We start from the raw sequence: 117,107 nt of genomic DNA, 5'->3' as shown, positions 1-117,107 counted from the left end.
CATTATTCATAGTTAAATGCAATACATATGACATAGTAATGAGGATAATAAGCATGCATATGTAATGCAGGTCACATGGTTGCAGTGCTCCAATCACCTCACTGGCCATTTAATTGCGGTGGTTACTTTCCATATTCCCTTGTTGATGATGATAATCCATCATTCCCCTCATTTAATCCACATCCAGCATTTCCTCTGCACGTTTCTATGGGTTTTCCATGATTGGGTCTATTCTTTAGACTCATCAATATTCATTGGCGCCATGATTACGATCAAATTAACTGTCTCCTTGTAATCAAATGCTACATTTCTTCTTTATGCTAAACACTCAACAAGCTGTTTATTTTCATTGTGGCAGTCATCATGACTAACTGGTGAGAGAGAGGAGGAATCGCATTCATGATATGACACATACAATATTTGCACGCCTGTGGCAGCGCATGCCGTGGATTATTTTGTTACTCTAACGTCCAAGGTGTCTATTATCATGAATATCATTGACGTAAGAATCAATACCAGATATTCGTCCTCTAGAACTGATTCTTAAATCAAAATATTGATGCCTATACTTTAGTCATTCACTCGGTAATATACAGTGGAAAGTCACTTAAGCATCGTGTTCTTGCATAAACTGAACTACTTCTTCTTCCCATTTGAGCACTGCAGCACGCCATCCTGCAATCTCACTTACACAGTCGACCTATGCACGATGTCATTATGGCAGAGCGTAAACTGAGTCATGTGTGGGGCCACTTGAGCCCCAGACTGCTAACACGCAATTTGTTTGTTTTAAAAAGGTAAGGAGGTGTGTCAGCAAACAAACCTTGTGAAACACCTCCGGTGAAACCATCATCCAGAATATGAGGCTTTTAACATCAGCGCAGAATGTTGTCCCTTTGGTGCTGCAGGCAGGCACTATTCAGTTACAGAGGGAAAAAATGTGGACAGTCCTTCAGTTGCACATTTCAAATGAATAAATATGGTTATGATATAAATCATGAAATGAATAACTCAACATATTTCCGCGTAGAGTAATAATAAATGCAAGGACAACAGACTGCACCTTAACACTGCAAAAACAAAGGAGATTGTCGTCGACTTCAGGAGGAACAAGACGGTGCCGCCCCCCCTCTGCATCGAAGGCGTGTGTGTGGAGAGGGTCCACACGTTCAAGTTCCTGGGAGTACAGATCTCAGATGACCTTTCTTGGACTCACAACACCACAGCAGTGGTAAAGAAGGTCCGCCAGCGTCTGCACTTCCTGAGACTCCTCAGGAAATTCAACCTGGACAGGAAGCTGCTGCTAGCCTTCTACCACTCGTCCATCGAGAGCCTGCTGACGTACTGTGTCTCCACCTGGTACAGCGGCTGCACTGAGGCGGACAGAGTGAGGCTCCAGAGGACAGTCAAAACAGCGCAAAGGATTATTGGCTGCCCTCTCCCCTCACTGTCGGACATCTACACCGCCCGGTGCCTCAGAAGGGCTCTCAACATCGTCAAAGACAATACCCACCCAAACTCACACCTGTTCGACCTGATGCCCTCTGGCAGGCGCTACAGGTGCATCAAATCAAGGACTAATAGACTGAGAAACAGTTTCTTTCCGAGAGCCGTCTCCATTCTGAACTCTCACACACACACACGAGAACACCCTTACCTTGCAGAACAGCATTGTGATGTGTTTTTATATACCCTATTCAGTACTGAATTCCTTTGCACTCTCTTATTTATTTATCTAATTTATATATTTGTCTGTATTATTGTTGTATTGCACTGGAGAGGGGAGCCCTCTAATCTCGTTGCACACTTGAGTACAATGACAATAAAGGGATTTCTAATTCTAATTCTAATTCTAATATGTTTAACACTGAGATAGAGACGAGTATAATATAGGTTTATAGCAGGGGTGGTGTCAGGTTTAAAACGGCCCTGACGCCTTTTTTACACTGGGAATTATTTAAATAATGATGGCTGAATGTCCAAAGTCAATCAAGCAAAGTTTTATTTTCCAATTTGCGAGTTGGTGAGAGAGAGAGAGAGAGCCGGAGGACCGAACAGGCCTGTTCGGCCTCCCACACCCCCTTCCTCTGACCCCCTCCTCTGACTCTCCTCCGGTCATAAAGAGACAAAGAGGGGGGCTGTCTTCTGGAATTCTAGCAGGCAGGCAGGAAACAACCAATCACAACAGTCAGTTTAAAACTTCAGCTCGAAGATTCAGAAACTTGAAACCGAATGTGTGTGTGTGTGTGTGTGTTCAAGCTGTGCTCATGTGTGCTAAATGAGTGTCTGTGTGTATACAGTTATTAGTGATACAAATAGTGTATGAAACATGATTATGAATACACAAAATTGGTGACATATCCTAACAGGTGGGCAATTTATTTTGCAAAGGGGCCTCAAGAAACTAGAACGCTTGTCATGTGCCAAGCAAACATGCTAGCCCCAAATTTATTTATATTAATTTTCATAAATTTAGAAAAATCATAGTCTTGGTTTGATAAATTGCAACATGTGTATACAATTTTCCAACATAATTATAACGGGTCATTAAAATTCCATCTTTACTACACAAAATTATACCACCTTTGTGTACCAACCGCCGAGCTGTTCCTAGTCGGGACTCCCAAATATACAGATAAGCCTAAATACAGTTACAACGCCGCTAAATTGCAAGTTATGCATCGCTCTTGAGCGCTAGTATCGCGTGTACAAGCATCCACACGCGTGCACGTAAAAATCACAACTTTCAAAATAAAAGCAGTGCATATTTTACATTTTTCTTTGACTTCATGGTCAATGTGAGGGGCGGTCAGAGGCTGTGGTCAGGCCAGATGTGACATTCGAGCTTTACTTTGCCTGAATGTGATGTGAATTTTTTTTTTGATTGATGCTAATCACATACAAACTACAATGGTAGCGAAAAAGTCTAAAATCATTTGAGACGTTTACCTTGTCTTGACAACGACAATCCAAGGTTTGCACGTCCTTTTGCTACTTTGAAGTACATTGTACATGCGATGAACTGTGTTTCTTTTTGTGTATTCAAGACCTTTCCTGTCAGCCACTCAGCCTTTTTCCTTTTTGCTGTGATTTCCCTCCTGCTGTTGTGTCTAATTTTCCCAGGTCTTCCCACTGCTTGCATTTTCACTCCATCGCCCGTGTCTTCAATAGTTCTCCTACTTGTATTCGTCACGGCAGGTATTGCAGCCTCCGCACTCCAACCCTCCTGTGGTTTCCCCATGCGGAGACATTCAACTTGAAAAAGTGAAAGTTTTTTCCAACCCTCTCCACTCGTCACTTATTTCGCTGCATTTAGAATGCCTACAAAACGAAACACAAACTATTGGCAAAACCACAAAAATAAATTTTTCACATCAAAAGTCCACCCATTGCAACTGAACGCATCACAGAACTGAATGAATAAATGTGAGTTGAACGATTGTAAAAGTAAATCCACTCAGCCGATCCAAGTCCACATGTGAGAGAGTCCATGAAGCATGAACACTTTCTGTCATAGATCTTTAATATGATGCCTAAAAAAAATTTTAAAAACCCACATCACCCCCCTCACACAATGATGGCTGACAGCTGCCATCTTGTCACTCGCTGATGGAGTAATTAGCAGCAAGCTTCTGACACATCGATCACATTTGATCAAAGCCTGTAGCTTCTGAAACGTTTGACTTGGTGGCTGTCCCTCCAGTTATATTGTTGTTCACCGGGGTTAAAGGGCCTTAATATCACAGAGAAAATTCTTTACATACAGGCGGCGTTCCGCCTCTGATACGTTGGAAGCTGTCAATTTGCGGCTGGGTTGAGACCAGTTTGGGTTGGAATGTGCCTTTCGCTCCAGCACTCCACCCCATGACCCAGTACGGGATAAGCGATGACATGACACATATTGACAAAAACATGTTTGTTATTTTTGTAGAGTTTCCTCAAGTCCCGTGTCTATTTCAAATGCAAATGCCAATACTTTTAATGCGCCGCTACAGACTACCTGTTATTTCCAGCAAACAAAAAAATTTACAAATAAAACAAATGAATGATGTGAAAAACATCAGTCAAATATCCTTCCATCCATTATCTGTTCCGCTTCTCCTCACAAGGGTCATGGGCATGCTGGAGCCTATCCCAGCCATCTTCGGGTAGTAGGCGGGGTACACCCTGAACTGGTTACCAGCCAGTCGCAAGGTACACAAAGACGAACAACCATTCACGCTCACACCTAGGGACATTTTAGAGTGTCCAATCAACCTGCCATGCATGTCTTTGGAATGTGGGAGGAAACGGGAGTACCCGGAGAAAACCCACACAGGCACATGCAAACTCCACACAGGAAGGCCGGAGCCAGAATCGATCCCGTGATCTGTGCACTGTGAGGCCATCGTGCTAACCAGTTGCTCACCGTGCCACCATTAAATATCTCCTGCTAAAAAGTTGGCCTATTGCTAGTACCTGATTAAAGTTGATGAAAAGGAGCAACATTTCAAATGGGCCGGCAGACAGAAAGGAGGAGGTCTTTGAATGCACCAGCAGACATGTTGGCCTACTTCGCCTCCTGCAGGAAAAAGCGCTCAATCAATTATTTAGCGGAGCTCTGGAGTGCTTGAAAAGGGCACGTGCGTGTGCGTGTGTGTGTGTTGCATGTGCGTGTGCTTTAAACGGGAAAATCTTTTTGAGCGTTATCCTTGCGTCAAGCAGTGGGTGTGTAACACCGCCCTGATGGACGTTGTTTACTGTCACACCTCAACTACAAACAAGTTCAAATTTGGAAACAATCGCACACATTTTCTAGGCTGAGCCAGCCTTTGAAAGTCTTCTGGAAATAGCCAAAATAACAGCTGCTCTACACATTTTAATTCAAGATGATATTTCCATTTAGTTATTTATGATTGTATCATATGACGGCACGGTGGTAGATTGGTTAGGAGGTCACATCGCAGAGGTCATGGATTCAAATCTGGCCCAGGCCTTCCTGTGTGGGTTTTTTCGCGGGACTCTGGGTACTTCCACATTCCAAAAACATGCGTGACGGGCTGATTGGGCACTCTAAATTGTCCCTAGGTGTGATTATGAACGTGAGTGGTTGTTCGTCTTTGTGTGCCCTGCGATTGACTGGCAACCAATTTAGGTTGTACCCTGCCTGAAGACAGCTGGGATTGGTTACAGCATGCCCGTGACCATTGCAAGGACAAACGGGTTGGAAAATGGGTGGGTGATTGACTGTGACAAAAAGTTAAATACAAATTGTGAATGCTCATTAGGATTATTGGAATTATTGTCTTATATGTATAAAGCACTTTGAGTTGAGCTTCAAACCAAATTGGTGTCTTCCTGCGTCTTTTCAAGCGTGGATTTTTTTTACTTTTTTTTGCGGGTCACCTCATGATTGGCACGTCGACCAGATTTCATGTTACTAAGTCTAACTGACTTCGTGGCTTATTTATTTATTTGTTTTATTCCTGTCGTTTTTCCACTGAGACAATTTGGCCAAAAATGGCTGCTTCAGGTCAAAATGGGAGCCTTCCTTTGTCGTTTCAGGTATGGCATATTGAGAAACATGTTATAATTTCTTTTCCAGAATGTTACGCATATTAGAATGAAAAGCAACAGCACACCTCTCCCATTAGCCGAACATTTTGTTTTTTTGATGTTCGACACCGCTTCTAAAATGTAGTGCGGCATTAAAGACGTAAAAGGATTAGTTATCATAGGCAGTTTATACAAACACATACATTTGCATTTTTTACATATAAATACAACATACATGCATCCATTATTCATAATGCACGTTAAGCACAACAACATGAAAGCATGAAATCAATGCATTTTTATGAGGTTGCGTCAGCAAGATAAAAACTAATAACGAAATTATGAGTGTTGTTCAACACCAAGCTACAGTAAGCGTGCCCGTTGATTAAAACATTTTTACTTAGAAAGAATAAGCACTGATGTGATCATGTTCACAGTGACAGTGGCATTATTAAATTCTCAATTATTCATAGAAATCATAAAAAGATAATGAAAAGGATGGCAGCAGGGCGGGGAGGATTAATGATAAGTGCCACCTTTACTTCCAAGTATTAATTTGTTTCCATACATAATTCAAAGCACACTTGCAATAGTGTGAGGGAATTCATTTCCAATTTATTAACTTTACCTGCGAATCCAAGCTCGTATTACTGCAGCCGCTTATTTGATATACACTGGTACCTTGACTTACAGGTACCCCAATTCACAAGATTTCCAAGTTATCAGCCGTCACTTCGGATTGAAGTAAAGGGGAAAAAGCAAAACATAGAGTAATATATATATATATATATATATATATATATATATATGTGTTGCCTCACTGTCATAAAAATCCCACCCCCGGAACAATAAGGGGCAGTCCAACGTGGGTGTCGGGTAGTGAATGGTTGACATTTCAGATATATTATTCCATTGCTGAGAAAAGCCAGGAGGGATTCAACGCGGCGATGAGAGAATGAAGCAGGCGTACTTTATCTGTGGTGATGATGACGGGTCATTAGGGCCTGCTGGGATGTGACACCATGGAAAGAAATCGTCAACTGACTTGCCACCAATTAGTTCAGTCAGCACATGTCGGATAACAATCAGTGGCAGACATTTTAAGTTATATTTGGCCGTCACCATAAGTCACAGACTAACTTTGACTACATTTTGTTAGATGGCTACCAAATCAGCAAAGCCAAACTTTTCCAAGAGATGTTGTCCTAATGAAACCTAATTTGAACCTTGTATACTTAAAAGTTGCTCCCCCTAAATTAAAGGACAGTCGAGTTTTGGTCATGCCGTATTGGGTGGAGGATGACGAACAAAGTTTGAAGACTCACTTCAAAAATCAAACTCTAGGAAAAAGTAAGGTCATTCATTTAAAAAAAAAAAAATTCTGTCTCAAAAGCCAGTTTCACATAGCAACATGAAATTTGGTTGTCATGTCTAACAAGAGTTGACCAACAAATAAATCTCAAAAAGCTATGCTTGAAAAAACGTTTGGTAGTCATGATATTTATTAGCAATGTCTATCCAGTGTGGCGATGGTGATGTCATTATATGTGGGCGGAGCAGAGGAGCAAAGTTTGATGGCTCACCATAACGTGACTAACTTAATAATTTAGAAAAATTACATCATTAATTTGGGGAAAGTTCAGTCCCCAACGCAAGCTTACTTTAGCAACAGGAAAGTTGCTAGGCATATCCCTAATAAATAGACCTACAAAAAAGGCTCAACAAACTCCGCCTTCACACGAACAGGAAGTCTGACACTGACAATTTGGTTTAAAGGCAAGCTGTTTCGAGTGTTTTTTGTGTGATTACGACCAAATTTGAAACACCTATAAAACAGGTGGATTGCAGAACGTTCCGGTTTTCATCATGCGTGGGCAGAGCATGGTGGCAAAGGTCGATGACTTACCATACCACTGTAAAGTTTAGTCATCATTTTTGCAAAATTCAGTCCCCAAAGTTTGTCGTAGCCGATTGACATTTGTTGGTGAAGTCTATCATGACTAGACCCACAGAAAAGTATCAAGTATGTCTGAAAAGGAACCGGACATCTGCCAATTTCTGTTTGACTCGTCCTTAAGATTTTTCTTCACTTAATATCAGATTTGCATTTTGTGGATGAGACAGTTGGCTTCGGTTAAGCCACAGTAAGATTTTGTTATTGCAGCACAGGATACAAAAGCAGAAACTAGTTCCAGAAGAAGGTAAATTGTGGCTTAATTTCCCCTTTCGTCTGTCTTGGGAAGGAGTTTCTCCACAGAGGCCGCTGACAGAAGACAGATTTACTTATTATTGCGCTTTTGCATGCCAATGAGCCCAACTCGGGGAGTCAATTAGTCCCCCACGGGTCCATGCTTAAAACCTGGTGGACGAGTAACAAAAGGTGTGTCCAACATCCCTGCCGTTGATCAAACTGTGTTAATTAGCTCCAAATGGCTTTTGTGTTTTCTTCCTGTGTTCTGCTTAACAGCCTCACTGCAGGCTCCGATGCTCCCCGTGCTTTTACAATGGCATGTCCATGCAAACTACTTAGGAGGACACCCAAATGGTTGTTTCAAACCAAAATGGCTGACCTCCTGTGTAAAATTGTGCATCCTTTGTTGAGACTTGTTGGTGGATCTACTCATGATGGATTGTGCTACTAAATTTCATGATGCTAAGTGAAACTGGCAAGGACCCGTTCTTTTTCTTTTTTGGATTACTTCTAGTAATGGTGTTTATTTCTATTAGGAATGGTGGTAGTTATCGCAAATAACTAACAAGGAACACATTGTATGCATATATGTCCTTTTTTTTTTTGTCTTATTTTTTTACATTGGAGATTATTTCCGCACTGGCCAACAGGCAATTTTAATCAGGATGGGTTTCTGTATCCATAAATTCATATTTGACACAGATTTTAAAAACGTCTTTAGTTTTTTTCTAGCACATCAGAATTCACCATGCGTTATTTATAGCTATGTTTCAGAAAAAAAATCCCCGTTTTTTTTTTGTCTAACATATCGGTTTTCAATATTATTATTATTATTAATAATAATAATAATAATATATTTATTAATTCTGAATGAAGGCAAAAAAAGCTAGGTAAAAAAAGAAAGGTTTAGAAAAGTCTAGAAAATTTTTCTTTAATCCCTGATTAAATCATTTACTCCCCAATGTAGACATTCCATGCAATTACTTTAATTGTGATCATCCCTGCCAGTTATTAGTGATAACCACCAACATGCACAATAGAAAGAGAGAATGACTACAAATAATCCACAAATCATTAAACCGCATGTTCCGTAACAGACGGACGCATGCCCATGAGATATACTATAGACGAGTCGTACAATTAGCGCAGTACTTCCAGGCTTGTTGTGGATTGGTTCTACTTGTTGAGTTGATTTATATTGTGCAAGGTGGCAGTTATAATGAACAACCGACAAGGAATGATTGCAATTACAGTCATTGCATGACACGTCTACGTTCCGTGCACGTGTCCGTCTGTCACGACGTTTGCTGTGATTTTTCATGTTGTTTCTTTGTTATTTCTATATGTGGCATTGTGGTCTGAGTGTGGGTGTGCAATGCTCGATGCTTATCTCTCCACAAGCCTCCTCGCCAGTGTTTTTCAAAGCACCTGATGCCTGCATTCGCGCCACATGCCCGAGTGGATGGAGAAGAAAAAGGCTCATTGTTCCAAGCATATCAGCACATTTGTGTGCCCCTCCCACATTCCCCTTTTGCCTCATGGAAAGTCTGTTTGTATGCGGAAGCTGCTGTGTATTTGCCTCATGCAGGCTGTCGGGAGGATAATAAATATCAACGCATGAGTTCGGGACGCCCTCCTTTTTAGGATCAATGCCATTAGCGCCCTCCCAAGCTTCATCACCTCCGTCTCGTGTCATTCTTCAGTTGATTTAAATTGTGATTTAAACCATTCTATTTTCTTTGAGGTCGTGGGGGCTGCAGCCAAAGAAGGGAAACTCAAACTTCCCTCTCTCAGTCACTTCGTCCACTCCGCTCTTCAGGACGAGATTCCTCTCCAGGATTTCGTGGCTCGTCCCCAAGTCCTCCTATGGGTGGAACGTCCTAACCAGATGCCCAAAAAACCTCATCCGGCTGAAATCTTATTGGAAAAACAGAGACTTTACTCTTAGTTCCTCGCAGCTGATCTCCACCTTCAGGTTGGGGGGTGGTCCTGCTTGTAGTTTGTGCTTATGCACCAAATAGCAGTCGAGAGAACCCACCCTTCTTGGAGTCTTCGCAGGGTGTGCTGGAGAGCACTCGTCCTGGCGACTCCCTCGTTCTGCTGGGCGACTTCAGAGCTCACGTGGGCAATGACAGTGAGACCTGGAAGGGATGATTGGGAGGAACGGCCGCCCTGATCTGACCCAAGTGGTGTTCTGTTACAGGACTTCTGTGCTCGCCTTGGGCTGTCCATAACGAAACACCATATACTAACAAAAGTGTGTCCATATTTGCACTTGGCACCAGGACACCTTAGAACACAATTTGATGATCGACTATGTAGTCGTATCATCGCTTTTTTTTTTTTGCAGATGATGTGGTACTGTGGTTTCTTCAAGCCGTGATCGCCAATTTTCACTGGAAAGGTTTGCAGTCGAGTGTGAAGCGATTGGGATGAAGATCAGCACCTCCAAATTTGAGACCATGGTCCTCATTCAGAAAAGGGAAGAGCGCTCTCTACAGGTCGGGGATGTGATACTGTCCCAAGTGGAGTAGTTCAGGTATCTTTGGGTCTTGTTCACGAATGAGGGGAGGATGGAGAGTGAGCTTGATAGGTGGATCGGTGTAGTGTCTGCTGTAATGCGGACCTGGAAGAGGTAGAAGACGTTTCTGGTGAGACGGAAGTCTGGGCTTCCCTGCAGAAGCTGCTGCCTCCACGACCCGATGCCGGATAAGCGGCAGATAATGGATGGATGGACGAGTTGAGTGAGTCGAACCCCCGAAAATATTATTTAAATCACAGCATGATACAAATGTTTTACATAAAAAGCCCAAATTCAGAGAACGTTTTTTTAGATGCTTGTGTGACACCTGACAATGGTTGCGTTAAACCAAAATGAGGTATCAGGCATCGCTTCTTGTGACTTTTTTTTGTGGTTATACTCAAGATAGACGTTGAATTTTTTTTTATTACTCACTAACATGACTAAAATTGGACCAAAATGGTAAACTGTCTGTGCATTTTACATCATGTGTTGTTGACACTTTTCTTCTTTTCTTTTCAGGTCATAAAGTGAAACTGGTTCATCTTTGAAGGGCATTGGGTAAATGTCTAAAGTGGCACAACAATTTAGCTTAAAACCAAAAAAAAAGACTTCCTTTGTATTTTCAGGTATGTCATCTTGAGACTTTCGTTGTTCGACAAATGAGGGCCCCCAGAATTGGCCAAAATTACCATAAAATTGACCTTTCTAAACAAAATGGGAGATTTTTTTGTGTATTTAACAGCATCTTTTCTTGAGACTTTGGGTCTCCTCATGATCGACATGCCTATCCAATTTTACATGGCCAAATGAAACTGGCTTTAGGGGTTGACTTTGTCCAAAAATTCTCTAAAAGATTGTTGTTTGTGTGCCAAACTCCCTTTTTTTCATTACAGTTTTGCTCACTAATGTTTAGTAAAGTATTCTCTGGCACACCACTTTCCTCTTTGGCACCGAAATGGATTCTTTTGTATCATATTGTTGTAGCCCATCAAAGAGAGTTTACAATACAGTGAACCCTCGCTACTTCGCGGTTCACCTTTCGCGGGTTCAGTGCTTCGCGGGTCTAAAAAATATTCGGGGCATTGTAGTTTCGCCGAGCGGCACGACGGGGCGCTGGAGCGGTTAGACGGCCGGCGTGCGCCGAAGAAGAGCGTGGGCGAAGAGGAGAGTGGACGAAGAAGAGCACGTTCCCCCGGGCACGATTTGGGGCGACGTTTCGCGCGGTTCGGACCGTACCAGAGCTCCGGCCAGCGTGCGTGGCAGTTAAGCCGAAGAGGAACAACTTCCGCCCGGGCACTAGCGGGGCGACATTTCGCTCCGTTCGGGACCGTGCGAGAGCTCCGGAGGAGACCGGCCGGCGTGCGTGGTAGTTAAGCCGAAGAGGAACACCTTCCGCCCGGGCATGAGCGGAGCGTGAGGCTGTCAGTTATGAATGAATAAATGAAGAATGCCACCTTTCATTTCACAGGGCACACCGGACGGCGTACCAGCAGGTAAAAGTCGAAGTAATTAAATAAATACAAAAAGAAGTAATTGAATAAATACAAAAATAATGGCTGGGGAATAAAAAAAAAATAAGTTTTAATAATATTTTTTTTTTTTTGTTATAACATGAATTTCACTCTCTCTCTCTCTACCCGTATATATATATATATATATATATATTTTTTTTATTTATTTATTTATTTTTAAGCATTTTTGAAGGTGCGCCGCTACTTCGCACTTTTTTTTTTTTAAGCATTTTTGAAGGTGCGCCGCTACTTCGCGGATCTTCAGTTTTCGCGGGTGGTCTCGGTCCCCATTAACCACGATAACCGAGGGTTCACTGTATATTAAAATAATGTTTGTTTGATTAAACACAGACATTGGTTAATTAAACATAATTAACATAATCTTGAAATAACGCGACCACTCTGTCTATTTTACAAATTGAATACGGCCCTTGAGCTCTAAAGTTTGCCCACCCCTGATGAAAATACTCAGTGGGCCTTAGCCTTTGTTTCCTCTTCCCCTCGAGCTCTAGCTTTTATTCCGCCACCCCATCATTATCCTGGCAGCCCCTCAATGTTTCATCCTGCTGGGAGATGGTGAAATCAAACCTGACGCCATCCCACCACTTCTTCTTCCTCTTCCTCCAAACTGTGGTCACTGATGTCACGATTACCCACCTCGGAGCATCAAAACATGTTAACCTTGAACGACCTTCAGAGACCAGAGGCAAGATATGTGCATGCAGCGCCCCCTGCTGCATTCACTTACCAACGACAACCGTGGAAGGATGCTTCAGTATACATCAGCATATTTGCATGTAGGCCTTAGCTTAGGACATTCGTGATGTGAATTTAAAAGGGGACATGTGAAAAATTGACATACAAATACAGTGACCAATTGCTATCTGGAGATTTTTGGTAATTAGTGATGTTATGCTGACATGAATGATTGTTATGGTGATTACTGATACTTATGGTGATATGTGTGATTGACATGGACGCATGGAATACACGTAAATTATTTTATGAAGATGTGAATAATTGTTATCATGACTGGTGATTGTTAACACGTGAATTATTTCTTTTGTGACGCGTCAATAATTTTCATGGTCCCATGAATTTTTGGTGACGGATAATTATGGTGGCATAAATTATTGTGATGGTGACTTGTAATTGCTATGCTGACATGTACAAGATTATTATTGTGATCCGAATAATTGCTATGGTGACTCGTGATAATATGCACGGTGACACAAATGGCTGTTTTGGTCATTTGGGATTGTTTTGGTGACCCGAATGATTATGATGATGAGAATATTTGCTGTGGTGATTGGCTATTATGGTGGCATGTAAATGATGATTATAGTTATTTTCATGTTATTAAAACTGATATTGCAAATGATTGACTGTAATAAAAAAACATATTTGGACTTTTTACTTTAGTACAATATTACTGAGTGTACTTTTTTGTGCAGGAGTTGAATCAGTTCTTGTACTTGAACTAGTCTTTTTTTTTTAACTATCTGGACTTCCCTTTAAGTAAAAAGTGTGACTACAGTACATTCGCCACTTCTGTCCAAACACTTCAATCTCATCAAAAAATACACAAGATCTATCAAGGAAGCCTTGCTGAAGATGCGTCCTCGTCAAAATGACAACTACGGAGAAGCAGCGTCCTGCTCTTCTACACTATTTGCTGACATTGACGACTTCTTACGGAGCAAACATTCACATTCGCACTTGATGTCTCCTTTGGCCGATCATCAGGGTGATGACTCAAAAACAATCCGACATTTTATATGATGCTGAGAGTAGCATTACTTGTCTTTTACTGTCTGTGCACTTTTCCTGTTGGACATTGAACCTTCTCTGAACATGTAAATGCAAACTGTATGACGAACTGTTCAATGTTCCAAAACTTCATCAAACAACTTGCTGTTCTCTAACAGCTGAACCGCAAAATTCATTAATTCCGTGCCTTTCGGGGTTTATTGTGAAATTTTACAGAATATATCCCGATCTTTTTGTGCGCTGTGTAAATGAGTGATGACGATGAACTGTTTTTTTTGGGAGGGCTCAGAGCAAAGAGGAAATCTTTGGCTATTTAGTGGCTGCATAGCCAGCTGAAACAACAACATGAAATTGAGGTCTTGCAAAATAGCTTTACTTTGCTTTGGCATAATAGTAAAGACAAGAGATGGATACATTGATTTCGTGGCAGTCTGAGGCAAATGGAAGGGGAAGGGAAAGGGAAAGTATCTTGTTTATAATTGAATGCTTTTTATTATTTTATTGTTTATTTTAATATTATATTCAGAATTTTTTTTACGGTTTGTAGTTTAAATCCTTTTTGAAGATTTAAAATATTTGTTTTGTCTGCCTGTCAGCCATTTTGGAAACAACATAATTGTTGAATGATTTTTAGAAGCAGAGAGACGTGGATTTCTTGCTTTGGAAGAAAAGCCACCAATGAACATTTTCAAAGGGTTGCAAAATGTGCATGGGAAAACTCCAATACGCAGCAGCATAGTCAAGCAGTGGTCCAGGATCAAAGGCGAAGAACAAAGCACGGTGCATGCAAACTCCACACAGGAAGGCAGGAGCCGGAATCAAACCCTCAATATAAAATAAGATAAGATAATAATTATATAAATATATATATGTATTGGCCATATATATATATATATATATATATATATATATATATATATATATATATATATATATATATATATATATATATCCATTCATCCATCTTCTGTACCGCTTCTCCTCACTAGGGGGGTGCTGGAGCCTATCCCAGCTATTTTCGGGCAGTAGGCGGGGGACACCCTGAACTGGTTGCCAGCCAACTGCAGGGCACACAGAGACGAACAACCATCCACGCTCACACTCATACCTAGGGGCAATTTAGAGTGTCCAATCGGCCTGCCATGCATGTTTTTGGAAGGTGGGAGGAAACCGGAGTACCCGGAGGAAACCCACACAGGCACGGGGAGAACATGCAAACTCCACACAGGCCATATATATATTATATATATATATATATATATATATATATATATATATATATATATATATATATATATATATATATATATATATATATATATATATATATATATATATATATAAATATATATATATATATATATATGTATATATATATATATATAATGTTATTCTGGAAAAAGTGTCTGTGTTCACACCCGTACAGTGCCTTCCCTGTCTTTGAGACCACAAGTAAATTGCCTAAGTTGCCTGCTAATCTAACTAATAACAGTATTATCCATGATGTAAAATAAATTATGCAAATTTTTAAAAATTATTTTAGCAAAATGTACGTTGCTCTTTTGTTCTGTATGATTTATTTCACTCAGTCATTCCGATGTCTCATTTTGAACCACGGATTCGGTATATCAAACCTAAATTGCTCCATTACAACAAACTACCAGTGGTTGGCGGTAAACTATTTACAAACCGCCATTAAACACCAAGAGAAGAAGAAGGTTTTGAGTCCACTTCCGGGTTAATTCTGTTAGTGGTTTGCTTCTTGTTGAATTTGTTCATCACAAAACTAAACATGTCTCTGGAGATTGAATCTGCAGAGTGAGTAAAGAAGCTCTTGACATTTGACAATGGTCGCACACGAACCAACAAAGCTCCGTTTTTATCGGTGACGTCTGTTTGCATTGCAATTGTGCTCGCATGCGAGGCCACACTCTAGCTACGCAAGCGTGCGCGCTCCTGCGCTAAAGCTCGACTAACTCAAGTCGGCGTCAAAAGAATTATTGCTACCACTAGACGTGCTCGGATCTTTTAGAACATGATTGCAAAACTTCTTTGCATCGCCACGTTGTAGTTGTAGTTACAACCGTGAAACCTGGCTCTATGAATGCAGAAATACGCTTAAAATGAGTGTTTCGGGGATACATTGAACACTATAAGCAGCGTTGGCAACTACTCTCCAGATGTATACCGACGTAACACAAGTACTTGCGTGAAAAATATTTTGGTAAAACTAGTAGTAATACTCCCAACCTTTTATTATTGCCAATTACAGTGGAACTTCATTTACGACATAAATTTGTTCCGTGTCCAAGATAGTAACTCATTTTGCTCATATATCAAAGCAATTTTCACCATTGAAATGAATTGATCCACAGGATTGTGTTACAGACCTCTAAAATACCACCAATTATTGGTGTGTTGTTATGTTGTGCAAGAAAAGGTGCGCTGTGTAAAAAAAAAAAAAAAGGTTTATAAGTGAATGTGAAGAAATTAACTTGCTTTATAATGTGTAAACTATCGTGTTTGGGTGTTGTGTGCCTTTACGGGGTGTGGCCAAGTGAATGACATCCGACGCTAGATTCGGGTTGGCCACTTTCAGTGTGTTAGCTTCTGATCCTTTTGAGTGTTCGCTTTCTTTATTTCTTTACTTGCGTGCCCAACTCCCATTTAATAGATGGCTAAAATTGTGCCAGCCAGCAGGATCTCCTTGCCCACATGGTAGGGCATTAGCTTACCCTAACTGCTTTACCCCCTCCTCCAATTCACTCCAGCCGTGACGTAAATGAATCTCGCTCATACTTCAAATATTGACTAAAAGAAAAATATCAACCAAGCTGTAAAAACTACTAACTTGGGTCACTTGTAAGAAGTCATGGTACCTCTACATATATGTACGTTTTGGGGGGGGGGATTCCATTGGTGGTCTGTAGTGAGCATTCTAATGTAAAATATGTGCCTTTGACTCTAAGAATACAGTATGAAACACAGATGTATACATTTGACATTATTCAACTATTGTGTTAAATTTAGTAGTAGCTCAATTTACCAGTGATCAAACTAATGAGTTTCCCTTCATTTTAATGGTGAAAGATTATTTCAGATGCAGTGATTGGAGTTGCGAGTATGAGAATTGAATGAATTAAACATGCAAGTCCTGACACCACTGTAATTGTAAAATACATGGGTTTTTTTTCCAAAGGAAGATAAACTACTTCACATACAGCAATTTTTTATTTTTACTTTTTTGGTAACCTTTTTTATATTTTACATCAATGAATGTCTTGGGCTCATCTGTCCATTTTAAAAAATCCAAGGTGGCACTTGAGCAAGTGTGCTTTATTCACTGTAAAATTGACCAGTGCGACTTATGTCACTTTCAGTGTGATCCGACTCATCATGCAGTACCTGAAGGAGAACAACCTGCACAGGTCGCTGGCGACCCTCCAGGAGGAGACGACAGTGTCGCTAAACACGGTGGACAGCATTGAGAGCTTCGTGGCCGACATCAACAGCGGCCATTGGGACACTGTCCTCCAGGCCATCCAGTCCCTCAAGCTGCCCGACAAGACCCTCGTAGATCTTTACGAGCAGGTCAGCTCACTTTATTTCCTCTCTCTATTTGGGCCACAATATTAGGTACGCCTGCGCAGTCTAATGCAAGACTTGTATAAGCAAGTGATTTGGGTTTATTGGTGCAAAAGTGTAAGATAAGCTGCTGAGGATCACATTGACTTCAAGTAACTTTATGTAATCAGTTTTGTGTATTTCTAATCATGTTTCTATAGACTACTTGTATCAGTAATGATTGCACACACAGACACTTACATTTTTGCTTTAGGCTTTCATTGTCAGTAACCTTCCAGTCTTCTGATAATTAGTTGAGCCTAAAACTGACCACCATTGTCATTTACTTTCTAGTCTTCTGGTAATCAGTTGAGCCTAAAAACAGACCTGTATTGTCAGTTGTCAGTTCACCACCTGTTTCCAGGAGTCAAACTTGAATAAAAGAGGAAGTGGCGGGATAGAGAGACCAGAGAGAGAAGTGAGCAAGGCTGAACTAAGCAAGACGCTTTGTCTTCTCTGCTGCATCTCTCTCTCCCGTTCGCGACCGGTCAAAACGAAAACCATGCCTGATTTGTTTCTGATTTTCAGCCAGCTTCAGTAAATTATTTCAGTCTAAAAAAGGCGTCAGGGCATTTAAACCTGACAAAAACATGACCCACTTATGCCTAAATGTTGGTCTAAAGCAGCTTGATTTCATTTTGAACCCCAGATCGATGTCCAAAATGGAATCATTTCTCATTATGTGAATTTGTAACAAAGAATTTGTGGTTCTTCATTGCCCGTGGCCGGGGCATGGCAGTGACGTTTGTGTATGTCTATTGTATACAGGTTGTGTTGGAGCTCATAGAATTGAGAGAATTGGGTGCAGCGCGTTCCCTCCTCAGGCAAACGGACCCAATGATCATGTTGAAGCAGACCCAGCCGGAGAGGTACATCCACCTGGAGAACCTACTGGCTCGCTCCTACTTTGATCCCCGCGAGGTGTGGAAATTGTGTCATGTTGTCGTATTAATCATACTTGTGGATCATAAAGTGTCATTCAAATAAGTTTATTTGCAGGCATATCCAGACGGCAGCAGCAAGGAGAAGCGCCGGGCGGCTATCGCCCAGGCATTGGCAGGAGAGGTCAGCGTGGTGCCGCCCTCCCGTCTGATGGCTCTGCTGGGTCAGGTGAGACCTTGCGTAAAGTAATTAAGAAACTTTTGATAAAGATAACATCCAGCATCATGACGGGCTTTGGAGCCCGTCCCCAAATAAGTAAGAAAATAAATAAATAAGGAATTGAGACCGTCACCCTCTTAAAATGTTTATGCAACTATTAATACAGTTGTCCCTCCCCACTTGTAGCGGTCTTCCTTTGACTGTCTTGGGAATTTGCTGTGGTTATTTTCCCCATGGACTCATGTTAATGCAGAATTAGCATCGGCCAAGAGGAAAGCATGTGTAAAAAATCGAGTGCAATATTTCAGATCATAAACACATTCCTACACGTGCGGCACTAAACATCTAGTGCATTTTAAATGGAACCAAAAACTTCACTATGGGCTATTATTATGAAACTACCTTTAAATACTTGTAAAGACATTTCACTTTTCTTGAGCACCAATAATTTTGAAAATCATAGGAATAAAATTGGAGGACTGCACGTGCATGTGCTAAAGAAAACAAATGAAAATCATCACTTGAATTGATTTTTTATTTTGTTTTTATTTGACCTGAATACAAAACGTTTTGTTTTGCTTCTTTAGTATGCATAATATCGTCTGCACATTCAAAATGTGGTAAGCGCTTCAGAAAAGAGAACCTGAGAGAGAAATCTAGTGCGTGATGCATATTATAAAACTCGAAATAACATTGCTCAGCAAAACACAACTGTAACCATATCTACATGCTCAACACATTTTTTTCAAGATTTTTGTAGCACTGTAATTTATAAATATCAATATATATATATATATATATATATATATATACATACATACATACAATCCAATCACAAGAGAGCAATATTCTTCTTCAAATGATTTATTTGTTGTTTATACCTATACCTACTTTACTGAGCATCGACAGACTACAGCAACCTAACCCCAACTACACAAGAATGAGAACTATACAGAACTATCTTTTTTACTGACTGTGCCATACTCATTTCGCACTTGAGTGTCTTGTGGTTCTTCGGTTACTGAGAGAATAGATTTTGATTGGTGCCCAATGTTGGTTAAAGATTCAATTTGAGTATTTTGTTTACATTGGGACTTTTGATTTACCTAAGGTGTACAACGTGTTCAATTATGTATCATCAATCTGTTAGTGTTGACTAAAATACAGACTGATTGATTTGTTGCTTGTGTTTGTTGGGAAAATAATTAAAATAGAGCCTTCAAACAAATAATTAGATATTGAATAGAAGTGATAAAATTGAGGAAAATTAGAGTTAGATTGTTTTCCGATATTGTTCGGCCCTACTTTTGACTATATTGTTGTAGTGACAGATTGTTTTTGTGAACAGTCGCTCAAGTGGCAGCAGCACCAAGGTCTCCTTCCACCCGGAATGACCATCGACTTGTTCAGGGGCAAAGCGGCCGTTAAAGATGTCGAAGAGGAGCGTTTCCCCACGCAGCTCAGCAAGCTCATCAAGGTCAGAGTCCTCTTGGATTAATTCTAAGTGAGGCTAAAAAGTCTAACAACGTCAACTTTTGGTTACAGTTTGGCCAAAAATCCCACGTGGAATGTTCCAGATTCTCCCCTGACGGCCAGTACTTGGTGACTGGCTCTGTGGACGGCTTCATCGAGGTGTGGAACTTCACCACAGGCAAAATCAGAAAGGTAAAGGAAAACCCTCTCGCGCTATCCCCTGCCCACATAAATGGGCTTCAAAACACAATATTTATGCTTGTCCATGTTAGACAGTAGAAATGTCACTTTATGTTCAGTTGATTTCCAGTGCATTGAATTGGCAAAAAGTCTTTGGGGGGGGGGGGGGTCGGCCATGTTGCCTTTTTTTTTTAATTTAGAGCCCTGTGAATATTCGCAGCTCAAACTTCAGCTGAAAATTTTGTTCATAAGATCTGCGAATTTCTTTTTTATTTGAGTTTTTACTGTTTTTTTTTTAAAGTTCTCATAAGATTGTCAACATTTATGTATTTTAATGGGAGTTGATTTTTAGTCCATTTTAAAATGCACTGTGTTGTTACTCACTACTGTGGTGTGTCTTTAAGGATCTCAAGTACCAGGCTCAGGACAACATGATGATGATGGACGACGCTGTCTTGTGCATGAGCTTCAGCCGAGACACAGAGATGTTGGCCACCGGCGCCCAAGACGGAAAGATCAAGGTGTGTTTTCTTTGCATTTATAGATGTACGTGTGTCTGTACGTGCGCACACATGTCATTGGCTGGCATTCCTTGTGCATTCAATGTGTTGCCAACAGGTGTGGAAGATCCAGAGCGGCCAGTGTTTAAGGAGGTTTGAACGCGCTCACAGTAAAGGAGTCACCTGCCTCACTTTTTGCAAGGACAGCAGCCAGATCCTCAGCGCCTCCTTTGACCAGACAATCAGGTGAAAAGACTCTTCAGCGAACCTGCAACCTGGTTGTGACAATGTCATGGATGCGAGCATGGACGTTGGCCTCTCTCCATCAAACTTACCAATGAAAGTTATTTAACAGCCAAGTGAGATGGTATATTGGCGTTGTGATGTTGAGGTTGGGGGTTTGTACAAAATTTACAGTACAATTGTAGAAAATAACACTTGTCCAAAATTTGGGGATGGCATTTATTAGTGTATGTTGTGTATACTTGACTCATACTGTAGCAGATGAAAATGTTCTGTTGAAGCGCTAGGAAGTTCTGGAAAATAATTTCACGAAAAGAGCGGGAAACCCAGCACATTTAGTGTTCCTTATAACGAACCAGAGATACGTCATGTTCAATGTTAATCTATTACACTCCTTGCATTCTTGTCTCCACCAGTAACAGAATTTTATTTTGTCAGGATTCACGGGCTGAAGTCAGGCAAGTCCCTGAAGGAGTTCCGAGGCCACTCATCGTTTGTGAACGAGGCCACATTTACCCCCGACGGCCACCACATCATCAGCGCCTCCTCCGACGGCACGGTCAAGGTGCGTCCACCGGCCAGCGTGTCTGTGCGTAGGTGTGCGTATGTGTGTTTTTTTTAATGGGTCTTCTACCTCAGGTGTGGAACATGAAGACTACCGAGTGCAGCAGCACCTTCAAGCCGCTGGGCTCGTCGGCCGGCACCGACATTACCGTCAACAACGTCCTCCTACTGCCCAAGAACCCAGAACACTTTGTGGTGTGCAACCGCTCCAACACTGTGGTCATCATGAACATGCAAGGACAGGTACTAACACACATTACACATGGATACACACAGACACCTATGTGTATACAAAGCAGGGCAGTAAAATTTGGGATTTTTCATCATAGTAAGTTTTCATTTCGTCTTAACTTGATTTTTAAATAGAGTTAGAATTATTTAGACCAGATTTGTTTTTTATTTTTAAATGCTTCTTTCTCATTGTTTTTATTAGTTTTATTATTATTATTTTTAAATATATAGAGTATTTGTAGAGTGCATGATAAAGTACAATGACAATAAAGGGATTTCTAATTCTAATTCTAAATTCTCTTGTGTGATAAAGTAAACTACAATCTTCAAAAAAACAGTTTGACCTTCCTTCTTCTGTACAGACAGAGCAACACCAAAATAAATACATTTGAAATGAACCTGAATGCTCGTGTATGGTATTAATTGACAAAGATGAAAACAGAGGACATTTTTGTTGTAATAATAGTTTTATAAATATAAAAAGAAGTTTCAGTTTTTATATTTCAAAGGACTTTTGTTTATATTTCGCTAACATAAATGTTTTTTGAAATTTTAGTTTGAGTTATTTCAATACTTTGTACCCAGCCTGATTGAGCAAGTCAACGGGTGTTATACTGATAACATCCACTAGATGTCATTGTGGTCTTTGGATGGTTTTGTAATCCTGTTACTAAAATATTTCCGTTCAGTACTTCATCAGTCTAGGCCTGTCATTAACAAACCTTTTTAGAATCTCATTTGCTATTTAATATTCCATCGATTGCTTGCATTTTTAATTTTGGGGTTTTGCTTTATAGAAATATGTCAGCAACAAATGTAAACACAGAAGTGGCAGTAAACCCCCAAGTATCCAAACATTGGATCCGGTGGTTGGTTGTGATTTTAAATGATTAAATATTGTTTCAAAGCAGTCATTTTTGTTGACCAATTTTTGTGGTCATCTAGTACTTTTGTCTGCAGTTTTTGGACTTGAATTGAACCGGACTTATCAATGTACTAAGTTAGTTTTTGCCCCTCCGACCCAAATAGATTTGAACATCATCATTAAAATGTTGCAACTGTGGATTCATTGCAGATTGTGAGGAGTTTCAGTTCGGGTAAGAGGGAAGGAGGCGACTTTGTGTGCTGCACGTTATCACCGCGCGGCGAATGGATCTACTGCGTAGGCGAAGACTTTGTGCTCTACTGTTTCAGCACCGTCACCGGCAAGCTGGAGAGAACACTGACGGTAAAGAGCACATGCGGTCAAGTATTTGAGGCTTTGGCAGGAAAGAAAGCACTCATTCTCCACGTTTCCTCCGTGCTCACTCTCAGGTCCATGAGAAGGACGTGATCGGCATCGCCCACCACCCCCACCAAAACCTCATCGCCACCTACGGTGAAGACGGCCTCCTGAAGCTCTGGAAGCCCTGAAAGATCCCAGATGTGAACTCTTTGGACTCACTTCTTTTCGTGTGGAAAGACCATCATGGTGGTGTTGTGGTCTGTTCAGAAGCAGCAGTGAACACATCACTTGTTGGTGGATTACCGAGCGAGTTTAAGGTTGTTTTCAACTGGGTGGATTTAGTTTCTTTTTTTTTTTTTCTTTTTTTTTTTGTCATTCACACCTGTATTTTTTTTCAAACTTTTGTAAATATTTTTTAAGGACTTTTTATGCCTATGTATGTTGTTATTTTCCCCTGTAGTAGCAGTATCATACAATTGGCAAATGACTTTCAAACAAATCAGCAATGTTATTAATTGTAATCAATGTTAGAAATAACACTCACCATCTCACTTCTGGTCTAGGAAGTTTATTCATTGCCCTTTTTTCACCTTACCTATGCTATTAAAGCAGTTTGCCATGTAATTGTGTTCAACTTTTAATGGAAATGAAAATAAGGTTTTGCAATTAACCATCTATGTAATTGCATCTAGACTGTGTAATTTCTGTAGAAATGACTTGAATACTGATCTGAAATCCCACAAAATGTGAGATTTTAGAAATACAGAATTATAATACCTTTCAACCCTTTTTAGTCGCATATTGGCTGATTATTTTTAGTACAATTGAGTATTGGAGCTTCTGTTAATTTCCAAAAATGCACCTTTTTGCGCTCAAACCAAAGCTATGTCTGAAAATATTTGCTTTGGTGCTCTCTGGTGATCGTTGACGATTCTTGTTACAATTCAAGCCAGGCAGTTGCTTGGGCACCATCTTTTGGCTTTCTACAGTTTAGTGGCGATCGAGTTTCGTAAGTATGTTCCTTTTATTAACCTGCAAATCGTGCAAAGATAACGAAGAGGACATTTCATCTGGGGGTGATAAAATGGAAAAAAAACTGAAAGATGACAAAATGCAAGACATGTTGAGCTGGACTCTTCTGTCCTTACTATCACTATCCATTCTTGACCCGAGCCACTTCTCCTCGTGAGTGTCGGTGGCGAGCAAGAACCTATCCCATCTATCTTTGAACAGTAGGTACACCCTGGACTGGTTGCCAGCCAATCGCAGGGCACATAAAGACAAGCACTCAAAATCACACCTAGGGACAATTTGGAGCGTCCAATCAACCTCGCTTTCAGTAAAATATGAACTTAAATAAATGGCATATGTTTGGAATAAGCGGAAGTGGTTTAAATTGGTTGAGAAATGTCAGAGTAGCAGGTAATTATGTAAAACGTCTCCTAATTATCAAGTTTAGTTCCAAAATGTGGGATTCTAAAAAAAAAATAACAATAGAAAAACAGGTGGCGTTATTGAACATGATAAAAAAAATAGTACCCAAGCTGCCCTGAATGGTATTCCACGGATGTCTGATAGAAAATAAAAAGTGGCTTTTTTTGAGGAGGTAAATGTGTTTATCGATATATAATGTGCAAATGTCACGTGTCCGTATAGCGATAGCAAAAACGCTTGTGACTCCAAGTGGCGACTTCTTCTACTTCAAGTTGACATTTATACACATTAGTCGTGGAAGGAAAATCTTTGCTTCCGCTAAATTTATTTTCATAGCAAAACGCAATGCGCTCGTATCCGCACGTTTAACCATTTGAAGAAGTGAAAGAAAACTGATGATTTGCTCATACAAGTCTGCTCTAGATTTTCCCTCCGGTTTATTGCAACATTTCTATTAATATCTTGAAAATGTTCTTTTTTATTTGTTTGACTAACCGGAAATGCCTACCTGCTTCTGCTAACTTCACGGAGAGCGAGCAGTGCTGTGACAACTTCTTAAAAAAAAAGTAAGAGAACTCACCATGCCAGCTTTGCGTCTGCACTTGACTGTGCTTTTGTCGCTTCTTTGTATTTCCCCGGTGCTCATCTCCTGCTGGGCCGCTGCGTACACCAGCACCGCACGGCCTGAAACCACCTCCACCAAGTCGGGCTCTTTTCCAGCAGCGCCCGCCGACAGCAGTCGGGCTCCGAAGTCTACCAGTCGAAAAGCTCCGAGTAAGGAGCCAGAAACCCCTTTACCCTTAGGTAAAAATCGATTTTAAAAAGCAAGTTGTTACGTTTCATGTATTATTTTATGACCGTTCTGCTGTCATTCCACCTCATACTTTTTAATGTCTTGTATAGAAATAGTTGGGTCTCTGGCGTTTAAATTAAATAACTACATCAATCTTGGGTTAAATGCCAGTTTCAAAAACGTAGCTGTGAGTGCATCATTTGGAATTTCCCCAGATTGTGACATCACAGTGGGGCTTATTTACATAATAACTACCTTGGGCGAAAATTGTTTTTTGGACAATGGAGGCTTATTGTCACCATGAGCTGCGCAGGATGTGAGCAAATGTAGCTTGTGATTACAGAATTACACCAGTACCTAACAAAGACAATTATCCTTAATTATTTCTGTTCAACGCTTTTGTACAAATTTTACAATTTAGATACAATATAAGCATTGTCTCTCTCCTCACACTCATTAGTGTGCTTCAGGTTTCATGTCAATAAAATGAACACTAAACATTGGTATGGTTTCTACTGGATATATTCCCTGCATAAATCTGCCAGTAGAGAGAGGTTTTACTTGCAGTACGGCTGGTAGTCATTAAAGAAATGTTGATTCCACTTGACCTTTAGTTTATTAGTGCGCTTCTGTTTGTTTCTTAATGTGAGTGTAATATCTGGTCTAACCTCTGCTCATTTAATCTTAAGAGCAGTTGTTTGCACTTTATTCTTCAGATTAATGTTGGAACAACACTTTTTTCCCCCTGTAAAATAATATTTTTTTCCAAGAAAAAAAATGAACAACTGTTTTTCTTATTTGCAATTTGAAGGGGAAGTTAACCCCAAAAAATTCTTTCCCGGAATATTATCTTTGCAGTCACACTTGTCTGACCATGGCATTCTGGTTAATATTGCGTTTGTGGAATAAGAGTTATACACCAAATGCGAGGTAAGCTTGAGCCACCATGTTTTGAGTAATAAATCTACTTTAAGAATATGTCATAGTTAGACCCATAGCAACACCCTAACAACGAAAAAGCTTTTGTTCGGAAATCGCCGATATACTTCGGGAATGACATCAATCGCAGAACCACAAGCTGCCAGCCGCTATTGTACTGCATTTTTGATTGTTCGGTGAGCTGCTCAACTGATTCTGTTTTTGCGTCATTCGGCGAAATGCCTCAGAACTTCACAGTTGCTCAGGGCTCAGATAACGACCAATCATGCTCTGCTTCAGAAAACATGTGAACACAGTGGCCGACCTCTGAGATGTACAAAAACGGGTGGATTTTGTTGTTGAATTTGTTTTCTACAAACACAATACTAATCAGAATGCCATGTTTCGACTAGTGAAGGCGAATAGAACATAATATTGCAGGACATCTTATCTTGTCTTATCTTAAATACGTTTTTGGGTTGATTTCCTCCTTAAACATTTTTTTCTATTGGAAAAGGTGCCGCTTTTAAAAAAAAAAAAATGGCAACTTTTAGTTCTTGGGAAAATAATGCAACTTTTTTCCCTTTTTTAATAACAGAAGAAACCCTTTTCTATTAAAAAAAACATACAAATTCCTGTATTGGAAAAATGTGGAGCTTTGTTTTGAGGAAATTATGCTGCTCAAAAACATCAAATAAAAGGCTTAGATGTGTGCTGTAAAAGAATTTGTCCAATTCGTGATCCAAATAAATGCATACCGCACACTCTTTGTAGAGAGGAAGCCCATCAAGAGCGGGAAGACAGCAAAGAAGTCCAAAAGTGTCCTCAAGAAACTAAACGTTGCCTCCCAGAGGCCAAAAGTTGTTCAGAAATCCAAAGCCAGCCAGCCTGTTGCCAAGGAAACGGCAACACGTACGTATGGTGTGTTGCTGAATCTGCGACAATGTCACTGAACTCAATGAGATGTCTTTTGTTGAGTTTGAGCTGTGACAAGCATGCGTTTGACCAGCACTGTACAGCATAGAGCCTGCTCACCTGTATGGACAAAAGTATTGGGACAGTGATGGCCATCAATGTATTAAAACTTTGGAATTGTTTCCACCCTTTGTCGCAAACTTGTCGGATTTTTATATTGCAAAATTCAGCTTACAATGACATGGATTTTAGCAGTCGTGTTAATTATGACTAGACTTACACAAGTCTGAAGAAGCCGTTCCTGAAAGGATGCAGAAAGCTGTCCATTTTAGTTTGAAGCAGTCATTTTAGGGTCTTTTTCTTCAGAAGAGTTAAAAATGCCATAATTATTTTCAACTACAGAAACACAAAATAATGAATTTGCTTTTATTAGCTTTTTACTAAGGACATGCCATTTTAGGGCATATTTCATTTAATTTCACATGAATGTTTTGTCATTTAGACCAGGTTGTGATGACAATTACTCTGGGAGCTAGCCCGATACTTTTGTCCATATGTTGAACTCTGTGATACCTCCTTCATGCTTCGCTGATAACCCTCTCAGTCTCCTGCAGGACCCCTTTCAGGGTATAATCAAATCTTTTGTGGTGGTTTATGAATGGACTCTTTGCTGTCCAAATATTTCTGTGCCAAATGTCTATCAGCGCTAATTGCAGAACCGGGCCTAGATCCTGCAGGACTCCACGGTCTCAGAGAGCGAGCTATACATTTCTAAATCTCTGCTACAATGTTTGACACTCACGATAACATGCTTACACTGAAAGAAGATAATCTTGATTTTTCGGAGAATAATAGAAATAAATACATCCACGTGCAGAGCTGGGCACTTGGACCTTTTCATGCGTTCAGAGGCAATTTGGGGTATTTCACAAGTTGATTCAACACACGCACAAGGACCAATTCGTGGGCCGGACTAAAATCCACCGCCAGCCTTTGTTAATTGAACCCTTTTTTAAAATTTGTCAGCCCCGCCTCAAAAATGGGCATACGGCTGGGTCGGAGGGCCGCACCGTTCCGCCCCCGGGACGGACTGCCCAGCTCTGTCCAATTGAAATAATCCACAAAGTTCACAGCATGCGCAATCATGCAGTGAGCCTATTGCACGCGCAAAAATGTGATCAGTCCTATCGTTTGTGATTCATAACCGCCACCTTGCACAATAGACATGAGTGTGAAAGTGTCTCTTCCTCTGGACCTCATTAAAACCTTTCTTGTGTGCCAATGAAACGGCGTGGGCGTCGTCTTCAGAATGCCCTCCTCTTGGTCTGGAGTCGCTCAAGGTGAAAGACACCCAGCTGAGGGCATCGTCCTACAAGCGGCGAGGCCTCGGCCCACACCGCGGTCGACTCAACATCCAGGTGAGCGCAAACACGTCGCCTTGATGACAAGGACTCGCCGGTCACATGTTTTTGTTTTGTCGGCGCGGCAGTCGGGCATCGAGGACGGCGACATCTACGACGGAGCTTGGTGCGCCCACGAGCGCAACACGAAGCAGTGGCTGGAGGTGGACGCGCTGAGACTGACGCGCTTCACCGGCGTCATCCTGCAGGGGCGCAATTCCATCTGGAGGTCAGGAACGAGATAGAAAGAAGACAAGCTTGTGACACAATATAGCCAAGGCGTCAACATTGTCACCCCGTCAAGCAGTTCTGCATTGCAGTCAGTTATATTTGTTCAAGTAGTAGCAGTCTTAGCCTTACAAGAAAAGTCATACATTTATGAGTTGCGGGCCACCTAAAATGAGGTTGCGGGCCAGATCTGGCCCCCGGGCCTTGAGTTTGACACATGTGATCTTAAAGGAATAAAGAAATAAACATAATTTTACTAAATTCACCCGCCCCTCCCCCAAGAAATCCAATGTTTTAATACGATTAAAGTTGTGTTTTTAGTTATTTTTTCTGAGAGAGGTACATAAAAAAGCTTAACTGCCCAAGAATTAGAAAAATATGTAAATGTCAACGTACCGAGGTCAAACTTGTATTTTTGAGTTAAAAGTAATAATTTAATCAGAAATAAATCAGATTTTTTCAAGAAAAAAACATTCCTGTAATTGCTTATTTTTTTAAAGTTCTCATTTTAAAAAATGAAAGTAAAGAAAAAAGTATTTCTATGTAAAAGTCAGATATGTGTTATTTTTGTATTTTTTTTAAGTCTTAATTTTATGACTTCTTTTAAAAGGAAAAAGTTCCATGAGATGAATGTTTTTTTCCCCCGAGAACATCAAAAAAAAAAAAAGAGTGGTATTTTTCCAAGTAAAAAAAAAAAAGTAAAAAATGTAAACTTAAAATCTGTTGAGAGAAAAAAATGTTCAAGTTGAAGACCAGATTTGTGCTTTTAGGTGCTTTTCAACCATTTTGACGACAATGCTTGCTTGTTGTGCAGTTGGGACGTGGTTTACACATACAAGGTGCAGTTCAGTAACGACTCGCTACTGTGGACAGCGTGCATGAATGGCACTCAAGAGGCAGTAAGTGTCTACCACCGCCTCCTCTTGTCTTGTCACTCCACCGCATCTCAGTCCAGATGTGCTCGTGTGCGTGCGCAGGTCTTCCAAGGCAACCGTGATGCGGAGACGCCGGTGCTGGCCGTCTTCAACACGTCCACGGTGGCGCGCTACATCCGGATCAACCCGCAGACGTGGTACCAGAACGGGACGCAGGGACACATCTGTCTCAGGGCTGAGGTGCTGGGATGCACACTGCCAGGTAATGTCGTAATTACAAGAGCATTTATCAAACATTACAACAAACAATACATAATTATTGAATCATTAAATTATTAAATTAATTAATTAATTAAATTAATAATAAATGCACAAATTACGACAGTTATGATAATATAATTGGAAATGGTAGAAATAACAAGGATATTCCAGCAGGTCCGAAAAACAAAAACATTTTCTTTTAAAAACCCCAAGAATTTTTCAGAAAATGCTTACAGACATTCATTAGATATTCCCTACGGGGAGCGGGAGGAAATGTGGGGAAAAAAATCTCGGCAATCGTAAAATACCCAAAAGTCAAATACAGCTCCCAGCGCACTTTAGACTTCATTTTAAGACAATTCTATTCTTCTTTAAATCTTCTCCTCCACCCCTACGCACCTGCCCACTGCCTCAGGTCTGTGGACCCTGAGGTGCCGAGGACTAAGTGCAGCCTCAGTGCGCCTTTTCTGTCCTTGCCGTCCTTCCTGATGGAATGACCCATTGAAAGCCCCATCTCTGTCCACTTCTAAAACTCGTTTGAAGACGCATTTTTATTCTTTAGCTTTCAGCTCGACATGAAACTGCCGCTGTTCTGTTCTGTTCTGTCTTCTGGTATCTATTGTGTATGTGTTTAGGTGTTTTAGTTTGTGGTCTAATTTCCTGCTAATTTATATTACACCAATTGGACAGTGCCCCTGCGGCCCCCACCCTCTCTTGTTCCGCCAGTGGCTCCCACATTCCCAAAACATGTTTGACATGTTAAAACATGCACAACTGGTTAGCACAATGGCCTCACAATGCAGAGGTCGTGGGTTCGATTCCGGCTCATACATGTTCTCCCCGTCCTCCCACATTCCAAAAACATGCGTGGCAGGTTGATTGGACACTCTAAATTCCCCTTCGGTATGAGTGTGAGCGCATATAGTTGTTTGTCTACATGTGCCCTGCGATTCAAGGTGTCCCCTGCCTACTGCCCGAAAATAGCTGGGATCGGTTCAAGTACCTCCCGCGAGGAGGAGAAGCGGTACAGATAATGGATGGATGGATGAATTCAAAATGAGAGTGAATGATTTTTTTTTTTAATTAATAAGAAGTTTGACAAATTGTACATGCACTTTAATTTTTTAAATGTGATTTAATATAGGTTCATTCTAATTTCGTTGAACTTAATATCATTCAAAACATAAATTATTCTTTTTTAAATTAAGATAAGATCATTAAGATTAATTAAGTTGTATATATTTTACATGGACAATCATTTTCGTTTATTTTTTTTTTTTAAATCTCATTTGTACGAATGACCTGGTCGAACAGTCGTCTTTAAAAACGTTCACTGTGACCTTTGAGCCACCAAAGTTTGCCCTTGACATCTGCTCGTGTTGCAGATCCCAACGTGGCGTACCTGTGGCAGCAGATGCAAGTCACCAGGGACAAACTGGACTTCAGGCACCACAACTACAAGGAGATGAGGAAGGTGAGGCAGGAGAAAAACGGAGGGGGGCGGTTCCACAACACACTCCTGTTCCCTTCCTACCACAAAACAAATATTGTGAGAAGTTTGAGTGCGGCCGGCGGCGCGCGAGCGGCGGTCACAAGGCAAACATTCACACTCTGCTGGCCGGGCTCCTGACATCACACCAAAAATGATTTCAACTCAAATTTAATACTGCAATTTAACACTTTACAAGGGATTAGTAGCACCCCCCTGACCGATACATTGGAACTATGACAGCCTTCTGATGCTGTGGAAGCTCTTTGCAGACCATAGCTTGTGCTCTAAGATATGACAAGATGAGGTGTCAGGAAAAGCCAACTAAAACAGCCGAACTTGATTTGAGGTTAATCAGACTTACAAATAACTGAGATGATGAATGATATGTGCTGAATGATATTTTGTTACAAAAATCACTGAATTCCTACTGGTTCCGACGATAACACTGGTTTTTTAAAATATTTTTTAAGAATCCAGCGTGCAATATTCTCAGTATTACACTCGCTCTGTCGGGGCATCAAGACACTGGCCAACATCTAAGCATACATAATTTTCTTGCCCTGATTTGGTACTGGCCTCTGACTTGCTATCTTTTCTTCTCTGATGTAGAAGGACCGCCTTGAGCAATGTCTCCCATCTAGGGGGAAACACTGTTATTACAACTTGAAATTGAACAGCTACTGTAAATGTTTTTTTTTTAAGATCGTGGGTTGTCAAATATTGCCCAATATGGACAGACGCTTGTTTTGTGTTGTGCTCATTCACGCAGATATCAGGCTGCCCACTACACAGCCCGTTTTCCTCCTCAGTTTATCCAGACGAGATGCGTTCCTTTTCTTATCCTTTTCTTCGGTTGACAGATGCATGTGATGCTTTGTTTTTTACAGTTGATGAAGGCAGTGAATGAGGCATGCTCTGACATTACCCGCGTGTACAGCATCGGTAAGAGCTACACTGGCCTACAGCTGCTCGTCATGGAGATCTCGGATAACCCCGGAACACACCAACTGGGTGAGCGTTAGCTTGACGGCTAGCTTGTCAGTCAATCGGGAATCCATCCTGAAATTTCAAAGTTTGAAATCAGACTCCACAAACACAAGTTAGGCTTGCATTTAAATGGAAAGTTCCCCTCGTGAAGTAATTCTATATATATATATATTTTTTTAAAGGATGCTTCATTGACATTAACATTGCTACTCTTGTCCACTTCAACCTGTGAAAGTAGAAAAGCGTTCTGCTCAATAGTTTGGATTAATTAACATCAAAAGTAAGCTCATGTGATCACCGACCACAAAATCCAAAATACCGTGCCATACCATTGTACCGATCGTACCATGTGGTGAGCGTGGCCATATTCTTAATAAAAGGTGTTTTTCAAGTTGTCTCTTATTTCCCAATTTCTCTAAAATTAATGGATAAAAAAAGAAAATAACTCATTTCAGTTTCCTGATTAAAAAAAACTGAGCTTGCTAGTGAAAAACGGGCCTTCTTGGATCTTGTCCTCCTTTAATGAAGAGTCATCATCTCACAAGAAAATGGAAAAATAGGGTAAAGTGCTTTTTGCAAGGAAAAAAAAGTCAGAAATTTACAGCAGTGCGAAAATTAAATTGTATAATTATGCAATATTAAAATGCTACTTTATTTTTTTAGGAAACATTTTTTGTGTTTTTGCTATATTTCCAAGATTTCCTATTCTGTCGGATTTCTAAGGTTCCTGTATATTGCATCAAAATGGAAGCTGCAACTGAAGGTGGCCTCGGTGCGTTTGCAAGTGTGTGATGAGGCACAGGAGCCACTTTGTGTCGCCATAATGCTCTCTCAATGTCCGCATGTGTGTCTTCTGGGCCGCGTGTCCAAACAGGTTTCTGTGAAACTGTGTCGCCTTTGCTCTGCACTTGCACAAATGTTGTCCTTGGCCTCCTCAGCCCCGCCCACATGCCAAACCATTTCCCGCCTTAATTGCGAAAGGCATCATGGGAGCGTGCATCCATTAAAAAAAAAAAAAAAATCCCCCCATCATAACTGAGCACAACAAAACTTCCACACATGGGACACCTTGAAAAACGTCCCTGGAGATTATTGTGGAATGTTGTGTAACTGGGAATATTTGCCACTCCCGCGTGGAAAAGGCATTCCTTACTTGACTTTTTGACAAACCTACGTTAACACACATGTTTGCAGATGTCACGAGGCCTCTCTCACGCAGAGAACCTGTAAAATGGCAGCAGCAGAATCTTTAAAGGACTCATGACAGAGCCTTCCAGACAGTACACGACAAATTGGGAAACAACAACTGTGTGCGCTTTCACAGGCACACTAAGACTGCTACTTGATTCCCACAACGTGTAATCAATTTGCTCATGTTGCGTTCATTTCTTTTGGAGCCGATCCATTAGCATTAGCGCTGTCAAAATATTCAAGGTTTTGGTTTGCTTCTTAGAAAAAAGACAATCCTATGAGAATGACGAAGTGCTTATAATTATGAGAATAAATAAACCATAATGTGATGAGGAAAATATTGAATTTAAATTAAATGAATGCTATTCATATTTTTTATTTTAAATTCTGTATTTTAAGAGAATAGTTTTTTTTTTCAGTAATATGTTGGAATATTACTCCAAAATAAATCGTAATATTCTGACAAAGTTTTGAGAGATAAAACTCATTACAATATTCAAGTTGTAATGTGATGAGAATGAAGTGGGATTTTTTTGGTTTGTTGCAGGGGAACCGGAGTTCCGCTATGTGGCAGGAATGCACGGGAACGAGGTCTTGGGTCGCGAGCTCCTTCTCAACTTGATGCAGTTCATGTGTCGCGAGTACAAGCGCGGAAACCAGCGCATTGTCCGCCTGGTCCAAGACACTCGCATCCACCTGCTGCCCTCCATGAACCCCGACGGATACGAGATGGCCTTCAAAAAGGTTCGGCCCATCTTGCCTTTGAGGTGGCATCATTTGCAATTTTTTTTCCCACATTCACAAAGGAAAAAAACGAGTTACTTTTTTAAATCTAAATCTGAATATCATAATATCAAAGTAATGTTTTTCGGAGAAAATGTCATAGACTTATCTGGCAAAATAAATTGTTGTCTTACTTGATTTAAATCACATTCTTTTTAAGAATAAAAATTAATCTTGCAAAATTTATAAATTGTATTTTTTCCAGAAAAACAATCTGTTTTTTAAAAAAAAATCAATTCTTAATATTTTATAAAAAGGTAACATTATGAGAATAAGTTCAAATTTTTCTGAAAAATATGAAAAAACATTTTTTTAAAATGATTAATAGAATTGTGATTTTTTTTTCCCCAAGAAAAAAATAAATACTAAATTGAAGTTGGAATTTCTTGGGGGAAAACATCATAATCTAACAACAGTGAAATAGTCATTTTCGTCAAATTAGCACAAACTTTAAGTGGTATTTTTTCAAGATGTTAAATTCATGTTTCTGAGGAAAACGTTGTCATTTTGCAAGCCAAAATCTAGCAAGGGTTAATGCGCGTATATTTTTGAGTGAAAAGTCAATCTTATCATAACAAACTTTTAAGTATTACAAGAATAAAATAAATAAAAAACGTTGAGTTGTTCCCTGCAGGGCTCGGAATTGTCCGGGTGGACTCTGGGCCGGTACAGTTACGAAGGCATCGACATGAACCACAACTTTGCCGACCTCAACTCAATCATGTGGACTGCCTTAGAGCTGGAGACGAACCGCTCCAAACTCATCAACCATTACTTCCCCATTCCCGAGCATTACACCTCGGAGGATGCCTTTGTACGTACTTTTTCTCCCCTCGTCCTCGCCATCATCTTGCCATAATTCAATATCTGTGTGGTACAGGTGGCGTCCGAGACCAGAGCCGTCATCAGCTGGATGAATCAGATCCCGTTTGTGCTCGGCGCCAACCTTCACGGCGGAGAGCTGGTGGTCACGTACCCGTTTGACATGACCCGCGACTGGGCGCCACGAGAGCACACGCCAACCCCGGACGAGAGCTTCTTCCGATGGCTGGCCGTCGCCTACGCCAGCACCAATCAGGTGACTCTTCAGCCAAACCTTACCTACCTTCTAGATTTTTTCTTTTGTTCTCCTGGTAGTCGTGTTAGAAATTAGAAATACGTAAATGCCTACCAAACGACAAGTTGCTGAGTGTAGCTGGCTTCAAGGACAGAATTTTCCCCAAATTATGACGAGAGTTTCTTGTTTGACCCTCTTTCTAATTTGTACTTTGATTGCTTTCTGCAATCCATTGTGGGAGCTGACCGTGTGCGCCTGAATAAATTGTGACCTTTATTTGTGAATTACACGTCTATTGCTCCACACTTTCTTTTGCTTGCTTCCTATTTAGTTTCCAGTTTGATTCCTTCCGCAACCCATTTTGGTAGATGACTTTCTCGCGGAGGCTTCCAACAAAACAAAACCTCTTGACTCTCGAATGTTGCAGGTGATGTCCAACTCCGACCGACGGCCGTGCCACAATAAGGACTTCATCCGCTACAACAACATCATCAACGGTGCTGACTGGCACAACGTACCTGGAAGTAAGAGCAAGACCTCTTTATTTTGAGCAATACGGCACACGTGTTAATATTTGATGTGTGTGTCTGAAGGCATGAACGACTTCAGCTACCTGCACACAAACTGCTTTGAGGTGACGGTGGAGTTGTCCTGCGACAAGTTCCCCCATGCCAGCGAGCTTCCCATCGAGTGGGAGAACAACCGAGAGTCTCTGCTAGTCTACATGGAGCAGGTGCTCGAGTGCAGATTACTCCACGAAGTCCAAAAAAACGAGAAGCTTACGCCACACTCTGCCACATTGCACAATTTATGCAATCGCTCCTCTCGCCGAATGCTTGTGATAACCGACGTGCGACATTACGATGACCACGCCTGCCACATTGTACAATCAAAATGTACAGAATGACAAGAAATAATCCAAAAAGTCACAGGCAGTCCTACGTGACAAATGCATAATAACGACCACCTTGCCCAAAACTCTTGACGTGTTCCAGGTGCACCGGGGCATCAAAGGTGTGGTGCGGGACAAAGACACGGAGAAGGGAATCTCCAATGCCATCATTCAAGTAGAAGACAACGACCATCACATCCGATCAGGTAGTGTCACTCATCTGTCAATCAAATGTCAAGTCTTTAATTTACACTGACATTTTTCATTGCATTGTTTTATATTATGGGCTAGAAGAGGTTTTTGTTTATATGCATTAGTATTATTGTACTTAATTAGGTTCCATTTGATGGTGTTTGATCATTTGCTGTTGAGATGTCCAGTTTTCATGGTGGTCCTTGAATGCACCTCATACATTGTTAAAAGTAAAACTAAAAGTTTCTTTCCCTCCTGTTGTGGCTGCATGTCTAGTTTAGTTTGCCAGTATTCCCGAACAAATATTATTTGTAAATACCAAAAGGTGAGTTTATTAACTTAATCCCATTTGTGTAAGTGCTCATGTGCTGTTTGCCCATATCTGATCTCACGTGTCCATGTTATTTAGTTTGGTATTCTAGCTAAGACTACTGAGGACCCTTCATGTGACGGTGGTTTGTTTGTGTTGAATAATTTAACTACTGAATACAGTCATTTCTTTAAGATGAGCTCACAATGGTGGACATGCTAGAAGCACAGTGTTACTCTGTTGTGATTCGCTTTAAGTTTTTTACCGCCATCTTGTGGCATCTTTACCCAATGGCCCACATGCACAGGAGCACGTTCAGGATTTTTCGGTGTTAAAGGCTACGGATATTCGGTCTTTGTTTTTATCAATCTACTGGGACACCCTCTGAATCAAAAAGTACACTCATTCTTTAAAATGGGTGTTCACGTGGGTCTATGCAAAAACACATTTACCAGTGAGCCGGAGGAGACGGAACGTTTATACATTCGGCAAGACAATTTCACTATCGCAAAAATTAACAGATAAGGCTCTGTCCGTCTCTCTCGCCATTTCTCAGAAACTCTTTTTCCCCACCATCTTCTATTTGTGTTGTTCCCGTACAGCCGCCGGTGGAGACTACTGGCGCCTGCTGAATCCCGGCGAGTACCGCGTGACGGCCAGCGCCGCCGGTTACCAGCCATCCTCACACACCTGCCAAGTCATGTACGACTACTTCCCCACCATCTGCGACTTCCGCCTGGCCAAGGAGCCCCGGATGAAGGTCAAGGAGACAGAGCAGGACAAAGGCGAGCAGCTCACAAGGCAAATGCGGCTGCCGCTGCGGCAGCGTCGACTGCGTAAACTGCGGCTGGCCGGCAGACGTGCAAAAACCATGTGAGGATGACCATACATTTTGATGACATTCAATATTACGCAGGTTTTCGTTATTCAGTGGCCGGTCTGGTTCCTATTCCCCACGCATAGCGGGGGTCAACTGTAAATATATTGCGAAAAAGAAAAAAACTTCCTTTTAAGTCCCCTAAACATCCCAATGTAGCAATTTTCTTGAAAATTAGATGTAATTAATGACATTTTTCTATTATTTTTTTTTCCATTTGTTCATAAAATACATATTTGTATAGAACTCACAATAAAATGAAATAAAAATCAATATAAAAATGTAACAAATATCCAGTTTCAGGAAAAATAATTTGATTCATGAAGTTATAAGGATGTGTTTGTGTTACTAGTAGTTGAATGGGCATCATATTTAACAAATTGATTTAAATTGTGTTGTACGGTTTTTATTTTTCAAATTGTGACTTTAGGTGGTGTGTAAAATAGTGACATCCAGATTAAATCCCTTGAACAACTTGTATTTTAACCCAGGCATTGTTTTTACAAATTAAGATTTACATACTATGTTTTGAATGACAAGTACATGAGTTGACCTTATCAATAAATTTCTATATAAACTTTATTATTTAAGGATCTAACGTATTGGTTAAGCCAAGTTGGTCCATTTTTCACGAACAAGCTTATTGTAGGAGCCACAAGTGTTCTGTCAGTTCTGATTAAATATGCAATATTATTTTTTACCACTTGGTAGTGCATATAAGGGTAACTCAGGAGTAGGGCTGAACGATTGATCGTTTTGGGACCGAAATCGCGATCTTAGACAACTTGATTTCATGATCGTTAAATGCTGCGGTTTGTGCCCATGTTCACGAAGCAGGTCACACAAACCAGCGGCTTACTGATTTAAAAAAAAATAATAATAAAGCTCAGTTCAACCCTACTCAGGAGCATTTTTGGTGTCAACAGGCCTTTGAGCCACACTGTTCCAAACAGCCACCAGCAGCAATCAAGAGGAAAAGCAAGCAGTGGCAGCAGCAAGCGGGAGCAGCCATAGCCGGCAGAATCAGAAGCAACAGCACCAGGAACAATAGGACTCAGCAATCAAAAACAGACGACAATAACACTTCAAGATAAACTGCCGCGTAGGTTCACTCCACGCCTTTGAACGAACGAGGCAAGTGAAAACTACGAAGGGTGGAATTTTGCCGTAATATTCAGGAGGAACAGTGCTAAAGTGCCAGTGAAAAATAACATCACACTACAAAGGACAACAAATGAGCCAAGATGGATCAACAGAATGTTTGTTTCACTCCCAGCACTGATTGACAGGTGATTGGAAACACCTGCAGCTCTAGTAGGTGAGTTGGAAGCTGGCTGACAATGAACAATTATGTCTGACAGTAATGGTGATGTCCAGCCACATGATCGCAACATGGAGCCTGGAAAGTCCAGAGGGACGCTTTCCTGCATGCTTTCAATCTCTGCCAGCTGCAACCCACCTGATTCAAATGATCAGCTCATCAGCAAGTATCCTGCTCATTTGGATCAGGTGTGTTGCAGCCGGCCAGGAGTGATGGAAAATATGCAGGACACTGGCCCTCAAGGACTGAAGTTGGACACTCCAGAGCTAAAGGATTGGAAATGTCAGTTAACAAATACAAGAGATCAAGAGGAGTGGCAGTTAAAAGGCTCCAAAAATTAAAGAACCCGTAAAGGAGCTGATGAAATTCAACGATAATGAACAATCTGTGCAATGTCATTTAGATGAATTCATTCATTTATGTGGAGAAGCATGAGCAGACCATACGTCGCTGTTGGCTTTGCAGATACCCGAGGAGGAATTTGTCAAATTGGAAGATTCATGCATGCTGTACACCAATGGCTGTCAGAAGTGAAACAGCAAACCACTCACTGTCACAGTTAAAATGAGCCACCAATAATGCATATTCAAAATGAAAGTGAATCAAATTTGAGCAAAGTTAATTCTGATGACGTTGGACGTTATGAGAGTGTGTCAAATATTTCCACACACAGCTCCACCTCAACGATATCATCTTCATCAACCTCATCTGCTCGCATGATTGCTCAGGCTGACAAAGCCGCTCTGATAGAAGATTGGAGAAAGGGCATCGGATCAAAAGACAACAAGAACAAGCTGATGTAAGAAGAGAAACTGGAACCGTGGACTAAACTGGCAGCAGCAAAAGCACAGGTACTAGAAACTATGGGATCCAAGAAAATGTTAAAAATGTCAACCAGGATGAAGTCAGAGCCACGAGGAGCTACGGCAGCTGCCACTCAAAGGAAAATGACTTCATTTAATGCAAACCTACATTTCAAACAACACAATGGAAACGTATCATTGGCAATAAAGCTTCACACCCAACCACAGGTTCTGGTAAGGAGGAAGAAAAGACGTTTGAGGGAATGGAAAGGTGAGAGAGAACAAAAGCAGAGTAAACAAAAGATAGCGGTGCGGATCAGGAGAAGGACAAGAGTGACAAAATCTCCGCTGAAAAAACTGACAAGGAAATAGATCGAATCTCCAACGACAAGAATGAGGTTGTAAAACACAAACAGAGTCTCATGCAAAGGCAAAGATCGAAAGATGTTATCGAAGCAGAACAAGGACAACAAAGGGCCTCCCAAGCCAAACTGTTTTTCAGTCTTTGTTTGGATGCACCTGCCAGGGCAACAGGTCCAAGAGGTGAGATGTGGGTGAGTATTGTCTTCGATCTTGTGAGCTCTGCTGAGGCACGGGTTGGTGTAGATGTCCGACAGGGAGGGGAGAGGCTCTCTATTGTGAAGCCACCGCAAATCTGCGGTCGCAGTTGAGCTTCACAAGCCAGCTGCAGTGCAGTAATACAGTATTGTTTTGTCATCATCTGTGATTTTGAATATGGGCTTCATCTTGCGCCATTTACCCGTGTGAATAAAATATGTCAATGTCACCAGCAATAATATATTATTCATAACATTTTTAGATTGAGTCTTCAGAAAGAAAACCAAGAAGAATGTTGTCCCATTCCAAACTGTTTATTAGTTGGATTCTTGAAGATAGTCAGTCCCAAAATTCATCCCAGAATGTCAGTAGAACAGATGCTCTGTAGTTTCGATGTCCTTTTCACAAAAAAAAAAAAACAAGTGTTTTATTCAATAGTAAATATTTTCCTTTCTGGTTCACTGTTCATGTGTAATTCTTTTTTAGGATTGACAGGGAGTTACAGATATTCAGTTCTAATTTTTTCACTAGGTGCAGGGAATTTTTGGATGATTAGGAATTATTTGGTTTCACGTGGGATAAGTGATTGGTTTTGTTTGTTTGTTTTGCTGTAAAATTTGCAATATTGAAAAGTTAGGAGCTGGCAAACCTACCAGGTCCACGTTCTCAATCAGGTGCTTCATCGCTTGAGGAATTGCGTTCAAAATCTTTTTAAATTCTGGTCATTGACATGAGATATTGGGAAAGGCCTAAAAGTTTCCCGACCAGTTGCAGCCTAAATTGACGTTCCCATTTTTTAACGGGAATGCTCCGTTCTGACTGTAACTGTTAATGTGACCAATTTGACTGTTATGGAAATTTGTTTATTTTTAAGAATACAAATTACATTAAAATTAATTTAGTTAAAAGCTAAATAAAACAGGATGGCAAATCTAAGAGAATAAGCGATTCAAACAAATTATATAGATATACAATTGTTGTAAAACATTTACTAAACCATTTGAGTTGTGTTATTTAATAACGTTGATGTATAGATTTTATTTTGAAAGTTTATGATCACATAACTTAAGTTGGTTACGAGAGTACTGTGGAATTCTGGGAGTTTGTAGAGACGCGGGTAGATTTACGAAAGCAGGAACGTACCATACAACCGCAGAGCGATATATACATTGTGTTCAGGAGGCGCACACGGTAATTGTACTTTTATTCATTTTTACTTTGTTTATTGATTACATTTGGTATGATATTCTGTACATTGTTTGCATTGGACTCAATGACTCATTCGGGCTGAATGTATTTGTAGTTTTCACGGGAAAGGAAAATCTGGACATCAATCTAAATCGTGGCCTTTTTTGCTGGATCAGTGTAGCTACACTGACAGCGGGAACGCCCCCTCACACCAAGGCCCACGTCCGGTGTCGGCTGTTCTCTATGGCAGGCATCACCAAATGGCGGATCCGGACCGCGGGATGATTCGGACCGGACCCATGGCCAATCTATGATGATTTTTTTTCAGGCCGCATTCGCAAACGTTGGCGCTGCAATTCTAGTAAATACGGAAAAGGCGTCACTGATTTGAGCCAATCAAATCTTTTGTTTACGATCCACTGCCAATTGCGCACCAGACCGGAAGAGAGTGCTGCTGACAGTATGCCTTGCTTAAAAGTTAGCAAGGTCGTGTTATTTTAAATGAATGGACGGAGGAATTAATTTTCGTTCTGGCTGCAGCAGATTCAAAACCAATGTGCATCATATGCTCCGAAACCGTCGCAACATTGCGAAGCGCCACTACGAAACAAAGCACCGCCCTTTTGTGCAAAGTTATCCGCTGAAGTTTGAGGTGAGCGCACGCAAAAACATCGAACTTTGAGTGCAGTACAACAGATTTTTACATTTTCGTTTACAGCCCAGCGGTAAGCAAACGAATGTTCACTAAAAGTATCATGGATTTTGGAGAAACATAAAAAAAAAAAACATTCAGTGGTGAAGGAGTGCATAAATGCGGTTGCACAAACATCATTTAAAGAAAAACACAAAACCCAGATGTGTGAAATAATCTACCAAATCCCAATGGCCCTGACTCCGTTCCCACCCAGATTTAAGTCACTGGCAGGGTAGTCACAAACTCATTTTTCTCATTAAGAGAAGTTAAAAAAATATTCAAAAGAAAAGGTGGTGTCAAAGCTCATTTTGAATTAGTTTTTCATGAGGACAGCCATTTTTATTAATTGTGTACTGAACATGTTGACCTGGTTTACTCGGATAATTAGGCTTTCCGTTTTTTTAGGCTGATAACTCTTTGATTTAAAAAAAAAAAAAGGTAAAATATGTTAACTCAATGCTTAGCACTTGATATATTTCTGCAGGAGATATTTTACTGTTTTTCTCTGTAAGTGGCACCCTTAAATTCCTGGAGCCACATTTTCTTGAATGTGAAATAAACGCCTTATATTTGTTTGACTGGCAAAGATGTTTAATGTGAAAATTGCTAAATATTTAGTATATAAGTGCGCTCTGTTGAAAATAAATATTGAAACTATATAAAAATGTGAACATAGGCTAAACATTAAGGGAAGTTGGACTTTGGTTCGGACCTTTTAATTGGAAGAAATTTTCGTCGTGGACCTCTGTGACTTTTAATTGAATACCTCTGCTCTATGGCGTTAGATTTATGCCACAATTACGCAAGCGTAATGTCAAATTCCACAAACACAAGCAGTCACATTCAAACACGCTGTTCTTATTGTTTTAGTAATAATTTAAAAAAAAAATCTATTTTTAAATATCTTTGATTAGCATAACGTTATTGTCCCTTTAGTTCTATGTGCTTCTATAAACGTTTTTCTGTTCGTTTTATTTGTTTGATTTTTTTTTATAATCAAAAATCACTTCTCGGAGTTGTGCATTTGCGTCTTCATTATTAGATGTCGCCATGGTAGTTGTTTTGTAAAAGCGCCACGCCATTCTATTCCTATTTATAATGCACGATATGGAAAGCGCTTTGAGACAGCTCCAGCTGTTGTGAAATGCGCTATACAAATAAAGTTGTTTTGTATTTTTTATATCCCACCTCTGAGTTACGATTGGACTGTAACAGCCACTCAGAAACAGCCCTAGTGTCCGACTCCTGATTGGTTAACAATTGCGTCACAATTGTCCTGTCTGAATCGCAAGCGTGAATCAGCGTTTTGTAAACGTAGGGGAGAGAGAAGCCGGAAGCGTAAAACCTATTTTGTGCGCACACTTGGAGGGTCTTTTACACGTGAAACACATTTTATGTACGCACAAAACATGTTTTCGTACGCGGTATTTGACATTATGCTTACGTAGTTGTGGCATAAATCGCCATAAAATAGGTCGATCATGTCCCCAAGGCCCACTGCGCGACACTGTCGTGTTGGGAACTCCCCGGTTCTACCTGGATCCTTCTCATTGGTCGACTAAACGCTGATGGGCACGCCCATTGGGCGTTCTTGTGTCCTAACAGTAACGCCCCGGCTGTAGCCGGACCCTTCTCAAAAGTTTTCAAACGAGAGCCAGTTTCCCTGATCATCCAGTAGATAGCGTAATGACCATCAAGCCTTTATCCATCCAGTTCTGCACAAAGATGGATTTTCTGTTGAAATAATATACCTGTTATTCCATATTGGGATTTGATGTGGTGTAAAATTGTGGTTGGACATACATTTCCACCTTAAGAATTGTTTATGAAAGAAAGGCAATTTAATTAACAGTTTATCAACCTTGAAGTCACATCTAACCACAAATTCAATACCTCCCATTTTCTTAAATACTCACCATTAGAGAGACAAAACCAGATGCTATCAATTTCAATCAGGAAAGACTTTAACCATTTTATAGTAAGTACAGCGTTTAAGTTTTTCTAAATTGATTGCCTGAGATGCCACCTACTTTATATTCTTTAATTATATATATTTTTTTACATGTAGTGGACTTTGTTTTTCCAGATAATGTTGAATGGTAGTTGGTCTATTGCTTTTCTTAATTTCTCAGACTGCAACCAGAGAATATGCTCGATAAATCCATTTTGCTAGAAATTCAATTTTTGTTAAATATGTTGTTCCGGTTTGATAAATACAATACCACTTTATTCACCTTGTTGTAGCCAAGAATTTAGTTTGGGTTTACACTGATTGATTTTTGCTTGAATATTAAATGATTCTCTTGCAGCTGCGTCCTTAGTTGGGTTAATACCTATTTACTTTACACAAGATCTTATTGGAATATGATATGTTTCTGGGCAGTTACAGTCATGTATTGCAATAACTTTGCATTTATTACAATTAAGTGTGAAACCATTTGTCAGAGAATGTGTTAATTAATTTGAATGTTTCTGGAATCGGTTCCATCTTTTTAAGAAAAATAGTTGTGTCATCTGCAAGTTGACTGATTACAAGTTGTTCATCAAAAACTTTTTGTTTCTCCATGCTTGAATTTTTCAACATAATGGCCAAGATTCCGCCATTATGAATAGGAAAGGTGAAATATTACAGCCCTTATTTACCACAAAACGTGGCGTAGTGCTGGTTGGGAGTGTCACCGTACTTGTAGTATCTGCATAAATGTTTCAATGATCTCTCAGAATTTAGGTCCAAAGCCATATGCATGCAACACAAGTATTTTATTCAATATTAAATATTTTCCTTACTGGTTCACTGTTCATCTGTATTTCTTTTGTTTTAGGATTGACTGGGAGTTACAGATATTCAGTTCTAATTCTTTCGCTAGTTGCAGGGAATTTTTGGATGATCATCAACAACTTATCCCTGCTGCTTTCAAGCAGTCTGGAGAAGTGCAAGCGAACATCTAAAGAAATGATTGAAGCCATCGACATATACATCGCAACAACTATGCGTCCATCAGTCTATACATGAAAGGGTGTTTACCTGTTTATTTTTTTCATTATTATTTATAAACAACCCGAGTTGTCTTTTTATTATATTTTGTGCTTTTATAACAGGGGATGTTTTTGTTTTATAGCAAATTGAATTGTAACTTGTTATCTGTTCAAACTTAATAAAAAATAAAAACTTAGTTTTATGTTTTTGAGACTCTTTGTTGCTTTTTGCTATACCGAACCCGAGTAAGAGGATGTGTAGAGGTTCTGATAAAACATGGTAATTTCATTTGCAATAGATTTGTGATTAGTACATTCGTCGTCATTAATTGTTAGTCATTTCGTTGTCTTTTGTTCTTGTCTTGTTTTTTCTAATCTGCAAAAATATGCAGTCTTTTCAATTTGCCCGTATCTTATGTAAGCTCCTCGAGCTTTACTTTCATATATTTGATCTAATTTCTTTTGTAGTTGCAAAAGTCTAAGATGTTCATTGTCTGAGATTGTAGAACACAAAGTAATTGCAAGTGTGTATTTTATCATATTTTCTTCTTCAATACAGTTTATATCCTTCAGTATATCGGACAATGAACAATTAAGGTGTATACAATTATACTAGCTGGGAAATCTGTCAAGCCAATCGTCCTTAACCATATTCCAGTCTCCTCCTAAAAATAATGTTTTCTGATACATATTTCATTTGGAGTTAAAGTATCATTTATTTTATTTTACTGAGGAGACTTTTATTTTGTGCTATGCTGCAGTGACCGTAAATATTCCCCATCGATTTGAAGTAGTGTTAGAATCCAGTGGCCATTCTCATCAGATAGAGTAGTAATTAATTTGGTTTGACAATTGTTGAATTGAATTGCTACACCAGCTGATCTAGTGGGTACCATGTGGAAAAAAAAATGTTGTATCCCCATTGAGTTGTCCCAAATTTTTGTCTGTTTCATCCGAATGAGTTTCCTGTAGTAAAAGGCATTGCGCTAGTTTGCTTTTCCAGTATAGAAATAAGGTCTTTCTTTTGACACTATCCCTTAGACCTCGAGTATTAATTGCAGTTTTAAATTTCATTTCAGTACGCGTGTCATTCACATCCACATTCATACACTCACATATCACTAAAGGAAATCTAATTTAAAAAATAAAAAGTAATCTTACTTTCGATGGTAAACGATACTTAAAGCCTGTCCCTTACATTTTCTAAATAAATGAGTTTTTAAACGTAACTTTTACTGAATGTAACTACAACAACTCATTTGTAACAAAATGGAATATCCATCCATCCATTGTCTGTACCGCTTCTCCTCACTAGGGTCGCGGGGGGTGCTGGAGCCTATCCCAGGTATCTTCGGGCAGTAGGCGGGGGACAGCCTGAGCTGGTTGCCAGCCAATCACAGAGACGAACAACCATCCGCGCTCACACTCGTACCTTGGGGCAATTTAGCGTGCCTAATCGACCTGCCGTGCATGTTTTTGGAATGTGAGAGGAAACCGGAGTACCCAGAAAAAACTTACGCAGGCACGGGGAGAACATGCAAGCTCCACACAGGAAGGCCGGAGCCGTGATCGAACCCACGACCGCTGCTGTCTCTCACTGTGAGGCCATTGTGCTAACTTTTTCGAAGCTTACATTTCTTGCAAATTCATCTTTAAGCATTAACTGAACGCCCATCAATGACTACAAAGTGGCCTTAGAAAGTAGGTTACCTTATTCCCTGATCTAGCCAGTTTTAGTTTTGGCCACAGTAACTCAGAGTCAGCAAATCTTCTTTGATAAAGTCCTGGGCAAAGCGGATTTTGCGCTCCTTCCATATTGGTGAGTTCTTTGTCAATTTCCACACCTCGTCTCGATGAGTTCTTACAAACTTCATAACAATCTGGTAGCTGCGGCCGTTCTCCTTCCTCCCGACGTGGTGCACGGAGTCGACCACATTCTCCATGTTGTCAGTCCAACGCGGGACGATTTTTAGCAGAAGCTCCTCGAGCTTTCCACCATCTTCTTCAGTCGAAGATTCCAACAGCGTGTATAGTGTTCAATTTCCTCTATCTTTTCTTTCAAAGTAATGTTTTCTTTCTTCACGTTTTCACATTTCGCCTCCAGAGGGTTGAACGTTGATTGAGTGGCATTCCGCAACTGCTTTTCCATTTTAGCTCCCACTTTCCTTTCGACTTTCATCAGAATCCTAACTACGTCAGCAAATGAGTATTTCATATGCTTACTGCTTGGGTTAATTCTGATTGGCTGTTTACTGTCCGATCGCATTTTACTGCAGTACGACATCCCGAAAGCCTCAAACTCAAACAGTCGATAGAAGGGTGTTCCGCATTCTTACACGCTGGTATTATTGTTTTAGGAGTAAATCAAAAATATTTTTTGTCAAATATCTTTGTTTGGTTCAACGTTATTGTCCCTTTACTTCTATATACGTCTGTAAAAGTTTTTCTGTTTGTTTTATTTCTTTTTTTTTTTTTATAATGGAACATCACCTCTCGGAGTTGAGCATTTGCGTCTTCATCATTAGATGCCGCCATGGTAGTTGTTTGCGGTAGTGCCGCGCCATTCTTTCTATTTTTTTTTTCACCCCACCTCTGATTTACAATTGGACAGTAAACAACCAATCAGAATCCGCCCTAGTGTCCTACTCCTGATTAGTTAAGAATTGTGGCACAATTGTCATGCCTGCCTCGCAAGCGTAAATCAGCGTAGGGGAGAGAAGCCGGAAGCATAAAACCAATTTTGTGCATATGCGCAGATGGTCTTGTACACGTGCAACACATGTTTGTACGCACAAAACATGTTTTCGTACGCGGTATTTGACATCATGCTTCCGTAGTTGTGGCATAAATCTAACGCCATAATCCGCAAGTATGCATCTGAACATGAGGCAACCAGGACCAAGTCCCTACTGGGAGTAGATGAATTAAATAAATACAAAAATACCACGAGTAATCTGCAAGCAAACTTTGCTTTCAAAGCGCCTATTGTCTGAGAAGAGAAGCAAAGTTTGCCTTCCAAACACAACAGACCACTCCTTCAATGCTGCCTTCATTCATTCCATTTAAATGTGCAACATTGTGTTCATTTGGAGTGTGTTGTGTCTCGCCTGACAGATGGTGGCCGTGTGGCCCACAAGGATGCAGACTCCTGTTTGCCTTTGGATAAGGTCACACAGCAGTAGAGATGACTTTTATCAGGTTCTACGAGCTCAAAAGCAAACATGGCAGTGTCAAATCATATCTGAAAAGTGAACATTCATATCCTTGTGAATACACTTGCATCCCACTAATCACTAATGGAAAGTCAATTCAGAGATTTGTTTCTAAATTTGAAGAACAATACTAAGGATTCTAAACTGCTTTAAATTAGCCATTTGTTGCCAGACCGCCCTATTATGCATGCCATGATTTCCAAATTCATTTCTTCAATTATAATTGAACTTTAAAAGTGAAGGATAAAAAACAAAATCATATATATATATATATATATATATATATATATATATATATATATATATATACTGTTGAGCGATTACGTTTTTGGAACTAATTAATCGCAATAAATTCCGTAATTAATTGCACCATTTGAACGGGCCTACCTACTGGTGTCGCAGTACGTGACTGTTTTTAGTGCTGATCAGTGGGGTTTTTTTTCTTTTAGTTCTAACTTATCTATTATACTAATTTACATGCGTTGTGTACTCTAAAAGCACCAAGCCAGACACCACAGTTTCATGAGTTTTCATTGATATTTAGAACTCCAAAATCAGCATTGTTTTATTGGCGAACTGTGCGAAACCACACCCAGAGCTTTTCACTAAAAATGACAAATTTCGTGTTGTGACATCTTGAAGGTCTAAACACTCATCCGACCCAATAAAAACGGGCCCCAACTCTAATTAAAAAAAATCTCACACCTCAAACCTGTCTATTTTATTTAACCAGTAGGTGACGCTACCACTACAATGAAAAATAAGTTTGTAGATGTCTTTAGGCCTGCTTTATTATCAAATGTGAGGAATCTTCAAGAGGAATTTTCGTGTAGTTTTAGTTAGATTAGCTTTTCTTGTCAAAGCCACGTCAATGTTTGAAGTAAATTCAAAATGGCCGACTTCCTGTGCAATTTGGCATATGGCTCTTTTGTAGGTCTTGGCCTTTTACATACTCCATCAAATTTTCAGAAAGTTCGGTGAATCACACATCCGGAGCTGCTTTTTTGACAATTTCTAGAGGGTGATAGCGAGCCATTTTTAAAAAATTGCACGAGAAGCTAATAAACTATTGAAGATTTTTACTCCCTTTTTTGGTGCGCTCTGATTTTCGGAATAACCAACGGCAGTACGGCGGAGACTGGTGACTATGTCTGCCTCACATTGCAGAGTTGGGGGTTTGCATGTTGTCCTCGTGCCTGCGTGGGTTTTCTCCGGTTACTCCGGTTTCCTCCCACATTCCAAAACCATGCGCTGTCTGCTAATTGAACACTGAAATTGTCTCGAGGTGTGACTGTGAATGTTTTGAATTGTTTGTCTGTGTGTACCCTGCAATTGGTTAGCAACTACTGCCAAAGACATCTGCGATAGGCTCCAGCATACCCGCGACTCTCGTGAGGATAAGAGGCTTAGATAATGGATGGATGGAAGAATAACTGAACGGCACATTTCAACAACCCTCTGAGTTTCTGAAATTTACCATCCCTCCCCTCTTGTGTTGTGCCATCTGCTGTGTGACTGAGTAGCGAAAGCAAGTAGCCAGCCATCCGCAAGTAGTACACACACAACGCATGAATGGACAAACACTCACAAAAACGTGTAATCTAAATCTTTGTTCCGCACAGTCTGGCATCTTTTTTTAACGAAAAGCTTTGGGATTGTTTAATTGCTTACCCCTTTTTATTACATTTTGGCTGGTTTGTTTCGGTATCAGCGATAATTTCCCTGTATTTACTTGGTATCGGATCGATATTGAAATGTGGAGCATCATGAAATCAGTTCAAGCCCGAGCTGCTCATTGGTTTCCAATTTAGGATGCATTCGGAAATCAATGAGAGGGGAGCGCTCTGCCTCTCCGAACACCCACTCCTACCTCCATCTACCATCTTAATTTCATTCTTGCTTAGTCTACGTTCTAATAAACAACAGCAGCCATTCTGGACCTGACAGACTTTGACAGATAATTTGCAAAAACTACACACTACTTTTCTGTCTGTAAAATCCAGAGTTAGTTAGTTTGTCCGTAAAAATCGAGTCTCCCCTCGACATGAAAGCAAGAACATTTAGATTTGGTCTGTAATAATGAACGTGCACAGGACCGTATTGAGCATGCCCACACTGGCTGGGAAAAGGGCGAGGAGGAGGGCTAAGAAGGGCCCAGGATAAAAAGCCAAAGAAAACTCCCTCCTCCATCCGTTGTTTTGTCAGGTGCCGTTGACATGAGGAGAGGTTGGCTCAAAGGCGTCCCGCTGATTGCCTTCGTGGCCTCCATCATGCTTTACCTGGGCTCCATTTGGACGGATGTGAAAAGCCACTCGGAACCTCTACACAGCAGTGACGCCGTCCAGGGACAAGGGACATTAAAGAGGCTGGAAAAGATGGAGGCTAGCATTAAGAGGCTGTGTGAGTCCTTCTCTTTTTGATTTGTTTTCATCCCAATGAAGACATGCACAACAACATCCACCTGTCCCAATTAGTGCAAGAATGGGTCATGTTCTCTAATTACAGAGACCTGCAATCATTGTTGCATCCATTTAGGGTTTTGGGGGGTAATTATTCAAACTTCATTAATATATTTAGTAGTTAATTGATTTATTCTAAATTAAAACATTTTTTACTCACGCACACATACACACTCATCTATCTATCTTTATACACATTTATACAATATATTTCCATTTAATTTATATATATCTATATATATATGTATATATATATATATATATATATATATATATATATATATATATAGATATATAGATAGATATATATATATAGATATATATAATTCTTTTATTGCAATTGCCTCAAAAAAAATTTAGAGTTGTAATGTTTTGAGTTTCATGTTTTCAGTAAAGGAATTTGATATATTCGACTGTCGTGTATTTAAAACAATGACAACTTTGAGTTTCGTTAACATGTTTTTTTTTTTTCTTTTTACTGATTTCAGTCTAGTTAATTATTCCAGTGATTTAAAAACTGAAAATTGTCTGTCTTATAACTAAGAATAAATGAGTCCCTGTAACCGAAAGGTAAGTTCTTCAGTTAAAAAAAATACAAGATACGCGTCATCATCACCTTTTAAGTTCTGAAAACCTTTGGCTTTTAAGTTACTCTTTTTGTAGTTCTGCTAACATATTTGAGTTAACAGTGATGACCTCAGAGCTGTGAGGTGGCTGTGCTAAACAGTTTTGCACTGCACCCAATGTTTCATCCGTGCATGACCCTTCCCACACACTTGTTAACCTTTCCCATAGTCGAACACTTTTAAACATACATGGGCTTTAAAGAGGGATTTTGCGCATATGCAATAAACAATGAAACGACTTTTAATTTCTACAGTCGAAGAGATAAGCATGCTGCACCCAACAAACGCAGGGCTGAAAGCTGAGGACAAGGCAGAAAAGGAGGACAAGAAGAAGGTGGTGAGAAAGATGTTCCCCAACTCGGCCTTGTTCAAGAAATGGGGCGAGGGTCTGAGCGAGGAGGAGCAGGAGGAGGCCGAGCACTTGTTTGCCAAGTATGGCTACAATGCCTTCCTCAGCGACAGGCTGCCACTCAACAGGGAGATTCCTGACACGCGACACGCCAGGTAACCGCAACATAAACCCACACACTCTCACACAAACACGACAGAGAGCGCTTGAACACACTTTCTCGTAGGCATGCTGGCTGCTTCAAAGCAAAATGGCATGATGAAAAGGCAGAAATTGTGACAACGATGATGTATCTTGACACCAATTCAAATAACATTTATTGCAAGATATTTTTAAACAAAACACGAGGCATAAATTGTGAATTATTTAATAGCATGATGTAAGACGAGTATAAAGTAGAATGACATCTTGTTTAACAGCATGATGCACGGAAAGTCAAATTATTTTTTTATCACAACACAATGCATCAAATGACATTTCACACTATCACTTATGAAAATACATATTTTTAATGAAATGCAGTAAGACATGATGCAAAGATTGACATTTTTTATATGCCATGATGGACGGAAAGATAGCGCTTTTACAATACAACACAACCCCCATGACATGTATGTATTTATCGTAAGACGTGTAGATTGACATCATGCATAAAATGATGCCACATTTAATGCCACAATGTATTTTGTAAAACATAATTTTCAATATGACATACAGTATAGTGAGACATGATGTTCAATGTGACAGGATGCACACAAGCGCAGTACATTGTTTGCTTTTTCTGAATGTTTGCTGCTAATGTTATACATTAACGGCTACATTACGTCACCGTCTCTGTGTGACCTACATTTTTGCTGCAGTAACACTGCAAGTTTCCCCATTGTGGGACGAATAAAGGCCATCTATATCTTTACATATTTTTTTTTATATGTCCCAAAGTATGGCAACCATGTTTATGGGCATTCTTTTAGGGAGCAGCCATGGCGTTGCGGTGTTATTGTTTGATGACCTCAGTGTCTGCTATTTTTTTTTTTTTTTTCATTATCAGGTTCCTTGACTTTATCAAGCTGCAATCTTCAATTCTCACTGGGGCGGTTTGCAACTGAATGTGAAGTGGTTGGGATGAGAATCAGCACCTAAAAATCTGAAACTATGTTTCTCAGTCGGGCAAGGGAGGAGTGTCCTCTCCAGGGCAGGGGGCAAATCCTCGTTTGTGTGTAGAGGGAGAAGAGCTGAGGAGAGAGGATGCATCCTTAAGGGGCCGCACTTCCGGTGGTGTGTGTTGCTGAGATTGTCCCCTCCAGCCTCATCTGTTGAGTCCTGCCTGTCAGGAAGCTGTGGATCCACTGGCAGATGGTGAGAGCCGAATTGAGCTGGAGAAGCTTGGAGGAGAGCATGATGGTATTGAGCGCAGAGCTGAAGTCCACAAACAGGATCCTTGTGTAGGTCCATGTGCCGTTGAGGTGCTCCAGGATGTAGTGCAGCCCCATGTTGACTGCGTCATACACCAACCTGTTTGCCAGGTAGGCAAAACGCAGGGTGTCCAGTAGGAGTCGAGCAATGTTCTTTAGGTGGCCCTGCACGAGGACTTCATGGCCACATGGTTGTCATTCGGTTCGAATGTTGAAGGTTTCTTAGGGACTGGGATGATGATAGACTGTTTGAAGCAGGATAGGACATCGCACAGGGAGCTCTTGAAGATCTATGGTCACAAGCTGTGGGTCGTGACCAAAACAACAAGATCAAGCTACAAACAGGCTAAATTGATTTGCTCCAGAGGGTGTTTGTGCTCTCCCTTTGGAGGGGCTTCCATGCTAAAGTTGCTGCACCCCTAACCCAACTCTGAATACGGATAAGAAGATAATGGATGGATGGATGATCAGATGGATGCGCAATTGTAAATGTTTTGGGCACCTATTTAAGAAAAAAAGAAAAGAAAAAGCAATTGCATATTTTACTCCAACTGTCTGGTTTTTTTTTTTATCTTGAAACATCTATTAGAATCCTTGACCCCTAAAATTTACAATTTGACACCAAATTTGTCCTTATAGCTATATCAGAAGCAATGACATTGGACTCTGTATGGGCAGTGGACATTTTTGAAGTGTATTTTTGGTCAAAAGTCTGATCTCACTTGTGACTTAGGATGCATTTATTTCTATGACCTCAAGGAACTTCCATGCCAAAGGTGACCTTGGCATTATGAGTTCAATTCAAGTCAGTTAACCAGTCAACTGTAATACGACGATGAAAATAGCATGTTTGTCATTTTTAACGATGATGCATCATATGACAGCATTTTAATATGATGGATAGAAAACATACTGTATAATAAGATGTCATGTTTAACATGATATGTATAGTAAGACCTTTAACACCACTTAATGAATATGAGACATCATGCTGAATGTGCTAAATATCAGACATGCTTATCACAACATGTATCACAAGCCATCATTTTGAACTACATGACTAATCATGTTTTTCTTGCTCTTACTTCTAAAAAGATGCGCGCAGAAAAAATATCCGGCTGATCTCCCCAGCCTGAGTGTGGTGTTGATCTTCCTGAACGAAGCACTGTCCATTATCAAGCGGGCGATCCGCAGCATCATGGACAAGACCCCTCCCAACCTGCTCAGAGAGATAATACTGGTGGATGACCACAGCACAAATGGTACAGGAACTAAAAAAGAGGGCTGTCCAAATTTGTCTCTTTACAAGGTTGCGTGTCACTTTGACATTCTTCACCTTCTTTTTATTTAACACATTAGAACCAATCCGGCAGTGTAAGTAAAGCTATGCCGTGGAAGTCTGTATCGTTTTACTTTGTCCATATACACGCAAACCTATGCGATGCATAAATGTATATACTGTATTTATATGTATATCATATGCAAGCTGGTTTGTACGGACTGTTAAAGGGTTAAAAAAACAGTTAAGTGACAAAGCGAAAAGTCAGCTACCCTTTAGTACAATAGTGATATTAAAAAGTCTCCACACCCCTGTTCAAAATGCAGGTTTATGTGATATACTGTTCATGAGACAAAAATTATCCTCCCATCAATGTGACCTGTAACCTGTACAACTCAATCGATTTCTTTTCCAATATTTTTTAAAAGAGTGTGCGGTGTTCAAAATGCGCCAGTCCCATTCAAACTCATGTGATATATGGATGTCATCCCACAACTGCCACCGTTTTAAGTGCTCCTGATTAAGACCAAATACATTTCAGCTCTTCTTGTAGACTTTTTTTGAAGAGGAAATGAATAAAAAAAAACAGCTCCAAAACATGATGCAACTATGCTTGACTGTTGGTTCAGTGTCGTGTTATTTTGGTGATGAGCAATGTTGTGTTTGCGCCAAATAAAGATTATGGCGAAAATGTTGACACTATAACTAAATGATGTTTCTTTATCTAAGTTGTGTGCATGGAAAAATTCGCACTATTTTAGTCGTTGTCAAAAACGGAAGTAAGAAATGAGAGTATGTGTGTCCACAGAGGATCTGAAGGAGAAACTGGAAAATTACATCGCGGTCATCCACGAGCAGCGTCCGGGGCTGCTGAAGCGGGTGGTGCACAAGGAGCAGCTTGGCCTCACCCAGGCCAGACTGTCCGGATGCGAGATAGCCACCGGTGATGTGGTTGCCATCCTGGACGCCCATATTGAAGTCCATGTGCAGTGGTTGGTGTCATCTTGCCATTTCCATGCTTGCGGAGGTCAGAGGTAGAAAATGTAGTGGCACTCTGTAACCTAGTAGAAATAACCGATACAGTGGTAAAAGTACGGATTCAATTATTTGGCTTTCATCTTTTCCCATCAGTCATCTTCTATATTTCTTAGCGCAATGAAATCAACATTTGAACATAAAGGATTGTTCTTTATCTTTATCCTCTGCAAAGAATGATTTATATGACTGTGGCTGACTGAGGAGCTGAGACCATGTCCATGTATATTTGCGTGTCTGCTTGTGTGTTCAGGGCAGAACCGCTGCTGGCTCGCATCAAGGAGGACCGCACGGTCATCCTAACACCTGTCTTTGATCGGGTCAATTACGACGATTTGACCGTGACCCACTACGGACCGGCTGCCGATGCCTTTGACTGGGCGCTCTGGTGCATGTACGAGTCCTTCAGGCCCGAGTGGTACAAGCTCAACGACGAGTCGCTGCCTGCCAAGTGAGTCGCACATTTTGCACCCGCTCTCCTCAGTTTTGCCTCATTCACCGATAGGATCATGTAAACGTTAGCTTACTTTGCTTGACGCTATCGCTATGAATTGAATGAAATTAAATTGTCATTCATTAAGATTTACATTTGAATGAAAAAAAAACTAATAAAAAGTAATATTGAAGAAAAATAAATTCAAGTTCTAAGGGAAATATTTTTTTATATACCGATAACAGGTTATAATGTGGAGAGAAGACTACTTGAATGTGCAATTACAATAATGCCACTTTATATATATATAAAGTTGAATTGAAGTGTAAGGCTGTTATTTTTGTAAAAATACAGTGGGATTAGAGACTGGGGCTGCCTTCCAATAGCGAAATCTAATAATTGAAATATACTTTACCGGTAATTGAAGCCTATTGAAATGCATTGGGGAGGATTTTATTTTTTAACCCTAGAAATTCTTCTTAAAAAAAAAAACTAAACAAATTGCTGAACCTGTGTGTTTTCAATGGAAAAACAGGAGTTGGCCACCAAAATTCCTCAGCCGAAGATAGGAATCCACATTCTTTTTTTTCCCTCCTTGTGAAGTGTGATAATATAAAAATACCATAGTAATGTAGCACTGTGCATAATAATGATCTAATTTAATTAAAAAATATTAAAACATTAATAAACTTAAATAACGTAATTCAAAATACAGTAATGAAATATATTAAATATAGAAAATACATTATTTCTAATAAATTAAATATTTAATTTAATTTAATAAATATTTCACACATTGAAATTAAATATTTTGGAAAATGGAAGACTTGACTAACTTGAATGAAAGAAAATATCTGTAATATTTATAACAATTGTAATTCAGTAGTCATTGAGGAAGTTAAACATACAATGCAAAATATTCTTAAATAAAAAATATTGAAGATTTGTCAACCTAATAAAGTTGTAATTCCAAATACAATTTTAACAGAATATATGTAAAACACATTTTAATGTAAAATAATTTTTATAGTTGATAGTTCCTACATTTAAAAAAATGTTTTTTGTAGCGATGGCCATTTGTGAGGCTTTTCGGGGGCGGCCGTAGCTCAAAAGACTAACTGGTATAAAGAGTAACTCTGACTTCCGTCAGCCTGGCTCAGGGCAGCTGGCGGCTTCTCAACATAGTTTGGCGTCAGCGGAGTTTCAATGTGTGCTGCATGAATAATGTCTGCATTTACACAGACTAGTTCGCTCTTAACCTGACGAGTAGCAATTTGGAAACAAGCTGAGTACTTATTGGTGGGTGTTCTTGGCCACTAAAGGAGCCCTGCAGTCATGGGGATACTCGTGGCTGATCGCAAGTTCTTTGGCGAGATCGGGAGCCTGGACGCAGGAATGAAAATATACGGTGGCGAGAACGTGGAGTTGGGCATCCGGGTAAGATTCCGGTGCGGTTCAAAGCGCTAAACAAAGCTGGAACGTTTGCTCACTGTGATGCCGCAGCTCGGCTGTGTGTTTGAGCCCGCAGGTGTGGCTGTGCGGGGGCAGCGTGGAGGTGATCCCCTGCTCCAAGATTGCCCACATCGAGCGCGCCATGAAGCCCTACCTGCCCGACCTCAGCATCACAATGAAGCGAAATGCGCTGCGCGTGGCCGAGGTTTGGCTGGATGAGTACAAGCACAACGTCAACATCGCATGGAACCTTCCCTTCCAGGTTGGTCTTCAGAAACCAATTGCAGAGGAACCCGCAATCCCGGAACGTTTCCAGGGGACAGTGGCATTTTCCAGCACAATGGGCATTTTGAGCATCTTTCCCCCCTCAGAATCACAGCGTGGACATTGGCGACGTGTCTGAACGTAAGGCGCTGAGGGAGCGACTCAAGTGCAAACCCTTCAAGTGGTACCTGGATAACGTTTACCCCATGCTGGAGCCGCTCAAAGACCTGATCGCCTACGGAGTGGTGAGCACTATCGTTATTTTGCCTTTCGAGTTGGGGAGCAGCCAATTGGTAGACTACTTGACAGGTGACTTGACTATTCCGCATCGACGTTTAGTGCTTGAAATCGACTAATTTGGATCTTGACTTCCAATTGTCCAATTTTGATTTGACCGTCTGCTGCCATCGCAGGAAAGCGAAAAGTCTGGCCGATGCGGTGGAAAAGTCTTCTCACATCTGCGCAGGTCTGAGAGTATGTCAATGTAGCGTCAAAAGTACTTTCAATAGAACACAAGATGAGATTGGATGGTTTGTTGCAGAGAAAGATGATCAGGATTCATTTACTATGAATACAATTAATAATGCTGAGTTGTATTATTTATTTTTATTTGTTCGAACATTTCATCACAGCCTGCTGTTGCCTTCTTCTTTTCAAATGCTTTCCCAGGACTTTACTACAGTCTCTTTCAGTTCTTGTTTGTTTCTGGCGCTTTCTCCATTCACTCTCCGCTTCCGGAGGTAAAATGCATTCTGCGTTGGGTTTAGGTCCGCTGATTAATTTGACCAGTGTAAGACATTCCATTATTGGTTTTGTTCCATGCTTGCGTGTGAGAAAACTGTGAATGAAAAATATGGGATTGTTATTCATCCATCCAGCTCACCCAAACTGCCAATCCAAGTGTTCTCAAATGTCACTCACTGCTGCACCCATCAGGCAGCTAGCGGCACTATTACTAAACAGTAAAAGTCAAGTTTATTGTAAAATGCTTGTCATCATTGCTAATTTCTACACAGCAATAAATTGCAAAGTAACTGTAGTCAGTAAAAATCTGAGAAATGTAAACATTAGTTATTGCTGTAAAAGAAAAAATATATGAGCTTTACTTTCACACGTTACTGGGATCACTGCATCCCACTATTACGCTGCAAGGAATCACCAAGAACTAACAATGATAAACCACATACCAGCAATTAAAACCAATGAAGTGCCCAGTTACTGCTATGTACTCTCACTGGTGCAATCCCGCAAGGTGGTGCAAATACCCCATATGAGCATCAGTGTTAACCAGGACTTTCCATTATTTCATAAACTATTTCAGGCAGCAAAAAAAATAAATAAAATGTTGGAGGGGGACGCCGCATCAACAACGGTGCCCTGTGCATATGTCAGGAATCAACACTGTTTATCCCGCTCCTCTCTGCAGTTAATAAACCACCTGAAGCCGGATCTGTGCCTAGACCAGGGTCCAGTTCCAGGCAGCACACCAACGCTCTACGCGTGCCACTCCTTTGCCCCTCAGGTACGAGCCCATCCTCGATGGAAAGACCTCTAGAGAATTTAGATGATACACTTGTTATCCAGATTAAGGTCCATGTACTGTACTCATGCACTCTTTATCCTCACAAATGGAACAACTTTGGCATAGAGGTTTGTCTCACTAGCAAGTTTCACAATATGTGGTTTCGGCAAAATTTGCATTTTACGGCTCATCTGTTTGACATGTAATCGCAAGATGGTAGAATTAAGTGCTTGTGTAATCAAGCACGTGTTTCACAGATGTTTGACGAGAACTGCATTAAAGGGGAAAGTTTGAACAGCAAAACAGGAGCCAAATTAATAAGTGTTTGATTCCTTGAGAGAAAAATGATACTTGCGAAACACAATTGAAAACTGGAAATGAATTAACTTAGACAAAATTAACGAAATGAGAAAGGTGCTCCTCAAATTGATTTATTAATTAAAATTCAAGGTAGTCGTAGACTGGGTAACTAAAGTTATGGGTGTGGATTTGGTGACCCCATTCTTTGCCACAGCGCTGCTACTACCGCACCAACGGGCAGCTGTACGTGGGTGGCATCAAATCCCACACGTACAACAGCAACCGCTGCCTGGTGGACCCTGGACGAGGCATCAACCCGGCCCTTTATGAGTGCAAGACAGCCGCGCAGAAGAAGTTCAACATGTTGTGGGACTTTAAGCAGGTGGGTACAAGCTGGAATGAGAGGATATCTCCCGATTCTGAGCAAAAAACTAATCATTTTCCAGGGATCGGCGATCCAGAACCGGAAGACGAAGCGATGTCTGGAGATTGCGGTGGGTGAAGACACCTACTATCACCTCATTATGCAGCAATGCACTGGTCAGATCTGGAACATTCAGTATTACATCGAAGAGAGAGAGGGTCAAGGGTAATGAGGCACCCGTCCAACCACCAAACCTATTACCACACTTTCCGGACTATGAGGCGCACCGCAAAAAAAAAAAAAGTCATACAAGCTGCACCAGGTTATAGGCCGCAGTTTTTTGTTGAAAAAAAATTTGTTGTTTACTGCATGTGCAGAACGATTTTGTATTGTGAATGCACATAAAGGTACATAAATAGATTGTTACAACCGTGCCTTTTAACATGGCAAAAACTTTGCTAATTAAAACTAAACAGACCCAAGAGAAAAAAACATCAAGATTTATTCAGCAGATTTTCTGAGCTATAGAGCGCCCCTACCAGTGAAAAAAATCCACAGAAAAGCCGCTAGTGGCTTATAGTCCGGAAAATACGATGGTTGGCCTGAATTTAATTGACACTACATCCCCCTTAATATGAGAGATTTTGCATGAAATGAGCCATCACTGACAAGGATGAATGGGTGAGAAATATCTTCAAAAATCCTGTCCAAAAAAAAAAAAATTATGCAACAGTCTGTTGAGGCAGCAAAACCCGTTGTGGCTGAATCAAATTTTCAAAGATTTAGCCACTATCTACTGTACCTGCCTGTCTCGCGCTTCATCACGTGTGACTACTACTTCACCGTCCGTGACTTCCACTTGGCCAAACGCAAAGCAGGACAAAAGTGGCCAGATTCCAATCTCAGGGAAATGCAGCTGCGTCTGCTGCTACGCAAGATGTGGCTGGCTGGCGGATGCGCCAAAACCATGTTACCATCATGATCACTATTTTAACATTTGTACACATGAGGTGGTGTCTGGATGAAGAAATGTTGGCACATGGAAATCTTTATTACATTATTTCTATTGTCTGACAAAAAAAAAGTTCAAAAGTCCAGATTCCACTTGACTCCGGTTCTCATCGTAGGTGGAGTAGAGATCTCGATATCTGGAGGGCAAAAATATTCAAAACGTCAATTTTTTTTCAACATTTTTTTTCCCCAAAATGTTCTTTCTAAAAAAGTTATTTTATTATAAAAATGTAGGGAAAACTACCAAATACTTCCAAATATGTTTTTCTTTTATTTCAAATTTAATAAATGTAAAATATCTTATTTGTTTAAATTGTATGTATTTACAAAAATAAATAAAAAAAACAAATAGTTAATTTGACAATTAACTATTTGACTCCAGCACGCCTGCGACCCTTACGAGGAAAGCGGATCAGCAAATGGTTGGATGGATAGAATCTAATATTTTGAGTTACAAAAAAACTGCAATTTTATCTCGGTTATTCATTTTATTACAAATATAACCAAGTTATTTTTACTGTAACATTTATAATACAATTATAGTTTATTTAAAAATGCAAAAAAAAACTAAAAAAAACTTTCTAATAGTAAAACAATGAGAAAACTAAAATGTGAATTTCAATAAAGTGGGATTCAAAATTTTACATTGAAAGAAAAAAAGTTGAATTAAAAAAAACATTACGTGCTGACTGAGTGATATGACAAAGGCGTGTGGTCCGGCTGACCTTGTTGTGATGTCGGCGGCGTCTGCTGCTGCTGGAAGGAAGCCATAATGCTGTTTGCCGTTGAGTCGGGTCCCGTCAACTGAAACGCAATAGGCGCACAAATGAAACACTGGTTTTAAAGAAATAAAATGCAAATTGGAATCAAATTGATAGTCCTTTTCATAGACTGATATTGATTCTTAAAATCATAAATCGATCCTTTTGTTACGTCTATTTACCATAAATTCAGGTGACCTCCGCATCACGCGAGATGGCACAATGCGAGAGAAGCAAATCAAAACAAAATGACGGGAGCACTGAAATCAGCGCCAACAAGCTTGAAGGCAGATCGATGTCTTGAAGTGTTGGGGTTTTAAAAAAAACACAGCAATGAACTGACACTTTGTGAGACAGCACAGGATTGTGAATGTCATGTTTACAGTGTGTTTTGACCACTTTATTTACACTGCCTGTTCTTTGGTTGAAATGATTATTTACTGTTTTGATCACATCATGTGCAATAAAACACGCTTAAAAATGTAACTGCATTGTTTTCAATTCTTAATGTAAATTCATATTATAATTCATATGTTTACTACTAATGCGCCAAGTTTGAGCAAAGCATTGTTTTTTCTGAGAATGTCTTTGATATGAAAGTAAAATTGGGACTGCCTGAAATCCTGAACTGAATTAAACATTAAAGAGAATCACAAATTGGAAATGGAATCAAAGGAGGCCAATGTGAATCTAAATTGATTTTGGAAATCTGAACCGATACCCAGCCCTAGTCAGACTTGTTTCCACTTGAAACAACACAATGTATTTCTTAAGCCTGAAGAGATACATGCATGTTGAAGAAACCAATGACTTATTTCCTGTTCTATATACAAGCATTTAAATGATAAAAATTGCACAATGAAAAGGTCACAATTGAGTGTTTTCATGAATGACATGACAAACCATGTGTCCTTCATGCCCCAACTCGAGGATAGGGCTGGGCAATATGACTGAAAAGCATATCACAATATAAGTATTTCATACGGTCAATATCCAGATATATTGATTTTTACAATTGAAAATAAGGACAGAGAGAAAAAAGCTGAATTTAGGTACGTAATTTTATTGCAACATAGTCAACGCAACTGGTCAATATAAAAATTAAATAAATGGCATAATGTTCTTAGTCGGGCTGGGCGATATGACTGAGTAGAGATTATAATATTGAATTTCAGTTTATTTTTTCAGCGGGCTTTTTGTTGCCATCGTCCGTTCATATTTTACTTGCCTGATTCAGACATGGCTAACACTGGCGCAAGCACGTCAACGACAGGCAACTCCTGTACCGCCAGGTCTCCATCCGACCAGAGTCATTTATTCGGGTTAGTACGCATAATATTTTATTGTAAGAGTTGTGCTGAGTCGACTGGTCATTTATTTGAATGAAGCTACGCCACAACTACATACGGTGTGGGTATGCCGCACACTTCTTCTTCGTTGGCTTAACTGCTTCATGTTTGGAGGCGGCTGTGCGCTGCTTACAACATGCTCAACGCCACGTTCAGTATACATATTGATATTGAATTATTGCCCGCCCTACTCCAGAATAATACAGATTTTATACGGATACTTTTGATCAAGCCTAACTAGTCATCTGTAAATGGATCATTTTAATACAACAATCAATGTGATCAACGATAATTGGTTACCGGTGTGTGGTTGCTCTGCATCTCCTGAGGCCACACTTCCGGGACGGCCTCCTCCATGTCGCGCAGAGCTTCCTGAAAGATGAGCTGCAGCTCATCGGCTTGCTTGTCGAAGCGGAAGAGCACGAGAGCCTTGAGCAGCGACTGAACCTCCTCTGCCGAACAGCGCGACAGAACAAACCACAGAAACATAAATCCCCACAATGTGTACCGTGCCTTCCAAAAGCTCAAGTGTACGCCGTTCAACCTCTCATTTTGTCCACGCTCGTGACAATCTCTCCGAGGGCATACATTAGCGCTTTTTCCTCCTTGGGATTTCCTTCCTTCAGACTCAGCTTCTTCCTCTCAGCCTTGCGGCGATTTTTTGAAGATCTCCTGCATCACATAATATCACTTTTAATGTCACTTGGTTGCATATTTACGCCCAAAACAAAAATTCAGGCTAAAGAATCAGAAATGTATCAAGTCTGAATGATATTTTGGGGATTTAAAGACACCAACAGAGTTTCATGCATCAAACTTCAAGAATGGGCAACTGGCAGCCTGCAGGCGGCCCACACTGAGTGGTCATTCATTTTTCAAAATAAAAATGTTAACTCCAGTTAAAATTTTAATAACAGTGTTCACCACTTGATGGAAGGCATTGCTTACTAGCACGTTTAACCCCAACACTGTAATTGAGCAACAGAGGAGAGAGAGCGGGTCTTAGCAAAAAGCAGCGCCAAGAGCAAATGAGGTCAAGATAATGGTGTCCTTCTGGTAAAATAAGAAGCAGCTTATATGTTCACCGAATTTAAACACATCTACATCTGCCTTTTACGCACATTTAGCAATGAAATGTTTCAATTTAATTCGCCACTACACCCCCAAACTCAAAAGTACACAAACAGCATCCACTCTCATGAGAACCGTTAACAGTTCATTTGAAGTGTATAAAGAGTTACTAAATTCTTGTCGGCTGTTTGTTTTTGTCGTTGTTTGTCTGTCTAATGCCTGAAGTAAGCTGGGACAGGCTCCAGCACACTTGCGACACTCATGGGGATTGAGCGGCTCAGATAATGGATGGATGATTATCACATGGCAACACTTGTGCACATAAATTCAGGTGCTGACTGCCAGCCATTGCGCTGTTAATGTTTCTCTCCCACCACGGAAAATTGATTTTTATTCATAATTAATTTCTATTACAAGCCCTTCAATTGGCTGGCATCCAGTTCAGGGTGTACCCTGCCTATAGCTCGAGGAAAGCTGGGATAGGCTCAGTCCGACACAACCATAATCCTCGTAAGGATAAGTGGTTCGGATAATGGGTGGATGGATTTTGATTACATTCGGTTCTAAAATTATTTAAATGCAAGTGTTAAATTATATTACATTTTCAACGTTAGAAAGTCTTTGTAAAGCGTATAGTTGCATTCGTAAATTATACTAATAAGAATATTTCAAGTAAAAAAAATAAAAAAAAGTTTCATTAAAACATACCTAATAAAAATCTGCTGTATTATTTTTTTTTCCTACATGGTTATATTTTTAATTTGATTTTTTTTCTACTTTGAAATTATAATCCATCAGAGAGAACTTCAATAATTTATTATGTTTGTGCATGTGAATGTCTTACGAGGAGACGCGCGAGTTGCTGTGCGAGTACTTGGATGCGCTCATGACGCTGCTGGCCTCGGAGTAGAGTTCAGCGTCTGCGCAGTCGGGACCGTCTTCATCTGGAAGGAGACAAGATGTTGGTTTGTTTCGATACTGGAGTTACCATGGCGACCTATCACGTTACCGTTCTCCGTCCTCACCCAGCACGCTCATCTGTCGGGCTCTGTCCTCCTTCTGCTGCCGCACCACCGCCAGACGCGAACGGTGGCGCGAGAAGGCGGCTGCCTGCGTTTCCACCAGGAAAATCTGTGCTAAAGCCGCTGCAGATGGGGAGAATAAAAATAATAAATCGAGTTACAAGATAGAAGGTTTTACTTTAGAGGGGAAAAAAAGTTGGGACACAAAATGGCTTTTCAAGCTACCTTCAACCAAGGCAGGTTTCAGGTCTGTCTCCGTGATGTCAGCTCTGTCATGCATGTGAATCTCAAGGATAAAAAAAATAAAAAAAAATAAAATAAAATTAACTAACAACAGAAGAAAACAAAAGCTTGATCAACATGTAATGTACTTGTACAAAACAATGCAACAAAGGCAGTTGTCGAGAAACCGGGTATAGTCAGCTAAATAATCAGTAAGTCACAAAGTACAGAAGACATCCATCCTGGGCTGGTATTAACATTTCCGAAGTTGGTGGACTCTATGCAACAAACATTTTAGCCGAGAAGAGATATGAAGTGAATTTGTTACATGATCATGACCATAACGCAAATCAGTCACATCTCAAACCATCTTTCTATTTTAAAATGAATAGAAATGCCATTAAACAGTTCCACCCGGCCCTCAAAATAAAAACAATGAGAAAAAAAGTCACTTTAAAATATTGTACTTCATAAAAGCAGAGCAACCACAAATGGATCATCACTATTTAATGCTGCAATCAAATTCATCATGCTGCTCCATAACAAGCTATAATATCACCAAAGGCATCTTTTATAGAGGACAACAATATATGCCAGTTAAAAAAAAAACAAAAAAACTATTAACTGCCTAAAGGTGGTACTTGTTAATTCCGAATTACACAGAAATTCAGGTTACGTTGCCAGCGTAGGAACAGAACTCGCAACCCGAGGACCTCCTGTATTGTGACCACATGTACGCATTTTTTCCCACCAACCAGTCGTAGCGCCTCCTCCCAAGCCGCACCGGAGATCAGAGTCGAGATGGCCTCCTCGCAGTCCTGTATGGTCACAGAAACCACAAACAACTATTAATATTTTTCTAGATAAACGGTTGTTTCTGAGTGAACAACCTACTGTGGCGTACTGGTCCAGCAGCACGGCTGCCTCTGTGTAGCGTCGCTGTCCGCTCAGCTTTCCTGAGAGAACGCAAACAATTACCAAACATGTTTACCGTCACCTTGCTAAGTGGGCTAAGCAAATTGTTGTAATCGACTTGCAAACATAGATGGGAAATTCTCATGTTCAAAATAACCAGTCACTTTCAAAAACATGTTAAATAGGAATCAGCGCACACTTTTTCCACCATTTCAAGCGCCGAGGAAATGTCAGATAACTTCCAGTTGGTCTCGTAGGCTTTTCCCAACATTTCTTTGCTTACAATCAGAAGCCTGAACGGCTTTGTGTCAACATTGACTAATATTTCAATCTGTTCATAATCATTTAAGGCACCAGTTCCAACAGAGGAACAACAACGCCAAAGAATGATGCTGACACAACCATTATTCTTTTTTTTTTTTAATTGAGTTGTACCCATTATCAAATTGGTGGGAAAATTATTTATCTTGAATTATTACTTTTTGTACATCGAAAAAGCCTTGCATTTGAACAGGAATATGTAGACGTTTTAATCATAATTGTTATCATTACTATTATTGATTGTAAAACAATTGATTGCAAATTCCTTTGTGGAACCCCAAGGGTGGTTGAAGAAACTACTCTCTGCTTTATAGGCTAAGCAGCCATAGTTACCTGCCAGGTCTCGTGCCAGCAGGGCGAGCTGGTCTTTGGGCAGCGGGATTTGCTGCGCCACACAGACGGCGTTTCTCCAGCTGGCGCCGGTGGTGAAGGCCTGCAAGGCCCCGTCGAGCTCGCCGCATCGCCACAGCAGCAGGCCAGCCTGCTCTGCCTGCTGCTGTTCAAGTAGGTGCTTGGCATAGGCGCGGCTCAGCGCCTTGGGGGAGGTCACGTGATTGTGAGAGGAAGCTGAGCACGAAGTTGGGGAATGTGGCATACCTTGTAGTGAGCGCTGTCAGCTGAATAAAGACGTAGAGCTTGGCTATAAAGTTTCTGCTCCTTCACGAGCTGTAAAACTTCTGGGAAATGCTCATCGCCTAAAACAAAACACAAAATGACGGAAAGACATTGAGTTTTGTTTTACTGAGTTGTGCATAAAGAGAATCGGTCCAATAGCCATATATTGTACTGAAACTATATCCTGTTATGGACTCAAGGAAAAAGCAGTAAAAAGCATTCCTCCAAATAATTACTTGAGAGGGAATTCTGAGTCCTTGTTGAAGCTGATGCCTCCGCAACCCGACCCCGGATAAGCGGCAGATAATGGATGGAAGGATGGGTGGTCATGTGGAAAGGTTTGAAAAACTATATGAAGCTACCAAATCTACTTTCCCTCACAAGACAAAGTTATCTATCCACCTGTTTCTCTGTCTGTCTCTGCTGAATGGTGCATAAGTGGCCGTCAGTATGTCACCTCCACATTTCTTGTGCTTTGGATTTGAATTGTGGGTTCTGAGGCTTCATGCCTCCAGCATTCCAAAACCATGCATATTATACACACTAAACAGAAATATAAAAAATATATATTTTTTGTAGTATTTCTTTCTTTCAACATATCTGGTATTGGAGCAATCCAAAAGTAATTAAATGAATTCAAGTTACAAATTACTTTGATTACAATACTAACTGCATTTTAACAGGTAACTAGTAATTGTATGCATGTAACCATTTAATAGTCAGATGCAGCCAAATGTTCGGAATAAATGGGTCATATATTCTCTCACCTACCAGCAGTGACTACTGTTCTTCGGTTTAATAGTATAACTTGATCAAGTCTCGTCGAACAATTCATACTAAAAAAATAAATGACAGCATGCATCATTCCTGCTCATATTGTATCGGAATCGGACATTACTCTAGGCTGCAATGTCGGTATCTGATCAGAGGTGGCAAATGTATCAGGATGCCCCTCATATTTATATGACACAATGGTACATTTCAGGTTCTTAACATTTGAAATTTGCAGATGCGCACAAAGAACAGAACCTCTGTATGTGAGTGTCTGTTTGTTTGAGACAAATTGGAGGCCTACCGGAGCTCCTGAGGTGCACCAGAGCCTTGGCATAACGTCTTAGGTGTTTGTCGATGGAGTAGCGCTGATAGTTGACTTCCATGCTCTTCAGCATGTTCAGGAAGGGGAGGTACTCTTTGGGGTCCTGTGCACAGGCACCATCAGTTTTTCACACGCAGAAAAAAAACCTAGAGGCATAGCCTTTGGCTGTAAAATCTCTGACGCCATCAATTATTGTATACCCATTCATCATGGACGAGCAGCTAATCGCAGGCCCCATATAAACAAGCAACCATTTACGTTCACTTTTTTTTAGTACCTTCTGTGATTTCTCGGCCACCATGAGCACCAAGTCAAAGTCGTACGTCCCCAGCGAGTGTTCGTACAAGTCGTTGACGTTGACGAGGAATAGGAGGTACTTCAGTGCCTCCTCTGCGTTCACGCCGCCGTCTCCTTCAGGAGGGTTCACTGAAAATGCGATGACAACGTTTGTTTGGACTCAGAGCTGTTTCCAATATGGGATTTAAAAACTGCTGTGCGTTTAGTATTCTTTGTGGCAAAGCGGAGCATAACATCAGAGTGTCCCAAAGTGTCTTGCTCACCTCGGAGCTCGTGGACTTTCTGCAGTGCGATCTCCAGCTCAGGAGTTGACTTCTTTACATGCGCCGTTAGTATGGGCAGACAGAACCTGAACCGGTCACAATCAAACAATGTTTTTGTTTTGTTTTCTTTGTTTCATGTGAGTTTCATTTCACTTATATTTGTACATATTTGTGGAAAATGTCACATTAAATACAATTCATGCTTATATTACAAAATTACCATTGTAGAAAACAAAAGCCTCCTATTGGGATATTAAATTAAATAATGAGATGTTTTTTTGTTTGGATGTGAAAATGTTTTTTTTTGTGTTTTTTTTTCTTCATGAATTTCATGTCTTCCGAGCAAAAAAAAAATTCCCCTAAATGTGTTTCTGTTCATTCCCATTGAAAGTTGTCACTAACTTGTTGGGATCTGTGACCTCCATGGTTTTACGAAGAGCGTCGCACACAATGTCCACCTTCTTGCGTTCGGAGGCGTGCGGCAGCTGCTGGAGCTGCGGGCATCCTCCGGGGCGAGGATACATGCTGCTGGTGGTGTCCTCCTCCCTGATGGTGTCATGTACGGTGCAACATTAAAACCCTGAAAAAGAGTTGACAGTAGGCAGAATCCTCACGTGACAATGATGAGCTGACCTGAGCTCTGTGATGAACAGGTTGATGTTGTTGATGGAGTCGAGCTGCGTAAGGAATGTGTGCATGTTCTCCAGGAACACCTAATGCGAGCAGATGGGTTGGAGGTTATTAAAAAAATAAAACAATAAAATAAAAAAATAAAAAATAAAACAATTTTACCAGGATTATTTTTCTTGATGTATTCATCTATTTTTATTACACCCCCCCACACACACATTCACTTTACCTTTACTTTGACATGACTATAAAACATCATATTCTGCACTACCATTTAGAAAATTAAATATTCAGCCTTCATTTGACAAGTTTCTTGTAAAATCTGGTTTTATCTAACCAAGAAAAATAATACAATACAACTGTATTTATATAGCGCATTTCAGAAAAAATACAAATAGCTCATTTTTATTTTTTTGTTTGTAATTTTATTGTTTGTAATTTTTAAAACCCATGTATGACAAGGAGAAAAACTGAATTGTTACTTACAAATCAATTTTCCTTATCTATTTTTTTTATCCAAATCTTATGTTACAAAGATAAAGAAAATCTATGCATTTCATTTTATTGTAATTTAAATTTGATTTGAGAAGAAGTAAACTCAAAAAGTAGATTGTTTTCATGTTTTTTTTGGGGGGGGACCAAACCAATATGATCTTCATCCTCTTGCAAATAATAATCCATGATAATAATAGATCTCTGTGTGTACCTTTGGATTGTGGTCATAAATGAGGTTTAGATTGATGCGCAGCTTCCTCATGCACTCAAAAGCTTCCCTGAACCTCAAACTGGGAAACAAAACACAGCTGTTACTGGATGATCTTTACCTACTGTACATCACACATGCAGGACTGTTCAGCCTTGATTGAGCTCTTAACCCTCATTTACTCACTCGTCCAGCCGCCGCCTGAGTTGCGCCAGCACCAGAGCCCGATGGTGGACAGTCTCCAAATTCCCACGTGGCATCTGCACACACAAACATACCACGGTGAAGCTCTGATTGCAAGCAGCAGAGGATGCACGTTTGGGGCTCACCTGTAAGACCACACGTGTGTCTCGCGGCACCACTGTGACCAGGCGAGACCCCCGCTCCACCCGCCGCGTGGTCTCGTCATTCTGCCCGCTGTCCTGGGCCAAGGCTGCCTGCAGCGCTGCGGGGGGGGGTTTCATTTACCAAGTACGTTTTTAGGGCTGGGCAACAACCTTAAAATTGAATTCCTTGTTCTTCACGATTTTTTTTCTATTGCTGATTATTGCTCGTCATCGTATTTATTTCCATCGTGCACGCTAGCGGTTGTCTAGAGACTGACAAAAAGGGGGTCCTGTACCTTTAAGGCTGAGCGTGCTCTGTTGGAGGCAGCGGCACGTGTGCGAGTGCGTGGTGACCACCAGGAAGTCATCACACACGGCGAAGGACGAAACATTTGAGGCAAGCTAAGGCGAGAGAGAAAGCGGTCAAGTTGAAAGGGGACCAGTGTCAGCCAGCATGCCAAAATGGCCGCCTACCTCCATGTCAGCAGCATACAGGTGAGATCTGTCTGTCAGGCCCAGCACACACTCCTGAATAAAAATTTGGATTGGTTTTAAATGACGAGTCACCAACATTGGTGCCTTGACCTACAAGTTTAATTCATTCCATGACCAAGTTTTTAAGTCAATTTACTCATATATCAAATCGTTTTTCCCGTTGAAATGAATTGAAATGCTATGAATGCGTTCCAGTAGCCCCCCCAAAAAAAAATAAAACTAAGTTTTTTGTTACAATTTTTTTAGTGTGCAAACATGACACTGCATTGGAAAACTTAAGGAAAAAAAATCGAAGTAAAAAAAGCCAAGAAAGAAATTATGAAGTGTAATGGGACGAGGCCAAGGAATGACATGAAGGTTCAGTCAAGTTGGCCGATTACCGCATGATTAGTTTAGTGTGAGCGTCTGCTCCATGCTCCTTGCGAGTGTTCTTATTTTGTGTTTGTTTGTTCAGTTCGAGAAACGGCTAAAGGTGCATCAGCGACTGTGGCGGTCCTTGCTCACATGTGAGGGCATTACAGTACTTTACTGCTCCATTTTTTCCTCACTTCACCCAAGGGGTATCTGAAGCTTTTACAGAACTTATTTTTTTTTTTTTTTTTTTAAACAACAAAAATTGAGGGCACTTCAAGTCAAGGCACCACTGTAATATGTTTAAGTCTGTACTATTCAGTTTGGTTTTACCTGGCCGTCCACGCTGCAGAGAGCCATCTGAGTGCAGGGCACGGGGAAGTTAACGCTACACCCAGTGGAGTCGCACCAATCCTCCACTGAAGGTTCGGCACAATCTGCACAAAAATATGTATTTCATAAATAAATATTTCATGAAATATATATATATATATATATATATATATATTTTTTTTTTTTTATACACCCCGGACTGGTTGCCAGCCAATCGCATTTCTAATTGCATTAATTACATGACTTACAACACGCATGCTCATATGATTGAGTGTCTTGTGAACTTGGAACTGTAGATTTTGGCTATTTCTATTGTAAACATGAAAGAGTGCCAATGGCTGATCACATTACAGCAATTGTATGACATGTCTACATTGCAAATGTATGAAAAATTGTGCCGGGGACACTATTCCAAATGTACGGATCACGAGTACAGACTAATTTCTAGTCAGCACAAGTACGGTATGGCATGGTTTGAGTGTGGCTGACTGACCCCAGAGCAACTGCCTGATGCGCCCATCCTCAAGCTGGAGAACAACCGAGCGCGTGCTACAACTCTGGACCATGCTGATTACGACGCCGTCCACTTCCAGCCGACTTCTGGAGTGGTTAAAAAGAAAAAATGAATAACAAATAGATTTTTCATTGATGTAGCAGGGTTCATGTCATTCGGTACCTGACGGAGAGTGTGTCAGCGTCTGCGTCCTGGCCGGGGCACAGCACTATAAGGGCAGAGGTTGTGGGCAGCAGACCTGTGGTGACAGCCAGAAAGAGACTGTCCTGAAGCCACAGCAGATGTCGCACACACAGCGGCGCCTCCTGATGAATGGCCATGCTGCAAAAAGAAAAGGTAAACTTTAAGATGGATCACTGCTTTTACACATTTGTGACTGACAGTTTTGTTACCTGAAGGTTTTCTGGAGGACCAGGGGACGCATCACAGTCCTGAATTCATTTGCAACTTTGTCAGGTTCTCCTCCAGAATCTGCTCAATTAAAAGGTGCTAATAATAAGCTTCATGCATCGACACTAGAAAAAGTCACATCCAATCATTTTCAGGCGTGGTAAAGTACATTTTACGGCAGCTGTCAGTTCCACAAGGCTTTGTTCTAATCAAGAGACAATATTAATCACCTTTGAAGTCAAATTCAAGCATTCTTAAGATTAATGTTCCATCTTATCCACTACATATTATTGATGAGGTTGTAGCAAAGTTCCACAAGGTTTTGTAGTAGGTCCACTATTTATCTCAGTTGTGATAAATTACATATTCATGATGACATTTGTGGAGAGTTTTACAAGGGCCACATTTACTTACTATTAAAGTCAAACTCAAGAATTTAATAAGATTCATTTTCAAGTTTTTCTGCTTCTCAGTGGAAGAGTTCCACAAGGCTTTACACAAGATCCACTATCATTTGTCAATATGCAATATTTTTAGTTTAACCAATGAAAAATCTGTCCGTACACCTATGTCAACCATTTCCATGGTTTTGTTGTAACTATGAATATCATGTATTATTAATATTATTATGTCATTTGATATATTTGAGCATAATAATACACTCTGAATGTAAACAGTGTGATGTGAATTAAGTTAACACTCTAAAAACAGTCGGGTCAAAAATAACCCAATTGAAGTAAAAAACGTACCAATCCACTACTTGGCTCAATTTGACCCAACTTTCTGGGTTGTTTTTGCAGAAAACCTTTTAAAAATTGAGTTTTGTACAAAATAATGCAACATTGAGTGTGAAATTGATCCAATTAGTGGCTACGTTATTGAACCAGAATTGGTGTTTTTAGAGTGTAAGAATGGTAAATATGTCAAACTTAATAATGAAGATGCTGGAACTAATCATTTACAAGAAATTGTTTAGTAAGAAATTTGTAGACCCACCTTGGCCGTAGATGGTTATGTTTCCATTTGCAGTAAGTGCCGCCAGCTGATTGGTCCTCTGAGGCTGGCAGAGGAAGGTAACTTGATTGACAGCTGAGCTAAGATGGAGTTCAAAGGAACACATGGGTGGAGGGACCATGCTCTGCCTGAAGGTGGTCACCAGGATCTTGTCTGGAGTGGGTGGGGTGGGGAGGGGGGATGATTATACATTTTTCATCATATTAATCAACAGCATTCCTCTTATCCAATTGGTCTGAACCTCCGTCAATCACAGCCACGTTGGCGTTGTCCGAGGCATCCATCCCCGGGCTCCTCTCCGTCGTCCAGGCCCAGTCATAGGCCAGGCAGCTCGAGCCGCGGGTGGCCAGGTGGAGCCGCAACGGCCGCTCAGGGTCCCAGCACATGCACTCCGGTGCCTGGCTTGGGTCTGTGCCGAAATCCAAGCTCTGCTTCAGGTACCAGTGGTAGTTCGCCACCGTCCACAGCTGCACTACAGGGAGAAGACGGGACAATGTTCATGTATGCGGTATGTAGGCGACAATGACAAGTAGACTGAACTCACCACAAGTGTTGATGCGTCCATCCTCGCCAGCTGTTAAATCCTCCAACCAGACGGCCAGGACCGTGGAGTCGTTGTTCCACAGAAGCTCCTTCACCTGAAAGGAAAACATCACATCAATCTTGAGCCCCAGAATCATAGGATAGCACACTATAGAGGAATGGAAGAACCTTGGCCTGATCTTTTCGGAGGGGCAGGGTGAAGTTTCCATGCAGCAGGCCGTTCTTTTCCATGAAGACCACACTGTGCTTGTTGGGATGGCGCTGGCTGCTCGCCATCAGGCTGCCGGAGGGTCTGAAAGATTTAAAAAATATTTTTAAATAACTGTTGACATAAGTAGGCCATTGCATTAGTCCTGTGACACACATTGTGCATATCATAGACTTTTTTGACTGAGTCATACTTCCAGGCATTTTGTTTACATTCATGCCTTAAGACAAAAGTGTCATTTGTTCGTTGACCGGAACACTCGTATCTCAAATCCTTTTTCCAAACTGAAAAGAATGTAAACGTGTTAACTGGGCTGGTCAGTCACTTGTATAATGCGTTCTTACATTCGGCACTCAAAGCACTTCACACTATTACCTCATCTACCTACGAATGACATACCATCAGGAGCAAATGGGGGTTCAGTATTTTGCCCAAGATTACTTTGACATGGTCACAATGGCCGGGGATCAAACCCACAACTTCTAGGAAACGACCACTCTGACATAGAGCCAAACCCCCTGAATATGTGCCAGATTCCCCAAAAACAAAATTGAAAAACTAAATGGTAGTGTGTTTTTCGATGAAAAAAAAAATACGTTTTAATATTGTACTTCATAAAAACAGTAATGACACTATCAAATAGAATTTAACCGTTTTTTTTTTAAATTTAATTTCAATGCACTATGGTCATTCTGGTGCACATGCCTTGGCCACAAGGGAGCAGCAGAAGGCAAGGCAGAGAGTTTTGTTTCTATAGCACGTACACAAGTACACTCAATGTGCATAGAAGACAGAAATACGGATATAAATGGAGTGGGAAGAGATGAAGACAACTTCTCAGCAGTAATAGGATCAAGAATATATTAATATTCTGTCCGCATATGCTCCTGCACCATTTGTGTTCATATATTCTTTACTCAGAGAGTGATAACAAGGGACGTCCTAATCCTATTTATATGCTACCCGAGTCCAAGTCTTTGGTTTTAATTATCTGCCGATTCAGTGTACCGAATACATTAGCAAAAAAAAAAAAAGAACGCACATCATAATGAATATTTTCACATCGTTCATCCTTTCATGTCTCCTTTCTGCTCCAAATACAATTTGCAGGAGTGGACAAGCAGACGTGCCTGTGTGTGGGTGTGTGTGGCGCCCTCTCTCACTCCGATCGCTACCCCTCCCTCCCAATAAAACAAAAAAGTAACATGGTGTATTATAAAATTAAACTATTAATCCTCATACCTTTGGATAATTTAGTCACTTTGTGACCTTTAAAAGATTTGGGAAATAAAGAAAAATAATCCTTTTGCCCCTTTCAGTTGAAAATCATCTGATCGGCTCCAATTTCAGAACACCGTGAGCAGTTTGGGACATCCCTCGTTATTACACTGCACATTGAAAATCATGTTGAAAATATTATTCAACAACATTACAAGTTAATAATTTTTTTTGTTTTAATAAGTAGATGTTTCTTACCATGTACCCAGACATTGAGGACACCATAATACACTAATTCTTGAGTCACTGTTATCACACTGCGCGTTTATCTCAAGATTGTGCTAGCAAATCAAAGCAAAAAATAAATACATTTTAAAAAGAGTACTGAACTTAAGTACATAAGAGCACTCACACTAACCAAAACCTAACAGACAAATCAAGTTGCCTAATGTAAAGAGATTTTCCACACTTCTGTGAATAATATCAACTTTTAACCAACAAACGTCTTACTTCCAGGACAGAGGCTGCTCCAAACCATCGATGGGCTCACTAGTGGCCTGCAGGACGCATTCCCTGTTCCACACCCGGACCTTGCGGGCTCCCGTCATCGGGCAGACGGCACCAACAGCAAAAAGCTGTCCATCCCCTCGCCATGTCACCCGAGGACGGCGGTCGTCCCACTCTGCCGCCGGCTTCAAGTCCTGCAAGCGCATTGGTGGAGGTCAAGGAGGAAGGGGGGCACAACATGAGTTTCTCCCCTTTTATGCCCAAAGCAGCCAATGATGCAGAGGTATTCTGCTGTGCAACCCAGGATGGTCAAGATGGATGCAATAGTGTACGGTTGGTGGACAACCACCATGTCCCAACATGACTCCAATGCCGGCAGGGTGGTAGCAGAGTTATGTTTTGAGCCAGAATCATGGGGAGCTAACTGGTCGTCCTCTTTTGGGTCCCTGAATGTGTGAAATTAACCGTTGAAAAGTACAAGAGGTTTCTGACTGACATCTGCTTTTAGGTGGAATGAAATGTAGAAGAGAACTTTGCGAAAGAAACTCATGCTACAAGAAACTCCTTTGCATCATGGGCTGCTATAAAAAAAAAATAATAATAATCAATAAATACATACAATGTAACTCAAATAAACAAAGCCAAGAAAAAGTCCCAATCAAAATGTTTTCCAGGAAGACAGTGAAGTGCAAAGAATTGAATTGAATACAGCAAGGCTTCAAGTAACATTGAGGAATACCTCCCATTTACCATTTTAGTTATGGCAACACAAGTTTCTCTTTTTTTTTTTTGTTTAATGATTGTTTCATTCAACTGTGATGACTCATTCTGATCACTAGGTGGCACCCACATAATGACGTACTGGAACCATCTTTGACAAGAGAAAAAGGAAACTCACAAAGAAGAAATTATGTCACGTTGAATACAGGAGCACTGTGTGCTAAGCTAAGATAAGCTAAGCTAAAAAAGTAAATTAAGTACAGAACTGAGACAAATGTCCGCTGCTGGCACAGATCGCAACCCCCACCCAGCGTGAATCTCTTTGGAGCGATGGAAGGCTTTTACCAGCGCTGAGCGATGAAGCTCAATGCTAATGTGAACGCTAGTGTAGTTCCCCACTTTAGCAATCATCACACTACTAACTTGTTACAAATTGAAGAGTGCTTCAATTACCATAATAAGTAGCAGTCCAGCTCGCACATGTTGATGCGAGCCATCAAAAGCAATGCATGTGCATTGAAATAACTTGTTTTTGTGACATTCACGAACGTGGAAGGCGGCAACACTTTGCCGGTACCAGCTTTCATGTTGACAGTTCCCAGGAAGGATGTATTGGGTGGCGCAATGCGTTTCATTAATGATGTTATAAGGGCGTTAACCCTTGTCATATGTGCATACGTTAGCAGGGTTAGAATGTGTCATATTTAACACATTTATGGAGGAAGATATTTATTTTTTTTTATAAATCAAACCGTGACTTAAATTTGTACGTTAATTAGTGACATCGAGGCCAGTTTTTGTTCCAATTGCTATGCTTATCTGAGCGTAACATGTAAATATTAATAAAAACACATCGCACATCGATTAATTCATTGAAAAGTTCGTATATTACTTATATACTACTAACATAGGTCATTTCGCGAATTTAGGGCAGGCTAAGTATAAAAATAAGTACAGCGCGACTGATCAACGACTCGTGGCCCAGATAAACTGGTTTGTGGCCCTGATCCGGCCTGCGAGCCGTATGTTTGACACCACTGGTTTAAACCATTCAAAGGAAAGAAAAAAACTATTTGGACAATAATTTGGATCACAGTGTATGAATATTTTATATTTTATCTCAGGCTGTTTTGGATTTTCCTACAAATTGACAAACCTGAGCCTTCCTTTGAGCGGCCTGTTTGCCTTCTGAGCCGTGGAACTGCGTTTCCTTCTTTCCCCAGCCCACTGTGATGAACTTCCCTGTCAAGTAGGAGAATACGTTAATCAACAGTATTTATAATGACATTTATCATAAATCTCCATATGAGTCGTACCTTCACCAAAGTCATCTTGGTGAATGGCAAACTCAGTAATGGGCTCAAAGTTTTTGGTCATCATGATGATGGTTTCCTGACCTGCAAAGCACAGAAACATTAATCACAGAGACTTTTTCTTTAAAGTACAGTGAACGCCAATTTATCACAGTGGATACATTACAGCCCCACCCGCAGTAGATGAAAATCTGCAATACCATGTATTAAAAAAATAAAAGCAGGAAATAATTGTTAAAATAAAAGTAATAAATAGTGCTGCAGGGTCTGTGAGTTAGGTTCTATGCATCAGCCTTTAAGAGGAGTGGCCTGATGGGATAGCATGTGATGTCAGCAAGTCTGTGTGTGAGTGTATGACGTGAGATGTGGCCATCAGCAGTTCCCGTGCGGGTGTGCTCATTGTGTTTATGTTATACAGGCCTCCTCATGTTAAATAAACAGCTGGAAAGCGCTTTGGGGACTGTAATTGTCATTTCCTACGTTTAAAGGCATTACAGGACAGGAAGCAAGTACAGTGGGTACATCGTAAGTGTGCACCATCAACCAGCTAGTGTTTTAATGCTTTGATCTGAGCGCTAGATGGTGATTGCACACTCAACCCACTTCACAACTATCAGCAAATTGATGAATAGTGAATAATTCTTCAAAAAAGCTTCAATCTGTTTATTGCCACTCCCTGTTGAGGTTTAGTGTCAACCTTCATATAGAGCAAGATCATTTCAATGTTGGGCATTTAGAACAACCACATGCAGTAACGTTCACAATGGGTATTCGTGCAAGCCCCTGGAAAATAATTTTCATACTGGAATCGGATCCTACACTCTCTTTCGGCCGCTGTGACGTCAAGCGCCTTCCCGTCGTTGTTTCACAGAATCGCGACCAGAAATTTGAGCGGGCGAGAGTACGCAGATCGGACTTGGGCTTGAAAAGCGACGCACAAATAACTTTCTTACTACTCCAACGGTAAGAAGTGATGATGGTGTCGTTTAGACCGCACATAGTGCATGTGAAGAAAGGAGTGTGCAATTTATTTTTTGGGGCTGCAGGTGGTAGTTGCGATTAGAGACTCAAAATCCTGTGTAGTGCAGCTTTAAACAAGGGCTATTTGAACACAATCAAATCAACACCACCTGTAATCACAATTCAGTAATAATTGCAATTACATATTCTTTATCCTCTGCAAAAAATAAACAGCAAATATTACTGCAGTTCACTGAGCAGCTGTGACCATCTTCATTGTCATCGATACATGTACATTATATAGCCCTCAGGTGGCCAAGGCATGCACGATAGAAGAATTTGCACAATAGATTAATCAATGTGCAAAATGTTTGTTAAGTCCATTTGTAAGTGCAATACAGTAGAGAGCCATTTTTCTAATTAAAAAAACGCAATACAAAACTTTTTGGGGGGTTCTGAAAGATTGTTATTTCCATTGATTTTAATGTGGAATGACAATTTGAGATATGAGTGTTTTGAGTTACGAGTGAGGTCACGGAGTGAATTAAACTTGTAAGCCAAGGCACCACTAAAAACACAAAAAATGATCATTTACAAATTTGCTACAAAGTACGGGAACGCTGTTTTCAAAATAATTTAACAGCTGACCGGTCGTGAGAATGACGAGCTCTTCGTCAGGACTCCAGCTCATGGAGGTCAGCCCGCTCTCCACATTGCCGACGCACTCCAACTGTTAAGACCAGACAAGTTAATGATTTCTTTCACACAGAAGCACACTGTAGGAAACGTGCAACGTACCTGTCTGGTTTTAAAGTCAAAGACGACGACATCCCCGCCAGCCGTGGCCAAACATGCTGACTCAACCTCCGTCAGGTCCTGCAGCCCGGCCACACAACCACTGCCATCTGCTGGGAGGTAGCCATCCGCCGTCAGTGAGGCTTCGCTTACCACCTACAAACAGGAAGGATTAATTAAAAAAAAAATAAAAAATAAATAAAAAAAAAATCAATAAAATATGCATCGAGCATTAGGAAAAAAATAAATAAAAAAGAATAAAAAAACTGCATAAGGTAAGAGTGGGTAGTTATGGTCTAAAAACAGAATCCCCACATTTTTTCCAGACCAAAATAAAAAGAAAACAATCAGATTTTAAAAGATTCCCCCCCCATTCGCTCATAGGCAAAGCAATTGGCAATTGCGTCATTTAATAATAATAATAATAATAATAATAATAATATTCCCTTTATTAGTCCCACAATGGGGAAATTCGAGATTCGAACCCAGGCCTCCTGGGGAGACTGGGTCCTGAACGCGGCGCCTTAGACCACTCGGCCATCCTGGCAGCATTTAGAACAAGTTTCAGGCTCTGCTTTGTTAGTCCTTTTGAAAGATACTTTATTGCTCATGATAAAAACAGAAAGCAACAAAGTACAATGATTTCCAATTGAGAGTTTGTAATCGGTGCCTTTAATGACTCTCGCAGGCCATGGAGAGAGGGGAGGGGGGCTTGGCCATATTCCTCATTAAAAGCAGGTGTTTTTCAATTTGTCGCTTATTTCCTAATTTCTTCAAAATAAATAGTTTAAAAACGAAAATTATATCTAATTTCAGCTTCCCGATCGAAAAATACATAAACTGACCATGTTAGTTAAAAATGGGCCCTCTTGGGTTTTGTCATCCTTTAAGTCAAGTATCGTTTGCAACATCATGGTAATTTTGACATTATGACATCTCAGAATTTCAGCAAGCATGATCTTATTGGTGGATATTTGTCATTGAAATTTGGCAGCCAATCAGATATATACAAGATAAAACAGAAGATGAGTAATCTGTTGAGAAATTAAGAGAACGTTTTTATTGAATTTAAAGGCCTTATTTCAAAGCAGATCCTTTTTTCACAATATCACTTTTTTTCCTGACATAAAAATACTCGATCACTCAATCAATGCATCATCCAATTTCCAAAACTTTTGCTAGTGCTGTACTCAGTTTGAAATATTCATTTTTAACCAAACTCGGCATTTTGACAGACTGCCATTTAGTGGAAATATTTGCAAGTTGCTAGCATCAAGAGCAGTGCCTGCGCATGTTAAAAGTGTGTCGTGCGCATGTGCATATAACTACCCCACTTTACCTGTCCAGTTTGAGGGTTGAACTCTACAATGGAGTATTGGGAGGCGACCAGTAATGTGCCGACGTCGCTGCGTACTGCCAAACACTGCGGCGTCCCCGGGCCCTGGAGCTCCAAACTTTGCAGGCTCTTCAGTAGCTTTAAGTTCCTCATTGCGATTCAGGACACGACACCTGGACATTAGGAATCATGCCTTTAGAAATATAGCGATGCGAACTTTGGAGTAACAGCGTCCGTGGCTTATTATTTTTTTTCCACTTTGAAATACTATATGGCGTCACGGTCCGGGTTGAGGTTGGTGAGGACCCAAACGCAGGGAAGCCAGGCTGGGGTAACTTGAAGGGCATTTAATAAATAGAAAACAAAAGGCAAACGAGGAACTTGGAAAAACTGGACAAAGACAGGAGACCAACGACAGGGACAGTCGACAGGAACAGGTAACAGGGACAGGCAACAGGGACAAGCGACAGGGACGAGCGACAGGGACAAGCGACAGGGACAAGCGACAGGGACAAGCGACAGGGACAAGCGACAGGGACATTGACAATGGACCAACAAGAACTGAAAGCAACCAGGGAACTAAATACACACAAATTGACGAGACAACGAGGAGCACCTGGACAAGACACGGAGGGTTGGAAGGTCCGGATTGGTTAACACAAGGGCTTGGGTAAACAAACACAGGTGGACACAATAGACAAGACGAGACAAGACACAGGAACACAAGGCCAAAACATGAAACTAAATACTAAACCAAAAATAACAAATACAAATCATGACAATATGGTCCCTCAATGCAACTTCAGATTCACCTCAAGATGTTAAGCAGTAAGCACTCCTCGAAGCCTTGTTTATACGTGATTGAAAACAAACATTCATCTTACGAAAACATGGTCAAGGTCGGTGATGAGAAGAGACAACGACTTATTATATTTATTTATTGTTTTAATTTTCGCCATAGTGATTGCTTGCGTCCGAGCAAAAATTTAACTCGGAGCGCTAGCATATATATTGGCGTTGTTAATTACGAATGGCCAATTAGATCAAAGCCAAAAAACGAATATCATGCAATGTGGAGACATTTACTTCAATAAGAAGGACGAGACAACATGATTTAATGTATTCATCGTTTAGTTTTCAGCTAGTTACTGCCCCTGCCAGCAATGGAATTCTGCTGCTAACCGCTAAGAACGAGAGTCTTCTTTTCAAAACGAAGACCAAATAGATGCCAATTTACTTATAATACGCAAATTTAAAAAACCTAAGAAAAAAGACTGGAAACTCACCGAAAGGAGCAATTTGTTGTGGTCAGAGAGCAACATCAGTAATTCACATGTGGCGACATGACGCTTGGGACCTTTCACTCCTCTCACAGTGTATAACGTAGCACCATATCGCCCCCTAAGGTCTCGGTGGACAGCTGAGAAATTTGATAAAAAGATTCAGTTTATATTTTTATCTATATTTATACATTGGAAAATGTGCTAGCAGTTTAATGAAAGGACGTGTCCACATAACTACTACTATTAAATAACCAAACAGAAATAATATTGAGCTACTTTTAGCGACCTGACATCCCGTTTGTCAGGTAGTCTCGCGAGTTTGACGGGCGTGCTTGCGAGTTGACTAATGAGGTGCGCGCGATTTCAGAGCGACAACAAGGATTTTGTACGCGTTCGGGTGAAAGCCTTCCAGACAAGGTAACAAAAATAGTTTTATTCTTTGGTTTCTCATCATTTTCAAACAATGAATCTGCTTTCGACACTCGAGCTAACGTAATATGCTGGCATTAAAACGTTTTCCAAATAGATTCACTCATAAAATGCCAACCGAGTGAAGGAAACTACCAGAAGAAAATCTCGATTTTGTTTCTTTTTTCTTGCATGGAAAAAATGTCAGTCGTTGTCAATACATCGCAGTGTTTTATTGTTTTAAAGTATTTCTTTTAGAAGACTAACTTGTGTTGTTCTTATTGAAACTCGAGTCATCATTTTTCTATGCACCTGCTCGTTGCTGTTGCTCATCATTTCACGAGCAACTCTCACAGCATTCTGACGACATCAACTCATAATTATGTGGCTGAACGATTAACGTGACCATATGGCTTTTTCCTTTGGCTATGCTATCCAAAAGTTTTTGCATGATGATAAGGCTTAGTTTGTAATAATACAAAATATGATACGTATCCGTTTTCTTGTACCCATCGAGAGACGAACCCTACAGGTATTTTAACATGTCTTTGAGGAAAAACAACTTGAAATACAAAGACAAGAAACGTTTGTTTCTTGAACAAAAAGGGGTCATAATGTTATGATAATAAAGTCGTTGTGAAAACAATGGAGACTTCGATGATAAATAATTTATGATATTTGCAGGGAAAACGTTGTCAGAAATATGCGGGGGGGGGAAACGTTACAAAAAGTTATAATATTACATAAATAAGATGGTTGGTTTTGCCAGAAAAAAAAGTTATGAGAAGCAAAAACTGAATGTTAAGTGAATAAAGTCTGATTTGTTTTTCTTTCCAGAAAATTTTTTTTTGGATTGTTACAAAACAAAATCATATTAAAACCAAGTATCTGTCTTAAAAAAACACAATGATTAAAGTTGTACTTTTTTTTTTCAAAGAAAATATTTGCTTAGCAGAATAAATCAGATTTTGCGTAAGTAATTCTAGGTGAATGGGTCATGACTTATATAGTGCTTTTGGACCTTACCGTTACCTCATCTACGTAATGATGATGCAGCATCAGGAGCAATTGGGGATTCAGTATCTTGCTCAATGACACTTTGACATGGTCACACTGGCCGGGGATCAAACCCCAAACTCTGAGTTGGGACAGGAGCACTCCACCACTGAGCCATGTTGCCCACCTAACTATTTTGGAATACTACAAGAACAAAGTCATTGGAATACTATAATAACTATTCTAGCACCACCCCAAAAACATTTTAAATATTTTTCTCAGGAAAATATGTTGTAATATTATGAGAACATATTTAATACTGTTACATAACACAACAGAACAATCTAATATTATGAAAACAAAAATCATAGCACCACCTGGTATTTTTTTTCAATCATATGCGATTCTATGGACAACTTTTTTACTTGGATGCACGCGCTCTAAAGTTGCTAAATATGCCAACTTGCGGAAATTCATTTCCTTAAAAATGTATGTTTGTTTACCTATTTTTAAAATTCTGTGATCAACATTCCAGCATTACTGTGCATGGAAGTGTTTTTCTGTGTATTTAATATTAATGCTTCAAAGAATAAATTACACACAGAATTATTTGCTTCAGTGACTTTTGTGCACACATGGGCACACACATTTTAAAATAAATGCAGGACCCTATTTGAGTGCTGACGGTCATTTTCAAGTGAAGATTTTCTCAAGGAAATAATTGATTTCAAATATCACTCAACAGCGATGCACTTCCAGTTAGCCATGGCGTTATTCAAATTATTAATGACTATTATTAAAGTAACAACACCATCTTTTGCTATCCACTACAGGTCTTTTAGTGAATGACAGGAGTGCGTGCGTGTGATTTCATTAAAAAAAATTTTTTTTTACCCGTAAACTTTACAGATGCCATCTTCTCGAGCTCCTTTACTGGAGTGGTTGTTTTGATCACACGGGCAATGCACGCTCGGTCTCGACGCTGCTGGATATAAGCCTAGGAGTGGATTCGCTTATGGACTGCTTATCTATGAGTGCTTATATCGGACTTTTTGGATGTAGTCCGACAAAATCTGATACTGTTTTTTTTTTTTTTTTGGCTGATACAAATATCGTATCGGGACACCCCTAGTAAATAGTCTTACTTTACCAGTATAAATAGTACTTTTTTGTCTGTATAATACTCTGAGTGAAAAAAAGTTGTAATAATCTGAAACAAAGGGGTGATTATACAAAGAAAAGTCGGAAACCCGAAATGTATAGATTTATCAGAATAAAATCTTACTTACTCTATATACAGGAAAAAGCCACAATTTAAGAGGATATAAATCGTATTTTTTGCACATAATAATAAAAAAAAAATCCCAATAAAACGAAATAAAGTGGTGATAAAACAAAAGTCTTATGAGAAAAAAAATCACAGTGCAACCAAGTAGTTTTTAGAGGAAAGCAATTCCTGTTATGTTTGCCAATCTGGGATTTATGGAATGCAAATCAAAATCCTGAAATGAGACTAATTAAACAGGGGGATGCATGTTTTACAAATCCGTGCACTGCTCTCCTTGAGGTTTTTGCCTTGCTTTGTTTGTCTTGATTTGCTTTACATGTGGTGTATCACACCCTTTCTTGGAGAGATCACAACTTTAAAAAAGTGTTCTGCCTTTTGTTTTGTTTTTCAAGGATAGGTCGTCACACCCACACCCACAGAAATGAAAAGGATATGCTGCAAAAAATGCATGTTGCAAATGCATTTACAGTAGCTGTTTTTTACTAGTCTTGGTATATTATATTTGGTAAAAAACAATATATAATTCAGTCCTATGGTCACAGGCCAGGTCTTTCAAATTCACATTTTCTATCTGAGCCGGAAATTGAAATTAAATAAAAAATCGGAAAATAATTCATCATGTTTTAATTTTGGGATTCTTGATTGCCAAATGAAAATGGAAAAAAATGCATGATATACAAAATCCCTAATATTTGTGTGACTTATACATGACATACTGTAAATGTTTTTATAAGGTAAACCGTTTGAGTGCGTGTGAACGTTGCCTTCCAGTCTGCACGAGCTCCAATGCTGTGATTACAGTCGATGCAATTCCCGGTTTAGACTTCCAATGACGTCATTCCTCCACCCAGCTGTGTCACCTTTCCACCGCTAAACTCTCCAAACTAAAACCCGGGTGGATGCCCATTTTCACTCATGCTCCTGTGTGCTAAGCGATGGCCTCGTCACTATTGTTGTCAGTGAGTAGAATCACACGAATGGTGACAATTTGCTGTGGGGCGTTTTCCATTTGAGATCAGTTGAAAGGCAGGATTGACTTGAAAGAAAGAAAAAGGTTAACATGTTAACAGAATACTTTAGTTTGATTTTATTAGAAAAAAGTCTTTGACATGAGAAAAAAGTCTTCGCGTTACAAGACAAAAAAGTTAAATAATGCGCTCATAAAATGTATTCTTCTTCACTACTTCAACCTTTCTTTTACTATTACAATTTAGTCCTGGTAATCCTACGGATATTACAACTTTCGTGTGTTAGATTAAAATTTTTTCCTTGCATTGTATGACTCAATCTCATAAATTAGGGCTTTATTTTGGTCAAATTCTCCTAATATTTAGATTTTTTTCTTGTTATATTCAGAGTCTGAATTTCAGACTTTACTTTTGTAAAATATTTAGGCTTAATTTTTGTAAAACAATGACTATCCTCAAAAATTATGACTTTGAGTCAATTCTTTTTTCATTTTTCAGATTTCTGTTCTCCTGAAATATTTTTTGGATGTAATATTAGATTTTAATTGTCATAAAATTAAGACTTTACAAATTGTGTAATATTTTGACTTTTTCCACTTAATGTTAGAATGTTATTCTCGTTATATTTCTACTTGGGAAAAATAATCTCATTTTTGTATTTCTTCAAAAAGGAAAATTCCATTCAATAAATTGACAGTTGTTGTGGCCTATTCTTGCAATCTATTAGGACTTAATTAAATAGTAATATTGAATTTCCCACTTCATCCTTGTGATTTTAGAACTTCATTCTAATACAAATGTGAATTTATTCCTGTAAAAAATCGAATTTTTTCCCTATTAATTTTAAGACTTATTCTATTAAAGTTAACATTTTTCATTATGTCGCATTATTTACAACTTTATTCTTGGAACATTAGGACTTCAGTTCTAAAAATTAAAACTTAATTGTTAATATATTTCTACTTTTGTCTTGCAGTTGTAATAATTTCTTTTCATAAAATTTTTCAATTTGATGGGAAGTCTGAGCACTTTCCAAAAATCCAAGTTGTACATATAGTATTTTGTTCTCAGTCAATGTTAATGTTTTTGTCTTGAGGCCATGTTTCGCCTTCAACTGAGCTAACATTGGCTTTGACGAGTTTTCAGCTTCAGGAATGTCGTCCTGCAGCATTTCGAGCTCTCCACTGCAATAAATTCTTTCTTCTCAAGACGATTATTTTGATTAGATCGTGCAACATGGCATGACTCAGTAGTCATGCCCCTTTCCCGCCGACACAGCTCTACTCGACTGACACGGAAACGTGCGTTCTGCCGGGTATTATTTGTTGTATTATAGACCAAGTACTATTCTAGGTCCGACCTGTATGTTTAGTCCAGGTTCCAAATGAGCCACTGATCATTTATAGCTCATCGTTTGAGTTGATTCGTCATTGTCATTGTGACTAGAGCTGCAACGAATCTTCGAGTAATTCCGGTACCTTGATTAAAAAGAAAAAAAAAATACTCAAGGCATTTCTTTCTGCTTCAAGTGCCTGCTTATGTATGTGTACACTGAGAAGAAGAAGTCAAGGTAACCACAGCTGCAATTGTTTATGGTATGCGTGACAATAACACAACACCAATGCGGTAAAAGGCCAATTTCAAAATAAAACTTACGATCCAAAATAATATTTGGACATCAACGCCTAGGTTCGCTTTGCTTTTGAAGTTGTTCCTGGCAGTGTGTTGACACATAATGGTTGACTTCTACTCTCTTCCAAATTCTGGAGTCGTTTGCTGTCGCAAACTCTAGCAATTACTTCAACAACACTACGACGTCTTGAAATAACGTTCGATTGCCAAATTAAGTCGCTAAAATTGACTTAATTAAGCTGACAATGTTTTTGTTTCGGTGGCTGTTGCGGAATAGTTGCCTTAAAAGTTTTAGCGGTAAATGATTAGTGCGATTTAAAATGGAACCAAAAACCAAACACTATGCTGAGTTGCACTAATACTACGAAACTATCTGTAAATGAAGACAAAAAGAAATACTTGTAAAGATATTTCCTCTTCTTGGACACCAATCCTTTTTTAACGTAGAAGGGCGTGAAATCATATGAGTAAAATTAGGGAAATGCACTGTGCCAAAGTAAACTAAAATAATCACTGAATAAGCATCTCTTTATTGTATTTAACTGTATCTTATTTTGGTTTTCTGTTTTTTTTTTTTTTTTTAATAAAGTCTAGAGATTTACTGGGCAAACCCGGGACATACATGCATTAAAATCTACACGCATGTACGTGTGTATTTTTATTCTATTATTATTATTATTTTATTTTTTATTTTATTAGCAGGTGTTATCATTGATTATATCTTGAGAAATGGTCCGCAGTCTAAAAAAAACACTCCATGTGCTAGTCTGATATGTGATATTCTTAATGCAATCTCTGACAATTAGTCATGATAAACGCTACCTCGCAAAGTAGAACGTAACAAAAAAGTTAACTTTTGTGTACACTTTATTGCTGCTGCTATAAATCTTCTCAAAATTGTCTCATTAGAACAACATGACGGGCCAAATTGGAGAATATGGGACATCCTGCCATGCACGCATGTTTTCCACCAGGGGACCAGTGTAGTCGCTCTGACATTTTATTTGGCCCTCAAAGCCCCTCCGGTGGGGAGGGGTGGGACAGGAGACATTCTGATTGTTCCTCGCCCGTCCTCTGTGGAGCTGTCGGCCAATCAAATTTGCGTCAGGGTGAGTGTCACTTCCTCTTCCCTGCTGCTGGCTGCTGCAGTCAATCAGCTTATTGTGTGTGCATGTTGCGTGAGTGTGTATGTGTGAGTGTGTGCGTGTATGTGCACCCCCCCCCTCTTTTTCTCCTCTACCAAACAGCCGGCCCACCCTCCTTTCCACTCCCATCCCCCCCCCACACACACATTCTCGTGAATCAACACTCACACACTTGTGCCACATAAGGCCCTGCAGTGTGTGCGTGTGAGTCAGTGGAGAAACTTATACCAGCCTGCGTGTTTGTGTTTTCCATGCAGCAGGAACATTGCAGATCGACATAGATACATTGAGAAGTCTTCTTCGCAAGGTTTGTATTGTTGTTGTTTTGAATTTTGAGCATGAAAAAGTGTACCTTTGCATTGTTACTAGTTGTCGTAAAAGCTCATTTTACTGCATGTTTGCCGGACTCCTCCACACTCACATGGAGCCACACTGAAACGCCAAATGGTTAAAATAAGGCAGAATGTTACTAACATCCATGATGGAGTGACACATTTTCCCAAGTAGAAAATAATAGACAATTTTCTCCAGGGGGAATCTGTTGCCGTTAAAGTGTTTTAATTCATGTTAAAACATTGACACATCCATCCATGCATCCATTTTCTGAATCAAAATAAAAAAATAAATAGATACATAAAAAGATCTAAAAATGAGATTTGAATACTGAACTGTATTTCAGTGTTTTTGAGAATTTATTCCTTCATGTCCACGACTCATAGTCGTCCTCTTGTAGGATCAAAATAGTTTATTGTATGGTCCAGGGAGATTTTTTTCCCCCATTGAAACATGCTATTTGCAAAACCTCAAATCATGCGAAAGGCAAATGGTGCATTTTGAGACTGAGTTGGCTACAATGTGGCATGGTGGACGACTAGTTGGCACATTTGCTTCACCGTTCAGAGGTTGTGGAATCAAATCCAGGCTCCAGCCTTCTTGTGTGGAGTTTGAATGTCCTTGCTGTACTTGTGTAGCTTCCTTCTGATTACTTCGACCTCCGTCCCGATTGAAAACACAAAACTGTCCTTCGATGTGGATGTGAGTGTGAATAGTTGTTTATTCATTCAGTATGTACCCTGCAATGGCCTGGCTACCTATTCAGGGTGATACATGCCTCTCGCCCAGAGTCAACAGGGTCATGCTCCTGCACACTGTGGACCTGTCAGGAGGATAAGCGCTACAGGATTGAATTGATGGGTGACTCGGCAAATCAAAATATTTTGAGATTTGGAGTCTGGACCTTTGCCCTGAGAAAGGCGGCGCAACCGCATCCCTCTGAATTATAATTGAAGACCCGTGCCCTAATTCTTGCATAATCCCCCCAGGCCTCTTGAACACACACACACACACAGAAGACAAAACTTTACATAAAACCCTAATGTAAAACCATACTTTGAGACAGTACCTGTTTTGTTAATTTTTAAACTCAAAGTCAGGCTTGAAACGCCAACTCGTTTGGAACCTGAAATTGAAACTCCAAACCTAGCTCAAAACCTTACGTAAGAACTGTAACCCAGGACAATTTTGAAACCTTGATCGAGGCTTGGAACTCAAGTTTTGAAAGTCTGACCCTGGCTTGAAACCCTACATTCAAATCACAACCCTCACATAAAACCCTGATTTTGATTTTTTTTAACCTTTGTTTGAAATCCTTATAGTTACAACAATCATTTTTCTTTCTAACGACAAGTTGTTCATGATGACGTAGTTATTCCAAAATAATGAAGTCCTGCTGTAGATGCCATGATAACTCACAGTCTTGAGCTAATGAATGCTTTCAATGCGTTACATGAGTTCCGAATTACCTAAAAGATCACATGATTCATTCGCACAATGAAGTGATCCGAGTTGTTGTTTTGCAGCCTTCGTAATGCTAATTTTCTCAGCGGCGTGTCCTCAGATGCTTTGTCAGCATCTCGCTTGGCCTCCTGGTGAGTTGAGTTGAGCCCAGGATTATTCTGGCTCACCACTTCCATGACAAAACTTTAGTGGCTTCTGCTTTCCATTGTGCACATAACATGAACAACAAAGCCGCGTCACCTGTGGCTCCCACCCGCCCCTCTCTTTGTGTTCCTCCAAGCTAAGCCACACTACATAATTATATCTGTTGACTATAATTACAATGCTCTTAACAGATCGTGTATCATGTGTTATGTCAATAAAAATGTTTTCCGCTTGTATTCATTTAGAGCGATCTCCATCATGGAGGTGCCCAGGATGCCTCCACCTGTGCCCTTCCCTCGCACTATTTTTAATCCCTCCCTTTCTTCACCTGGCGCAATGGAGAACCTCTCCCTGAACGAGCCTCCACAAAGACAAAAACAATTCCAGGAGGAGAACGATTTTGAGGACAATGTATTTGGAGAGAATGAAGAGGAGAAGAGCACAGAGGTGACGGTTTCCTCAGCGGAGGAAGTGGAAAAGAGTGCGGAGGAGGAGAGGGCAGCACTGAGGCAGCTGATGTCCATCCAGGAGTTGGTGGAGTCTGAGAGGAAATACCTGAGAATGCTGCAGGTCAGCACGGTAACCATCAGGAGCAACCTGGAAAAATTACAGGTACAGCATAGCAATACATGCATAAACAATGCAATACGTACAAATATAATTACTAGGTCTTTGTGATTAATCGCATTATTATAGACAAAATCCCCAAAATTCTGAAGTAGTGTATAGCACACTTTTTTTTTCAATGCATTACCATATAAATGAAAGTGCCATAACATTTGTTTGGCTAACACTTTATACCGTAATAACTTTTCCAAGGAAAAAGGGATCTTGCCTATATGTGCTACAGTTCCCAAAAATAATCTCCGGAATACAAAGAGTAAGTCGTTTGATAGTTGCGGTTCACCTGTTTTGTTCATCATTAAGGTTAATTACTGCCCACCAGCATATGCATCCTCTTCGTTTGGGAGCCTTCCACGATGACCAGGCTGCAATGGATGCCAAGTGGCAACGGTTAACAGATAATGCAGTGCTCTACAATGCAAACTAGAATAGTTTGTGAGTCCATTCAGAAAAGATGAAGCGCTGCTGCATGAATCCTTTAGAGAAGTCGGTCCGCCTTCAAATCAGGAAAAAAAAAAAGCGAAGCGTTGGAAGTAAAGAGTTTAATAGTTAAATTTTTCTTCCGTTTTACGTTGGGTGTACACCACAAACCTCCCAATGTCTTCATAGAATTTGAACAGGTCTTCAGCTAAGGAGAAAGTAAACATTAGTGGAACCAAGAGCCGCTGTTTTTGGTCCTCATCCAGGTCCTCCACACGGCCAAAATACTTGGATATTTCCATTGTCTCCACCACTTCCTCTTCCTCTATGGTGACAATTGGAGGTCGTTCCACCCTTGACAGTTGATGGTGTTTGTCAACCAACGTAGCTGCTTTTTTTGCAGTCGTGAATGGCTTTTAGTTATTGAAAATGATTTAATTGTAAAACTTTGTTGATATAACCAAAACAAATGTTGAAATGCGCATAACGTTCCACCCGTTTCGCCTTCATACAATGTGTGCTCTCCTCGCAATCAGGGATTTCATTTTTTTTTTCGCCTGATCCAGTGAGCGCCGCAGCCGAAAGCGACAGACTTTCACAATAAAAGAGATAGTATGATCCTCATTAATGTGCGATAAAATGTTTGTCAGCATTAATAAACTAGTGAGTTAATGCAAAATTAACGCGTTCAATTGCCCAGCCCTAATAAATGCTGCACCGAATGTTACTTATTGATATTCACTGGCCAGCGGCCACTATGCTAGACAGGCAGGCTTCAAAGTCTACCCATGGCTTGAAAGCCCAACCCTGGTCTGACACCCAAATTTGGAAACCCTGACCATTTTAAACTCTAGCTCAGGCTTGCAATTCTAATTTGAAGTATTAGTACTTGTTAGTGTTTAAAAGGGAGGACACCCTGATTTACAACTCCGACCCCTGTTTGAAACTCTAACCTTGCCTTTAAACATGGACACAGGCCTAAATCCTTGACTTGACGCCCCTAACCCAGGTTTGAAACACTTAATTTCAAAGCCTAACCCGATTTTCTAAAATCAGCATAGTCTTACTCTTAAATCAAATTGAGGAAGTGTGGTGCTGCTCAAACAGAAATAACTTGCAAGTGTCATGTGAGAATTAGCGAGAATAAACCCAAAGATGGATAGAGTGATGATAGTAAATAAATAAATAAGGAGTGAGGAGGGAAATGTCATAAACATAGTGAATGGCGAAGACTAGGCTTATTTACACAATGTTGCCATTGTGCAGCATTGTTAAATGCTTCGGTTACAGGCTTGTTTACAGAGCACACTGCAAATTGTTCAGTGTCTCACTGGTAAGTTAGCCAACTGATGCCCCATCAGACCTACGCAACAGCCATGGCCCACATTGTTTCCTTACTGTTTGTTATTGAAAGGACATCTTCTTATTGGGAACCTATGTAGGGCGGCCATTGGGAATTTTGGTGTAATTCCAGGCCCCTCCCTCCTGGTCATCAAAGCCGCCAGCAGCCCGGCCAGGGGTGGGTTACCGGGCAGGGTGATCCCGGGCGGGCCAACCCACCCAGTTGAAGTGAGTGTGCGGGCCCCGCTCGTTTTTCTCTCAGTGGTTTCACGCCCTGTCATAGATCTTGTACATGAGTGACTTCAAATCAAATGGGGGCATTTCACGGTCCCTCTAACACTTGCATTGGTTTTTAATTTAATCTTTGTACAAAATGTTTTGCTTTTCTTCACATGTATGCATAATTTTAAAGGTGTAAATTGATTTACAAAAATATCCACGTGGATAAAAATAGGAGCACACCGTAGTATATTGCAATTAACTTGATTATTTAATTTATTTTTCTGTGATGCCATTAATGGCTTGTGGCAAATATGTTGTGTTACTTTGAGTACTGGTATTTCCCAATTCATAAACGCATCACTCCGTTTATGAGAGACAGAGCCTGTGTGATCTTTCTTCATCGATGTCAAATACGGACAAACGCACACTGTTTTGATTGTTAATCTCATTAGTTCAATGACTAATGTCTCCGTAATCGAAAGTAGACACTACAATATGTTGGCGTACCATAAAGTACATCATTTTGGTGTGAGTGATACAAAATTACAACAAACACAAACCGAAAACTGTGTGTGCTGACTACAGCTACCTTCCAGACACGAGTGAACGCATCAGAAATTAAATCAGGCCACAATGTGCTTCCTTCCTCAATTATCCAGTATCCCCTATCCTTTTTTTTCTTAATTCTGGGTGTGTTGTACTCACGTCATTTTGACTGATTTTCACTCTTGGGGAAATCTTGTCACATTGCTACTGACAGTCAATTATATTGTATTCTGAATGGTTGAACTGTTGACCAAAATGTGGCACGGGCTAATTTTTTTTTTCACTTTACAGAGGGTGCTAGTGAGTCAATTCAAACTTTTTCCACCAGCACACATCTGTGTGCCAAATTTGGTGAGGTTTTGATTTTGTTACAGCACTCAAAGGCCGTTTAGTTCATGTGAAAAGTTGATAGCCCCGAAAACGGCTGTTGTTATGCGATTTATTACTGGCATTGGCGGAACAATTTATTCAATCATACAAATAAAAACATATCATGTGAACACAACATGAGTGAGTGGGCGTTTCTTCACAGTGTCTCGCTCTCTGTGTTGTTTGTTGATCACAGCCTCCATTGGCCAACCTGGACAGCATGTTCCTGTACTTGGAGGATGTGATGGACGTGTCTGGTCGGTTCCTTAGTCTGCTAGATCAGAAGCAGCTCCAGCCTGGAGAGCCGCTCTTCCTGGAGGTTCTGTGTAAGTGGAAGCTCCACAACTTCCACCTTTATCCTCCGGCTTTTTAAATTCATACTTCCTGCCTGGCGAGACACTGCTCTGGGAGCAGTTGGGATTTCCCTCAAAAGCCCATCTATTGATATTGAATTTTCCCATATCCCAACGCCCTAGTGCTTGAAAATAGTTTTTTTTGTTTGTGTGTGTGCCTTCTCCAGTGTGTGGCCATGAGAGTTGAGTGGCATTGCCATTTAATGTGCAGTGTTCATTTATTGGTTAAGTTTGATTAATGCTGTTGCTACTAATGGACGTGCACTAACGTACGGAATGTATATATTTATATGTATATGTGTGGGGTTGTGTGTGTGTGGACTCACGATAAATTCCCCTTGCCCGACTTTACGATAGGTGAAGCGTTCCTCAGCCTGTCTTCCGATATTGAGGCAGCCTACAAGGAGTACCTGGCCAACTACAACCGTGTCACCTTGGTGGAGAACTCCTATAAACAGAAGGAGGCGGTGTGGCACCAGATCGTCAAAGTCATCAAGACATCAGCGTAGGTTTTTAAACGTTCACAAGCCAAAAGTTCCTGAATCCCTGCCCTCATACATGTGACTCCACAGGCCTGAAGTGAATGCAAGTTCGCTGAGTTTCTTTCTGGTGATGCCGGTGCAGCGCATTGCCCGCTACCCTCTCCTCCTGCAGACTATCCAAAAGCACATTGACTCACAGCACCCGGCGTACACGCTGCTGGAAAAGACGGCGCACACCTCCATCACCATAAACTGTCGCATCAATGAGTACAAACGCTTCCGGGAAGTCGGTGAGAAGCTCTTAAAACCTCTGAGCAGATCTGAGATCCGCCGACGAGATGAGTTTGAGCTTTTTGTTTGTGCCTGGCATCCTCACAGCTGACAAGTACAAGAAGAGCGAGGCACTGAGTATCATGGACAAGATCAACCGCTTTAATTCGCACAGCATTGCTAAGAAAACAGCCAGGATTGGACAGTTCATCAAACACGAGACCGGCATGGTTCCCAAGGTAACACACACACGTCCACTCACTCACCAAACTCGCACTACTTAGTTAAAGTAGTGAATACTACTAGTAATATCAGGAATGGTTGCCTCGAGTCACCGTGTTGCTCATTTTAGGACTTGCAACTTGCTTGCCAAAAACTTGGGAATGACTTGACTGGACTTGGTTTGACTTGGGGTCTAAGTGACATTTTTAGGATCTAATGAATATTTTTTTTCTGCGAGCTCAATGTTTTCTTAGCTGATTTAACTGTAATTACCCTAGATAATCTTCAACTATTGGATGGTGATGCACATTTAAGTTTGTCTGTTCTAGTTCAGATAAAAGCATACAATTCCGAGGCCAGAAACATACGGAGATGGCAGCCGCAGTGTGTCCAACTCTGATTTTAAATAACATTTACAAAGAAACGTGTCAACTGTCCAAATCATCCGGACTGCTTGTTATCATAAAGAATCACAAACCGCTAGCATGCTAGTGCTACGCCAGCAACTTGTAAGTAAATACTTAACTAATTCCCGTTACAAATTGCCCACAGCTTTGCTATTTAAACGCCATATTACCAATATCGTCTGGTAAATTTGTCCCCGGGAATTCGGGAATTAAAAATTTACAATCGTATTTTTGCGCTTAAGGTCATGTATCAGTCACAGAGCGTGGGTGTGTGTGCGTGCGTGCATGTTTGGATAAGACGGAGGTAGGTGCTAGAGGAGGCGAACCTCTCTCCTCTACCTTTTTACAAATTTACAAACTGGTTATTTGGGAAGGTGTGCGTGTGTGTGTGCGTGCGTATGCATGCCAAATAATTCATGTGTCTATCTAAGGAATATCTTTAGCATTCTGTATTATTTAACATATGAAATTGTCATTTGTATATAATACAATAGAGTCACATATTGTATGTGTTCTGTTGCAGCTAGTGGATGAGCAGTTTGATGCGCTCGAAGGCTTTTTTTATGTCCTTGAGCATGGCATCTTGCAGCTACTGGACAATGTGGAGCTGTACCTCAGTCACCTCCAGGTAACTACACTTTGCCGGATCAACTTAACATTTGGAATAAGTTGATTTGCAAGAGCATCTGTGATCTTCGCTATCATCTTTGTTTGGTGGCCAGACTTTCCTGGACTGCAAAACAGAGGATTTTGACCTGGACATGGATGGCGAGAAGGTGCCCATTTGCTATAAGGAGATAACGACTGGACTCAGACAGTGGATCCTACCTGAATTTGTGAGTCATTCGCCAGCATCCACTAAAATCACTTCAATATATTGTTGATGATTGATGTCGTCACTGATTCCCTTGCAGGAAAAGAGGCTGAGGATGTTGATCCACAAACCTCTATGTGCGCTACGTGACCTCCTGGCAGGCCCCAGGAACCTGATCCGTAAGAGGCTGCATAAGCTGCTTGACTACGAAGTGATCGAGGCTAAGTCTTCCCTGAGTTACGACGAGCAGGCCATTGCCAACACGTATAGGTGAGGACTGGCAATGTTCTGTGCACTGAATGTCTTTCTTGCCATGTTCTGCTCATATGCAATGACAGAAACATAAATAATTCACAATTGAGTGATATCCATCTGACTAGTATTCAAGGTCTAAATTTGATAGCAGTCAGACAAAATCGATAGGACGTGTTCATCTTTGAAGGACCTATCGAAATGGTTTTATAAGCCGACATGTTTGTGCTTGGGTTTTTCATACTTTTTGCTTTGTTCTTCTCATGATACTGTCGATGAAGGTGTTGCTGCTAGTGGAATGTGGCTAGAACAATTTTTGTCTTGCCAAATTTAATTTTGCCGAGTGTAACTGGCTAGGCTAAATTAGTTTTTTAAGGACCCTGGAACCGGATAAAAAAAGACCCCAAGATGTCCACTTCAAACCAAAGTGACAGACTTCCTGTGTCTTTTTGGGCATTGCTTGTTTAGACTTTTTTGTGCGTTTATTCATGATAGACATGCCAACTAAATTACAATTTGCTAAGAAAAACTGACGAGGATGACTCCATCTTTGACAGACATGCTGAAAATGGCCAAAATGACCCTAAAAGGACACAGTCAAAACAATATTACAGACGCCGTGTGTCGTTTCAGGCATGGATTTTTGAGCCTTTCTTTAGACATCCATCCATTCATTATCCAAACTGCTACTCCTCACGAGGGTCGCAGGTGTGCTGAAGCCTATCCTAGCTGTCTTCGGGTAGTAGGCGGGGTACATCCTAATTTGGTTTCCAGCTAATCGCAGGGCACAGACAGACAGACAGACAAACATTACCGACGTTAGACATGATTACCAAGATTAATATTGTAAAGTGAAACTAATGTGGGCACTAATATAGGTGTTATGGTGCTCTGAATGCAGGACGATGAACACATTGCTGCTTAACGAGCTTCCCAAGTTTAACGGCTTAGCACTGGAGATGATCTGGAGCATGCTGGGAACGTTCAGTTGCCTACACAAAGACCTTGCCTCTGACTTGGAGCAGCTCTTCCGGAGTTTCGCCCAACAGGTATCCGCCCCAGGTCTGAGTGATTACCGTTCATGGTCATTTTAGATCTTTTCTCAACATGTATTTCATCTCCTCCCAGCTCCCTCACAGTTCTTTAGACACTGGTGCATTCTGGGAGTGGGCTGAGACGGCGGTGCTCGAAGGGGCGAGGAGGCTGGATACTTTGGGTCAAAGTGTGGAGAAGACTCTACTGCACCCTACCTCTCAGGTCTGTACACATCTCAGCATATCTTTTGCGCTATATCAATAAAGTTGTATTGTATTGGATCATCACATCAGGACAAAATGTGTAACATTATAAGTGACATTTTTCTCCTTGTGTTTCCCATCTGGTTTGTTCAGCCCCTAAACTCGTCCTCGCTCCAGCGACTCCAGCTGCTGACGAATAAGCACAGCTCGGACAAGATCTACCAGGTTCTGAGCGCCGTGGTGGGCAGCCGAGACCTGGACCTCACCCTTGCTAAGGGAGAGCTGGTGGCCGTCATCTGCCCGGCAGATACCCGCGGTGACAAACGAAGGTGGCTTGTGGATGCCGGAGGTGAGTGGTTGGGTGACAATTGGACGCTTAATTAAGGATGCCATAAATAATACTCAGAGAGTACCATTCTTTTTTGATTATTTTATCTTAAAAGGAGTTGTTGACAAACTGCAGCTGATTGGAAAAACAGTGTTCAGTGTTCAACACAGTTGAGTTCAGGACATTAATGCAGTTTACTGGCGCCATCTTGTGGACTGTGGTGGCCATCCTTTTGCATTTATTCAAGTTGGAGTATGATCTCCATTTTCTGGGTTGGGGGAGGCGCGGGAGCCTATCCCAGCGCTCTTTGGGCAGCAAGTGGGGTAGACCCTGTGAACTGGTCGCCAGGCAATCGCAGGGCACACAAAAACAAACAACCATCCGCCCTCACAATCACACCTCAGGACAATTTAAAGTGTTCACTAAAACCCACAAAAACTCACGCAGTCACGCAGAGAATATGCAAACACCACAGAGGAAGGCCGGAATCAAACCCTGCACCTCTGTACTGTGAAGTGGAAGTGCTAACCAGTCGACCGCCGTTTTTTTTTTTTTGTTTGTTTAAACCTAGTCAAGAACCACATCAAGAACCAGTCAAAACAACTAAAGAACCAAGTCAAAAACAGTCAAAGACAGCCAAGACCCTCTTCATAACTAGTCAGCAAAGACAGCAGAATCAAAACAAGAACCTTCCACCCCACGTTGTATCAAGCTGTGCCTAATAGACTGACGAGTGTGATTGTGTTTGTGACAAGCAGGCAGACGAGGCTATGCGCCGGCCTCCAAGTTGATCCGCTATCACCAGGCGGAGGAAGAGCCACCCCCCTCACCTCATCGGAGTCTCCCGCATGGCACTGGTGACATCAGGAGACACTCATACGCGACAGAGCTCCCACACACAACCACATCAGCGGGGGTGGCGTTCAGCCAGCCATGCTTCCAGGTACTGTACAAGTTGAGTGTGTAACTCCTGTTTACACTGCTATACATATTCTGGGGCAAAAAGCTGATATAGAGCATAAAGGCTGACCTGAAAAGTAATTAGGAATAGAAATTTATTTTATAATTATTGAACTGTATAAAATATGTTGTAATTTTTTTTTTCATCATTACCGTATTTTTCTGACTATAAGTTGTACTTTTTTTTTAGTATGACTGGTTCTGCAACTTATACTCAGGTGTGACTGTCTGATCCAGAAAAGCAAACTCGGTAGCCACAAAAGCCTTTTGACACCAACAATTAAGATTGTTTTTCTTCTTTTCCTTTTTTTTTTAATATCTAATGCCAACACCTTTGAGCAGGGAGGCTCTTTCTGTGCCATCTGCACGACCTCCGTATTGGATGTGCAGCATTGACAAGCGTCCTAGAAAACCTGGAAAATTATTGTCCAATTTTCCACTTTTGGAAAATGAGAAATATTTCTCCCTCTGATTCTCACTACCTTGTTGGAGAATGTGAACGGGTTAAATTTCTGTCTTTTGTCTGCTGCATTCATTGTGTAACATTAAGCTGTACTGCTGTTCTGCATCGCACCCATGTCATGCTACCAGTCCGAAATAAGTTTTTTTTTAAAACCATTCAGAAAATAAACACTATTTCAAAAACTATCAACAACCAATTAAAAGAAAACACGTTAAGTCAAAGCCCTAAGCAAGAAAAACTGAGTCAAGGGACCAGTCAGTAAGACACAATCTTCTTAAAAACAATCACATAAAGTCATGATCCACATCAGTCAAAGAGGTCAAAAGCCACAAGAACCAGGTTTAAAAAACAAAACTGGTTAAGAAAAAGTCATAAATCACGTGAAGAGCCGAGTAAAAAAAAAAAAAAAAAAAAAAACCAGATCGCTGCAAGGTGACACCGAGCTGACTACTAAACTCTGCAAGGGTACTGACTGTGCCATCAGCACACTGCTCATTAGCAAGTGTGTGTGCGCACGTGCACGTGCATGTGCATGTTTAAAGTTGCGATGGATATGGACCAGTCAGGGATTTAGAGTATGTCCCCTTTTAAAGCAAGATCCCTATTGATCTGAAATGTTAAGCTGACGGCAAAGAAGGCTTGATCAGCAGCTGTTTGCCCCTCCGTACAGCGCGATCAAACACATTCCCAACAGTGGGGCTCCTAATTGAAAAGCTCTTCTTCCAGAACGACGTGGCGAGATTCTGATTAAAGTATTTCTAATGTCTAATGTCTTTTCTAATTCACTGGTTGATTTTAGCATACCATTTCAGGGAAACGTAATCAATCAGATTAAATTGATAAGTTGTCATTTAAAAGATTAATTCACTACAAATTGCTTTAGATCATTTTCAGAATTTAACCAGCGAGTACTTTCTCATTTATCCGTTTTGTAGATATCAGAACAACACCATATGCGTAGCTTTGTTCCAAAATGTGAGAGGAAGAGCACAGCTTTTTCTGCTCTTCATAACAAGCGCTTCCAATAACACTCCCATTAGCAGTTTCCCTTTTCTTAAGTGCCATTCTGATTGTTTAGCGCTTCATTTACATCTTTGGGATCTGTCAACACAGGTCATTTTGTTTGTAACTCGAATTGTTCGTTAAAAAGAGGCATACTGTGTATATACAATATCTGCCTGTGTCTTTGACGTCCTATGATCAGTTTTTTTTAAGTAATTTGGGTTGGATATAACCACAGGGTCATTTTTAAATCATTTTTTTAGGTGGTCTGAAATGCCCAAGATGTAAATCTGCTTTTATCTGATTTGGTGGCTGTTCTCCTTAATTTGATAGGACAACGACAGCTTTTCTCTGGTTTGTAGCTCCCAATATGTAGGCCCCTTTCGTCCTTTTTATTTTGTTGCCGCCGATGAAATTCATCGGGCCGTCGGCGAAATTGTGGCCGGCCACGGCAGCGACCTTGCAAGCTGCCCAGTAGGCAAACTGAGCAGAGTGACAAGCGCAAAGTCACAATCTGTGGCTGGTTCTCAATTGTACTCAGATTTATATTAATTTTTGCAATCCACCTCCAAGTTGACACTGCACGACCTCGTGGCTGCGACTGACCAATGTACGTGTAGCTGTGTCCCATAAAACCTGGAAATATATTTGTAATTTCTGCAAAGCTTATGTTTACAAAGCCATCTTCCACAAATTGTGCCAGAATACAGCACAATTGTGGTTCTGAGATGCTTAGGAGTTTCTCCCAAAAGATATTCAAGTGGTGTATTCCCCAACTCCTCTGAAGTTTGCAGCTGATGCAAAATTTTCACTTTGCACAAGACGTGGTGTATTGTTGCCGGCTGTAAATTTGTCCTTTGTTGCGGGGGTGTGTAGCAAGCACCAAGTGGCCGGCACTTGAATAATGAGTGTGGAATCTACGTCGCGACAACGCTGAATCAAAGTCCACTCCTGTTTGCTGGCCTTTACCTTTCAAAGTCTGTGTGGCATGCCAACGACAAACCACATACAGTAGATCCATACATCCATGTCAAACATCAACCATGTCACAGACTCGTTTTGACTTTTTTGTTGTGCATAAAACGTAGGTAGGGAAAAAAAGATGATGGAATGAGACCTTTCAAAAGAAAAAGTCAAGTACCAGTTAAAAACAAAGTCAATAATAGTGAAAAAAAAAAGTCATGAAGCAGTCAAGAAAACCCCAAAAGTTTCGAACAAAAAACAATATAGTCAAAAATTCGCTCACAAAAGTCAAAATCAAGTAGAAAAAAAGCCCAAAATACTACAAAAAAATGCATGATTAATTCACTGCAATCTGAACTTTACACACACTATGTATTGTCTGCCTGGTATGTCTGCAGGTGTTTGCGGCTTATGGCTTCACGGCAAGAGGGAACCACGAAGTTTCGGTTGCGGCAGGTGAGCCGGTGCGCGTCCTAGAGCCTCACGACAAGCGGGGCAACCGCGAGTGGAGCCTAGTGGAGGTGCAAGGCCGGCAGAGAGGCTATGTGCCCTCCAACTACCTCGCTGTGGCTCCTGTTGCGAGCGCGCTGGACACCCGACAGCCATTCTGCTAGCAGATCTTTGGTGGCTCCTGTGGCAAAGGCTAGCTGACGTCGGCAACCATAAAAAAATAGATGCTTGTAAAACACTGGCCACACACAATAAACAACACACTGGTTGCAACTCATCGAACCACGTCCAGAACCAGGTAAGCCGAACAAACTAAAAGAAGTCAAAAGGAAATTAAAATATACAAATAATGATAAGGCAGCCATAACGAGTCAATATCAGTCAAAATGCTAGTGACTGTCCAGTCCAGTCCAGAAAAGAACAATTAAAAAAAGATCCAGGTAAAATAAATAAATGAATAAATGTAATAATCTCAAGAGAAAGTCCATGTTGAAAAAAAGCCACAGTGGAGCGTACAGTATTTGTATTGGTTTTAGACTTTTAGACTGTTTTTTTTGGTTTGTTTGTTTTTGCTCTTTAAGACTACTTCTTGATTGGGTTTTCAATAGTTCTTGTCTTGGTTTTGGACTTTTTTTTTTTTTGTTTGCTTTTTTTTTTTTTTGTTTTTTTTTTAAATTGGGTGGGGGACTGTTTTTGACTGCCCCCCCCTTTTTTTTTTTTACTTTGTTCTGGACTGTTCTTTACGTATTAACTATTTTTTGACTTGGTTCTTACCTGTGACTGATTTAGGCTAATTCTTGACTTGGCTTTTGACTTTGTTTGGACTGTTTTTTTTGGGGGGGGGGCTGTTTTTCAATTTTTTGTTTGTTTTTTATTTTACTTTGTTATGGACAGTTCTTGGCCTCTTAAATATGTTTTACTTGGTTCTTCACTGTTTTTAAATAGGTCTTTGATTTTTTTTTTTCTTTTTACTTGATCTTTGACAGTTTAGGCTCATCATTGACTCATTCAGTGTTCTTGAGATTGGTTTTTATCAGCTAACTAACTTTGTTCTGGACTATTATTTATTTATTTTCTTATTTCTTAACTTTTTTCACTGCATCTTGTCTTAGTTTTTTTTTTACTGTAATTTGACTTGCTTTTTGATTGTTCTTGTGTATATTTCTGCGCCAATGTCCACATACTCCGAATTGTGCGTGGTACTTCCCCCTAACCCCTCCTCTGCGGCAAGTTTGTTGGCGACGAGCTGCATGTGTGTTGATAACTCGCTGGTGGCTACGCTGGCGCCACTGGACATGGGCACTGAAGGACCTCATGCTGTTTGTTGCCATGGGGATGGTCTCACTCAATGCCAGTCACATCACTGTGAAGAGAAGCCGCAGTGGGATGTCGGTCAAATGAAGGAAAGAGCACTGTGGAGTTTAACCTTCTCTGTGCATTTTCGTCTTTGTTTTATGTTTTTTTGAAGGACTATTTTACTTTATGTTATTGCACTAAAGACTGGTCAGCATTTGGTAGGACTGAAATTGTAAATACCGTGGTGCCTTGAGATATATTTTCACTGGCCCTTGATGATTCGGCAGACTGTTTTAGAGCATGAGCACAAACCTGAGACATCAACATTAGTTTGCCGAATTGCTATTTAATCTCACTCCCAGTTGAAGCCTACTGTCAAACTACCGTAATCATAAAATAAAGAAATGTATATGTTGTGTATTTAAAACAACAATATAGCTCAAGTGTGCTTAACTAAATGCTAACAAACCATGCCAAATGTAATTGATATACAAACAATATTTGAACACAAATGTAGGACCAGCACATTTAGACAGATAGTATGAATACTCACGTGTGTGTTGTATTGTCTGATGTAAATCCATTGATCAAATATGATACTGCAAATACTTTACTCGCCCTGGTACATTCTTGGAATATTACTAACATTCATGTTACATTGTACAGTGTGTGTGTGTGTTGCCAGTATTAACACAGAAGTTTACAATTGTGCTCTGGTTTTGTATACATTTGTGTGTGTGTTTTTTTTATTGTTGTGTTGACCGTGATTGGCTGGCGACCAGTCCAGGCTGTACCTCGCCTACCGCCCAAAGACAGCTGGGATAGACTCCAGCAAGCCCACGACCTTCGTGAGGATGAGCGGATCGGATATGAATGTTCTAAATGATTAACTTATTGGAAACATCGCAAGTGTCTTTCATGTTGAATGTAGCAGCACGCCAATGCTAAAGATACTTTAATAAAGCTACAGAATCCAACTCGTTTCACACTGCTTTTGTCTTTATTTTATTAAAAAAGTGTTTAAAAGAAGTGAGGAAATACTTTCATTCGCTAAGCCACACCCCATCTTCCTGCAGAGTTCTTCTTAAACGTTCTCTCTCACTATTGTAACTGACATTGTATTGCATCATATTGTGTTAAATGTTGCCCACTCGGCATCCATTGCAGCCTGATCATCCTGGAAGGGAATTCCCCCATCTGTGGTGCCTTCTCAAGGTTTCGCTTTTTTTCCCCCTGTTTTTCCTTGCCGTCCTTGGGATTTAAATCAGGGGATGATAAAATTTGTCAACTGTGGGCATGTAAAGTCCTTTGACACTCTTTGGTGTTTCAGGGTTTTATAAATGAACCAGACTTGAATTTCATTACGTTCAATTCATAATTACATTTTTAAAAATAAAAATGATCAATTTTACAAAAAATATTTTATTTGAATATTGAATTAAAAATTCATTATAAACACTACAATGTGAAAATTGCCACATCATATTTGTAAGGTTAAAATAAATAATACAAAATATCATATTTGACCTTCACGTTTAAATTTTAAAATTTTTATTCTTTTCTTTGCTACGAATGACCTGACTCATCTGTCTGTTGTGGAAAGTCTACACACCCTTTCAATGTATCTAAGTTTTGAAATGTTTTGCATGATACCACTTTGACATGTCTTTGGAAGAAGCTTCTCCTGATTTTCTTGGGAGATTATATAGTAAACCTGGAAGCCAGTTTTCAAAATCCGCTTCATTGCGCTCATATATTTCTCACTTGTTTGAAGGCTTGGCCTAGATTCTGGCTGCACGGAATGGAGTACGGTATTCTATGGCTTTCTGTTGTCCACGGTGGCAGTGATCATAGACAACTGGCAGTGCAACATGTGCAACTTTGTGTTTGTGTTGCCAATTAAATCGCATATGTGCGCTTTTATATGTGTGTGCGTGTGTCAGCTTGGATTTGTTCCTTCATCAGCCATTTGATGCAAAATGTCTTGCGGCATCGGCTGGCCGCTGCTTGGCAGCGAATGTAGTATACGAGTGCGTGCGCGCGCGCGTGTGTGTGTGTGCGTTTTCATGCTGCAAAATTGCACGTGTGTAAAAGTAACAGATCTCTGTCTATAAATATCTAGTCCTCCAGTTGAGAGCTGGCTAAAAATAGACCTTGTGTCTCAGAGCCGCCACCGAGTGGAGCTCGGGAGAAGTGAATCGACTTGATCTTGAAGTGCAGCCAGTGAATTGTTCTGTGGACGCAATTTAAGGATATAGTTATCACCTGAATCATTTGTTACTGTAATTGTGACAGCTTAATTTGTATTGCAAATGTGTCGGTGCGCGTCCATGAGTGTGCGTGCAGAAAGATAACGGTTAACCAAATGTTGCTAATGGCAGCCTCTGGGCGACAGCCAACCATCTGTACGGCTGCATGCAATGGCGCGTGTGCGTGCGCGTGTGTGCGTGCGCGTGTGTTGTGTGCGTGAGAGAGAGAGAGATGGAGAGAATCAGTGTTGACGGCGCACGTAACAATGTGTTGTCTTCTTTAGAGTCTTCAGTTTGTTGGATAAACTATGAGTGCAGAGAGGACAAACACACATGCGGGATAATATTTGGTTATGATGTTGCAGACCCAACACCTGCTTGAAAGAGCGTACATGTGGGCGCGTGTGCGCCCGCGTGCATGCCTGTGTGTGCATGGAAGCCAATATATGCTACTGTCTTCAGCCTGATTGTTTGGAGTTTGCATGTTCAACCCGTGCCAGCGTGGTTACTCCGGTTTCTTCCCACATTCTAAAGTCATACATGGTAGGTTATTTGAACACTCGCAAGTGTCCCTTGGTGTGATTAATTGTCTTTGTGTGCCCTGCGACTGGCTGGCAACCCGTTCATAATGTACGCCGCCTACTGCCAGGCAGCTGGGACCCACGACCCTTGTGAGGATAAGCAGCTCATATTACGGATGGATGGACTTTTATTAACGAAATAAAATAAAATGCTTTTAAAAAACGAAAGCTACATCTTACACTTTGAAAACTAACTAAAGTCCTTTTTTTTCATCTGATTTGAATTGATTTCATTCAGCTTTTGGTTCCTTTCAAATGTATTTATTTTGGTATCGTTGTCCCTTGAGAATTGTAATTTACTTTATGAGATACTATTCAGTGCAACCCTATATATATATATATATATATATATATATATATATATATATATATATATATATATATATAGGGGAAAGTAAGAAACCATGAGAAGGGACCACAGATGGGGGAATCCCCCATCCAGGATGATCAGGTTGCAATGGATGCCGATTGGGCAATACGTATTTGATTTAACACATTAAGTGATGCTATACGATGTTAGTTGAATTAACACACAGCACTTTTAAGCTCTCTAGAGCGCCCTCTGCTGACAGCTCGGGTGGCTGTAAGGTAAGGAGTCAACTAAAATGCAACGGGCTGACGGTGCAGGTACAGAGGCGGCGGCGTGGGGAAGGCCTGATGCAATTTGACATCTGTACCGTTAAGTGTATTAAACCAGTGCACTGCAGCCCTGTCAGTGCACATCTGTCACCAAATATCTTTACACTGTGTGCACAATTGTCTTTGTCCATAGTATGTGGAATCCCACGCAGGAATATGACACGTGCGAGTGTGCGTACAAAAAAATCCAATATATGTATATACACACACACGCACGCACGCACCCCCGCACACACACACACACGCCCCCCCGCTCCCCCCCCACACACACACTATACAACATGTGTACGTTTTTCAGAGGTCAGGAGTGAATACGATCTATTTGACAGTTCAACTGTGCCCAACTAACTGATTAATATACCAAGTGATGGCCTGACTAACGAACTGACTGACTGAAAGGCAAGCTTATTCACTGACTAAATAACTCACTGCATGACCAACTGGCCAACTAACAGACTGACTAACAACCCAACTAAATAATATAATTGCTGACTAGTTAACTCATTGACTAACTAAATAACCAACTCACAAATAAATAAACTGACTGAATGAGTAACTAACAAATGAACTAATTGAGTGACTAAGAAACAGACTTACCAACAGACTAACTCACTGATTAATGTATAAAATGACTTACCAACATACTAACAGACTAAATAACTAACTCACACTGTACCTGCTTTGCTAGAAAACTCAGGTGACTTTAAAAACTAACTCACTTACCAACGAGCTGACTGACTCACTCACTCAGCAACCGACTGACTGACTGAGTACTAGTGATCAAAACATTAACTTTCACGTTATGTTTTATGTTTAGTGAAGTCAATTATAGTGCACGCTGTCTTGCTAATGTATTATGCTGCATTCCGGCGTATTTTGTTCATTGAGCTCAGCATCCAAAGTCTGAGCATATTTTTTTCCTTTTTTATGGCATTAGTCATCAAGCTGACCTCCCCCACTCGTCTTGATACTCCTCTTTTTGTCCTTCACCTCCGCGGCCTTGCTCTTTTATTTCTCCTCCTCATCCTCCATTGCTCACATCACCCCTCATCCATTTTCATCCTCTTCTCCTTCAAAAAAGGTTCAGTGCGTCATCTGTGCTAGTGCGAACATCCTCTCTTCACTCTAATCGTAATGATAATGTAGCGTGTGTTTGCGTGAGTGTCGTTGTGGGGTGGGGGTGGGGTTACCGTGGGGTTTATTGATGGCACTGACCTTCAGCCTCATGGAATGATGGGCATCCTGCTCAATAATAGATTGGACTCTCTCCCATCAGCCGGCGTTTGTCCGTGAGCGAGTGACAGATATATGATGCTTTTTATTTGCCGCATCTCCAAGTCAATTGGGCCCCCGTGCACCTGATGCCGTGCATGTTGTGTGTGTTTTTGTGTGAGTTTAATGCTGGCATTTTATTTAAGTTTGGCTCTCTTTTTATGAATACAAGGAGGACTCAAAATGTATATATTTATTATATTTTTTATTCACACAGACGAAGAAATACCAAATTCTATATGTGGTGTTATTCTCACTTTAGATATCAGAAGAGTTAAGTGGCTTTTTTTCTGTGAAAGGTGGTCCAAAAGGACCTTACAGAGTATTTAAGGGCGCCAACCCCTGGACTAGTTGGATCTGTTGCTGTGCTTGTGTGGCTAGTTTGGTTATGATTTGGTGAATTATTGCTTTAGAGGTATTACATTGTAGCTTTCCACTCAACATGAGACTGTCGCTGTTCTGCTTTTATTCTGGTATGTATTGTAAATGTGTTTATTTGTTTTAATTTGTGTTCTAATTACCTGCTAATTTATCTGATAGCATATGGAAAGCGCTTTGTTACAGCTCCAGCTGTTGTGAAATGGGCTATATAAATAAAATTGTATTGTATTATATTGTACATGTTACGAATCATATTAATAAAGAGTCAAAGTCAGGTGATCAAACTTGAAAAATATTTTTGTTGAGAGGGCCTCACGCGGGGGACTCTGAAAGATTGTCCCCGCTGCCTCCACCTGCCATGGGTCGCCGGGAGCTTCTGACCCCTTTGTTGTTTTTCCACTTGAGCAACATGGTGACTTTGTGTGTGTGTGTGTGTGTGTGTGCGTGTGTTCACGTTAAACAAACAAGCCAGGACTTAACCTTTACACCACGTTATGAAAACATATGAGAAGGGGGCCCCTCACTCTGTGTGTATGTATATATATTTGTGTGTGTGTGTGTGTGTGTGTGTTATCAGTCCTTCACACAGCAGTGTGACTGTTACATGTATGTCATAGGGGGTGTGTGTGTGTGTGTTTTGCAGGGAAGGCTGGAGGTATTCTTGTTTTGAATTCCTCTAAGTCAACTGTCAGAATAGACTTGTAGGTGCTGTGGGCGAGTGCGCGCGTATCACATTGAAGAGGAAAGCTACAAGAGGGACCAACCACAACTCCATCATGTCCTTAAAAGTAATGTGGTCATTTGTTCTCATTCTAAAAATAAAGTTTGTTCAGTACACCATGAATGTAACTGGCCCCAATTTCAGACTCATTTGTGAGTCGAGTGAGATGAGATCCTTATTATTTTAGCTCTATACGTAGTTGTGGTGACCTGTCAGAGTTTTCTTGTGAAATATGCGCCTTTATTGGTTGAGAATCACTAATGTAGTGTGGAGGATCAAAGCCAAATGTCCTTTACCGTTGACCACTTCTTTTTCAGTTGCATATGGACGGGATTCGCTGACTATCCATTATGCAAAGTTAGGCGAACCTCTCCTCTTCCCGTCCCGTGGAGCAACCCCTTGCAAGTGTGACATCATCGATCCAGAAGCAAGGCGGAGCGGCCTTCAGACGGCCTTGGAAGCGACAGAATTATGAACGCACACACACACACATGAAGATACACAAAAGCACACACACGTTCTCTCATGTGACTCAAAGACAAGAAGCAGTGGCCCAAGGTCAACTGGTTCCACATGAGCAGCGAACATACCAGCGGCCTTTGTGTGTTTCGGTGCGTGTGTGTTTGTGTGTATTTTGTAAAAAGAAGCTGATCCTTCCTCTTTAGTTACATTTAAGTCTGTCTGTGTGTGTGCGTGAGTACATGTATTCATGCTAGCTTCCATTAACACTGCTATTGATATGAGTGTGTGTGTGTGTGTGTGTGTGAGAGAGAGAGAGAGGCTGACTGACTACATAGTAATATACAGTATGTGTTTACAATTACACTACAGTGTTCCCTCGCCACTTTGCACTCACATTTTGTGGCTTCAGTGCTTTGCAGGTGTTTCCAAATATTTATGAAAACAAAACAAATAGTCATATTGCAGAAAGATGCGTTGTTTCAATGAGTTGAATTGACTTTGAGGCTGTGTACATACTTACGGGCACTCATACAAGGCACGTGATTGGTTCCCAGCATAAGATCGACAAATGAGAGCACGAGTGGATTTATCCCGCGTGCTGATTGGCTTGGACGACCCAGAATCTTCCCCTGTGGGATCTTTCCAGTCTCCGCCATGTCAATAAACAAACTGTTTGTTTGGAAACTCATAACATTATTCAATGTGCCTTTTAGTTAGTCAGAGCTGAGCTGGATAAGCGGCAAGTAAACATCTGTGCTCAGCTCCCCGACAAACACGGCTCTCTCAATACAAGGACGACAAATTATCAACACATAAAATGTTTGATAAAGTTTGTCTCACAACAGCTTACCTTAACTAGAATCCCACGTTACGTTTTATCCAAACGTCCTTGTTCATGTTATCAACATGAGACTGTCACAGTTCTGCTGTTCTTTTGGTATCTATTTCTCTCTATTCTCTGGCACTGCGATTTTCCAACCATATTCCCCAAACATGCATGATATTGCATTAAATTGCGTGTTTGAGTGTGAGAGCCAAGTTGTTTGTCGTTTGTTCCTACCCTGCGATTGGCTGGCGACCAGTTCAGGGTGTCCCCCGCCTACTGCCCGAAGACAGCTGGGATAGACACCCGCATCCCCGCGCCTCTTGTGAGGAGAAGCATCTTAGATAATGGATGGACGTCTATGGCTATACATATATGCGATTGTGCTTCTTCTGTTCAAGTCAGTCCGTTGTAACCTTTAACCCTATAAGCCAGGAGACATGAAACCTTTTGTATCCACCGCCAGCTCATCACATTGTATTATCCTCATGTTTGGATAATTCTGTCTTTTGGTTTTCACCACAATTTTCTATCCCCCCCCCCTCCCCCGTCTCTTCAACCTACTTTCTTTTGGCTGACCATCAGCATCCCACGTGCATCTTTGTGTGTGTTGTGTTGTGTGTTAACGTGCATGTTTTTGTGTTTATATGTGTTCATTTGGAACAGTAAGCAAGAGCCTGATGAGCTGTCATCATGCAGCATTTTGGATGAGTTTGCAGAGGTTATTTGAGGATATTTCCCCTCTGCTCGCAATGCATGTGTGTGTGAGATTGTGTGTGCTCAGAGGTAATAATTATGTTGGATTTCTCAGTCATTGGAGCGAGTGGCAGGCAGGTGCCTGGGGAACTAAACTCTGGCACCCCTCCTCTCTCGGCTCATTCTTTATTCTATATTCTTTTCATACTGTATGTATGTCTGTGCGTTTCTGTGGGCGTGTGTGTCCCGTTCTGTGTGTGTGTGTGTGTGCGTGTGTAGGTCTGCGTATGTGTGTATCAAATTATATATGCTAGAATCACACCAGTTTATTAGAAGCAATTTATTATGAATAATAATAATAATAATAATAATAATAAACTACCTTGTGATTGGCAATCAGTCTTCCTGAATGGAGTTTGATTTTTGAAGTTCCAATGCATACAATATTAATAAATACTATTTTTATTCACAATTGCGATGCTTCATGAGGCAAGCAGGTTGGTATTAATTTTCTTTCCTCCTTCCTTCTCCCTCTCACCGTGCATACTTCATCTACAAGAAAAATGTTTATAGCTGCGCTTTAGTGGTCTTATTGTGTTCCTGTGTGTGCAACGAAACATGTCTGCAATACTGTGACTGCGTGCCCACGTGACAGCAGGATTATCTCTGGCTAAAATAAAGATGATGGGGGGGTGACTTATGTGAGGATCATTGGAGGGAAACATTTAGGTGGTTCAAGTGAGTGCAAAGAAATCCAACCAAATGTTGACATTTCTCATTCATTCTCATTTCATAATCTCACCCCGTGTAATCATAACTGTAACCCCCCTAACCTTCTAACACTTAATTCTATCCCCTAACCTCTCCTTACATCTAACGCCACAAAAATATGACAAAATAATTTTGGAATGTATTTTTCTTATGACAAACATAGCACTTGAGAATATTACACATTACAAAAACATACCTTAATGAGCCAATAATGATGAATTAAACAGTTTGGCCACATTTTCTGCTTCAAATCAATCAATCTTTCTGACATGCTCCACCTGGGTGCAGTATAATACAGGCAAGAGAGAAGAGTTTTACAACAGACTCAGTAAGCAGCAATAATATTAATCCTTTTTCGCAGGGGATAAAAAAAATGTCTGTGAGTATTGTTTGTGTCCATACACGTGTTGTTGTCATGTTTAAAGGGTTATAACGCAGTGACAGTGTCGTTGAAGTCTTATTTTTGAAGAATTAATGCCGATTTGCCAAGCTGCTGCTTGTTGCGAAGGTGTTTGCTTGAGTTAGTTATGCTCGTAATTCAAACCCAAATATTCAGCCAAACAACGTCTCATGGCTCTAAAAACTCATGGGTTGGGTCAAAACTTAACAAAGCCAATAAAAACGTATACTCTTGCAGAATAACAATTCAAGTTTACTTCAGAATAGTCTTTTATTTTTTTTTATTTTTTTTTTTATTTTTTTTTACTTCAGTATTCTGTGGGAATGGATTCTGGAATGAGGCGGCACGGTGGACAACTGGTTACCGCAATGGCCTCACAGTGAGAGGCCGTGAGTTCGATTCCAGCTCCAGCCTTCCTGTGAGGAGCTTGCATGTTCTCCCTGTGCTTGCGTGGGTTTCCTCCGGGTACTCTGGTTTCCTCCCACATTCCAAAAACATGCATGGCAGGTTGATTGGACACTCTAAATTGCCCCTAGGTAAGAGTGTGAGCGTGGATGGTTGTTCGTCTGTGTGTGCCCTGCGATTGAAACTGTCACAGTTATGCTGTTCTTTTGGTATATATTTCTCTCTATTCTCTGGGCACTGCGGTTTCCAACCAGTTCAGGGTGTACCCCGCTTACTGTCCATAGACGCCTGGGATAGGCACCAGCGCACCCAGCGACCCTTTTGAGGAGAAGCGTAACAGATAATGGATGGATGAAAAATCATTGTTTATACATTGCTGATAAGTTCAGAAAACGGCAATCAATCAGCACCAAAATGTAGGTGGACGTCTCTACTCATGCCCACTTCAACCTCTGAAAATATCCCAAGGATTTGTCTCTCCTTGCTTGACTAATATGTGAATGAGCATCTTGCATGCATTTTCTCTCATGTCCGAAGTCTTCAAGGTATGAACACAATGCATCGTCCATATGTAGTTATTCATTAAATTGAAGTCTAAGGATGAACTTTTTAACATTTTTTCTCCCAGGTCCACCTCCAGGGGGTACGCCTGGCACCTCCTATTTGAAAATCGAGAGCCCTAAACAGCTACACTCGGCTGGAGTGTCAGCCTCATTGCTGGAAGACCATTGAATGCACTTCCATACTTTCGTCCAATTCAACCTATAAAAATATATATTTAGTGTGATGATTAATTTTTCTAATTTCTAAATCAGCTTTTTTGATCACCTGCCAATGTAGCTGGTGACACTCTCAAATTACCAGCCAATCATAATTTCCGCCAGCTATTTTTTTTTTCAAATGAAATCTTTGCTCCGCTATTTTTATCTGCCTCCCTCATACTATCTCAACCAAACAGTCGTCATTCGACGGGGGCACTGGCCATGCCACATTCTTGAAAAATCATTGCTGTTTTGTTTTATTTTGAAACTGTTTTTTCATCCGTACAGTATATATGAAAGAAAAAAAAAGATTATAGCATACACAAATGGACACCCCTGCTTGAAATGGAGGGAGAACTTTTTTCTTCTTTTTTTTTAAACTTTCCTTTTAATTATGTACAGGCTTATTTTTAACGAGTATTAATAGCAGATTTATGAACTTGAATTTATGTTTGTATGTATGTGTTGTATTTATACTGTATATTCATTGGATTTCTTTTCCAACTTGGTGACACTTTTGTTTGACTTGATGAAGGAGCTGAAACATATCCACCCACAGACAGAAAATGTGATACACACACATGCCTTCAAATGCAAATACATGAAGTTAGAAAAACCCTTTGCAATGTATCATGACACAGAGAGCCAACATTTCTTACAGAGACAATAATCGTACGTTAATCCTTTTAGTGTATGTGGGGGTGCGTGAGGGTGTGTGTGTGTGTGTGTGGGGGGGGGGGGGGGGGGTTCGGGGCGGTGAGAGAGAGCGACACAGAGAGTGTGCGCGATGAGTCACCAGTGACAGATCACGACAGAAGGCTTCCTGCAGCAAGCATCAGTACTGCCACTTACACACTTTGGCCACAGGTGGCGGCATAGTGCACACTGTTGTTGCTGCTGCTGCAAAAAAATCATCACTCATCATTACTATGCCTCTCCTCAAACAATCACAATTTTTAGACGCTAAACATGAATGAAAATTCACCAAACTTGGCGCACACATCAGGCTTGGAGATCAAATTTGATAATTGACTGTATCCCTCGTGGCTTCTTGTGGAGAGTTTGGTCTGTGTTGCCAAGACTAAGTCAGAATGGATGTGGCAGAAGTGGCTGGGGAGAAGGAAGTCCGGGCTTCCCCGCTAAAGCTTCTGCAACCGCGAGCCCACACCAGTGAAGTGGAAGAAGATGGATGGATGGGCGGATGGATGGACTGATGTGTACTTGTAAATAGACTGTGTTTTTGGGAGTCCATTTTTTTTTAGATAAAATGCATATTTCACTCCAATTGTCATGGAAAAGGGAATACTATTTTTTAATTTAAAATTTATTCTATAAGATTCCCTGACCGCAGATATGTACGTACACTTTGACACCAAATTTGTGAGAGAGCCTGGGCCTCTCATACACAGTTGGCGGCCATTTTTTTCTTTAATGTGTGTTTTGCAGGGCGCTCTGAACATGCACTAATTCACTCCGACGGTTTGGTAACTAAGAGCATTGTTGAAATGTGTGGTCCGGTCATTCAGAGCACCAAAATGCAGTGCCAGCGTGCGCTTTGGGCACGTCAACGGGGGACGAATGTGTCGGGCAGTACAGATGTAAACAGTTCAACTATGAGCAGCTGATTGGTTTAGAACATGGACTGTGTTCGAGAACAAATTCAGAAGATTCGGTTGGAATTGGCCAATTTGAGTGCCAATTCCAGGGCTAGAACTATTCCGAACTCTTTCTAGGCAGTTCCCCCAAATGAGCCCCACTGAAAGCAGGTGTCCTAGATAGATGGGCTGTGCTAAATGGCAAAGCTTAGCACGCCATTTAATGTCAACATAAATTTTTATCATTTCAGATTCACCATGAAAAAGTGGAAGGAAGGGAACGGCGTCTCACACACACGTGCACACACGCGCACACGCAAATACACACTTTCCAAGAGGTCTTGTTCCTCTCATGTGCTGAGGCTCAAGCGTGACTTTGCCATCTTGGCGTGCACGACGCAGAGGAAGTTGACAGACAGAAAGACAGATGCACAGACATCAATCCATGTTCAGTGACTAGTCGCTACAGATGTGAGGAGGCAAACGTTTGTTTTCATCATGTCACACTGCAGCTGTTCAGTGACCGTGAATGGAAAACATAAGGTCATTCATAGACGTATGGTAATAATGTGCACTTTTGAAGGTAAAATAGTGTTTAAGATTGTTGGCGGGGGGAGGGGATGAATTTGGTTTCACATAAATGGACTGTGCTTCCTGAATCAAAAGAAACACAAATGATCAAATGATCAGGATCGTTATCAGGCTAATGCAGAGCTTGGTGATGAGTTGATAATTTGAACCAGGATTTGTTGCAGCAGGCAGAGTTGGAAAACATGCAGGAAAAGGTTGCTTGAGGACCGGAGTTTCAGACCCCTGCTCTGAATTGTCCATTGACGTGCTTGTGAGTGTGCATGGTTGTTTGTCTATGTGTGCCCTATGATTGGCTGTCAACCAATTCATGGTGTACCTTGCCTACGGCCCAAAGTTCGCTGGAGTAGGCTCCAGCATAACTGCGACCCTAGTATAAGTCGTACAGATAATGGGTGGATATGTGTTTATATATGTGTATATATATATATATTAGTGCTGTCGGGTGATTAAATATTTTAATTTCGTAATTAATCGCAAAGATTTTTGTTTATTAATTAATTGCGCCGAGGAGGCTTTGTCTGGTTGTATGTCTACAACCTATAGTTTTTTTCAGTTGCCACATTGCCCCAAATTGGGCACCCCATAGAACCCTGCGTTAGTTAACTTGTGGTAGTAACTTCAGCACTCCCGCCACCCATCCCACAGAATGGATGGACCGACGGGTAACTGTAGCTTGTGTGGTTGGGAATTGAAGACTCATCCTGTTTGATTGCTTTCTATCCAATTGCGTTATTTATTTATTTATTTATTTTCACATGTGCTAATGTTTGAAGCCAGAGCAGTCAGAGTGCTGCTCGTGGGAATGACATGGTTAAAGGCACTTGGAGGGTGACATTGGGGGTGGAGTGGTGGCGGCGACTAAGCGCCGTGACACAGAGACGGTGCGCCGTGATTGGTCCAGAGCATCTGTTGTATCCGAGTGGAAGCTCAGGCAGAGAGAGAAGGTTTACACGTGCTGCCAGGTCACATGATTCAACTCTCTCTCTGTCATTCTCTCTCCCTCCCTCTCTCTCACTTTCTCTCTCTCTCTCTCTTTCTCTCTCTCTCTCACTCTCTCTCTTTTTCTCCCTCACCTCCTCGTCTGCCTCTACTTAATCCCTCAACACCTCTCTTTTAGCCGCAACCTTCCCATCTTGCAGGTGGACAACGAGAGGCCTTCGTAATTTAGCATCCATTGGTGCCTGAGAGAGCCTTTCAAAACAATGTCAACAGACAAGTGCACTATTGATTTTGAATGATAAACAACACGCAAGG

At 40.6% G+C, this 117,107-nt stretch overlaps 5 protein-coding genes across 13 annotated transcripts; 4 read left to right on the top strand and 1 right to left on the bottom strand.

Moving 5' to 3' along the window:
- Nucleotides 1–15,213: 15,213 nt before the first annotated feature.
- On the top strand, nucleotides 15,214–23,461 carry smu1a (SMU1 DNA replication regulator and spliceosomal factor a). The gene is made up of 12 exons (XM_088293672.1): nucleotides 15,214–15,349; nucleotides 16,912–17,122; nucleotides 17,924–18,076; nucleotides 18,155–18,265; nucleotides 19,605–19,733; nucleotides 19,802–19,921; nucleotides 20,314–20,430; nucleotides 20,528–20,655; nucleotides 21,091–21,217; nucleotides 21,292–21,459; nucleotides 22,523–22,675; nucleotides 22,762–23,461. Exons 1-12 carry the CDS (start codon nucleotides 15,324–15,326, stop codon nucleotides 22,858–22,860), a joined length of 1,542 nt encoding a protein of 513 aa, XP_088149798.1. The 5' UTR covers nucleotides 15,214–15,323; the 3' UTR covers nucleotides 22,861–23,461.
- A 953-nt stretch (nucleotides 23,462–24,414) lies between these two features.
- On the top strand, nucleotides 24,415–44,936 carry LOC148337992 (putative carboxypeptidase X1). 6 transcript variants are annotated; one of them, XM_088293467.1, is made up of 17 exons: nucleotides 24,415–24,910; nucleotides 26,592–26,738; nucleotides 28,041–28,150; nucleotides 28,222–28,361; nucleotides 29,175–29,259; nucleotides 29,338–29,497; nucleotides 30,882–30,970; nucleotides 31,876–31,999; nucleotides 33,714–33,910; nucleotides 34,584–34,763; nucleotides 34,830–35,027; nucleotides 35,434–35,530; nucleotides 35,600–35,739; nucleotides 36,002–36,104; nucleotides 37,003–38,595; nucleotides 39,272–39,955; nucleotides 44,664–44,936. In XM_088293467.1, the coding sequence occupies exons 1-15, from the start codon at nucleotides 24,688–24,690 to the stop codon at nucleotides 37,275–37,277; spliced, it is 2,268 nt and encodes a 755-aa protein (XP_088149593.1). In that variant the 5' UTR covers nucleotides 24,415–24,687; the 3' UTR covers nucleotides 37,278–38,595; nucleotides 39,272–39,955; nucleotides 44,664–44,936. The 6 variants fall into 6 exon arrangements, with proteins under 6 accessions (XP_088149593.1, XP_088149594.1, XP_088149592.1 ...); XM_088293468.1 differs by having other exon boundaries at nucleotides 26,592–26,729; nucleotides 37,003–39,955; XM_088293466.1 differs by having other exon boundaries at nucleotides 37,003–39,955; nucleotides 44,709–44,936.
- A 5,294-nt stretch (nucleotides 44,937–50,230) lies between these two features.
- Nucleotides 50,231–59,827, top strand: LOC148337991 (putative polypeptide N-acetylgalactosaminyltransferase 8). 3 transcript variants are annotated; one of them, XM_088292401.1, is made up of 11 exons: nucleotides 50,231–50,429; nucleotides 51,369–51,618; nucleotides 53,971–54,137; nucleotides 54,963–55,146; nucleotides 55,443–55,640; nucleotides 56,945–57,059; nucleotides 57,151–57,336; nucleotides 57,446–57,583; nucleotides 58,765–58,860; nucleotides 59,375–59,542; nucleotides 59,607–59,827. In XM_088292401.1, the coding sequence occupies exons 1-11, from the start codon at nucleotides 50,246–50,248 to the stop codon at nucleotides 59,751–59,753; spliced, it is 1,833 nt and encodes a 610-aa protein (XP_088148527.1). In that variant the 5' UTR covers nucleotides 50,231–50,245; the 3' UTR covers nucleotides 59,754–59,827. The 3 variants fall into 3 exon arrangements, with proteins under 3 accessions (XP_088148527.1, XP_088148526.1, XP_088148528.1); XM_088292400.1 differs by having other exon boundaries at nucleotides 54,963–55,188; XM_088292402.1 differs by lacking the exons at nucleotides 58,765–58,860; nucleotides 59,375–59,542; nucleotides 59,607–59,827 and adding an exon at nucleotides 57,752–58,758 and having other exon boundaries at nucleotides 54,963–55,188.
- A 294-nt stretch (nucleotides 59,828–60,121) lies between these two features.
- On the bottom strand, nucleotides 60,122–82,278 carry elp1 (elongator acetyltransferase complex subunit 1). Its single transcript, XM_088292399.1, has 36 exons — nucleotides 82,110–82,278; nucleotides 80,827–80,996; nucleotides 79,491–79,643; nucleotides 79,341–79,422; nucleotides 77,736–77,816; nucleotides 77,576–77,661; nucleotides 75,703–75,893; nucleotides 73,935–74,058; nucleotides 73,768–73,861; nucleotides 73,465–73,695; nucleotides 73,206–73,376; nucleotides 72,212–72,290; nucleotides 71,982–72,140; nucleotides 71,799–71,905; nucleotides 71,306–71,409; nucleotides 70,601–70,654; nucleotides 70,423–70,528; nucleotides 70,130–70,245; nucleotides 69,987–70,060; nucleotides 69,804–69,882; nucleotides 69,101–69,180; nucleotides 68,870–69,013; nucleotides 68,468–68,553; nucleotides 68,185–68,333; nucleotides 67,887–68,010; nucleotides 66,794–66,891; nucleotides 66,530–66,731; nucleotides 65,855–65,916; nucleotides 65,716–65,778; nucleotides 64,964–65,024; nucleotides 64,742–64,861; nucleotides 64,561–64,660; nucleotides 63,190–63,317; nucleotides 62,946–63,097; nucleotides 61,261–61,339; nucleotides 60,122–60,672 (listed from the first exon to the last, which is right to left on the bottom strand). The coding sequence occupies exons 2-36, from the start codon at nucleotides 80,974–80,976 to the stop codon at nucleotides 60,611–60,613; spliced, it is 3,951 nt and encodes a 1,316-aa protein (XP_088148525.1). The 5' UTR covers nucleotides 80,977–80,996; nucleotides 82,110–82,278; the 3' UTR covers nucleotides 60,122–60,610.
- A 171-nt stretch (nucleotides 82,279–82,449) lies between these two features.
- On the top strand, nucleotides 82,450–104,483 carry arhgef37 (Rho guanine nucleotide exchange factor 37). Of its 2 annotated transcripts, none has more exons than XM_088292397.1 (16): nucleotides 82,450–82,523; nucleotides 88,308–88,507; nucleotides 88,801–88,850; nucleotides 90,730–91,096; nucleotides 94,203–94,332; nucleotides 94,717–94,864; nucleotides 94,932–95,131; nucleotides 95,220–95,350; nucleotides 96,264–96,368; nucleotides 96,463–96,576; nucleotides 96,655–96,824; nucleotides 97,708–97,855; nucleotides 97,935–98,063; nucleotides 98,198–98,393; nucleotides 99,131–99,315; nucleotides 102,159–104,483. In XM_088292397.1, the coding sequence occupies exons 4-16, from the start codon at nucleotides 90,743–90,745 to the stop codon at nucleotides 102,372–102,374; spliced, it is 2,226 nt and encodes a 741-aa protein (XP_088148523.1). In that variant the 5' UTR covers nucleotides 82,450–82,523; nucleotides 88,308–88,507; nucleotides 88,801–88,850; nucleotides 90,730–90,742; the 3' UTR covers nucleotides 102,375–104,483. The 2 variants fall into 2 exon arrangements, with proteins under 2 accessions (XP_088148523.1, XP_088148524.1); XM_088292398.1 differs by lacking the exon at nucleotides 82,450–82,523 and adding an exon at nucleotides 85,726–85,757.
- The last annotated feature ends 12,624 nt before the right edge of the window (nucleotides 104,484–117,107 follow it).

This window comes from Idiotropiscis lumnitzeri, chromosome 4 (genome assembly GCF_059441095.1).
Source record: "Idiotropiscis lumnitzeri isolate Australia: NSW breed Sydney's pygmy pipehorse chromosome 4, RoL_Ilum_1.0, whole genome shotgun sequence".
Lineage (NCBI taxonomy): Eukaryota > Metazoa > Chordata > Actinopteri > Syngnathiformes > Syngnathidae > Idiotropiscis > Idiotropiscis lumnitzeri.
Note: the sequence above shows the minus strand (reverse complement) of the source record. Positions and strands in the feature narration are given on the sequence as shown.

Bases quoted from the DNA above. Each gene is read 5' to 3' on its own strand.
- smu1a (XM_088293672.1), top strand. From the start codon at position 15,324: ATGTCTCTGGAGATTGAATCTGCAGA. The intron at 20,431-20,527 runs GTGTGTTTTCTT...TGTTGCCAACAG, and splicing joins CCCAAGACGGAAAGATCAAG to GTGTGGAAGATCCAGAGCGG. The intron at 22,676-22,761 runs GTAAAGAGCACA...GCTCACTCTCAG, and splicing joins AGCTGGAGAGAACACTGACG to GTCCATGAGAAGGACGTGAT.
- LOC148337992 (XM_088293467.1), top strand. From the start codon at position 24,688: ATGCCAGCTTTGCGTCTGCACTTGACTGTGCTTTTGTCGCTTCTTTGT. The intron at 29,498-30,881 runs GTAATGTCGTAA...CTCGTGTTGCAG, and splicing joins GCTGGGATGCACACTGCCAG to ATCCCAACGTGGCGTACCTG. The intron at 30,971-31,875 runs GTGAGGCAGGAG...TGTTTTTTACAG, and splicing joins ACTACAAGGAGATGAGGAAG to TTGATGAAGGCAGTGAATGA.
- LOC148337991 (XM_088292400.1), top strand. From the start codon at position 50,246: ATGAGGAGAGGTTGGCTCAAAGGCGTCCCGCTGATTGCCTTCGTGGCC. The intron at 57,060-57,150 runs GTAAGATTCCGG...TTGAGCCCGCAG, and splicing joins ACGTGGAGTTGGGCATCCGG to GTGTGGCTGTGCGGGGGCAG. The intron at 57,337-57,445 runs GTTGGTCTTCAG...TTCCCCCCTCAG, and splicing joins CATGGAACCTTCCCTTCCAG to AATCACAGCGTGGACATTGG.
- elp1 (XM_088292399.1), bottom strand. From the start codon at position 80,976: ATGAGGAACTTAAAGCTACTGAAGAGCCTGCAAAGTTTGGAGCTCCAG. The intron at 71,410-71,798 runs GTCAGTCAGCCA...ATTTTTGTGCAG, and splicing joins CATCAGGCAGTTGCTCTGGG to ATTGTGCCGAACCTTCAGTG. The intron at 60,673-61,260 runs GTCAGCCGGACC...TTTGCCCTCCAG, and splicing joins GCCGCCGACATCACAACAAG to ATATCGAGATCTCTACTCCA.
- arhgef37 (XM_088292397.1), top strand. From the start codon at position 90,743: ATGGAGGTGCCCAGGATGCCTCCACCTGTGCCCTTCCCTCGCACTATT. The intron at 97,856-97,934 runs GTATCCGCCCCA...ATCTCCTCCCAG, and splicing joins TCCGGAGTTTCGCCCAACAG to CTCCCTCACAGTTCTTTAGA. The intron at 98,394-99,130 runs GTGAGTGGTTGG...TGTGACAAGCAG, and splicing joins GTGGCTTGTGGATGCCGGAG to GCAGACGAGGCTATGCGCCG.